We start from the raw sequence: 121,896 nt of genomic DNA on the forward strand, positions 1-121,896 counted from the left end.
AATACCTGATCTTCACTCTGTGAGCAACTCTCAGCAAAAGGGACTATAGTCAGCCACAGATGACTGGGACAGGACAGAGGAGAAACTTCGCTCTGGGTGTTCCAGGTCTGTGGGAAGCAGCCTGAAGATCCTCGCATTGCTAGAGCCTGTGCTGTTTTACTGCTAATGAATAAAGACTTTTATCCCTGGAGTTTGCAATTTTTCCCTTGAGACAGTATCAGCAAGTGGGATTTCAAAAGCACAGGAAATTGCTTTACCCTCCTGCCACTGAAATCACTGAGTGTTTTACCCTTGGGATCAGTAGGAGGAGAATTAGGCCCATACTGAGCTCTTCTGAAAATCCCATTCTTTAATGAAAAGAAAAATGGGATGTTGATGGCTGTGTTCTAAAACCTCTTCATGAAGATGGAATTTTAAAAGCATGGACGGGTGGTGCAATTGCCTGTGACCTGCCATTTCATCCCCAGATGTTAGTTTTTCCTTTGTGAATGATACTTTTAATTGCTTCTGAGATACCATGCCTCATATAGTGAACATTAATGTGACAGAACTGAGACTATGGAAAAACTGGTAATCTATAGTAACAGAATTTGGCTATTCTGAAGCTGTCTTTGTGTTGCAGCATGATAACAGAGAAAAAATAGGCCTATGTTGTGATTAACACTGAGACAGACTAATTGCCCTTTTTTTTTCTCTGTGAATACAGTGGTTAAGTGAGCAGTAGTAGCTCCCATAACAACAGAAAATAATTTTGAAAGAGCATATGTTTCCTCTTAAAATATTCTCAAATGAAGCACACGTTTACATTAATTGAGAAAACACCTGTCTAGGTGAAACTGTTTGGCTTAATTTATGTAGAAATATAGGCTAAGCCATCATACAAGTTAAAAAATTGATGTCCTATTCTTCTGTTATGAAATGGAACAAAATGAATGGCATCCACCCTTTGAGAACACACTACTCAAGACAGTCAGGCGTAATACAGCCCCCACACCCTGAAGGTTTGCTGACAGTATCTGCAGAGTGAAAGATACAAAGTCCCATGTTTATACCAGTTCATGGGTGTTTTGGGAACCTTCATGCTGAGTTGGAATTTTGCTCTTTTCCCCCTACCTCAGTGGACTTCTGCTCAGCAGTGTGGCCACTTACAGTTTTGTTCAGACTGCCTCTCCCTTCTTCCCTCATCTGCTTTGTTCTCAGTACTGCACACTTTCTTCTGCAGACTGCTCTGAGGGTCAGATTTTTGTAATGCATGACTTATGCACCAAGGCTGCATCTGGCACATGTGTAACACCTTCAGTTGTTGTTTGATCACCATTTTCATTTCCAGCTAAAAAGCAATGAGAAGGAAGTTCCATCTCAGTGAAGGTAACCAAGAACTTCCTGGTATCTATGCAATTGCATTCACTCTCAGTGAACAGAGGAAAGAGTTAAGAAAATCCTGTGTCTGACTTCTGATTCTTTTTCAGACAGGTGAGCAGCTGCCCTGGGGAAAGGTTCATTAATGCTGGTAATGTTGAAACAAGACTCCACGTCTTAAATACTCATCTCTGGCCTATCTCTGGCTGATCCTGGACTCTATTTTGTGGAAGATGGCATGTGAATCATCTTTGCATTCCAGCTGTGTTTTGAATGCCTTATGGGTTGAGGCCAGCTCATTAATTTTTCCTGCATGTTCCATCTTACTCTTAGACTGAGCTGTCATGTGTCCCTCTCTGCATGAAGACAACCAACTAAATCCCCACTGCACAGATATACAAATGCATGAGAGCTGTACAGTGTGGTTAAGATTCAGTGAAAAAAAAAAAGCATATAGTAACTTGCATAAACTATAACAATTGCTTCCTTTTTGTAATTTGTTACTCCCCCTCAGTCTATGCCCTAGATCACTGGGGCACACAGGTAGCAACAGGGGTTGAGTGTGAAAGGGTCATGTAAGAAAAGGCTACACTGTCCACTACAAGAGCCAAGAGCTCTGCTGAACTTTTTTTTTTTTTGGCAATATCATTTTGCCAATTAACTTCCTGCACTGTTCTTGGTTTGTACAACTTAACTCTCTTTAACTGCTGTGCCACTGCAAGCCAACATCAAAACAAAGAAACATTTTAACACTGTTTTTAAATGTCTGGGCAGGGTGGTCTCTGCTGACCTCAAGGTGACGGACAATCCACCTTATTTGTAAACTCTGATGTACCAACCACTGAGAAGCCCAAAGGCTTCTTCCTGGGCTGAATAAGATAAATACAGGCAGGAAGTAAAGTCTGCGGCCATTTGTTTCTACACTCACATAGTATTGCAAAAACTTCGACCTCTGGGAAGAGGTCACTGTGGTGCTGAGTTTTGACCGACACGAGATTAACTTGTGAAGAAGGAGAGCTCAGGCCTCCCTTGGCCTTCACAGTTCCCTTCCCTTCTCGTCCCTTCCCTTCTCTTCCCGACCCGGCCCGGCCGTGACGCGTCTGCCGTCTGGGGAAGGGAGCACCAAGTGCCACAAGTAGCACACTCAGCGGAGCTGTGGTTTTCATTCCCAGCACTCGAGGGCAGTGTTGGTTTACTTCTGCAGCAGCCGCGGTCCCACACGGTTGTTAGCCCGTCTCTCCCAACCCCACCGGCAAAAGCTCAGCCTCCCCTAGTACGTGCAGATTTTGGCCTGTTCCAGATAAAGAAGTCCCATTGCTGTGTTACTCGAGTCTGCCTCTTCAATCTTGTCTTCGACCCTTGTGGGGATAAATGTGCTGGTTGCACCAAGAGGAACAAAAACTTCTCTATGTGCGGTGGGGTGTCTTTGAGGACTTTAAATGTTGGCAGGTTTGAAGCATTTAGATTTGCATACAACAAAGGCTTTATTACGGAGGTCACCTGTGCGGATGTAACAGGAGATTTTGAAAATACTGAAGTTTGTGTTAAAGAGAACAAACAGGAGCAATTACTACACGTTTGGACAACTTAACCCAATCTAAACAGTCTTACCACATTTCCCTGGCTACCATATAATAAGGTAGACTATGTGCACGAGAAAATGACAGCCTTGAAATCTTACAGGCCCTTGAAAAGACACTCAGGACCTATGGGCACCGTGAATGCCTTCAAGAGCACATTGTGTTTTGCCTTAAACTTACCTCAGCACCTTTAACTGCTACAGACTCCCAACCATAGGAAGTGCTTGCTGCCCTCATTTCTTCTGGACGGCCACTCTACAATCCTTCAGTCTGGCACGAGACATACATAGGCACAACTGGTCAGCTTTCTCCAGTTGGTACTGCACCATTTCGTGGGGTCTGAAAAAAAAATGAGATACCAAATCTGCTCTCAACTGTCAGAAGGTCAATGGAGATACTGAATCACCCAGTTTTTTGGCTGAAATATGAACAGTCTCCAGGCAGATGTGTGCTATCTGACTTTCCCCTCATATCCATACCTTAGTCACTTTCTCTGTGCTTGGATATTTGCTTCTATTCATGCATAGATGCAGGTGGTGATCTTAGCACTAAGTGACAAAAACCATTCTCTGGAACATGTTTGCTGGGCACCAGGGACCACACAATTATTTTGGCCTTGTTTACTTTTCATGAGCCTTGATTTCAGTTTGAAACCATCCATGTGGCCTTATGACATACACCATATTACTTAGTTTTATTCTTGCAGATGGAACAAAATCTTTCTAACAGTCAAGGAGGCCAACAACTAAAGTGGTATCTGGTGTATTTATTGATGACTTACCAGCAGGAACCACAGGACCAGACATATGCATCTCTGTTACAGCTAAACTGGGCTGAGTGGTCTAACAGATGACACATCAGTCAGATGTTCATATGAACAGCAACATCCAACAAGTTAGCACTATTAACAACACTTCACTCTGCACTCCTTCCTGAAGCTGTTTAAAAATATATGTAAAACTCATAAAATTAAAGTGGAACTGGAGGTCAAAATAAAAATTATAAGGTCAAGCGGGACTTGCTGTGTTTTAAATCTTGAAGGCTGATTTCCAGCCTTCCTAAAAGCTTGGGACTTTTCAACAGTGGGAAAACAGTTAGATGTGACTTACTTTAAGTACAAGTAGAAGCTCTGATATTTTTTTCAGGCAAAGACTAAACTTGGGGTTTTTTTTAAAATAAATCAAATCCTCAGTCTTGACCATTTCTAAAACCAGATATGGACAATACCATCTATTAGTCATGGGGTTTGGAAGTGTGTTACCATAGTGGCACCAGTAAAACTGAACCATGAATCCAAAATACAGTGTTTTTTCACTACTATACAGGAGGAAACATAAGTATTTTGTTCTTCAAAAGAAATCAGGGGGCTCTACTGTTTTGAACTTCTCAGAAGATTTTGGTTCAGACCTTGTGTATATTACAGCCAATAGATTGACTCCTCATGACTCCAGAGGGTAGGGACAGGGGATGATTTTGTTGTCCTACTTATCAAAGGCGTTTGATTTGTCCTCAGCTGTGGGATTTGCACACAGTTTGGACTTGTTGACACTTTTGAAGGAGCAGGGAGCTGAAGCTGCTTTGCCTGGTGCCTGGCTCAGTGAATAAGCCTTCCTCTGGCTGTTCATCACTTCATGCAGTCCACTTTGTGCAATGATATCAGTCCTCCTTTAAGGCACAAAGACTTTTTGCACAAGTTCATGAGACTTTTTCTGATAGTATGACATTGCTTTTCAGACATTGGAATTGATTTTTACCAGCACTAAGCTACTCCATGGGATCAAATGAGTAGCAATCTCCACCTAATCTCACAGCACTCAGAATGTGTCCGTACTGAGAGTTTTCTTTCTTCCTCATCTTGGAGGAGCCTTGTCATGGGCTCTCTGTCTTCCAAGAGTCTTGGGAAGATGTGGCAGTTTCAATCCCACTGAAGTCAGATGTACCTGTGTGTAAGGGGTAGGGCAGGGGGAAGGAGTAGCCTGAGTGACCTTCAGGGGACTTCAGGTCATGCTGCAGCACAGAAAAACTTGTCCTGTATCAGCCCTGATGATGTATAACCTGGAGGTTAAGGCCTCTTAGGAGACATGGCTCAGTAGACAATACCATGGAAACAGAAAAGCTTATCAGCCCTCATGCTTTTATGTCATACATGTCACTACCCTCAGTAATTCTGCTCAGTGTATTGTCCACCAATAAAGTAATTTCCAGGCAACTTGTAGGAGTACTATATATATACTATCATACAAGCAACAGGTGAAGCACTCTCCAGAAAAGTACATACAACTGTCAACATTTGGAAAAGCTGAATTTTTCTGCAGCAGTTTTGTTGGAAGTATCTATCAAGGAATGCTTGGCTTACCTCACGCAACAAAATGAAGTCTCAGAGAAAGCATCTTTCACAGTAAACATGCTGGGAAATATGCAGAGGAGAAAGTGCTGTTCAACCCAAAGGACATACCACCAGCAAAAATGGTGTACGCTATCCTAGGATAAGAAAAGGGCAACAGTGGAAAGTCTTCTGGTCTTGGATGAAAGAACACAGTGGCAGGTGGGCAGATGAGACGTTTCTGCACTGTTAAGAAGGGACTTGATCCCTCACTGAACAAGCATGCCACATGTTAGTCGGCAAAACAAGATGCTGGAGACGTCCTGCTAATCTCCTTTCCAGCGCTGACCAAGTGATTCAGCACATGGAATGTCCTTGTTGTGCGCAAGAATAGCAACTGGAGCACTGAAAGCAACGAAACCTAAGGCTTGTCCAGTAGGAGTAGCTTGAAGACACTGCTGCAGTCCATACTTCCATATTTGTGGGAAGTCCATATTCCATAGTTGTGCAAGTTTCCTGATGCAAATGTTATTTCATACATCAGAAAAATATGAGGCAGTGCTCAAGGGGCTTAGCAGCACAATGTGAAATGTGGGGGTTTTTTTGGTGGAAATGGTTTTGTTACAATGAAAACTGGATGGCAGTCCCAGTGCAGTGATAAACTGTCAAATCTGTGGTGTTACTCAGCCTAACTGGCAAAGACTGGTAAGGATCACAGAATCATACTGGGGTGCTTATCAGACAGCTGCTCCAGCTGTGTCCTGCAGACATGCACACCACTCCTTCCCTCCACCTCTGCTCATGTGACTTAGAGCAGCTGATTAGGTGAGGGGCCGGCCCACGAGTTAATGCAGTCTATCAAATACATCACAAGTCACACCTCCACAACTACATCTATGTATCAGATACATCAGAAGATTCACACACGTCATAATTCAGGTCTTTTAGGCTGCATACATCAATTTCACTCTCAAGGTTAAGGATGCATGTCTGGCCAACACATAAGTGGCCAACACTTAAATCCTGTCCTGTGCACTTCTGGAGTTTCCACTCTGCCTGAGAATGTTTTGGTCCATTTCTTCTTCATTTATTAAGTCAATTTATCATTGCATACTGAGATGCAAGATATGCCTGAGGAAGTCTATGGACTGCTTCCATGGAAATGTCAACATTCTTCATGTTAGTTGATGTGATTTCTTGTCTTTCTAAATGGTGATGGCTGTGTCACACAGCACATAGTGATAATACTCTGGAAATGAGAAAGCTACCATTGAGGACAAACAAGAAGTCCAGAGCCATCTGTCTTTCTGCTTTTTCCCTACTCTTGGTAGCACACGCATTAGAAAACCATCTCTAATACACCATAGGGTAAGATCTTTAGGTAAGTCACCACAGCACTGCTGCAATCAGTTTGTAAAAGTTTTCTTCTGAGTGTCTATCCATTCTAGACAATTTGTCCCAAGTTGAACAGGGCTGGCCTGTAAATTCATAAAACTGCAGAGAGTTTTTGGACTACTGAAGATTTCCTTGGACATCTGCTTCCATATATTCTGAATTCCTGCTGGTAACACTGATTAAGGATACCTGCTTGCCCTTTCATCTTAGATTTTACCTTAGATTATATTTGAATAGCCTTCAACAGATCTGTCTGCTTTAGCTGAAAATTCTACTTCATCAGAACTAAGCAATTCTAACAAAGTTCATTGGGGGAGAAAGGGAAGGCAAAAGAGATACATAAATTAAAAAAGAAAAAAAAAAGTTGGATACATGATCTAGTGAAATGTTTCAATGGGAAATCCACATCCTCTAAAATGAATTTTCATGCATCAAAATTCATTAGGCATGTTGGTATAAGACTGGCTCTTCCAGAAACAGGCAATAAAGAAACTTATTTCCTGGAGTCTAACTGGGAAACATAACCAGTTACTTTCACCTGCAAGTAAATAAGCAGTCTGAACCCAGTTCAACATAACACAGGGAAAACTTAGCATTAGTAGGAACTCGAGTGTTATCAGGTAACGAACAGTGGTCAGAGTACCAGCTTTACACCTCTAGTCTTAAGGAAGAAAAAGAGCTGCAAATATATTTTCTCTGTGTTGAGCAGTGAAAAAAGGTCACTTGATTTTGTTTGTCATAGCAGGCCTCAGTATTTACCTGATTTCATTCCCACCTTGCTTAAACAAGAGCACATGCTTTTCTGGGCCTTCCTAATGACTGTGATATCTGTTCTCTATTGAAGCTGCACCACAGTTCTGGTTCAAATTTATCTCAATTCAGCTTGCAGATTCTGCCCAAGAGACCTCTCTGTCTATGCCACTGCCAGCTCAGAGACCCTGCTACGATCAAATTTCCCATGGATGCATTTTGAGCCTGTTGATCAATCTCTCCCTCCCTTTATGCCCCAGGAGTCTCTTATGTTATTGCTTCAATTTCTAATTGTTCTGAGATTTCTTGCTAGAAGTCTCTGCAGCTGAATGGCATTCACCTGGAAACGGTGCTTCCTGAATTTGTTCCTGTACTCTTTTCACTTGTACCCTTTTGCACTTCTTAAAGAGACACTGCGGGTTCTTTTTGAACAAGACTGGAAGAGCAATATGAATATTATAATTGTTTCCTTGGGGAAGACTGCCTCTGGAAATCAAGATCACTTTTTTTTTGCTATACTGTTAATAATTAATATATTTTGGGGGGTGGGGAGGAACACCTTTGGCAAATCTTATTTTATCTGCCACTTCACCAGATGGGAAATTATCTTCCCCTCACGGTAGATATACACAAGTATTTCTTCTGCACTTAATCCCCCCTATAAATGCAGATAAAGTAATAACCCTAAGCTGCAACTTCACTACAACGCTGGACCACTGTCATTGAGGTTGGTAAAAACATCTGACTTGTAGTCATGTCTTCTGAGTAAAAATCATGCCTGTAACTTTAATGGCAGTGCTTTCTCTTGGGACAGAAGTTGGAATAAATTCCAGAAGTCCACAATTCCTGCTTGCTGAATGACATTGGCTGAGTCTGTGCCTCAAACTTGTAAGCACACTGCTCAGCTTTGAGGACAATATGGTTTTCACATGCCAGTCTTTTTCATGCAGCAGATAACTTTTCTAGGGCATCCATAACCTTTCAACTTTGTTGACATGACTGATAACTATAGAGAGTCACAGAGAAGTTGTGGATGTCCCATCCCTGTCAGAATTCCCTGTCAGAGGACAGAGTGGATGGGGCTTTGAGCAACCTGGTCTAGCGGAGGGTGTGCCTGCCCATGGTGGGGGAGATTGAAACAAGATGATCTTTAAGGTCCCTACCAAGCCAAGCCATTCTATGATTCTGTGAAAATTCAGTCTCTGTACCACAAATGTGGTGAGCTGTCCCAGTTATTTGGAACTCTATTCTTTCCTGCTTCAAGGCCATGCCTCCCATACCTAGCCCTTGTGACAAGCTGCCTTCATAGATAACCCTTTTTTCAGTCACTAGTTTCATGCACAAAATGGTTGTTTTGCAGAATAATTCCCAACTTTAGAGTCCTTGTACATCTTCTCATACTTCTGTTTGTGTCAGGCCCTCTCAGTGCATTGCTGACACCAACAGAAGCATAGACACAGAAGTTGTATTCAGCCACTTTGCTGTGGTGCCCAGTGACAGGACTGAGACAGCACTGAAACATGGGAGGTTCCTTCTGAACATCAGGAAACCCTTTTCCACTGTGAGGGTGACCAAGCACTGGCACAGGTTGCTCAGATAGGTGGTGGAGTTTTCCTCCTTGCAGGTATTCATAAGCTGTCTAGGCATTGTCCTGGGCAAGTGGCTCTTTGGTGGTCATGCTAGAGCAGTGGGGCTGGACCAGGTGCTCTCCTTCCAGTTTCAGCCAGACTGTGATTCTGGATGATTTATTGTCACTGAAATCAGCGTTTCTCTTCTGTAAATACTTAACTTTAGATAACTATGTTATGGAAAAGTTCTGCCTGATAGTTTCAGACTGCTGTATTATGAGCACATCACACATGTAACACACACACATACACACACACATATATGTATATATGTATTGCTTTGAAGTACATGCTGAATTCATACCAAGTAGGGGACAGCACAGAAGCCACTCCAGGTATTTCATGCTATAAATATATTAATATTAATGAAGCAATACTTCTGTCCTTAAAATAGATGGAAAACAACCCCTAGCCATTGCCAGTGTCTCTCAAAAGTTATCTTTAGCAAAAAGTTACAGTTTTCTAGCGTTAAATATTTATAGGCATATGGGAATACCAGTGCTGCCCGTCATCAAGATGGCTTTGAAATAAGTTATTTGAGATGGCAAATCTATATGACAGGACTCAGGAAAATGAAATAATTAAATGAGGTGAAGCACATTTAAAAGTGTAGAAAGAATTTACTGCAGCGTGTAACGGAGCTGTCAGGCAGACTAGATCCCTCACTTGCTGTTACTGCTGCTTCACTGCACTTTCATATGACAAGGCTCTTCTTTTTCTAAGGAGACTGACTGCTGTGTCCTGACTGCATTGGATTCTGTAACAAACATCCTTCCCCAAATGCAAAAACCAGCTGGGTAGTGCCAGGAAAAGTCTTGAGTCTCAGTTAACTTGAGAGACCTGTCAGAAATGAATGCAACTGTTTAAATGATCCTGTCAATATATGCAGTCTTTTTTACCACAACAAGAAGATGGAGTAGGCTCCTGGTGCAAATAGGAAGTTGAGCTCTTATTTCATAAACAAGGGTCTTCAGGGTTTGGTGAGATGTTGAGCTTTTTTAGCTGTCTAGGGCTGTTGGAATGGCTCGACCATGATGCACAGAACATGAGCAGTCAGTAACCAAATATCACCATTTCTCCTTGCAGCCATTTGGGACTAAGCTACAGACTCCAGGACCATAGGGCATGGGAAAAGCAGAGATTCAGGCCAGACAGCAGCTGCTGTAAATGCAATCAGTAAACTGTTGGGCTAGTAACCAAAGGAAAGAGACACAGTGGGCAGCCATTCACAGTGCACAGACTTTGCTCGTTCTGCAGGATCTGAGGACTGTGCTACTATGCCTTCTGAAGCTTCATCTGTCAGGATTAAGTATATGGAAGCAAAGTGTACTCTTTTAACAATGCCATTTTTCACTGTTGACAGATCTTGTCACAGAATGGACTTCCTTGTACTGTAAAGCAGTTGGATACAATGGAGCTAGGCATAGTGTAAATGCCAAGACAGATTACAGCAAAACAGACAATTTAGAAAGGGCTGGACCTTGGCCAGGGAATGCATAGCTGTGATAGGAAGCAGTGGGGAACACCCACAGCTCCTGACTCTTTTCACACCCATCAGTGCCCAAAGGTAGGGTGCAGACAGCTGAGTGCACCCCTCCCCAGAGGAATTGCTGTGCTTTGCCTTTGTAGTGGTCTTCCACACCAGTACGCCTGCCCTGCTCCCCGGGGGCAATGCTGCATGGAGCTTGGTTCAGTTTTTCCCCCCCAGTTCAGCATGGAGCCAAGCACTCAGCCTTGTCTCTGCAGAAACTGCCTGACAGTTGACGCAGGGAGCAAGGCAGCAGTTGAACTTTTCACTCCATTAAGTATTCACACTTTCTTCTCCTGTCTTGCTGTTGTTGTTTCTAAACATGACAAACAATAATCAGAAAACAAAAGCATCTACATTCTCTCCACTGGCAAAGTAGCACATTCACAACCAACATCAAAGGTGGGTTTAGCGATCATTAGTGCAATACTGCACTTCAACATGATCAAAGCAATCAATGCCCAAACACAATAAAGAAGATGGAGCTCTGATTCAGCTCTTCCATAAAAGGCAATGATAAAGCGATCTGGGGAGAGGGTGAAAGCACAGTAAGTATATGAGGGCATGCGGCTGAGATATTCTTTTATATCAAAACAATTTCTCATTTCATATCCAATTATACCTGTGAGCTGTTCAGCCTAAGATTTCTGTCATCTCTGGCTTTCAATTGACATTGCAAATTGTGGAACAGAAAAAACTGCCATAAAGTGTGTCTCAGCTGAAATTCCTCATGAAGTGTGTCACTGCAGATGGATAACTCTTTGAGAGCTGGGATACTTGTGCTGGCCTTACTGATGCTGCCAACCAGCCTCATTCACGTTTGGGTGAGGGACTCTTTAGTTACCACCTAGTCAATGAAAATAGCCCTTTTGCTTTACTGTTTGAATCCCAGAATCATAGAGTGGTCTAGGTTGGAAGGGACCTTAAAGATTGAGTAGTTCCAACCCCCCTGCCATGGTCAGCGGCGCCTTTCAATATACCACGTTGCTCAGAGCCTCATCCAAACTGGCCCTACACACTTCCAGGGACAGGACATCCACAACTTCTCTGGGCAACCTGTTCCAGTGTCTCACCACTCTCACGGGAAAGAATTTCTTCCTAATATCTATCCTAATCTAAACCTACTCTCTCTCAGTTTGAAGACATTCCCCTCTGTCCTTCACTACATGTCCTTTTAAAGAGTCCCTCTCCATCTTTCTTGTAGGCTGCCTTCACATACTGGAAGGCTTTAACTAGATTATCCCAAAGCATTCATTTTTCCATTCCATTCTCTCAGCCTTTCCTTAGAGGAGAAGTGATCCATCCCTCTAATCAACCTGGTGGCCTCCTGATGTCGTTCCTGTGCTGGGACCCCAGAGCTGGATGCAGTGTTCCAGGTGGGGTCTCACCAGAGCAGAGCAGAGGGGCAGAATCCCCTCCCTCCCCTGCTGCCCACGCTGCTTTGGATGCAGCCCAGGACACATTTGGCTCTCTGGGCTGTGAGTGCCCATGGCTGGGTCATGTCCAGCCTCTCATCCCCCAGCACCCCCAAGGCCTTCTCACAGGGCTGCTCGCAATCCCTTCATTCCCCAGCCTGTGCTGATAACAGGGGCTGCCCTGAACCAAGGGTAGTTTCAAAGTTTGAAGGTTCAAAGTAGAAACCTCTAAGTGCAAGGACAATGGACTTTGTGACGTTGGGTATCCATAGCCAGGGTAACAAATGCAATTGAAGGCAAAAGTGTAGAGGTGACATTAATCAAGCCCCTGTAATGGACTGATCTTTTTGTCTCTTGGACTTGTGAAGCTCAGACCACAAAAGTGCATCTTGAAAATCCCATAGGAAGCCCTCATCTTCTGCCTGACTCGGTGCAACTCTGAAATTTTGAACTCAGCTTTGTCTTAAAACCATTGAAACAGTCTCTTCTATATGAGAGACGCATCATTTCAATGCCTTCTATTGCAGTAATGTATTTTCCCTGAATTCATGTTCAAAATTACTGGGGGGGGGGGGGGGGAGGCTTTGAGAACTTGTGGTTTGGAGTTTGGGGGTGGGAGGGGCTTTGTAGGGGGCAGGTTGAATTAATGAGACCTCAGATCCAGGAGTCTGGTCCCTAGGTATGTTGCCTGTGCCTGCAACTGAGTCAGTCTGTCTTCTCTTGTGTAAGCAAAACCGCAAGAGCTTCTTAAGCCTTTCTCTGGAAGACGGATTTTCCACACTCGGAATGGCTTGTAAAGAAGATGCTTTAAAGATGTATCTCGGGGGAAGAATACAAACAAAAGCCCCAGACCCCGGAAAAAGAAAGACATTCAGTGATACTTGGCAAGGCAGGGCACTGGTTTGGAAGTGGCAAAGCACCAAGGAATATTGGCATGTTGTGTTGACAGCAAATGAAGCCAATAAGAGAGGGAAGCAACTGAGTCACGTGTGTTGAAAGAAGAAGCCATGGCAAGTCACAGGGGACACAAGGCGACTCAGTAACAGAGCAGGGATATTCTGCAGGGGAAGGAGATTATTTTGCTTTGAAGGATGAGATGAGTAATAAAGTCTGAGGCAGAGAGGTGCTCAGCGTGTTGGCAGTGAGTGTAAAACTGATGCTGTTGCACTCACTCTCACAAAGCTTCGTCAGTATACACAAGTGAGCTCTTTGTCTGTACCATGAAATGGCTTCAACTGGATAGCATTTCCATTTTTGCTTTATAAATACTCACTATCTTCTGGGTAACAGCAGCATAAGCATAAGTTCTACCTAGTGGAACATCTTTAAATTAGCCTACCTCCTCTTTCAGAAGTAAAATGGGTTTTCTTTACCAAAAGCTTCAAGGTCACACAATGAGTGAGTATAGTGATCTCTGGCTTGTAAGCACGGAGTCAAACATGCATGTAATTCCTGAAAAGAGCACAGTATGCAGGTATGGAAACTTTGGGGGCTGGCCTCCACAGCAGAGGGTGTAAACCAGCAAGCAGAGAGCACACACAGCAAGCAGAGAACACTAGGGAGAATTACAATCTGACCTGAAAGGTACCTGGCCACTTTTTGCTGCTCTGGTTTTCCACTGTGAGTGAGATCCTGGCCAAGCACTGTCTTTGTCCGTTGCTTACTGCTCAGTCCTATTCCTGCTCTTTCCATAACCAGCCCGTGTATTTGGTGAGCATTTGGGGTAGGGAAGTGGAGAATTTTGATCTATAAGGGACAATTACAGCACAGAATCGCTGTTTTAAGTTTTTTAGTTCTTCATTAAAGACAGTGTCTCCTTTCCAGACTTTCCTGTAGAAAAGTGACTCTCCCCTGGGAATCTTGCCTACCAGTGTCAGGTAGTGTGTCCTTCCAGAAAATACTCTCCTCACAGTATTCATTAGGAATTGTCTGCTTAATTCTGTTATCCTCTGCAGGTAATACTCAGTTAATATTTTTGAAATTACCACCTCAGACAGCCCTTCCACATTTGTGGCATGGTGGGATTGTGTCTAGGACTTGATTTCTGTGCAAAACAGTAATATATGCCTACCTTGATAAGACCCACCACCTTTTATGTTCAGATCCTGCATCCAGGCAAAGGCTATATAGGGAAAATTCCTGTTCCTTGCTGCAAGTGGGGAGGAAGAAATGAAGTGCTAGCACAAAGAGTGGCTCATCTTTTTCTTCCTGAACTGTCAGTGTAGCAGAGGCCAAGTGCGTTGGATTTTTGCTGCAGAACAGTGAAGCAATACAACAGACAAGAAAGGACCAGCAATTACCCATTTTCCAAGAAGTGGCTGTTCACCAGCTGCTGTCTGTTTATGAATTTACCTAAAGCTACCTTCAAATTCAGGCTTTCTGTGTGTAGTCTGTTCTCTGCCCAGAAGAATACAGAAAATTTCCCTTTCGGCCAACCATTTTTGTCAGTCTAACCACTACATGAAAATAGTTGCAATAGCTATGGGACAGTTCACCCTTGAAAAGGGTGTATATACAGAAGAAACATTTGGTATGTCCTACAAATACAATAAAGGGGCATGTCTCTCAGGGCTTAGCTCACACATGATTCCATGTTTGTTATGTTGTTGCCCCTCAACGGCAAGGGAATTTGAATAGTATAGGCAGTTTTACACAGCAAGGATATGCAGAGCTTGGCTTCAAGCTTATATTTGTGTAATACCTGAGGTAGTGTGACTGCGGCTGTCAGTGCTCTGAGACAGAGCATGAAGCCATGAGGGAACCTATTTCAACCCACACATTTTCCCAAGTAGATTTTCATGTCCTCTATGAGCAACAGTTTATCTAAATATACTGTTGCTTATTTACGCTGATAGACAGAGATGTAATGCACCCAGAACTATCTCACACAGGCTGAATCCCTGTCCTGCAGGCACCCTCACAGCCAGAGCTGAAACTCTAACTCAGCTGTACGTACATGGCTGTATTTACTGTGGGAAAAGGCACGTCCTGTGCCATCTCTGGCTTTCCTATTTGCCTTTCTGATCTCCCTCAGCTAGGGAGACTCCAATCTGACAGTGGAAGTATGTCTGTCTGTCCTCTGATGAACAGCTGGAGGGAGTGGCCTGGCCTTTCCACACAGGGTTGGAGTACGGATGTGCTCATGTGCCATCTCTGTGCGGATGCTGGGGAGAAGGCCACGTGGAAGTGTGTGTGGGTGGGATGCAAACCACGTGCCAAGCAGCCCCACCACAAGGGAAAGATGTGTATCAGCAGTCGTGGTTCTGCTGGAGAAGAAGAATGCTTTCTCTACAGAAGAAGCAGGCACCAGCTGGGAGTTCCTGGGAGGCAGATGCACTGTGATGGAAGGGTGACACCACCAACAGCAATTGTGCATTATCTTTCAGAGCAGTGGTTTATTTGAAACCTGTTTCCAACTGACCTAACAAATTCATTTTCAAAGCAACAACAGATGGCAGCAGACAGATGGCTCACTAATTTCAAAGCCTTCCAGAGAAAGCAAGTGTCACTATAGGCCTGCACTATCTTAACATTATGAAAGAATGGGATCTTAACATCTGCATTAGCTAAAAATAGTGTTAGGACACATGTTGTAGGCTGGATTTTTGCAGTTATTCTCATGGTTTCCATTGGCATAGCTCCAATCCTCCTTATTCTCCTTATCTCAAAATGGCATTTTGAGCCAACATTTAAATGACTTACTTCATGACTATAGATGTTTTCCCTGCATCATCTTGGTCCAACCACATTGTTCCTTGATCCTTCAGTTTCTTGTCTGCAAAACACAGATAAAAATCCTATACTGGTCCTGTGCTTTTAGACAGCAGACTCCTTTACAGAGTATTTTCCCATATTTTCATATGTTCCTTATTTTTTTTTCACTGATGCTGGACTCTCCTTTGCTGGAACCTTACCCTGTGCAAGAAACAATGCTTAGAGGGCTGTATTCCTTTGCTACCAACTGATGAGTAAGGGGCTTGAATTTTGACTGGTTTTTTTTTTTAATTTATGCTAAGGGTTTGCTTTTCTTTGTTGCAATTTTACTGCTGCCTGTTCCATCCCAAAACTGAATTCATTTGATAGTTTTTCTTTTTTCATTTTCCCCTTCTCTTAGATATTTTACTGCTGCAGCTTTTTGAAAGAATTGTTTGTCCTCCCTTCTGCATCCTCTTCACATGACAGAAGGCCCATTAAATGCTAGAACGAATAATTCAAACATAGGAAGTGACTTCTTCTTTCTGAAGCCAAGTTTCATACATTCTCAGCTCTGACCTGTCCTCCAGAGTACATGTAACATCCTCATCTTTTGAGAAGGTAATCAAACATAATCAAAAGGAATCAAAGGGATGACTCTGTCTTGTCATCTGGTGCATACCCATTAAGCAGAATCAGGAGAGAGAGGCTTGTGGCATAGCATAATTGATCTTTGGAGAGGTGAAGCCATGGTCATGGATAAGTCTCTTATTTCTCTCACTTGAGACATATCACAGCTCAACCCAGTGGAGTCATATCCTCATGAAGTTTGTATAACTGAAAGGAGCACCAGACCGATTTTCCTTGTTCCAGGAAGCCCAGCCCCTCTGTACCATCGCAGTGGTATTTCAGGGATTACAAGGCAGTTTGCTATCCTGAATTTCCCTTTCTCCTTTGCTAGCAAGAGCAAGTTTGACCACTTAGACCTCTTGGCATTACAGAGAAGGTAAGGCTTTGCCTGGTGGTGATGGGGCTACATCGAGCTCAGGGCCAGAACTCCATGAGGGTTTCAAATTTAGGAAGGGTAGAGGTGATAGCGTGTGGGTACTGTGCAGTCAGAAGGAAAGGTATAAGTGTATAGACTAAACAGAGATGAAAAGATCCTCACTGTCATTGAGCAGAAGATGACTCTGAATGCAGAAGGAGAAAGGTCTTGTAGAAAGATGTAAATGAGCGAGGAAAGAACCAGTCCTTAGTATGAAGCCCATAAGCAGTGATGTAATCTTAACAAAGCAAGGTATAAGCTGAGCAGCGAAAAATGGCAATGCCTGGTGAAACTAGCATGCAACAAATGAACTTCAGCAGCTACCACAGGGCTGTTCACTGTTCACTCTTCAGACAGCCCTTGGTGTTAGGTGTTGCAATACAGGCCTCCTGGACACAAAAGGACAGATCACCCTGAAATGGAGCATGGCTAGTGAAGATTGGTCTGGCACAGCTGTGACACAAAGGGGCAGAGGTGCATTAGGATGGAAATTACAGGCCACTTCAGGCCTCCCATAATGTGGAAGGGGTTATATCTGCCTTTTGAGACACACAGGTCTGGGAAAACTCTGGTTCTGCTTGCTGCTGCAGAGAGGATATACAAGCTTAGAAGACAGGAGATGCTGGGAACAATGTCATTTCATTCCCAGCCTTTACCAAAATGTTTTTACTGTCCTGTTGCCTCTCATTGTTTTCTCATCAGGTCTGAGTCAGTAAGAAGTACCCTGCTTACAGAATGTACCCTAAGATCAAACAGGATCTGGGGACTGATTATGTTCCTCTAGCACAGATCTGGACTCAGGCCTACCATTGCTTGTCCAAGTCAAAATTTTGATCCTCAGTTGGTAGCTAGATGATATGGGTGGGTTTCCACTAGAGAGCAATAGTGTCTCCTACACAAAGGAGTCTGCCTTGCCAGTTGAAGGAAGGACTTTTAAAAAAGCATATGAGTAACCATGGGGATTGGCACCAGCTGCTGTAAATGGAAGACACCAGTCCCTCAGAGGACATAAATCCAAACCTAAAAGTACAAGGACTGAGATCACTGTTTCTGGACCAGGAGAAGGCAGGGGGAAAACATAGCAGTCTTACTTTCTTCAGTGCTTTATGCCAGCACTGTATAAATTGCAGTCTCAGCTCCAGAAAATGTTCATCTGTCCCCACATAAGGTGAGAAAATAGAGAATTGACTGCTGGGTCCATCAGAAGGACTGTTGATACAAATATAGCTTCCACCATTAGAAACGAAGTGGGGGAGCCCAGTCACTGCTCTAAGGACTTTAGCAAAAATGATGCAAATGAAGCCAGGTTATTTTTCAAAAAGTATGTCATTGATTTGTTCCCTGAAAATTACATTTCCGCCAGAAGTCTACCTCCAGCCAGAAGCCTTTCCTCAGCAGACAGGAAGCAGGCGCTGGTCTCAGCAGGCACCTGGCTGTGAGGGTAATTGAATAGTACAGCAGAGCAGGTTTGGGACTCATCAACACTCATGGGCTTTAAAATGAGATTACACAGTTCTTTAAATAAATCAGCTATATTCTAGCCTCTAAGAAAAGTGCTATTGCTGGATGAAACTCTTCTGGGTCTTAAACAGCAGTAAAATAGAGCAAACATGTTGTCTCTGCTGCTCAGTGTGGTATTCACCAGTCTTGACCACGTGCTTGGAGGTCTTGTGATCACCACAGGTGAGAAATGGAATTAATTCATGTCATGTGACAGTCATGTTCTCCTGTTAAATCTTCCTAAGAGAGGCTTTAAAGTCTCTGGGTTCAAGACAGAAAGTCAGACAAGAGCTGGACTTAAGATACTCTTCTGTACTTACAGAAGTTATCAATGGTCCTGCACACAGCCAAATGAGACACGAGTTCTTTCCAGTCAATAAAGGTGACTTGTTGGTCATAAAATGCATGTTTTGTGTGTTTGTCCAGAACTTGCCATCAGTCTTGCTGCCTTTTATTTCTGATAAGCCAGGATCACATAACTCACTGGAAAAGGAATTAGCATGGTGGATGATAGGGAATTTTTATGGTACATTTTGAGGTAAATTAAACACATTTTTGTTTAAATATGAAAGAAAAACTTAATGAACAGTACCCTGGGCAGAGTCATACAGCAACACGAGGTTCTACATGGACTCTGCAAAACTGCATCACAAGTAGACTTTTCATGTACACTCTCAGCAGCACCGATCCCAAGAGTGGCTGCATGGGGCACCTCAGCCCAGCTGTGATTCTATTCCCCAGCCCAGCTCTGCTGTCCAAAGGTGTCCCCTGAGCTTGGGCTCTTCTTGGATCCCATTCCAGGATGGGTACAAGACAGTGCTGAGGTTGTTGATTATCTCATCATCAAGGGAAACTACATTCCCTTCATGAAATTCTTCTGTCTCTGTCGTTCCTGCTTCCAGTCAGATTAACACCTCCTTCCAGATGGGCTTTCTTGCCATCCAAGCCCCATCATACTTTGATCACAAATTTTCACTGCAGTTACAATTAGATTTTCCCCTTCATAGATCAAACTGGCTGATGAAGGGAACTTTTTAGTCTCTTAAAAAATAATCCTGAGGGGCATTTTAAGTAGGGGGACAGAGACTCTGACCTGGATTTTGTGTCAAGAGAAGAGCCAAGGTGTACTTACTTTGCCCGGTACTGTTCAGGAGATGGTCTGCAGCCATTCACAATTTTAGGCCTGGTTAAGAAAAGGGAAGCTGAGGCCAGGCTGTTGGAATTGCTTGGGAGGCACTAGAATACAGCATATGGGAATCAGCTCATGCACAGACAGGCTGTGACATGCCATGTACCCCTGCCTCTGACCCCTGTGGTGTAAAATGGCACTCAGAGAGGCTGTGTGCACTGCCCAAGGTCACAAAGGACCTGTGTCTGAGCCAAAAATGGTGCCCTAGTCCCCTGGGACACCCTACAGTACTAGCCTTCCTGCTATCCTTAGCCTGGCTTTTCTGTGCTTAAACAGTAATCCATGTTCCCATTCCCCTGTAATTAATTAGGAAGAAATAATTTATTCTCTGAGAGAAATAAAATCTTTTTCAGCCTATTGTATGTTTACACAACTATGAATCTCTTGAATAAATTGATACAATAACTATGCTGAACTTTTAAATCCTTATGGAAAATAACCATTCCAATTTTTACGTGTGTATGTCTATTAACTTACACCTCCTCAGGGAAGATGAGAGATGTCAGCTCTGAATGGGCACTGGAGTACTAGGAAGTGAGAAACAGGGCTGCAAGTGCCTTGCTGGCATCATTCATTTCCCTACCACCTTGCAGGAGAGATGATGTCTTGTGTTGCCTGGGGCTGTAATCTCCTCCCTCGCAGGCAGGGGCGATGCAGCCCACGGTGCCCCCAGGCAAGGAACTGATCTGAAAAGCAGTGGGTTTGAAGGGCCCAGGACAGAGCCCTGCCCATGCAGCGATCCCTGTGGCACACACAGGACAGCAGCCATTAAATGCTGTTATCTTCTTCATGGCTGGGCTGATTCCAAAGCTGCTGCATCCTCATCCTTTCAACGGTGTGGTGTCCCTGTGTCGACACGGGTGTGCTGTGCTCTCACACCAGTCGCCGGCTGTCTGGGACCACTAAACTCTCGCTCTGCAGGCTCAGAGTCTGTTGCACTAGCCAGAATAAAAACATCAGTGAAACGGGTGGTGCCACCTACTGGGAATCGAGATTTTTACAGACAAGACCAAAGACTGATACAATGCCATCAGTTAGACTCTCTCCAGGCCTTATCTGACACTTTTGCAGCAAGATGTATATGGAGAGCCCACCGGCACCACTGAAACTCAGAATCTAAATCTGTCTGTTTAGAAATTTCTATGGGGCATCTCCCTCCCACAAATTACTAGTGTAAGAGCACATGGAAGGGCCAGGAAGAACTGCTTCTGGATTTTGGGCCTAGGAGAAAATGTTCATGCTGCTCTGGTAAAGTGGAGATTAAATGCCCTGCAGCTGTAACAGACAGATGTGGGTTGTTTTTGGGGTTTGAAAGGAGAGGCAAGCATTGAGCTTTCAAAAGAATCTTGGAGAGTTTCTCTCTTCTGCTTTTGCTGATGTTGTTCCCCAAAAACTTTGATAGAACACCCTTATAAAACAGTATATAATTTTGTCACTAACCTCTGCCTCAGTACGTAAAGTATCCAAGAACCAGAGAGCTCTGGGGCCTGGGGAGAGGCTTTTTGGAGTCCCCTTTTCTAGACACCTGTATTACTGGATTTGGCCATAGCTTTGGTTATGAAATAGAATGATTCAGACTGCTCAGCAACGCCCATGTCATTTGGAGCAGCAATTTCTCTTTGCTGTTCAATAAAACTCCTTCTTCTTTTGGTACTCATAGCCAAACACCAAGACAGGTTTTGCTGCAGCGTGCTGTCATTTTGTCAGATCCCAAAGTAGAAAGAAGCCATCAATCAGCCATTTGCTACTGGCCTAAGACTGTCCACATTTGATTCACCTCTGATTTCTTGGAAATTATCATGAATGCCTTAGAAAAATCCCTTCTGAACTGCAACTTTCTCCCTTGTAATGTTTGAAGCCTCCCTCCCTGCTTCCATGTGTGGAAGATATTGTCTAACAAGCAAAAAACCAATTAACTGCTAATATTTTAAATGCTGTCTCCAGCAGTTATTTTAGATGAGCTATTTGCTGTATTAGAGCTGCAGGCCCCTGTTTTGCAGTCTACAAAAAGTCACAAATTCATCATGTTGGCCTAGTCACAGAAATTCATCAGTGCTTTAATGCCCTGAAAAATAGACCTGAGACATTTTCAGAGCAATAGGTTAACACATGGTTTGGATCCTGACTTGGACTGCAAGGCAGATACAGCATGGATACATGTAGGTTCACTTCATATCCTAATCTAGGAAATTTCTCTTTAAGTGAAACACAGTTAATGAGGGGACTTGAGAGCAGCCCTTTCCTAGCCTGTGAGCTAGGATGGGCAGACTTCGCCATAACAGGACTTTGAAGCTGGATTTCTTCACTGATGGTCTTCTGTTTAGAGATGGATCATTCATCCCTCTGCTCTCTGTTTTGCAGGGTTTGCTAGGCTGTTTTTTTTTTTTTTTTTTTTTTTTAATCCAGCTGGTCTATCCTTGATGGTCTAATATGTGCCCAGAATAGGGGCTGTCTTGTGTTTGAGTAGAAAAAAAGAAAAAAAACCCAACACTGACTCCAAGAGGTTTTAATTCTTTCTGAGACAAACCTAGATAAAAATTGAGCAGCCCCCTGCTCTGTAAATCTTTCAGTGTTGTGACTTTTTTATGTATAGGTGAGAGAAAAGCCCTTTCAAAAGCTCTAACCTCAAAATCCCAGCCTGAAGTACTAGTGTTCCTGGGAGAAGCCAAAAGCATCTGTAGGGAAATGGCCTTTGGATCTCTCATCCTACTGTTTGATGTGAATGATAATATTTTCCCAATTCCTGTGCTGCATGGCTGTTCTGAGAGATTCAGGGGTTTTTATACCTGAGACTGGTTTTCCTCAAATACTGAAAGGGAGACTTGTAGCTTCCCTCTTGGAAGGTCCCAGATGCATACTCCCATGTGGAGAAACACCCTTAACGTTCTCTGTTTCTTAATCCTTGACTTTGAGAGGGTTTCAGTGAATCCTTAAAAGGAAGAGCTCCAAAAATCTTTATTTGGGAAAGAAATATGATGCTACCAGCCTTAGGAAGTAGAAATATAGTGCTCTTCTGAAAATCATGTGTATGAGGGAGAGGGAACAGGGGTGAGGGAAAGTTCAGAGGTTGAGAAGGCTGGGAAGAGCAAGTGGGGACAGGACACTTAAAATGATTTCCTGGTTAACCATGATATTAGTCTGTGTGCCACAAAATTTCTTTAGGTAGAATTTTAAGTAAAAATATGTCTGAATAATATGTGTGCTTTCTTTCAAAAGGATAAGTAGTCTCATAAAAAAAAAATTGGGTTTTTTTTGTCTGCTAGAAGTGGTTTATTTTCAAACTCTGAGGCCTGATGCCATTCTTGTTTACGCAGCTTTCACATTCATGAAAACTCTTTCACCAGCTCTAACAACTTTGCTCATGACTTGCACCCATGTCCAGCATTCCAGCTAAAGAACAGTAAAAAGATTTAGAGGGGGGGAGCAGGAATAAACCCAGTGGTGAACAAGAATGTCCCCACAAGCTTCAGAACTGGGGCTTAAAGCAATGTAAAGCATATGTCACATCCCTTGCCCTGTAAGCCAGTGACCTCAGAAACTCCAGTTTATACACCTTCACCCTTCATTTGCTAAAAGGAAAGGGAAAAGATTGTCATGGTACATTAACATGAAGGCTATGTGTGCGAGAGGCTCAAGGGAGATTTATAACCTTGGAGCTTTCTTTACAAATAGTCCTTGAAATAGTGGGTTGGGGGCAGGGGGAAGTCAAACTTTCCTCTAGTACCAGATGGAATAAGCAGCTTAGATTTTTTTCTCCTCTTTTTGTGATCCAAGAAAAGGAGAGCTGGTGTTGTCTGAGCTGCCTCACAGAGGCAGTGGTAATATTGACACTATGCTGTTCCTATATATCCCTGGAGTATTTGGGGAGCAGAGGGGGATGTTGTCTCCTCCTTCCCCCCATGAGGAACAACTTTTACTAAAATTTGCTAGGGGGGAGTGGATCTATTCTGAAAAACATGGTATGGGGTATTACGAGCAAAGAGACTTCTGCCACTTTCAAGTGCTTTTGGGACAAGAACATAATCCAGCCCAGTTAAGGCTGAACTTTGCATGCGTGCTGAAGCCCTGCCAGTGTGGCTGGCAACACCACTTTTCAGCAGCAGCCTGGTTATCTGTATGTGCTAACAAAGACCTTGTGCCCTGACTCCAGTGAATGATTAACTCTGTGTCTCTGGTGGCCATGTGGGCCATATGCCTTTGCGGGCTAGTGCTGCCTGCTCTGGGAGCACAGTATTCATTTCCCTTACCTCTCCTGACTCTGCCTGAGATTTGACTTTTGCGCTGCTTTCAAGAAGGCTTCTGCTAAAGGTGGCCTTGTTGAAGAGTGAGGTTTGCTCCACCACACATGGGTGTCACCAGGAGACACAGAAACTTTCACATTTGCTGAGACAAGGGTTATCAAGCAGAGACCTGAGTGCATGACCCTCTGTTCCAATAATGTACTTTGTCATGGCAAATGATCTCACAGGCTGCACAGACTCCCTCCTGCTTATGACTTTGAGTGGCACCTGTACCCTCTTTGATAGACAAGAATTCTCTGGCACAGGCTTACTGCTGGCAAAACTTTGGGGAACACATGGTGAAGAGAGAGCACAACAACAACAACATGAATGCTATATTTGAGTCACACAGAAAAGGACATGCAGGACTTGAGTGATCACAGGAGCAGTAACGTAATACACACCTCGGAAGTGTTCCGCTTTCAGCGGGTGACTAACTCTACTGGATATGGCCCAACAGAGGAGAAGGGAGGCTGCTGACATATATCTACTTTCTTTCCCCAGGTATGCTTTCCTGTAACCACAAACATCATTCAGCAAACCTATGTGAAGCTGTGTCAGACTAGCGACATTTCCATGCTGTACCTGAAAATTATGCTTTGACTTCTAGTACCTTTGCAAAGTAAATATTTGCATAATGTAGAGGAAAGTGGGGAGATCCCAGCCTAAAGCCTTCCTTGCCCCTTCTTCTGCACATACTATGTTTTGGTGTAGCCACACATAGTCCTGCCCATTCCCCATATGGCCATAGTCAGAGCACTCTAGAGACCCTGAAATGTGATTTCTGGTAGGACTGAGGGAGTCAGCCACCTTGGAAACTGGAATTCAGGTTAGCAGCATTATAGGATTTGTGAATATTGTGTTCAAGTGCCAAACAAGCTGGGTTCCAAATGCAGTGGCTTATGGTCTCCTTCGGCTGTGAAGATGCCTGGTTATGAAACTCCACCTTCATGTGAAGCCCCTCGTCTTCCACTGGGTGCTTGGTCCTCGTAGCTCTCCCCATGCACCAATGTCTCTGCCACTTTCCCAGTCTTCAGGGCAGCTGGTAGTCCTTCATGCTCTCCAGTGTTGCTGGGGGCTAGGGAGAAGTAGACATAGTGGTAAGGATGCAGTAAGTCCCTCCCATAACTGCAAAATGGCTTCCAAGGATCTTTTCTGTCCTCTTTCTTTGGAAGTGAGAGCAGCCTGCCTGTCTCTGCACACCCAGCTCTTGCCAATGTACTGACTGCACTGTGAAGGGTGCAGTTCTCTGACATGTCCCATGCTTCCTTCCTGCCACTATTACCACCTGCCAGCACCTCCATCTCCTGGAAAGAGTTCCCTTGTGTGCAGTTTGTGTCTTAAAAACAGCAAAACAGGTGCTTGCCCTTGTTCCCTTGTTCTCCCTGTGTGGGGTTTAGCAGCCTAGGTTGGTTGCAGGAGTCCTGAGCAACCCACTGATGTGAGACTGCAGTATCACAGGGCCAGGTTCCCAGCTCTGCCTCAGCAAAGCACTGGCACCCATGTCTAGATTTTCAGCATGTGAAAACTCTTGTTGGCTACTCGGCATATTTAAGGACTGCAGGGAACCAGGGCCAAGGCCAGGTAAAGCCAAAATCTGTGCTTTTCAGATATAACAGATAAAAAGTTTCCATTTCTGGGATGACGGTGCCAGGCTTGCAGACCTATTCATGCCATCAACTTTTTGCTACCAGGTACAACAACTTGGAAGCGGGTCTATATTAACTCTTACTGTGAAGATGACACTCCTCATACACTAGACCCTACCATGTGACTTCTGTAGAGGTCTGCCAAAGTGGCATGAGATGGAAGGACCTGGAGGGAATAATACTGCAGGCATGCATTGTCCTGAGGTTTGTCAAGCTTGCATGGAGGTAAATAGGTAACAGGTAAAAAGCCCATAGTTCTTGGTGACAACCAGTTTTCATAGAGCAGGCTCTGATAAGAGCTGTGATCTTGAAGAAAACCCTGAAAACTTGATTCATCAGGTACCCAAAACCACAGAAAACAAATTCAACCTGTATTTATTTTCTATTTGGTATTTTCAGGTCTATTCCATGATTTTTCAGGAACGAGAACGATGGACAGATATTGTCAGTACTAAGCTAAAGACTTCAGTGCTGCTAGGCTGATGTTTGTCACACCCCAGCTACAGCCCTGACTGTAGCTGTAGCTTGCCCACGTAGCCCCATGGACAAGCCCCTCGATAGGCTGGCTGAACCTCCCCACAGAAAGAACAGGCCAGTTAAGCAGCTGTGACTTTGATTTCAAACACAACTCTTAGTATTGGCTGACAGTCGAAAGTGCCTTTTGAATGCTGCTAAAACAGTTTCACATGTTTAAGCAAGGGCTTTAGGGATCTTCCTTCCGTAGCCAGCTGCAAAATCTCACCGTCCTAGCTGAGAGTCCCACTTTGGTTTTCATAGGAGACTGCTGCTCTGACTGACCAAAAGTAAAATGCATAAATTTATTTACAGTGGATGAAGGAATTTCTTTCTTTTTTGCAACATCTGTGAACGATCAGCATCAGGATTCTGTCTGATTGCTGGATAGCTAGCAAATCCAAGTTGAAACATCTGTGCATCAGATATGCATCATTGCTGATCCATCTGAAAAACACATCAGATGTCAGTTGATTGATTTGAGCTTGATAGGGCTAGATAACCAAGCAGTAGGAAAAGAGAAACTACATGGCACAGTGAGAGTTGTTCCCCCTGCCCCTCCTTCTTTTCTGCTCTGTATTTTAGTTCCACTGTTTATGTTTTTGCAGTTGTTTTTCTTACATGGTACAGTTACTGGGTTGAAAATGGATAGGAGAATGAAAGCCCACATCTCAAAAATGTGGGAACACATCTGTCCTTGGATAAAATAATTCTATCTGTGACTGCCATCACCAAAACCATAAATGAAACATGTCATTACATCTTCCAGAAACTGCTTTGGAATCTCAGTGGGAATACTGGGGTGGCAATCAGGGATTTTAACATTTTTGGGTGTCTTTTAGTTTTTAAATCATGTTGATTCAAATGCAGTTGTGACACCAGAGATTTTTATTTGAAGCTGAAGTCCTATTTTCTGTCTTCCTAATCCCTGATTGCATGCCTGTATACTGGTCACGACCATTCCTCATTGCTTCATGCTGTGCACTTCCTACAGCACATGCACATGCAGTTACTGCTCTTCTGTCTGCTTCTTTATTGACCTCTCGAAGTGCAGACATGCATGATGATGATTAAGAAAACTCTCATGGTTAGTTTTTTAATGTGGTGTGCAAGGGGATGTAGCCTGGCTTATGACTGTGTATCTGTTGCAGCAACTATAGTATCCCTCAGTATGCAAAATTGGCCTAGACCTGGGGCTTATATTGCCCTTCCAGCAATTAGTGAAGGATTCAGCCATTATCACTTGACTAGCAGGTCTCCAAACACTGCCTGAGAGGAGAAAATGAAAATATCACTCACCCCTACATTGCATCATCATGGGAAGTGATAGCAGCATGTTGCTGTGAGGTTTTCAGGCAGATGTGACCACCCAGACGTGACACAGGCAGCAGGTACAAAGCTAGAAAGTGACAGCTTTATACAGACATCTCTCTGATTCTAACTGCTGTTGATGTGCCACATCTGGGTAGCCAGCAACCTAATCCTCTGCTGAGATCATGTCATGCTCTAGTTTTTTTATGCTGCTCTGAGAGCAATGGGTGTAGAGTGCAGGCAGTACTGGTAAAACCCTGTTTCTGAGACAAAGAGAGATGAATGCTTGCTTTAGCAGCCTTCTGGGACTCTCTGACTATTATAGCTAGCAGAGGGGATCTGCCACACAGTTTAAAATCACAGCCATCAGCCTGTTAAATGATCTTCCCTCTGTAATTCAAGGGTAGCTTGTTAGCACTGTAGTTCAAACTTCCCAGTATGACTGTGATGGCTGGGTAAGTGCTTTGCAGGCTGTCTTTTAATCCTCGTAGGAACAGAGCAGTCATTGAGCAGCTGGCTGGCCTAGCAGATGAATCCTCTCTTCTGTAGGCATCCCCTGCGTGAGATTACAGATGTCTTCATGAGAAAGGAAATCTTCTCCTTGAAGGCTGTAGCTCAGGTATTATGCATGAGCTGTTTTATTTGTAACATGCCATCTGGAGGGAAGGTCTTTCTGCATAAAAAGAAACGAGCAGAAAATCACAAATGGGGAGAAAAGTGTGGATCTCATAACTGTGTACTGCACACTGAAGAAAGTGTGCAAATATGTTTGAGTTAATCTCTTTTCAGTGATGCTGAGTAATGGGACCAGAGATAATGGGCACAAACTGAAACAGAGGAGGTTTTCTCTGACACCAGGAAACATTTTTTTACTGTGAGGGTGACCAAGCACTGGTGCAGATTGGCCAGAGAAGTGGTGGATTTCTGTCCTTGGAGATATTCAAAAGTCATCTGGACTCAGTCCTGGGCAACTGTCCATGTGGCTTTGCTGGACCTTGGCAATGATTCCGTGACAGTGAGTGAGGGTATCTCTTCAGACCAGTCTAATGTGAGTGTGGTCTTTACCAGGTACTGGGAGCAGAGTCCACCAGCTCAGGGGCACACGGCAGTGAAATGCCTTAGCCATGATAATGTGTTAGTAGCAGTGCTTACTCTTGTGCAGCTTCTCTCTGTTGCAGACACAGGAGCACATTAACAAGTACCCACATTTCACAACCATGGGAAAGTGAGGCCTTGGAAAGTAAATATGGGGTCGTTTAGGTCTAAGAGTTCCAGAAGCCAACGCACTAGGCAATACCACTTACTGTGTGAGGTGGTTATGCAATGTTGTCCTAGGGAGTAAAAGAAGCAATGCACTTCAGCTTTTTCTCCTACAAAAACCCTGTGACATTCCCTTTTGCTTCTGTCCTTTATGCCTGGGGGCAGTTTAACTGGTAACTGACAAAAGTGAGATTGCTGAAAGCGTGCCCTGCTCAGATATAATAAATCACATAGAAAAGGAACAGAACTGGAAATGTCTCTGAATAATCAGCAGATGAAAAACCTTTTACAATCTACTAAACTTGAAACACGGGCAAAGATTTGGTCAGTGTTGTTTCAGAACTAAGTAATTCTGTGGTATAAATTAAATAAAAAGCCAGCAAGAACATTTCTCTTCCACTATGTGGGGGAAATATGCTCCAGATGCTTGCAGTCTGTTGGTAACAAGCAGCAGTGTGATGGACTGGATGGATTTTGAAATTATGCCCCTAACTGATCTAAACAAAAAGTAATGATAAAATGTCTAGCAATTGGCTAGGTGGAAATAACAAATGTAATGTGGTAACCCAGGCCTCAGAGATGGCTCTTACTGTGCGTCATTTGGGGCAATTTTCAGAAACTGGACCCAAAACCAGCCCTAATGTTGAGTGATTTATTCTCTCAAGATACTGGTAGACACGGGGAAAATGTTCCAGTGACTGCCTGGTCTAAAACCTGAACCATGGTTCTGAGCATGCAGCACCGGAAATGCAGAAGAGCAACATTACTGCTGAGATAGTTTGCTGTGGAAATCAGCCTTGACTCCCTGCGAGCTTTAAGGATCTTTGCCAGCACCAATAATCTCCTCTTGAGGAAGAACACAGGCACTGGGAAAAACAGTGCAAAGTATTTAAGACATGAAGTTTTTGAAGCTGATACAAAAGTGAATTTAGTTTCAGAGCACCAGCTTTGTGAGATATCAATACCATTTTGCATGGGGTTTCACCCTTCTGATGTTACAGCGGAGTTAGTTTGGAATTCTGGTGCCAGAATCAACCTAGTCTGTGCATAATTGGTGGCAAAGTAAGACGCGGGGATGCTATGCTTTCATAGTTTTTTACTTACAGGGTAGTTCAAGATAACTGTGTCCAGAGTTAGCAGAGGTTTTATGGCTAGAAGACAAGCAAATGTGCACATGGATCGGTGTGGTGACTTGGACTGAAGAAAAGCCCTCTTACTGCTGAGCAGACTACTGCAGCATGGATGTCCCATTTCTCCAGTGGCTTCTGTGGCAATTGACTCCTGCTGGACACATCTGTGCTATTCACACTTGCAAAGGTGCAGCCATAGTTTTTATTGAGACTGAGAACTTTTTCATACTATAGTTATCACATATAACTATATGTTATATAGTTACATAGTTATATAGTTATATAGTTATATAATCAGCAATTTTTATTTTTTTTTTCTATTAAAAATGTCAGTTCTAAACTCTTGGTTTTGCTTATACGAGCACTAGATAATGATTGTGACAGTGGTGGCTGCCACAGATGTATCAAGATGCTTGATTGCAATGCTTCACTTTGGAACACTTTTCATCCTCACTCAGGATGGCTCCAGGACCCTGTCCACCCCAACAGTGCAGGGATCACAGGGACAGGTCCAGGAGTAGCACAGCTGCTTTAGCACAGGGATACAGGGACACACCACACAACCTGGTCCCTGCATATGTTGCCATATGGAGTTGTGCAGCCCTAGCAGCCTTTGCACTAGCTTTGTTATCTCAGCACAACACTACATGTTTATTTGACATCCATCTCACTGTCTGTCAAGGACCCTCAACACTGTACATTTCCAAGCAAACCTGAACACCTGGCTGTTGAACTGTATTCCTCAACTTTTCTGAAAACACAAACTGTAAAAATATGATCCATTCTTTCACAGGGTGTCTTCTATTGGTTAGAGTGAGGTCACCAATCCCAAAAGTTGGTTAGACTCTTCTGACACAGCAAGCAGCTTGCAAATATTAATTGTCCCAGATTTTCACTATATGCAACAAGATCTGCCTATGGAGGTGTGTGAGAACAGATGGGCAGGAAAAATTATTGTGAAAATGCTTCTGGAGACCAGACCCTCTTCTGTGGTGTCAAGCACTGCCTTAAAAGTAGAAGACAAGGGTCGAACCTACACTAGGTCTCCATCCCTCCACTGCAAATTTTCCTGAAAGGAATCAGAGAGCGCAGTCCTGTGGAGATCTGCTGGAGTCTGTCAATAAACGGACCTCTGGGTGAGCAAAAGGATGGTGAGCAAAAAGGATGCATTAAAGCCAGAAGGATTTGAATCCCAAGCAATGAGTGACAAAGTATAATTGTGTCCAGTGATGGCGAGAATCCCAGGAAGTGGGGTGTAAATTATCTGGTTTCCTCCACTGGGGTCTAGCCAAGAATTTAACACTCTTGTTTGCTTAGGAGAGGTCCTGCAATGCTTTTAGTGTCTGTAAGGGCCCCCACACTTCTGCTGTCTCATGCAAATGTGCTGAAAGAACACTTCTGAGCAAGTGTCATGAATCAACACCGGCCCAGGCTCCCCAGGAAAAAAATAGTCCTCCAGTCTTTACTGGGGGTCTCTCTGTAATTTATGGGTGCCTGGAGGCATACTTCTTGAGGAAGAGCAATCTCCTCCTTTCGTTTAGGGTTACAGCCTGAAGGCCACTTTTAGAACTGACAGGGACATGTCCTGTGCCAGCACAGGAAGAACACGTCCTGGCACACTGCATCTCATCATAGTCTCCACTACAGGCATATCCGCTGGTCCTGACGAGCAACTGGAGGGACTTTTCTTGCAGGATGACATTTTGCACAGCTACAGAATTGTTACCACAGAGGTCTATTCATTAAGTGATGATTTTTAAATGTGATTATCTTAGATGGAAAGGTTGACTTGATGTAAGCTTACTGTAAGGAAAATCCCTTTCATCTATAACTGATGCTCTGGTATCCATTTCCATTTAGTCAGCCTGCAGCTAAAGCCTATCAGTGCATAGTCACTTCAGGGGGCCTCACACCTGGGACTAGTGATTTTGCTGTGTGTGCAAGGCACTGAGCCCAAAATCACCAGCCCTGCCAGATCTAAGGTGTCATTCTGGCAGCAATGCCAAGCACGCGGGAGGAGCAAGAGGTTGGGAAAAAGAAATCCTTATTAGCAGAGCATGTTGAGGGTATGCTAAATGCAAACAGTCAGAAAACTTCTCCTTTTCTAGACAGGACCAGGAAAGCAATCTTGTAGGTGATGCAAAAGATAAAAAGGCAATGCAAAGACTGGAGGAGCAGCAGATGCAGCAAGGCTGCTGAGCTGGTGTGCAGAGTGGTCAGGGGGTAAAACAGGTGGTGAATGAAGCCGAGCTCTGGTACCATGGTTTTGTGACATGCAGAAAGATTCTTGCACCCTAGTCCCAAAATACAGAATGAGTATATTGGGCTCTTTCCCCTTTTGTTACCAGGAACAGAGATTCTGCCAGAGTGCATTTGTCTGGATTCTCATCCAGGCAAAAGCCATACACAGGCTGGCATAGGGAACCATCCAGGCTGAGTTCCTACTCCAGACGTATACAGCTTTTAGAGGCCCAGCCTAGCAGTAAAGAAAATTTTGTTCACTTTTAACAATTAACTCACTGTCAAACATTTGGAGAAAAAACACAGCCTCTTCCTCCCTTAACTTCCTCATCTATCTGTTCTTCTGACTTGACAATGACCAGGATGCATCCTACAAGACTTGGTATTCATCCAATAATGTTTTAATAAACTTGTAGACAGGAAATGCTATTGTCTTTGATGCCACTTCTCCCCCAGATCTTCATATCTTTAGGACACAGCCTCTGTATTGTTGATGTTAAAACATTTTCTGTCCACTTCAGTTGTATGACTGCCACTCCATTCCATTGCTGCATCTGTGCAGAGACAGACTGACACATCTAGATACTGATTAGTCTTGCTTTATTGTTTTATCCTTGATAATAGAAGGAAGCACAATCAGGGAGACGTCAGAGGAAAGAAAGATCCCTTAACTGGATTTAAAATGTTATTGGTAACTTTTTTCAATCCCCTATACTGAAATGTTTGGCATTTATAAATCAGTCAAATAGGATCAGGAAGTTGAGTCCAGAAAATAATACTGCCTCCTTATTTCTTGTAGTAGAACCAGTCAAGATTGTTTCCTGTGCCAAACCTAGATGATTTTGTTTGAGCATATGGTCCTCCAGACTTCTGTGCAGAGCTGTGAGAGTTGGTTTGTAATGTAACTGGATGCTTGGTACTAGTCTGCACTCTTTGTGTGGAGTCTAGACATTGCCCTGCTACTGGGTGGTGATGTTGGCAGCTATTGAGCAGAAGGACCCAAAGGCAGATGGTTCATAATGTCTAACAGATATTGAGGCCTGAAGCCTTCCACAGTGGGGAGAATCTCATGAAGATGGATAAAGGGAAAGAGACCATCCTAGGCAACATATGGTGCTATGCTTTAAGATGCATCCATGGAAATCATAATGCTATCTTCTGGTCCGAATGTCTTTATGGATCAGGAGAGGCAAAGAACAATACATCTCAAATCCCTTTATCTGCAGAGAAAGAAGACTCGAGTCAATGTTGAGTGCTGTTTAAAACCCTGTCTTGCACAGTATCTAAATGCAGATCCCATCTGTGCATGGGCTGCAATCCTGATGAGATGAGTCTGTGGGCTTCTGTTACTGATAAAAGCTGATCCCATGGCCTGAGGAGAACAGAGGTGTAGCAGCTAGCTTGGCTGCTTCTCAGGTATGGAGATGAAGTGACCCAAGAGATTTGTAGAAGTCCTGCTTTGGATCTTGCATTTTCTAGCGATGGGTTAAATGTCCCTGTCTGTGAAGAAAGACTAGATTTAGAAGGCCTCATGAAGCATTTAATGAAGGCTTCATGAAATGTCAAAGCTAATTCTAGCAAATGCCTCTGAAGCTTAAAAAATGAGGTTGTGGATTAAAATAGTTGCGGAAAGTCATGGTTATTAAGCAGGAGTCCTGTCCACAATTGGAAGGCAAATGAACAGGGTGGAGAAGCTTCAGTGCATGCGCCTAGGGTCTGGGAAAGAATGGGTTGTCTTGCTAATGGTTTGGTACATATGGCTCAGTACCAGGTCTTTAATCTTCACATGGTGAGGAGATATCCTTAGGAAAGGACTGTCTCCCCAGGAACTTCCTTCCTAAATGTTTTTGCATGTATTCAGTATTAAATACGTAGACCAGTGCAGGTTCAGCTTCCTTTGCTTGTTCTGGTTTGGGTTTGTTTTCTGCACAACAGAGTGTTTGACCAGATTTCAGCCTCCAGTGGAGATCTGTTTCAGGTGTGGTACTGTCCATCTGCTTCAAGTGTGCTTCCAAGAACCCTCCTGGTTTGGAGGAACATGGTCCTGCTGCTTTCATGACCCTGGCAACTCACTTACTTGAAAGACACCACAATGATGAAAAAGTTTGTTTCATGTTACCATAGTGGGTGCAGAGAAGGTAATTTGGCCTATCTTTGTAGCACATCTTTAACACGGGATTTAGGGAGTAATCCTGTGGTCACTGAAATCCTGGACAGAGCTGTCTGTGGAGAGACTGCAAATCAGATCCAGGCTGGCTAAGAAAGTTACACTGCACTTCCAGCAGAAATGTTCATGGTGCCTGATAAGGTTTGGACAATGTTTCAGCTCCTCAAGATCACCTGCTTGGCAAAGTGAGGTGCAACGGCTGTGACTAAAGGCAGTTATTACTCCCCTCCCCACCCCAAAATGCTATTCCAGCAAATAAATTCAGCATTAAGAACTGTCAAGCTAGAGTTATGCCATTTCTTGGAATAAGCAGAAAGCACATTTATTGGCTCTTTTAAATTTATCTTCTTTAATCCTGATGAAGAGCTGTAAGCATTTTCTTCAGTATTTAGTGGGGAGAAAGAAAATTCCCATTTGACAGAAAGCAAAGCAAGTGCTGACTAAAAGAAAATTGCCCATGAAAATAGAGCTAGAATAAAAACTTAATTTCAGCTCTGCTACACTTGATGGGCTGACAAGAAACAAGAATCTTTACAGTCAAGTAAAGGATAATCACTGACAGGCTCATATCCAGCTATTGCGGTCTCTTGAGAGAGCTCAAGGCTAATCCAGAATTGCATGGAACTTTCTCAGTATGCAGTTTCTTTAATTTTCCTGGGACATTTTGCAGATAGTTAAGCAAACTGTCTATGTAAATCTTCACAAGATCTGAGCTTTAAATGCCTTGAGGCAGGGATGGCGATTAGCTGTGTGAGTCTGTATAGCAAATAAACAGCAGGATAAGCAGCGGTTCGCTGCGAGCAAGGACACATTCAAGCGCTTCTCAGAAGGCAGGTCTGAAGGGGTTGGAAAACACATGGGAGTTCTGTGGTGCCACAAATGTCTGATCTGACCTTCACCACCCCAAGGAAAAATTCCACCCCACTGAAGTCAGTATCCTGAAAAACCCCCAAAAATGGTTTCCCTTGTGCTGGAGCTTCACTCTCATGATGCACTCTGTGGCTCTGTTACTGCCTTAGTAAATTCAGGGAGCATTCATCATGTATTTATCTGGTTTAAAAAAAAAAAAAAAAAAAGGCACCTTACATACTGTTAAGACATTTTGTAACAAGTTAATGTTGCTTACATTGTGTCTTCAACTCTGACATGCTTGCTCATATTTTTTAGAGCAAGTTACAAAACCAGGAGAAAATAAGTGTTGTCTCTTGGAAAACTCCTCTCCTCTTTGTGGAAAATCCTTAATTACAGTTGCTAAAAATGAGGATAGCTTTTCTCCCCAAAAGACATCCTGAAAAAAAAAGCTAATTTAATTGATTAACTGAATTCAATGCACATCTACATGGCTTAGATTTCCTTCAGTTGTTCCAGAACAAAGCTGTCCTGATATTTCCTAGAAGACATCAGAAATACACCTATGTAAACTAAAGGTTTTACAAATTTTGGAGCCTTCCTGAGGGGCCCAGTCTTACCAGCTGCTTCCCAGATGGATGCTTATGTACACAGGACTAGGGTTCACCCGAGTTTTCAGGACTGATTCCTCCTGCATCTTTCATCCAACCCAGTGAAGGGCTTGAGAAAGAAATGCAAAGAGAAGAGGGATTGTTGCATCCCTCCTTTCCAAGGCCTAAGCAACTGTTTTTCTGCCAGTAGGGCTGAGAGCCACATATAGGCGAGCAGTGGGGCTACAGTTCCCACAGAGAGAGAGGGACTAAATCCCTGTTTACTGAATTTAATAACATTATGCATTAATCACATTCATTTTTACAATCCTTTGCATTTTTTTCCTCCTAACATTATGAATTACTAACTAACATACAACTACTTTTTACTGTTTTGTTAGCACTTTATTCTCACATTTTAAATAGTTTGGGTCCTGATTGCAATCTTATAAAAATACTTTCAGATTGGGGAAAGTGGTTTGTAAACTGTCATTTAACTCCTTCCAGCCTGGCTTCAAATGATCCTCTCCTTTATTCAAAAGTGCTGGGGCCTAGCACAATTCAGAGCTCCCTGTTATGGTCATGTACTTTCTCTTCACCTCCTTTCAAAGTCTAAGAGATTTATTTTTGTTTAGCTTTCTCTCTCCATTCAAATTGAGATTACTATTATTGAGCTGCGTTTGGAGAACAGAATTCCACTCTTTTCTCTTTATATTTTTGGCTTTTGGCTAACTATGCTTGGTAATTATATGTAACCACTTCACTTTGTAATATATTCCCCATATTTCCCTTCCAGCTGACCTAACACTTTCATACAGTAACATACTACAAAGTTCACTAACCTTTTTTTATCTGGAGGCATAATTGGGATTCTGTGTTCATGAATCTCTGAAGTCCACATCAATCCTTCTAAGCAAACTTCCTTTCAAATGCAGATGGAGTACTTTCTCTCAACTTGATGAAGAAAGCTCCTTTGCTGCTTTATTATGTGCTTTATGATATGTTTCATAATTTTAAATGGTGAGAAATACTCATGCTTGATTTTCATGGTCTTTAAAATCTATTTTGAATTCATGTTCAATAGTGGGTGAATCAGAGCTGACCTGCCTGTTAAAGGACTGTGAATATAATTCTCTCCTGAACTCTGTGCAAACCTCTTCTGTGGCAGCTTCTTTCACTCAAGGTTCACTGTGTTTGGCTCTATGAGGTGGCTTTCTTTCCCACTGCAGGTTAATGTTAGGTAACAAAGGCACATGCATAATCTGGAGGTCTCTCAGGCATGTGTGTGCTGTGTCCCATGTACACATGGATGCGTGCCATCCCAGTTAGCACGTGCAGGAGTTTTGGACTGTGATGCTCTGCAGATCTGTCACCAGTAACACCCACTTGAGGAGACTTGTGCCTCTGACAGCCTCTCAGCAATTTCCACATAAATGCTCTTATGGCCTGGGAAACTGACTGAAGTTAAGCATGGGGGGGGGGGGAGCGGGAAATATATAGCCTGTTTATACACACAGCCCACGACACCTCTTGGCCCCACCTGTAGGCAAACCTAAAGCTTGGGATATGAGTGTGAGCAACTGCCTGTGTGTGGCAGCTGCTTCAACTAGCTGCTCAAACTCTGCTGCTGTAAGAGACACAGCTCCTTCAGTTACCTTGAATTAAGTACCAATTAGACAACTCGGGCCACAGATTGTCTGTGGTCTAAGGCTCTGATCCAGAAAAGCATTTAAGTGTGTGCTTGTTTACCCTTTCTGTACAATGCTCCTAAGCACATGCTTAGATGTAAGGCCATTTTGAAGTCCTATTGAAATAATTTTGCAAAGGACAGCAATAAACAAATCCTGGCCGTTCTACAGAAAGAAATTTATTAAATAAAAAAGTTGGGTTTATCTCTTAGGTTTCTGCTAATAGAGTTAGGGTGTGGCTTTCTACTAAAATGTCACAGTGCAAGTAAAAATTACTTTGCAAGTCTCTTTAAGACACTGCCTTTGTCTTTTCTCATTCCTTATTTTTCATTAGCGATTCACCACAAAGAATGCATTTCCCACCAATTCAAAAATAAGTCCAAGCAGCATGTTAATCTGCATTGCCTGTAGGCCTCCAAGCTGTGTTTCAAAAAGCACTGTTATGTATTTTGCTACTTTAAAACAAAAAGCAAACCAAATGGTCACACAGAAGGTACCTAATCAGTTCTGGCACATCTTTCTGCTATGAAAAAATTATTCTTATTCTCTATAGGTTGATCAGGGTATTGTATGAATGCTATCTGGCTTTCATGCCCAGACATACATATGATCAAATGTATGTCTGGCTTACTGCATTCCAGGGCAAAGGAAATGTTGTTGCTATGTTTTACACTGGGCTGCTAAGAGTGATGTTCGGAAAAGCTGCCTAACTTCCGTGACTGGTGGGAAAAGCCACTATTTGAAGCCCCAGTGTTGAATCAGGGTTCCCTTTTGCAGGGGGAGAATGATGAAGAAAGTGGTACCATCTGCACTTCTTGCTCTGATTGTTATAGAAGTACCTGAATCGCTGGCAAAATGCTAGTACTATTTTTCCCTGGTGTAAAAAAGGAGAATAATAATTAAAATAGTTAGGGACAACAACTACTATTCATTGCATAAATGCCATATCCTTGGTCATATAATGCTCTTTGCTCTAAATTGTTGGCATGACCTGACAAAAGAAGATGCACTTCATATATTACCCCAGTATAATTCTCCTCATCAAAATCCACAATATTCAGAAATACAGTAATGCACATAAAAGAAGGCAAAACAATTAAGGGTTCTGGCTCTGCCTACTATCCTCTGGACGCAGATAATTTGCAACACAAAAACAGACAAAAGTAAAGTAATCTTTTCTTTCTTTGAGCTGATGGGAAGTCTGCCATTTGCCCTGAACCAGAATTTAACCTTGGGGACAGATATCTGGATCTCTGGGGTAGAAGAAGATGTGTTTAAAAGTAAGAATGTGGCAAAGCTAAAAAGACAGTGACTGAGTCTGCAAAGAGCCAGAAACACTGCCTTGTGTTGCTTTGCGCGCTGTATTTTCACGTACACAGCTTTGGAAGGAATGGTCCACATTAATAAAGAAATTATAGTGATCTTTTAAGACCATCTTTGTTCATTCTCTGCACTAAGCCCAAGGGTAGGTCAGGACCACCAGCAATTAAAAAAAATAAACCAACCAAATCAGAAGAAACCTCATTCATGCCCACAGGACAGTGAGCATAATGGTCACTACTAAGGTAAAGATAGTAAAAATACTATTACTGAATAGCATATATGGTTAATATATTAATATAATATATATTGCTAATATCATAGTATATTACTAATATATAGTATATTAATAGATAACATATATTATTATATATAATAATACTGAGAAAAGATGGAAAAATTCTTCATGGACAATGAACTGCATAAAGGCAACACCTTATTCTTCTACTTAAACAAACAGATACTGCTTCGTACAGCAGCATGCCTTTTCCCTTTCATTGGACCTCTACTGTCTTTTTACTTAAGGCTTCAATAGATTTTGGCTTTTTTTGTTGGGAAGTACTTAATTAAAACAAGTAGGGATAATGCAGGAGGGAGTGTTCCATACAATAGCACCGCACACCTTAGTCGGCCACAGATTGTTAGCATTCTATCTTTAAAGGTTTACTCAGCGTAAGCCTTAAAAGTGCTAACAGTTTTGCTATATGTGGATTAATGACACATGCCATAATAAAATTATCAGGAGAAGCTTACTGAGTATTTTGAGACCTATGAAAGCTCATTCTTTTCATCTGCTCTGGATTAAAACCTGGTGTATTTCTGGCTTTTCTCAGTACTTTTAAGACTGTGCGTAACAGCAAGTTGTACTTTTGTGAGGATTTAAATACTAGCTTCCTTGGCACGAACGGCTGAATTTCACTATTAGAGACAATGATACACAAGGATCACACTTAAATCATGGTACTAGTAACACCACGGTCACAGGGTCGGTCCCTGTATAGGCCATTCACTGAAGAGCTGGACTCAATGGTCCTTGTGGACCTTCCAACTCTGAATACTCGGTGATGCTGTGAACACTGCTTGTGCAAAGCACAGTGGACACACAACTTTGGAATGGCCACCCATGAAACAAGGAGTCAAAATAGTTCAAGCCGACGTACAATAAAGAGGCTTGTGAAGAATCACAATCTTCCATTTTATATTCACTTGAAGAGAGCAGCAGGAAGGGCAGAGACAGGCGGGCAGGCCCAGGGCGGGCAGAACCGGGTGCTGCGCTCCCTGCGGGTTCGCGGAGAGCTGCGGGATGGGGGGCGCGGCCGCCCCAGCCCCTCGGGGCCAGGCGAGGTCCCTGCGTGGCATTGCCCGGCCAGCGGCTGAGGGACCCCCCCGCTGCCGCCCCATCGCCCGCCCCCGGTGCGACGGGCCCCGCGCCCTCCCCTTCCTCCCCCCGCCCCGCAGGGGACCTTTTAAGAGGAGGGGGCAGCGACTGCAGGGCTTGGCCGGGGGACCGGGCCGCTCCTGCGAGGGCTCTGGGATTGAGTCGGACGGCCAAAAAAAAAAAAAAAAAACCCAAAACCAAACCAGGGGGAGGAAAGGAAAAAAAAAAAAAAAAAACACGAGGCAAAAGAAGTCAAATAAAAAAAAAAAAAAGTAAAACGGGAGGTGCGGAAGCAGGGAAAGGTGTGGGGGCAAAACAGAAACCGCAGGGGGCCGCGCTCCGCAGGCTGCGCGCAGCGCGGGGATGGTGCGCCCCGGCGGGCTCTGCCTCCTGCTGCTGCTGCTGCTGCTGCTGCAGGGCTCCCTCCTCCTGCTGGCCACAGCCCGGCACGGCCGCGCCGCCGCCTGCCCGCTCCGCAGAAAGGTAAGTGCCGCCCGGGGTGCCCTCCTGCCCGGGGTGCCCTCCTGCCCGGGGTGCCCCCCTGCCCGGGGCGCGCTGCCGTCCGCCCCGCCCTGCCGGCAGCGCGGGGGCGCGGGTCTGGTCCCCTCGGGGTGCGGTGACGGGAGGGGGCGGTGTGCGGGGCTCATCCGCGGCTCAATCCCTGTCAGGCGGGCGCGGTGCGCGGAGCTCGGGCGGCAGGCGCTCGGGAGCAGCACCCTGGCTACCCGGGACTGTGCGCAGGGTGCTGGGACCGTGCACCCATCCCTGGGTGCTGACGGAAGAGCGTGCCGGGAGAGGAAGACCCCGGGGTGAGTCCCAGCGGGATCTTTTGCCTGCGCTGAGTAAGAGCTGCACCGGTCGCCAGAAAGCAGACTGGCCGGGACTGAGTTGCAGCCACCGTCCCACGCAAGGGTACCGCCTAGTCCCACTGCAGAACGCCGAGCATGCTGGAACAGGTTCGGAGCAGCAAATGGCCATTTGGAGTGAAAACGCGGTTACGCATTATTTAGGTTTTGCTCGTCTCCTAAACTTAGCAGCTTGACTGCAGTAGCCAGGAGCAGCATGCGCTGACTTAGCTCTGGTGGGTGGTTGGCACAGCAGAGGATCCCTGCTGCAAGAAAGGGGTGATGTTACGGCCAGTGTGAAGCATGTGTAGAGGGTGTCTGTCATTTCTGTGAAAAATCAGAAAAAGTCGTTGAAGCTTTTGAGATAAAAGTACCAAAAATCATGTAGGAAAAGCCTTCTTAAACTGACTTTGTATTAACAGGCCATCTGTGCTGTCTCTTGGCATCTACTTGGACCTGACATGCTTCTGGGATATGTGTGCCACCACTTCAGCTTCCCTCCCAGGCAGGGTTAACTCCACCAGCACAGCCCTTAAGGAAGCTGGAAGCCCTTAGAAGTAAGTGCAGACCTGCTGCACTGGGGAGGTGCCAAAGCCACAGCAGGCTCACTGCAGGGTAGGTGTGACAAAGTTTTGCAACTGAAGAAGGTCTGCACTATGACTTCACTCCTCTCTCTCACCTGCTCATGCACCTACACATAGCCCTTGGTCTTGGGGCCTTCCTGCCTCTAGGAGCATGCTGGTTCCCCAGGATATCTTCTAGGATCTAGGGCATTATGGAATCAGCCATATGCCAAGCTACATGTGCTTCACTGGAGGTGTCTTCCTGAGTTTGTGTTAAACAGAGCTTAGCCCTACCTTGAGGGACGGTGTTTTTACAATTTGCTTGGAACCAGTTTGTCAACTGGATTTGTAGGTGGCCAGCTGTGACCCTGCCATAAAGCCAGGTCAAGCCTTTGGAGTGAGTGCTCCTTCTCCTTGAGGGCATGAAGTGCAAAAGCCTGTGGGCTGGTATGAAACTACTGCAAGGAGCTAGTGAGAGCAAGGAGAAAGAGGACAGCTCCTGAGAGCCTGAGCATAAGTCATACTTGTGGAAATGGGTAACTTCACAGGTTGGGTGGGAGATGCACGAAGTTTTTCTCAGGAACAATTGAGTGGACTTCTGCCAGTTACTAGCAAGACTGGAGGTGAAATGTGTTAATGATAGGTCATTATCTGCTGATGACTCTGTCATTAAAATGTGAGACCACCTGTAGCTCTGGAATTGGCAGGCCGTTTCCTAGGGTCATTAAGACAGTGGTAGTAACCACACTGTCTAGAAATGGCATCGTCTGCCTTATTTACAAAGCTGTTGAGTTTATCCTTATGAATATTTACATCAACTCCTTAGGAAAAATACACCATCTTGTTTCTGCATCACCACGGATGGCTTTTTAATTCAGTTTAGTTCTTTTCAGGATTGCTTTTCTTGCCTCTCTTAGATCTTTCTTCTTTTTGTCAGGTTGCCTAGGTCTCTGCCATGAAAGAAATGTGTGTGTTGTTGCCTGAAAGAGAGAAATTGCTATTTTAAGGAATGAACCTACAATACTTCTGAGGGCTTTCTCATCATCACTCCAAATTATACTTAAAGCTACAACCAACAATGTGCCTCATCATTCTAGAAAAAAAAAAAGACATAGAAAACAATTAATTTAAGATGAAGTATGCTGGAATCTTTTTTGGCTTGTGTTCCAGATACTAAATAATGTGGTCTGGTACTGCTTTCTTTTTGCTTAACATTGGAGTGTATTAGGAAAAATCAAAGCCAGAATTCAGGGATTAATTGTGGAATGCTTGTAGTTGGTTAGTATTTTATTATGTGTTGTTCCTGATAGAGGGCCAATTAATTTATATGGCTAATTTTCTCCATATACGCCCTTCAGCAGAGCAAGTCATTTGTCTGTTCTTAACCTGTGGCTTTTTAGTTAAAAACTTTAATTTCTGGCACATTGGATGTGTTTTTTTTAGTAGCTGTAGCCTGTGCAGTGTTTATCCCCAAGCAAGTTCTGCTTTAAGTCTTAAGCTGAGTAATGCCGGTGGGCAAAAGCTCAAGAGAAATACTATTAAAAATGTGGCTGGCATTTTTGTGTGCATTACCATCGTTGCATGGGCACATAACATGGTGAGTAAAATCTTTGCCTCGATTAGGTATAAAGAAACATGGCAAGATATGACACCAGGATAGATAAGAGAGAGGGAGAAAGCCATATAGGGAGGGTAATAGTGCTGCCTGCCTGGGTGAAATACTGCATGCCACATGCTTTGGCTTCTGTAGCAAGCAAAAAAAATAAGGCACGAGAATACTGTGGGTTGAGAAATAGTGCAGTTCTGGGCTGAGATTTGGAAGGTGTAGCTGTGAGGCCAAGTGGTGAGTGTTAGAGCTTCTGAAAGACAGTGAAGCTACAGAGGGCACCTACCTGCACAGTGAGTTAGAAACTTTGTGCTTTGAAATGTGTAGTCTACATAGATGAGACAGAAGATGGAAGGTAGTAGAACTCATGTAGAAGGAAGCAGAGCAAGTGTAGGTTGTCCATGTCTGGAGTTCCCATCCAGTTCCTCAGTCTCTGGACCACAGTTTTCTTTCCTTCTGAGCCTTCTGAGCCTTCATTCCCCATGTTATCACAACTGTCCATATTTACATTTTTGTGTAGTTTTTTATACTCCCATGCTCTTCTACATGTTTGGAGTACTGTCTCTAGATGAATTCTTTGTTCCTCCTGGTGTTTTTCTGAATTGTTTTTTGGATGTTTGCCAATTTTACTCGTTAGTACATCATTCAGCCCAATTTGAGCTAGTTTCTCTGAAAAAAAAAAAAATTATGCTTTCTCTGATCTACTTTGGCATTTCTTTTCCAGAAGAATCATTGCTGCCTTGCTTGAAGTGGTGCGTGATATCTGACAAATGCAGTAGTATTTGTGTGTTTGAAGACTACAGGTTGCATCCTGTAATGTTTCTATAAATAGGGCTGGAAAAGCAAGATGTTGGGGCTTGTTAAAACGAACAAAATCTGAGGCTTGGGATTTTTTAATCAAAAAGAAGGAACCTCAGCTCCCAGCGAAATACCCTCAATGTGCACCATGCTTTTCCAGATTTTTTGCAATGGCTGACACTGTTGTCCTGTCATGTTGTCTGTCCTTATGTTTCCCCATTGCACCTCAGTGGACAGTGGAGTTCGTCCCCTGTGCAGCCTTCGCTGAGAAGGAGGCTTTCCAAGTCCTGTGTTAGGGAGTGGATCCCGCAAGTTCCAGTGTGTTCTCTGTGACAGTGTCAGCTTTTTCACCTGGGGAGGTAAGGCAGAGGAGAAGGCACCATGCCATAGTGATGAGCATTCAGAAATACCTTGATCTGATGATTCCGCGGACTTTGGTGTGGCAGCAAGTTGGGAGGCCTGTGTTCTCTTCTGAGACTGCTGCTCTTTCTCCTTGCTCAGGGTTTTTTCCTGTGATGGTGCATTGAGTACCACCTCTAAATTTTAAAGTGGAGACACAAATATGCATCTGTGCATGTTGATCTGTTCATGAACCTTCTTGTTGTTACGCTGCTGGAACTGAAATTCCTCAAGCTGTACAGCCCAGCTGCCATAAGCCTCCAGGACAGCACTTTGACTGTAACTTGTTTGTTTTAAAACACTTTTTTTTTTGTTGCAACAGCTGTGTTAAAGGATCCTACTGCAAAGGAAAATGGAGTTGTAGCACTTCTATCTACTGCATGCTCTTAGGGAAGTGATGTGCCACAGTGATGGTGTATGGTGTGATGCTGAACAAGCCTTGGCACTACTCCTGAGCTGTTTCATGGCCACCTAGAGCACTGTTTAACAGCTTCCCTTTTATGGTATTGGGGTGAAATGATGTCCTTGCTTTTCCCTCTCTGAAGCTGTATTGAGACACACGAGAGCTCCAGGAGGTTGCCAGGGAGGTGAGAGTGCCCAGAGCTGCAGCAGGGGAAGACCGACCTGCTCAGGCACACCCAGGGCTTCACCCTTTCCCCTCTCGCACAGAGTGGTAACAGGCTGCTTGCAGGGGTCTGGCACGGAGGCAGAGCAGTGCTGGACTCCAGGCTCCCCTTCTGAAGATAAAGGAGATGCCAAAGGAGTGTGAGGCACTAGCATGTCTGGAGCAGCTGTAGTGCCACGTTTTTAGAGGGAGAGTGAGCTTTGCAAGCATCCCTTGTGCCATCACTTGGCGATGATAACAAGTGCTGATACCCGGAAACTGATTCCGCAGGGTCCACGGAGTTCCCAGTCGGTGGGAAACTGAGCTTTCTCTGTCCTCTCATGCTGGCTCCAAGCTTTCTGTGAAAGAAGGTCTGAATGGTGCTTGGGGTGATTTTGCAAGTTCCTGACTACTCCTTTTGACATGCAAGTGCCAGCAAGAGTGCTCAGTGGCTCTGCTTTGGAACATCTATATCGAGGACTGTGTGAAAATTTTTGCTATGTCTCAGCCTGCTTTCTTCTGTCTGTGGTCTTTAAAGGAAGTCTTTATGTACTCTGTGCCTGATGGCCTGCTTTATTTCCAGTGGTAGCTGGCAGCATTACTCTGCTTTCAGTATCTGATTATGAAAGTTGGGGGGATGAGCAGAGAAAAAAGAACAAAAAAAGAGTATAATGCCAAAAGCCTTTCTAGCTGTGCTGTGTGCAGTAGTCCAGAGCAGCGCTGATGATCACATTAAAGCCTGGTACCAGTCATCAGGGCTTGAGCCTTCTTGCTGGGTTTACTGAGGAGCTGAATTGAAATTTTAAGCTGGCTGGTGACCACTTGTTCTGTACAATTCCTTGCAGTCATAGGTGGTTTTGTGCACTCCCACATACATGATCAGACTTGCATGAAGAGAAGGAGTATTGACCTCCTAACCTCATGCCTGTCCCAGGCGCCTCCTCTCTTTATACTTGCAGTAGATGCAAAGCAGCACTTCTGGTCCTTCCTCCTTGCTGCCTGACCACTACTTCCAGTTCATTTCTCACCACAGTGGCATGTCCTTTCATTTTCCCCTTCTGACTGATGTCAGGGAAGAACCCTGTCTCATTTTCCCTCTTGTTTTACTTCGCATATTCATTCTTGAGTATTCTTCACAGGTCTATGTTAGATTTTTTATTCACCTGTTGCCCTCTATCTTTTGTACCTCCTGGTGCTCTTCATGTTTGTTCTCTCTTCTTCCTATGGTCTTCAGGAGAATTTTTATGTTCTGTATTTCAGGCATTCCAGGACTGTCCTATAGGATATGGAGTTGTAGAATGGTGTTGGCCAGGGTCTGAAGTATCCTTCAGACTCTTGATATGCTGCAGAACAGTTTGAAGAGCCCTTTGGAATACAGCTGGTTTGTGCAATGCTCTTGGGCACGTGGTGCAATTCTTGGGGCTCTCCTGTGCAGCTCCAGGAGTCAGACTTCAGTGATCCCCGTGTGGTACTTTCGGCTCAGGATATTCTATATTCTGTAGTCCATGCAGGTAAAGTGGACTGGTGGTAGCGCTTTGCTGAGGTGCTGCCTGATCTGTGGCCTGGTTTTGATGTACAGAGCTGCTGGAGAAGGTTGTCTGGGATGAGCCATTGCAGAGCACTCTTTAAGATTAACCTTTATGACCCTGAGTCTTCAGTGTCAGAAATTTACGGGCAATGTGCTTCCAGTAAATTCCTCCAAGCAGCCTGTTCTGCATTTGGCAGTCAGGCAGGCTTCTTAGATCAGCACACATGCACAGTTAGCCTCAGTGCTGAGGTTACAGTTATCTGCTGGCTCAAGACTGACCAGATGTTTGAGTGCATCTGGAAGCTTGTTCTCTTACTTAGACATGCAAAGGCTACCTCTTCCTGTCTGTGCAGACAGACACCGTTTGTGTCCATTGCTCCAGTAAGTACTGCTGCAGCAGTGGGTGCTGTGGGTGATGAAGGCTGTGCCTGCTGCTGGTATAAAGTGAGTTGGAAGGATTCAAGCAGGATCTGTATTGTCCCATCTGCTCTTCTGTCCTGTGGGAGCACCACAACCCTGTGTTGAGGTATCCCAGGTGATGCAGTGAGGTACGTTTTCCAGCAGAACAAATTTAAATATGATTCTGTCTTTCAGATGGCTGTGGGTTTTGAGAGATTTTAAAGCTAATTTTAAAAAAGCAGCTTTTTTTCTTCCTCAGTGTTTACAAGTGTATACCATGAAACCACAGGACAAGTTTGGCCTGCAGAATTTTTTCCCTTATTTTCCAAGGTATTGCATGCTCTTCTCTGCTACTCAAGAAAGAGTACTGGGCTGTGAGGGGTCTTGACTGTGTCTCTCTGCCATGTGCAAAACTTTATTTCGACCTGCTCCAGCAAGTCTGTCTGCCAGCCGTGTTTTGTGTTACTCATTTTCTTGGTGTCAGCCAAGCACCACACTCATTAAACCCCCATTCCATGGGATGTGAGAGAGCACTGGAAGGGTAAAAGTGGGAAAAGTCTTGGGTTCAGATAATGACAGTTTAATAGCTAAAGCAAAAGTCGCGCATACAAGCAAAGCAAAACAAGGAATTCAATCACCACTGCCCATGGACAGGCAGATGTTCAGCCATCTCCAGGAAAACAGAGCTCCATCATGCATAGCAGTGACTTGAGAAGACAAATCCCATCATTCTGAATGTCCCCTGTTCTCTCTCTTTCCCCTCCCTGGCTTTTTATGCTGAGCATGATGCCATATAGTATGGAATATTGCTTTGGTCAGTTAGGGTCAGCTGTCCTGGCTGTATCCCCTCACAGTATCTTGTGCTCCCTCAGCATCCTTGCTGGCAGTCATACAACATGAGAAAAGGCCTTGGCGCTGTGCAAGCACTGCTCAGCAATAACAAAAACATTTCTATATTACCAGTGCTGTTTTCAGTATGAATCCAAAATGCTGCCCTATACCAGCCACTGTGAAGAAAATGAACTCCACCCCAACCAAAACCAGCATACTCCACAAGGAAACTTCACCCATGATGCTGTGCCACCTTCTAACTGTCACAGCAGTTTCTTTGATTTGCATTGCTGTGCTGAAGTGAGAGGTGAAAGTGATAGAAATCGTGCTGTCCTGCTTTGCTTCAGCAAAGTGATGCCAATTTTTGACTTGAGAAAAAGCAGAAGTTGGGTAAGTGTCATGCCTGGATCATGGTGTGCTAGGGCTGTGCTCTGCTGATGCTTTTGGTAAATACCCAGGTGATGTATCAGGTGGTATTACTGTTGAGAAGACACAGTGTTACCTTTCAGGAGGAGAAACCCAAAGACAATCTTCTTATGTTTTTATTAGCAAAAATTGAATTTTTACCTCAAGACCTGAGAAAAACAATGGTCAAAGAGGACTTTGTGTGAGCAAAGTCACTTTAGGTAAAGTCCATGCTGGCAAGCTGCTGAGCCAGGTGATCTGCTGGCTTGGCACCATGTTTTCCTTAAGCCCTCTGCTGCAGTGGCCTGGTGTAAAAGTGTGTACTTACTCAGCTGTGTCTCCCTCTCTCCCAGCAAAATGAGCTGAACTCCTTCCTGTGGACAATCAAGAGAGATCCCCCATCTTATTTCTTTGGCACCATCCATGTCCCATACACACGTGTTTGGGATTTCATCCCAGAGAACTCCAAGAAAGCCTTCCAGCAGAGCCACAGCGTGTACTTTGAGCTGGACCTCACTGATCCCTACACCATCTCAGCTCTCACCAGCTGCCAACTCCTGCCACAGGGGAAGAATCTCCAGGATGTGCTGCCCCGTGACATCTACCACCGTCTGAAGCGGCACCTGGAGTATGTCAAGCTCATGATGCCATCCTGGATGACCCCAGACCAGCGGGGCAAAGGGCTGTATGCAGACTACCTCTTCAACGCCATTGCTGGCAACTGGGAGCGGAAGAGGCCGGTCTGGGTGATGCTGATGGTGAACTCTCTGACTGAGGTAGACATCAAGTCACGAGGTGTGCCCGTCCTGGATCTGTTCCTGGCCCAGGAAGCGGAGCGGCTGAGGAAGCAAACGGGTGCTGTGGAGAAAGTAGAAGAGCAGTGCCACCCACTCAATGGGCTGAACTTCTCCCAGGTGAGGCAGAGTGCTGTGCAGGGTGCCAGGCTGGCTGCTCAGGTGGATATCTCAGCAGCAACAGCAAGGGCTGGGGCGCGGGTTAAGTTCTTTGTACCCAGAGACTTGTGTCTGCTCCCTGCAGTCCGTGCCTTTGCCTACATCCTCAGGAGAATTTGCTAGCACAGGAGATCAGGCCAGAGATGAATTCATTTAGGCATGGCCTGGGGAGACCCCTGTTCTCTTCCTTGGGCAGCCGTGGGCATGTTCCACCCTCAGAAGCACCAGACCTTTGGACAGGTGCTCTCTCTCCCTGACTGGGCCCCCCCACAGGAGCCCAGGACAGGCTGGCGCTCAACGTCCAAACTTGGTTTTGTAATAGCAAGTTAAAAAGAAAGAAGTGATTACTTGGGGCAAGCACGGGTGCTGTGAGTAGTGCTGAGAAGTAAGTGCTGATTGGAAAAGTATCACAATGGTTATCTTAATGCCCTCAGAAATAGGGGCCCATCCTCCATGCTGGGAAAAGTATTTTTGTTTGATTTTTGGGGGTCTTTTTCCCTTCCTTTGTTACCAGGTGCGGGTCAGCACAGCACAGCGTTCTGCAGGGAGCTTCACAGACTAGTACAGGCCCTTACGCAAGTGCCTCTGTGTTTGCAGACCTGCTGGAGTTCAGCACTGTTGTTCATGCTGCCAAATGACCTCTGAGTTGTCTGTGTGTTGGATGAGGTGCTCCTCTCTGAACGAAGTACACCAGGCAGCAGTGTCTGTTGTTGTCTCTGCCCAGTGGGATCACAGGCATAATGTTGCTCCCTGACATGGGGTACCTTCACTGCAGGGAGATGCTAGTTTGGGGAGTGGAAGAGGCATTTGTTTAGAAATAGGTGAGACTATGTTTTGCAGCATGCCCTGTAGCAGAAGGTGGGAGGACCTTTAGTCATAGGGCTGGGGAATTTTGACTGATGCCTGACCCTTTCCCCTCCATCGTGAAGCCTGTCCTGTCACTGGTGCAGAGTTTGGAAGGGAAAGAGCAGAAGGGGAGTGCAGCACAGCAAGGGCAGGGACAGCAGCTCAAGACAAATGTCTGAAGTGCTGCTACCCCAGACAGCATTGGTGGGGGGAATAGCACATCAACCCAGGCTGCAGTCCTGCACTTGAGCAGTCCTTAAATGCAGGCAGGGCTTCTGCACTTTTCTCTTCCATTGTTTGGAGCTGGGCAACCTCATTTACATCTCCAGTCTTTTGCTTAACAGTGTGCTTTGAATCTTTATGCTGCTGCTGTTAGCTCACAGCTGACCTGGGAATAGGCTGGGAAGTCCCTTCTTTTCCACCTTGTACCTGGTTGAGGATTTATAAACATTACTGCCCACATTTTAATTTTGCTGATATTGCCCCTATAGGTTATCATCATAGAAGTGGAGGGGGGGGGGTATGAGAATTTTTCTCCGCTGCCTTGTAAGAAAGTGGTAGGGAGACTGAGAAATGTTGATTGCAAATCATGTCCCTGCTAAGCTCCTGCAAATGTTGACTCTAGGCCTTCACAGCTTTCTTCGAAGAGCACTGCTGTTTTGCAGATGGGATAAATACCAAATGATCCAAGAAGCTGCATGGGCAAGGGACACAGAGCTGCAATGTTCAGAATTGCCCAGCCTTCTGAGAAGGCCAGAGAGACAAGAACTGCAGGAGAAACTTGCCTCTGGTTAGGAAAATGACAGCCCATGGTTGCCCCATGGTGAGTGGAGATGTGCATGTGCATCATGCAGGCTGCAGCTCCTCCCATGCCTGCATGCTTAGAGGGGAAGGAGAGCACTGTCCCTTGAGGGAGGAGGTGTGGAACAGCTACTGCACTGCAAATTCACACCTCCACTTCTGCCCACTGCTAGATTTCCAATACAGGCAGCTCAAGGAAAAGGATAACCAGAGGCAGATGATTTTTATTCTTCTAAGCCAATTTCATGGCTGTTTCAGAAACTGACTTGTGAACTCGTGTTTGGTGATTCTGTAAGTCTTTAATTTCTGAGCTTTCTTGTCAGTTTGTTCAGGCAGTAGAGTTAATTGCATGTTTAATATAAACCAAAGAAAGGGTTTGAAATAGGCTCTTTGAAAATTATTTTCTTTGGTGTGCTGCTGTCCAGAAACCCCCAGTGTTGGGCCACTTCTGTGACTGCTTTTCAAACAAGCGAACATACAGGCATAACTTCGAAACTTCTGTTGGGGAAAGCAGAACAAAAAGCATGAGGAATGGTCTAATACTGTACAAGAAATATCATAGAATCACAGAATGGCCTGAGTTGGAAGGGACCTCAAAGATCACCTAGTTCCATCCCCTCTGCCGTAGGTGGGGACAGCTTTCACTAGACCAGGTTGGTCAGAGCCCCATCCAACCTGACCTCGAACTCTTCCAGGGATGGGGCATCCATGGTTTCACCTGTGCCAGTGCCTTACCACTGTCACAGTAAAGAATTTCTTCCTAATATCTAATCTAAACCTACTCACTTTCACATTGGAGCCATTCTCCCTTGTCCTGTCACTACATGTCCTTGTAAAAAGTCTTTCTGGTAGGCTTCCTTCCCATACTGGAAGGTGTGTTATAGGTCACCCCAAAGTCTTCTCTTTTCCAGGCTGAACAATCCCAATTCTCTCAGCCTTTCCTCATAGGAGAGGTGCTCCTTTATTCTAATCCATCTTGGTGGCCTCCTCTGGACTCACTCCAACAGGTCCCTGTCCTTCCTGTGCTGGGACCCCAGAGCTGGATGCAGTGTTCCAGGTGGGGTCTCACCAGAGGAGAGCAGAGGGGCAGAATCCCCTCCCTCCCCTGCTGCCCACGCTGCTTTGGATGCAGCCCAGGGCACGTTTGGCTCTCTGGGCTGTGAGTGCACATGGCTGGGTCATGTCCAGCCTCTCATCCCCCAGCACCCCCAAGGCCTTCTCACAGGGCTGCTCTCTGTTTATCTGTCCATCCCGAGCCTGGATTGATACTGGGCATTGTCCTGACCCAGGTGCAACACCTGGCACTTGGTCTACTTAAACTGCATGAGATTCCCATGGGCCCACTTGTCAAGCTTGTCCAGGTCCCTCTGGATGTTGTCTAGAGAGATGCTTATTTTCTTATGGCAGAATTACAGAGAAATTACTTAGCAGAGAAGCAAGTTCAGTGTTTTCAGTTTGTTTCTGCATAGGGTTTGCTCTTTGTTTCACATCCAAAATGACTGTACTGCCTGGTGAGGTGGACTGCCAAGCCACTTCAATCCATACATTGTTAGTAGCTAGGTCCCTCTTTTGATCCATTCTGTTGACCTTGTTAGTGTATGTTATTGCAGGTGAAGGTCTGGAACAGTGTATTGTTGTCTCCCTGGGGTTGCACAATGCGCAGTAACTGCAAAGTGCAGACAAACCCCAGTTAGCAACTTCCTTCTCCTTGTGAAGAGAGAACAGTAAAAAATGGAAAAAACCCCAAAACCTCCGCACATACAACAGCCAACACTGCCTGTCAAGGGACTCTTTTTTCTTTGGCTTTTTTTACCAAAGACTTTTGGTTTATGGCTCTCTTATTTTACCTGCCAAATCTCTCCGTTTTTGCTCAGCTCAGGCTGGCTGCCCACATTGCTAAATCATGAAAGTATCATTTCTGTTCAGTACACAATGTTGTGTACACAATCTGTGAAATACTTTTACTGCCTTGTCAATCCCTGTCTCTTGTTCCAAGTTCTGTGCAACTTTATTAGTACGGCAACATTAGTTTGTCTCCATGGCCAGGGCCATGGTGTTTATTTTTCCTCTTTCGTGCTGTTTCCATCCTAGTTTGTCTTCCAGACTTGTTCTCCCAGTCCACTGTCTTTGATGGGTATTGCCTCTCTTGTTGCTCTGCCCTGCATGCAGGTCTCATTCCTAGCTGCGTCTGGGCTTTGTAGCTACGTACAATCTGCCACTGCTGACTTCCAGCATGGAGTCAGTCCCTCCCAGCTGTTCTTCTCCAGTTCTGCATGTGCATACGTGTTTGCTGTGTTGGGGGCATTAGTGCTCCAGCCCTAAACAGCTTTGCTGTTGGCTTCAGTAGTATCATGAACATCAGTTTAGTACTGGCTCAGAAGATGAGCAGGTGATGGCCTGTACTGTGCCAGGCACTTGCTTTGATACGCTAAGGTGGTGTCCAGGCTGTATTCCTCAGAAAGTGGTCTCAGCTTGAGCACAAGTAGTTTAGACTTACGTCTGCCCTTTGTGTGGACCCATGGTTAAGTGTGTAAACACTGTCCTGCCATCACCACTTCCTAGCCAAGACTCTGGCCAGTTTGACTTCTCTGATACTGGCACACTTGGTAGAAGGTTCTATTACCTGTTCCTGATCTGAGAATTGTTTTCCCACATGGCTTTCCTGTGGTCATACCTTGTCTCAGCATTCGTCCTACCTGAGCATCAGAATACATTGCTACATATTCAGAAGTAGTCTTCAAAGCTGCAGTAGGAGTCAGGGAGCCACTAAGGGCTGACTGCTTATGAAATCCTGGCTCTGAATCTGGGACTGAGCACTTGAAAGTGTTGTTATTTGCATCTTTCAGCCAGTCCCTCATATAGCTCATTGCAGATAGGAAAGCAAAGTTTTCTACATTGATCATTTTGTATTAATTAGGACATTATTTGTTTATGTTTCTACTCAAAAAACAACCTCTGCAAGCTACAAAGTGCTGAGAGATTCTTGCTTTTCTCTGGATGGCTCCCAGAACTTCCAGGTTCTGGATCACTAACATGACTGTGAGAACTATAGACTCCTGCTTAACAAACACAGCCCTTCTGTCATTTGGCCCTTTCGCCCAAGTGCGCACACATGTTAAGCAGCAACATCATTTTTGCTGCTTAATATGTGTGCGCACTTGGGCGAAAGGGCCACCCTTGAGAAGCCCTTGTATAAAATTGTTATTTAGGAAAAGCCTGTATTTGTGGGGAAAGAAGAAAGCAAAGACTCCATGGCTTTACATGTGTTACATGGGTTGTTGGGTGGTCTGTTTTTTTTCCCATTCTAAGGAAGTGAGAAGTGATGGCTTGAAATTAGGCGCAAAGGATACAATATGAAAGTGCTGAGATTTGAGCTATTCTTCTCGTTCCTATAAAGGGTGTTTTGCTATACTTGGTTGGTCAGTTACAGTAGTTGTCTTTAACTTCTGGGATGATGAGGCTGGATCTGGCAGTGTTTCCATTCACAGGACCTTGGTTCAGGCTCATCTTCGACAATGACAGTAATGGAGAATCTCAAAGAAAGAAAAAGCAAGGAAAGGCACATAGTGCAAGATCTGCAAAGAGTAGATTAGATTCTGTAGTTTAGGTCCAAATTGAAGCAAAGCACAGAGCAGTTGCTTGATGAAGGAGCTGACAGAGGAGCAGAGCTTTTTATTGCTAAACAAGTTGGATGGGACACTGCTTGCATAACATGATTGCATCTGCTGCCCCGAGGGTGTAATTTCAAGACTTATTTGTTAGGACCAGCCTTCTCTCTTCAGGTGATGGGAACATTAGGGGTTTGTGCTCATGAACTGGGGCTGGAACAACTGAATTGATCCTATTTGCATCTTTGGCTGCTGGTGTCTGTGACCTAGATTTGGTTTTGGTTTCAGTTTGTGTGTAAACAAACCTGTAGCCTCCACATGTAGACATCAGGGATGGGGGAATGGGTTGGCTGGTGGGAACCAAAATAACTAAGACTTCTCATTTCTATTGAAATAATTACAGTTTAATTAAGATATTTTTAACTACTTGGCCATTTCAGTGTTCTTCCCTCAGTGAAAGTAAAAGTGGCCTTCAGAATGGTGGGGAGTTTGTTTCAAACAGCCTGGACTCTGTGGTAGGGCTTTGAAATCCCAAACTGGGAACGTTGCTCCTTGCACTTGCACTCTATATGCCTATCAGCTGGCTGGATTTTCCCATTAAAATTGCCCTTAGCTTGGCATATTACACAGCAGAAACAGAAGATGTCAGGTTGCAAACATGGCTTCTTCTGTCCTTGCTGCTCCCATGGATGGCTTCTTGCCTGTGTGTGGCTCCCAGTTTTGCAGTGTGAGCATGCCAGTGCACTTTCCTTTTTACTCAGTGAGCAAGGGCTGGGCAATGAAATGTATGCACTGCTCTGAGAGCACTTGTGACTGGGTTATCCTGCTGTCCTCTGACAAGTAGTGCTAGACTGGTGGGCTGGTTGGCGGTGCTCTGTGTGATGCTTGAGATCCTCCAGCTTTGGGTGAGGACACTTGCTGCAGAGGAGCACAGCCCTGTCAGCAGGCTGAGGGTTGCCAGGCATCGGTGGCCACTCAAGGTAGCACACAGAAGCTCTGAGCTGAATGGTTTTTGGAACAGCTCAGCCAAAAGGAAGGAGTGTGGAGCAGGGCAGAGATGTGGCCTTGGCTTAACTCAGCTGTTCAGGCAGTTGGGTGCCCCTGTGCGAAGCTTTAGTCGGCAGGTTCTCAGTATTGACACAGAATTACAGTGATGGATCATGGTGCTGTGATGCTGTGGCTCTGTTGGATGCCTGATCCCAAGGGCTCACTTCTTATTGCCATTACAGAACCCAAAGCATGGGAATGCAGCTGCCAGCTTTTCCCTTGGACAAAAAGGTTGCAACCAGTCTGGACAACTTAAAGGCACATGCCTGCAGAAGTTGTAGAAGACAGCTTCCTTTCCCACCTAAGAACTGTACTGCAGTCCTGTCACACTCCTGTCCAGTACTGGTGAGATGGTTCTTCTGGCCCAGACTGGATTGCAAGATCCATGGGGATCCATGTTGGCTCCTGCATCCCAACTGACAGCGTTTGACTCATGGCCGTGGTTCTGAAGACTGATTTTTAGTTTTCATCAGCAAATTCAGAACAAAAATGAAGCCCAGCTTTAGTTTTCATCTGTTAGATTTTGTGAGGGCTTGTATTCCACTGAAGAGCCTCTGCTATTAACTCTTAGTACTTGCATGAACATTACAGCTGTAATCAGTTTGTCCTTTAATGTTCTATTTGTTGAGCCTATCCCAGCAGTGCACATTTCTATGTGTTAAATGTTGACTCAGCTCTTCCCAGGCCTAGCAGCATCTGTCTTGTGACATGGCAGTCATGCTTGGTGCAGTGGTATTGTCACTGTCCTCATCTTCCCTCGTTTATGCATCTGTGTTCGGCTGTGGTTCTTTCAGGCACAGTGGTTTTCTGAGCACTCATGCTTGCGGCTGGCAAAGTCCTTTTTACTCACACGGCTTCCCAAGGAAATAAAGAGTGTTACTGTTGTTGTTGGTCCAGTCCCTGACTGCTCCCTGATCAAGGTGAACTTGGAAGCCAATTTACATCTTCTTTCTCATCTGTATTTACATTTTTAGGTCTTCTAAGTATTGTTTCTGTTTCCCATGTCTTTAGTACATGAGGTGTTGGTTTTGTGTTTCTCTAAATTCCTACTGCCATACAGTCTCTTGAGAAAACTATTCATTGATGCTGTTGTCTTTAACACAGAAAACTTGCAAAACACTATCAAGGTTTTTGGAACGGGTATGGTTTCCATTATACTTGTTGACTTAAAATTTCTATATCCTATAATCATTTGCAATAATATTAATGAAGGCTTTTATTAGATAATTTGAAAGATTGATTTGCAAGTAGGATGAGGCTGAACATAGTTTTGAAGATGATTGTTTCTTTTTCTGACCTAAGGCAAAAATGAAAGAGTAGGAACAGTTCTTTTTTTTTTCTAAGAGAGAGAAGATTGGGTTCCTTAATAAAATTCTTATCATCCAGCAAGCTTAGCAGGTTGTCATAGGTTAGCAAGCGTAGTCCCAGAAGGGATGTCCTTGCTAAGGGGTGCTTACAGCTTCCTCTGGGACCTGATAGAACCTATCAGCTGGGCAGTTTGAATATGGACAATTCTTTAAGCCACTTAAAATTGTGACCGCCTTTGTGATCTGCATTTAAGAATAGGCAAACTCCCCCTCCAAGCTCTCTCTCGTTTCCGGCGCTGGCACAGGTGGCTGCAGGCCCCGTGTGGGGGCCAGCGGGCCCGGCCAGGCCCTGCTTGGGCCAGGCTGGGCCGGGCCACGGCCATCCTGGAGCCGATGGACCGGTTCCAGCCGTGGAACCCCCCCCACTGCCTTGCCGTGGGCAGCCGGAGTGGCTCGGCTCCCCCCATCTCCACTGCGATAAGAAAAATTCCAGCTGCAAGGCCGAGGTGAGATTAACCCTTTTATTGCTGTGAAGAGCTGAAAACCTGAGGGAAGAGAGAGAGGAGATGCTTAAAGCTGAAATTCTGTTGTGAAGCTATGATATATCAGAGCATCCCGTTGTAATTTCATGAAGATATGGGGGGTGGAGTGTTCAACTCGTGAGCAAAAGCACCTGCGCTGAGATAGGCAGATGCTGACGCAGCTGTAATTTCATGAGAAGTTTGGACAGGGAGAGATGGACCAGATGAAGACTTTTGCTCCAAACGGGAAAGGAGAAAACCTCAGTCCCTAGAGATGAACCAGATGAGGACTTTTGCTCCAAATGGGAAAGGAGAAAACCTCAGTTCCTAGAGATGCTCCCAGAGATAGTCCTAAAGATGAAGATGAGGAAGACCCTTTGCTCCCAGGGAAGGAGAAGGGCTTCTGTTTTTTTGTTTCTGAATGGCTCAACCTTAAAAATTGTACCCCAAAAAACTTCAAGAGTGGACCCTCGAAAGCAGTTGCGGGAAAAGCTGCAAGTCAGGGGAAGGGACTCACGTGAGCAGAGAGACTCCTCTTCCTAAATGGACTGAACAATATTTGGAAGTGGGCGGCTGTCTCGTTGTGATACTGTTTTCATAGCACGAGCAAGAAGAGACTTCTCTTTCTAAATGGACTGAACAAGGTTATTATGGAAGTGGTAAACAGACTGAACATCTTACGGATTGTATTTTTACATTGTCAGTGGGCAAAGGGAGGAAGGTAGGGGGAGGAGGAGAGTTCTGAAGGTGGTATAATTTTTTTTTTCCTTCTTTTAGGTGTGTTAATAAACTTCTTCATATTCTTTCAAGTTTGGTGCCTGCTTTGCATTTCTCCTAATTCTTATCTCACAGAAGATAAACAGTAATGAGTATTTTGGACCAAACCACTACACTAAATTGGTGTTTCCGCCCGGTTACAAACCGAACCCGCGACACAGGTATACGCACATCCACACCAGACATCATCCATTTCCAGCATGCCTGGATGAAAGATATTCGGACACCAAGGTGCGTAAACAGTTTTAAAGGGATTAGACAGGTGGATGAAGAATAGTCACACCAGGACATCACATACATGTCCCAAGTGCCCTCTCTGGCTCAAGGCGTCCCTCATCCCTGACAGCCTGAATTGAGGGCAGGTGCGAGTGGAAGAGTTGGTCTGTAGGTTGTGGGCTTCTGCTCCACTGGGCAGATGTGGAAAGCTTATTCCCAAAATGTATGAGCTGTGCTTGGAAACTGATATGGAATGGGTCAGCAGAACCAAGCTTGGCAGTGTCCCTGCTGGAGCTTTCAGATACCCACATGTTCTCCCATTTCACAAGACTTGCCTTTCTTGAGCATGCAGCGGTCACACGTGAACAGACAATGTGGGGAGCAGTTGGCTGTGTAGTCTGAAACCAGGGAGAGGTTTAGGAAGGTTTATCCATGGATCTGGAGAACAGTCCTGTCAATTAAGATGAAATGTGTAACGGTGTTTAGTCCGCAATTAACTGTGAAGCCAATCTTGTCCTGTAACTATTTGACGGAAGACTTAGGTAGCTGGCCTTGTGCATTTCTCAGTCTCTTTGTTCTTAACAAGATGGGCAGGATTGCTAGCCTCAGACAGAACTCAGATTAATCTTTGACAAAAATAGATACACTGACCTGACTTCTGTGAAGTCAAGTCTGGTAAATGCATTACAAGAATGTTCTAGCAAGTAATATTTTTTTTAATTGCAGATTTTATGTGGTGGTGTGTGACCTGTTTTGCTTTTTGAGTTGTGTTCATTAGCAAGACATAGTGTTAGAGACTGATTTGCATCTTACTCACTCAAACCCTTCATTTCTATGTGGATTACTCATAATTTATCAGTGTGTCCCACTCCCTCCATGTTCCCCAAACAGCACCATGTGGGAAAAATATACATATTTTAGGACCATCAGGCTGTCAAATCTCAAATTAACTGGGCTTGCAACTATGCATCAGATCTGGCTGAATTTGCTGCAAATAAATCGGTGCTTCCAGGTGCTGCTTGATCCAGCCATCTCATTCTCTCCAAGGTAACAGCTGAGGTTCTGTCTGCCTTTGCTGAGTATGTCTGATGCTGAGGTATGGTCACACTGACCACTTGTAATAGCTGTAGGGAGAAGCCCCACTGACACATGGTTTCTGGGGAGAATATCGTGCCTTGTTGCTGTCTTGAGAGCGCCCCAATGTAGAGTTAGCCCCTCCGCTTTTCAGAAGTGGCACTTGTTGGCTCATTGGGATGTCACACAGGATGAGCAATCCTGCCCCACCAAGGACATGAGTTTTGTGTTGTGCTCCACTTGGCTGAGTGGGGAGCCCATGCAAGCCTTTTTTCACTTCTGCTTGAGACAAGTCAGAACAGGATGGCATCATACAGTTCCTTGGCTTTGCTCTTCTGTCATCTTTCAGCATTTTGAAGAGCTTCCTCCAAGCTCAGAGGAAGTGTTTGGGTTTCTCAGGGAACATGTTGTATAAAGATGCTCTAAACTAGCGGGAGAGCTGCAGCCCTGCACTGGTGTGCTGCTGGATGTATCCTAGCACAGTGTTGTTGAGGATTCTGGTACTGACACTACAGTCCTCAGTTCCCCTGATTCAGTGTAGGCCACATTTTCAGTTGAATTAGGTGAAAGCTTTACCTTTGGGATACTGGATTAACTGCTTAAAGATTTTAACCACTGAGAAAATTTGAACTTTCATCTAGACATTGTCCTAAACATCTTCCTGCCTGTCCAGCTGCAAACCTTTGCGTCCTGGCTCCTGCATGTGAGAAATGAGACAACTCTTAAAAAAACCATTAATTTATTGAAAACAGAAAAATTGAAAAATTACAGAAATTAGAAAAATATAAAAATTTGGGATCCTATGGCTCAGTAGATGGTATGCCCCAGGAGCACAGGGATTTGAGATCTTTTGGCTGAGACAGCACTAGACCTCAGGTAGAGAAAAAGAACTTGCAGTGCTGGGCTGGCTTTTGGTTGGTCCAAAAGTAAAAAAATTACTAAAGGCTCCTTAAAAGGAGTAAGGCTTTGAGTGCCCAGCACCAACGTCTACCACAGCCAGCCTGCAAAGAGAGAGGAAGGAGGCCCCACCTCCCTGCATCGTTGTTTTTATATTGTCTTTGCTCCGCCCACAGCCCGCCCACAGCCCGCCTCTTCGGTTTAAAGTGATTGGTGCTTTCCCTTTGATAGATCATCTCTGTCCACCAATGGCTCATCGTTGTCAGAGGGGTGGTATTAGTTGAGATAAGGGAGTTGAAATGCCTTCATTAAAATTCAGGTCTTCAGGTTGCCATGGAGCTTGCCTGCAGAGTAATGGCTGTTGGGGCTAAAAATAGCTGCTGGCTGTTAGAATTGGGGTTTTTGGCCTTGGAACCAAAGTGCAAGTAAAAACACCTAAAAAAAAGTATTAAACTACATCCCACACATCTTAAAACACTTGTAAAAATATACATTAAACCCAGGAAAGGTAACTCTTATGGTGTACAGGTGGTTTGAAGTTTGAAAAGAGAGCATTAAGTTGGGGATTTTTAACTGGGGAATTTTTAACTGGGAAGGGTGCAACTTTCTTAATAAACCACTTTGAACAATTGAAAACACTGATAATGGAACTTGATTTTTGTACCTGGGCTGATGGGTTAATTTTAAGATTCAATTTAAAAATATTTAACTCGAAATTAATTAATTAAAGCACTCAATAGGGATTTCATAAATAGGGATTTCATGTATGACACTGCATATGCCCAAAGAACCAGTGTGAAAAGCAGGTTTTGGTATTGGTGTGGACTCATTTTGCAGAGGGGAGCTGGCTAAATCACTCAGATGCTCAAAATCCACTGGTTTCTTCTTACATTTTTACCCCTTGCGTTCTGAAGGGAAGGTTATGTCAGGATCCACTGATAAAGAAAACTAAAGCCGCTTAGCTTTCCATGGTTACACAGGATCAGCACAAAGCTGACTCTCCCAGGTCTTTCACTAGACATCTCACTCAGGGCTATGCAGCTTTGGGAGCTGTATGGTTGCTAGCCTGCTGGACCAGGGCTGTCTCAGCAGGAAAGACATGTCCTTAGCCCCTGCTAGACAGATGGGTTTGCTGCTGTTCTGAGCTCAGTTTCCTGCCTTATCCTGGCCAAAACAGCCCATTCTGCTGGGAATGTGCAGCAGTTTAATCACAGAACCAGAATTTCCAGACTACAGAATATTCTGAGTTGGAAGGGACCCACAAGAATCATCAAGTCCAGCTCTTAAGTGAATAGTCCATATGGGAACCCACAAGCTTGGTGTTATTACCACTGTGCTCTAATGAAATGAGCTAACCACAGGGCCACCTGTGATAGCCAATGCCTGTAATCATACAAGAACCTCCCCGACCATGTATGCCTGAGGAAATTCCTGCCCCTGGAGTTTCAGGGCATCCCCCAAATTGCAAACATACCAAATTCCTTTGTAGCTCTTTGAGAGAGGAACTTAAATCCTGTCACTGTTGGTATATTTGGCAAAATGGTCTCTGGAAATTTTTAGGGCTGAAATTTCTGCACTCAAGTAGTTGCAGATATCCTGAGGTGAGCTATATCTGTACTCTCCTTGAGACCAGAACGGATAATATAGGCAGCTAATGTACCTTTCAGCCATGTGTTGGCCACTGCCTTTCCAGTTTCACAGCAGCCTGCATTTAGGCTTGACCCTGTTAAATGCAGGCATGTCAGGAGTGGTTGGAAGCTTCTGGCAGAGGCATTTCTGCTGAAATAAATCATGCTGTACACGTAAGTCTGAGCTCCTATACAGTCTCTGCTGCTCAGCCAGTGTACAGTAAGTTGTTAGGCTAGGGTAATTTGATCACAAGTTTCACCCCGTATGAATTTTTAAGCCCTGTTTATAGAGATTAATGAGCTATTGTCACAGCTGGAGTCCCATGGGATAAGCTGCATTTTTGTAATGTTCAAAAATAAAGTAGCTACAGCCATGTTTTCTAGTAAGGATGAAGTGGAGAAGGAAGAGAAGATGACACCACGTATATTTTTATTTGCTTTGAAGCTGTTGGTAAGTCAAAAGAAGAAGACATGGAAAGCTCAAGGTTGTAGTTGATCAGCAGTAATGCAGGGGATGGAAGTACCTGTTACCAGTATTGCACAGTGCCTGGGTCAGCATCTCCTTGAAACTCTACCAGAAGAGAGCAAGAGAAAAATTGCACTTCCCTTTAGGGACTTCAGGTATGTTTTCACAGCACTCCAAGAAACCCATTCACCTAAACAACATATGTTAATAACACTGTCTAGAAAGTGTAGATGCTGTCTTGGAGTAATGCAATTTCAGACCTCATCTGGGTTAATAAAAAATGAATTAATCACTGAACTGAAAAGGATGTTTGCTTAGGTACAAATACTCATGACTGAACTTTATTTTTATGTGAAAAGGGAATATATAGTCCTAACCAATAGTATGTATGATTGGTGCTCTAAAGAGGTTCAGTTTTTTGAAACAGAAAAGAATTATAGGCCAAATAAAGTAGAAGGAAGAACTTAAGCATAAAAATGGGAATGATAATTGGGAATTGTTCAAGAGTCCTCATTAGGTCCCTGGGAAACCACAATTCTGCATGCACACAGACAAATTTTTTACTTTAAAAGAAAGCTGGTTTGGTTAACAAAGGAGATTAAAGCAGCAAAAACCCTCAAAATACAATGAAAGGAAAAAAAAGGCAACATAGACAAGTAATCTGCAGGCAAAGGAAGAGAGCTGATGGGGGAACTGAAGGGTACCAGTGAAGAGCCTTTGGGCAGCACATTTGAACAATAAGAAGGGATTCCTAAAATGTATCAGGGCTTCCTGAAATCCTAGCAGTGGTATAGGCTCCATACTGACCAGGAGTGAAAAAGCATACTGAAAAAGCAGTGGCAGAAATAATATTTATTTTGTGATGTTTGGAAAGGAGAAGACTCTGTGTTTGTAGCTTGGTCATAAGAGAATATTCTCTGCTCTGCTCACAAATTACTTGCTGTAATTAGGAAAAATGTTAAATATCATTGTTTTTAAATGTTCAAAACAATGGTTAACTTACAGTCCATCATTTTTAGAGATTAAGCCAAGGAGCTCTTTGAATCATTAATGACACTTGAAAAAATTCAGGGGAGTGGAAAAAAAACTACTGTAAGAGCATTATTCTGGGACAATGAGGGAGTAGCCTGCCAGACTACTCGAAGTTCAGTTTGGTCAGTCCACAGAAAGTCTGATAAGCTCTGCAGCTGGTGAAGAACTGAGAGAAGACGCTATGCTACTGGCCGATTTTCCCTGAATGGGAAACTGGCCTTGTCAGACAACTTCTTCATAGGAGTATGATTTTTGATAATAATTGGTGAGGTACTTATGCATAGCTTTGAAAGCTTTGGACTTTGTTCCCAGTGATAATCTGATATAGGAGTACTCACCAGACAAAATCAAAGTGGCTTATTGTAAATAGCCCAGAGTACTTGTGCATTCTTATGAAACAGCTGAAGATGGGGAGTCATCCTCCACCAGTGAGTAAGGAAGCTAAAAAAAACTCATAAAGAAGTACTGAAGGTGTCTACTCCTGATCCTGCATTACCCAGTGGTTTTGTCAGTGATACAAATGCTGTGTTGGCACAAGCATGGAGATGCTGTGGTTGGAGGGGATGTAAACAACAGGTCAGCTATGGGAGCAGAGCTGAGTGACCTGAAAAGCAGGGATTGTCTGGTGCTGTTCTGTGCAAGGCTCTACATCTAGAGCAAAGCACAGAGGTCAGGCTAGCAAGACTGGAGGCCTTGTCTGGAATATACTGATGGTGCAACACGCTTGGAAGGTATTTGTTAACACAACTGCCAGGCTCAGTAGTTCAGCTGAGAGGGAGCTTGCAGTCCTCAGGTGAGTGGCAGGAGTAGGGGAGAAATGTTCTGAGGACCCTAGTGCGGGAATGCTGCCTAGTCCTGGTGTCAGCACTTCAGAGAGTGTTGAAGAGTTGGATATAGGTCAGAAAAGAGCTACATTATTATTTTGGAACCTGAAGACCATGTGTTTATAACCGGAAAGTAAACAAACTTGATCTGAAAAGTTGTGTCCACAGAAACAGACAAATAATTCCTTGAGTTTGCTTGGGTATTTGTTTTAAGGCAATAATAATTTGTTTTAAGGACAATACAACAATGGTGTATGTCTAGTGGCCTAGATGCTGAGGAAATACGCTATCTGATTCAATAAAATTGGTCTCTAGTGAAGGCAGTTAGCCAGTTCAACAAATTTCCTTAGGACCTAGTGGAACTGCCATCATTTAGACTTCAGGTTGCCACCAAGTATCTCTCTGAAACAAACTCTTTCTAGGTAGCTGCTGATTTGTGCGTGGTATCCATGTACATTTTGATCTGTCTGGACAGTGACTGTCTTTATGCTAATGAAACCAGACATTTTTGTTACATTGAGACATAGGACAAGAAGTTTTTCTAAAACAGAGGTACTGTGACTTCAGCAGGCAAAAATGAGGTTACAGCTGCAGGTCAAAGCTGTGTGCTCTTTGCTGCACATCCTCTGCAAATGGGCTGAGCTTTTAGGAGCATTGAAATGAGTGCCAAGAAGGGAGGTCTTGAGGTACTGGAGGCCTTTGCTAGCCTGTTCTAAATGCTCTCAGGCATCAGCCGTGTGTGCGTGTAAGTGTGGAAGGAACCAAAAGATTTGTGGGTGTGCACTCAGTGCTGCAGTGCCTGTAGAGAAAGATTGTTAAGAAGCAGGCACCACCTCTTCTGTGCTCTGTTAACAGCTTAGCAAGGAATGAAGCCGGACCTTAAAGCCATAGTGCTGCCTGGACCCCACATTCCTGCTCAGGTTAGTCAGGAATGAGCCACTAGAGTTCAACATTGCCTTAACCTCACTAAGGCCCTGCCTTAACCTCAGTGGTTTACATCTGTTCCAGGACACTGTAAAGGGCCTGTTTCTGTCTGGCACAGGGTAGGGGATGGCCCCTGGAATGTAGCAGGTGCAGGGATGCATGGCAGGTGGACAGGGTGCCCTGTGAGCATACAGTGTGACACTGCTCCCCTCATATCCACAAATGCCCTTGCCATACCCTGTGCTGCCAAGTGGGGGGCTGGGATTTTGGTAAGCGATAACAGCCCCAGCTTGTCCTTGATGTGTGGCACTGAGCACAGGGGGCACCAGACAGATGAGGAGTGATTCAAAAAGCACCTGTGTTTCCTGGTCCCCTTAATTCAAGGCTGTCCCGGAATAATAGACACTTTCCTGTGTGCTCTTGTTAAGATGGCTTGAGTTAGTCCCCAGAGCAGTGCTTTGTGGTGTTTAGTGGGACAGCAACAGTGTCAGGGGCCCTGTGATGCACAGAGGTGGGAAATTGTGGCAGCAGTGGTGAGTAGCTGAATTCACTCAGTCCTCTTGTTCATACTCTCAGTATTTCCTCCCCAGGTGAGGTTCATACTGTCTGAGGAAGCTGCAGCGTGTCTACACAGTGGCACTGTAATGAATTCTCTGGGAGTGATCTAGTTTCTTTTGCCCAATATTTGGTTGTTATTTTAGGATTGTCCAGTTTGACAGTAAAAGCTAAAGATTCCAGCTGACCAAAGGAATAGTTGGAGCTCATTACCACTATTGCAAATCTGTTTCCAAAATGTCATTGTGTTGTCACTGTTAGAGATAGCATTGTAGTTAGGTGGGGATATCTCTTCTGTCCTCCCCACTCTCAGTGAGGGTTGGCCAAAGACCATTGCCTTGCTCAGGCAGTTTTCCAACATGTAGTGTTTTGAGGCTATTATGGTGTTTTGAAGAGCTGTCTTGAGTGTATCTGCTCCCTGTTGTGGATTAGGGAAGACGGGTTGCTTGAGTTGCTGGAGCATAATGTTTTTGTAACTTCCAGATATCATGGGCTTGCAGGGGGAAGTTGGTGGCACTGCTTTCATGTTCCATTTACAATGTATGATTGTGCACAGGCAGCTGAGCAGACATCTAAAATTTAGAGGAATTGTGTCCTTTGTTAGGTCAGGAATCTAAATGAATTAGAGTCTGGTTTAGTTGATAAGGTGGTGTTAGGTCATAGGTTGGATCTCGATGATTTCCAAGCTAGTTAATTCTGTGGTTCTGTGTGACTATTGAGACAGGAGAAACAGGTGTTTCCACATACCATCGTTTTTAAGAGATGTATGCTTATCCATAATTGTTGCTTCTATGTATCCTTCCACCAGCAATAGCTCTCTGGAAGGAACCAGCTGGCAGGCTCTTTGCTGAACTCAGAGCCGGTGGCTGTGGTTTGGCAGGGAGTGCAGGACTGGGTGCTGGCATAAAGCAAGTTCTCAGGCAGTGCAGTGGAGTGATGGTGGTGACTCAGTGGTATCTGCCTAGTTTACACAGTCGTGATCCCACGTGCTGCATGCTTTTCTGCTCTTGCTCTTAATATAGATGGTGGGGATCTCTTGAGGGCCTGTTGGTTCAAGCCGGTCTGTAGAACTGCTGCATGGCACTAGACCTCACTAAGTCAGGGCAATTGCTATGTGATGTAGAGACAGAATGGTCAAGAGCTTTAGACAGTGTTAAAAGAAACACTCATGTTCAGTTCTACTTTCCCTTGAGTTGGGTTTTCTTCTTCTCGCCCCATCTTTACAGCAATGTGGTTTAGGGCAGCTGTCACTGCTGATTGCAGAAGTTAAATGAAGTGTTACTTTGTGCTCACGTGGTTGTATTCACAGCCACAACAAACCGCAAGGGGTGTGTGTGTAGCTGGAGAACGGGATAGATAAAAGGATAGGGATTTGAGTTACTCCCATTTTCTGCTTCAGGTGGTCATTCTTCCTTTTGTCCCACATCCAGGGCCATCTCAGCCAGGTCTGGCTTGCCTGGCACCCTGGTACTGTGATACTCTGTATAATCCTGCTGCTGTCACTTTCTCTGCTGCCTTTGAACTCCACAGGCATCAGAAATTCAGTCCTGTTCCTCTTCAGGATGAACAGAATTCTTTCTTCGTCCCCCCTGCCAAATGCTGGGCTCATACTCTTTTCTGGAGTAAGCACAAAGGGGCAGAGCTAGAACTGAGTTTTAACTGCATTCCTGCCTGGCTCCCTGTTACAGTTTAACATCAAAACTTGGCTAGAACTTTGTTGTTTTGGTTTGGTTTTTTCCTTTCATGTATTTTTTCCTGGAATACACACTGTTGTTCACAGTTGGATAGGTCTAACACAAACCAGTAGAGTGCCTGAGCTGTGAATGTAATCAAGCAAGCACTTTGGCTTCATGTTTAAAAACAAAGGCAACCATTAGACGAACTTTCCTGTCTGTTGGGTGACAGGCATCTGCCCTGCAAGAGCATTTCTGCTTCAGCTCCTTGCTGGAGTGGCCACAAGCCTCCTGGAAGTTGGTGTCTGCTGAAGGTTTCCTCCTGCAGCCGCACATGCAGTACGTGTGATGTCTCTGGCAGGGGTCGGGGCAGCAGGTCTCCCCACTGTGCTCCTGGCCTCGGTGTGCATGCACCAGGTGGTCGTCCAGCCTGCCAGGAGGTGACCAAGAAGGAAGCCCAGATTCCTGCCTGTCTGACTGCCATGACTTTGCTACACACTGCGCTGAAAATACCCTCCGGACAGGACTGCATTCCTGGCTGGATTTGTACATCTGCATGCTCTGCAGGTTGCACAGCCAGAGGTGCAGGGAGGGGCGGGATAAGGCTTAGGTTTCCACTCGCTGACAGCCCCTTGTGAAGTAAAAAGGAATGCTCTTCCCTCCAGCTGGAAAACGGAGGCCAGAGCATGGGCGGTTGATGCGAGTTCACCAGGGCATGTGCCGTACATAGACAGTGCCATTCCACAGAAGGTTAAAAAGCTTCCTAGGGTCTGCTGGTGAGAGCTGTGCAGACATTTGTCATCTTCTGCCTGGTAGAGGGAACAAAAATGTGCCTTGTTTCAAGGCTGGGAACAAGGCAGTTGCTCTGGTGCTGCTGCATCTTCTGAGTTATTTTCTCTGCAGCTGAGGTTCCTAGTTTTATATGCTCACCTGCCTTTCTCAAGGACTTTTCAGTGAGCCAGAGGTTCCCCATGTTGCCACACTGTCCCAGGGCACAGTGCAGTGCTTCTGTTCAGAGCCTTTTTCTTCCCCCTCTTTCTCCCCCTTTTTTTTCCCTGTCCCCCATGCCAGGCAGAGGTGCAGTACAGCTGAATTAGGAGGAACATCTGCTTTGAAGCTGGAATCTCATACCAAATTGACCATGATCTTCTTCAGTCCCAGCATCTCTGCTTGCAAATGCCTCCCTCTGCACTGTCAGAGCTTAAGTGTGTGCATTGGCACTGCTGGTTTGCTTGAATTCCTGTTTGTTCTCTGTTCACACTATGTTTTAATCCAGCCTGGCACTCCTAGAAACTAGTCAATTTATCATCCAGGGTCTAGCTGTATGTCATATAATGGAAACCTGGAGATTCACCAACAAATGAGTATTCACATTAGGTATTGTAAGTGTTATGTGAGGTTTTCAAACATCCTGTAGATAGCTTACTCTGGTTCTAATAACATTTGCCCTGGCCAAGATGCTTTCTTCCATCCCCTTCAGTCCCTAGAGGAGAGTAATTGCAGATTAGTTAGCTGATTGCAAGAACTTTATCCTGGCCACAGTGGGTTCTAGCAGAGGATTTTATTGATGGGCTTTCATAGCTGAGAGTTAATATGGTTGGGAAAGCTTTTCTCTGAAAGCTGTACAGCATTTAGTTTAAATGAAGGCAGCAACTGTACTTGCCTCAGACTGATTTGAGTTGAAGCAGTCATCCCTTATCTCTGCTGTGACTTCTACTAAGACTGGCAGAAGAAAATTAAGGTACTGTCTTGTTGCCAGGACTCAAAGATATGAAAATCATGTGAAGTCTCTAGGTCTCAGATAGTGGTGACTGAAGCCAATCCATTTCTCAGCTTCAGCTCCTACCAGGAAGAGGATCTTATTGTTAGTCACATGCCATCTTATTTAGTAATGGCAGAACCATGGTAGGAAACAACTCTGTCCCAGCATGAGTCAAACAGCAAAGGAAATGCGAGTTTAGGCTTCAAAACTGCACAGCGTGAGCAACCGTGGGAAAGTGGGTTGTGAAACGGTTGGTGCAGGAGTGGAGAGGGCTGAAGTCAGATTTCACAAGGACAGAGTCTCTAAGTCTGAGAGATACTGCAGTCATTGAGTCAGTGACAGTGCATGATAAGTAGCTCAGGAGAACAGCTCTCGGTGTTGGTGTCACTGCTTTCCCCTCTGCTTCTCCAAGCCATGCCAGTGGCAGGCACTTAGCATGTCCTGTAGAGGTCTGGTTACTCTTCAAGTATTTACATTTCATGCATGTCTGCTCAAACTCCTTTTATCTGATTTTCAAGCAATGTGTAATCTTGCAGAATTTGGCTCTAAGGCTTTTCAAGGTGGCTGTTCTTACACCAGGCTCTGCAACTGAGATGTAGGAGTGAGTCACTTGTTGAATGTCGCTTCATGTGGCAAATGGAATGGCAACTGCAGAAAGTAGTGCTTAACTGCACAATTAAAGACACAGGGTACAGCTTGTGAGAGAGATGCTTGATGTTCTCCATCACTTTTCATATATAACTTCGGGTTTTAGATGTCCAGGTCTTTTGAGGTCTGCTGTGGAAACCTTGCAACTTGTCTGGGTGAAACAGTGAGGACACTACGAGCCATGAATCCCTTTGCTGATTTGTGGCTAGGCAGGGCTTTGTAGACTTAGTGCATCAAGAAGGGCTTGTGTTGGGAGGAAGCAGACAGGTTAGGGTGTTCAGAGACAGGGATGGGGCCCATTGGATGGTAGCCCATTACGGCTTCTATTTGACTGTAGTCTTATAATGCTGTACAGCAAGTTGTCTAGAGAAATGTGCCAAATATTGCCTAGTACTGCATCAGTAATTATTAGTGGTGTAGCCTATGATAGCAGAGAGTCCTCTTCCTGTGTGGTTGACAAAAGCATTTCTTACCTTTTTCTTTTTTTTTTCTTTGTGCTGAAACAACTAATAAATCTGTCCCTGATGTGCAGCCTGCTACATCATAGACTCTGCTGAATCTAATTTGCAGTTCTGTGCTTCATCTAATCAGACATTACAAGGGATGCTCCAGTTATGCTTTGTAGATCAGTTACCCTCTCCTGAGCTAGCAGTTTACAACTGAATATTGCACAACAAGACAATTTTTGTTCACTTACATTCTTTCCAGTGAGCAGTGAAACATGAAATTCCTGGACAGAGATTGAAGGATAGCAGTTACCACTGTCCCAGCGCAGACTGACTCATTAATGTCAATTTTGCATTTACTGCTTAACTGTAAAAACTAGGAATTATGGTTCCAACTTGTCATTCCCAAATCTAGGGACTGGATTACAAAGAAAACATAGAAGTTACATATATTTCAATGGCTAACAAACTAGAGAAGGGTCTGGTGGTGACAGGCACAGCATAGTGGAAAATACATGCAGAAAGTTGCAGTCAGGAGCAAGGAAGAAAGGATGAGAGGAGGAGCCAGATACACTCTTAGCAGTGGTGTATTGTTAAAAGAGACCGTTGTGTCTTCTACAGGAGAATGAGACACATTAACAGACTTATTTCTCTGTTGTCTCCATTTATCTTTCAAATTGGAAGTAGATAACTTTCCTGGAAATAGGAAGAGAGCACAGGAAAAGGGACTGGTTTGGGACTGGATCTTCAAGAGCAGTTTCCATTGAACCATCTTCCTTGCAATGTGATTTTTGTGTCTGCTGATCTGGACCTGCTGTTAAACGGTGTTACCTGTTCCAACAGGTCGAAGCATGCTAATCAGGTCAGCTGAATTAGTAAGTGTTGGCCTCAAATGTTTTCCAGGTTTTGTGTATCCTCTAAGGTCACTGTTTTCTAGCTTTTGCTTTGTCTGCTAAGAGGCAAGCAGTGTAGTTGTATTTCACTGGGTAGCTGGGATGCAGGGCAGCACTGGATGAGCTGGTACTACAGCTGGTGCGTCCTTCTGAGGCCTGGCTAGCTTCTTATCCAGGTGTAGCCAGGAGGGAGAGTTGAACAAGATGCAGTCCCATAAAGGAGTGAATCAGAATGCAACAAATGCTATTGGATAATTAGCTCACTGTGATAGATTTAGAGGAACAACATGCTGATGTATCCATGTTAACTGTTCGCCTGACGTAATCTAGGCTGGCCTGGACCCTGCATTGCAGTGTAGCATGTTTTGCAAGTGCCCTACCTATGCACAATGAATCTCCCCTTGAAAAGAGATGAGTGTAGAGCACTGATGTTGTTGTAGGACTGGGGTATGTGAAGTGGGAGAGCAGGGATCAGAGTCTCCAAACATGTGCTGTTGGTGGCAGAACACCTGGATGCATAGTCTCTGCTCCCTTACCTCTCCTCTATGTTTATCTCCAGTGATTAGTTCTGACAAATACCAGACACTTGCCACCTGATGAAAATGAAAGAAGGTTGAGCCCAAAGGATGTGTTCAAGGACACCAGGCAAAGCTTGCAAGACAAGGTCTAGAGTAGGAACAGGTATTCAGGAGGAGGAGGTGGAGAGTCTTACTTGCAAGTGGTGGCTGGAGGCAAGTTTCTGCAAACAGGTCCTGTGTGCTACAGGAGAAGTGGGTGCTGTTGTCTTCTGCAGACTTCCATATATCTTGTACAGAGTGATGAGGTGGTGTAGTTCCCTCCATGTCTCACCTAAGCCCCACGTCCTGGGCCAACTCTGTGGCAGCACTGCAATTCCTGATTGCCAGTTCTGTAGAGGGCTTTGACTAGGTTTGATCTGAGGACCTGATGTGAACTCTTTTTCTACCAAAGTTTTGTGAAAAGGCCAGGGAGTCCTAAGTTTGAAAGAAAACTGTGAACATGTTAATGTAATCTTGATGATGATTTGAAAGAGACAATACTATGACTGTTACGTGGGTTTGGGTTTTGTTTGGGATTGGTTTTGGCAAAAGCATTCTTTTCCATTGAAGGATGCTTGGGATAATATGTGAAGGAAAAAGAACCTGGTTTCTCCAGGCTGAGAAATTATAATAGGAAGATCTGGCTTTAGTTACCAGACCTGCCATTGCCTTTCTGCCTCTCCTGTGCCTTCTGTTCCTTGTATAACATCAGGAGTAACAGTGCTGTGCAGGGCTGTCATGGAGATGTTTCAATGAATATGCTGTTCCTGTACTTGGAAATAGCAGTAGCAAAAGAGTTCACAGGAACATAGGATGGTAGCATGCTGCTTCTGCTGTTGGCTTTCCTAAACAAATGCAGCCTGGCCACATGCTGTACTTGCACTCTAGGTTCATTTTTTTTGAGGAATCTTGAGAAACTGATCCTTTCCTAGCCCGAGAATGTAGCTCCCTTATTAGTAACAAGCCATTTCAGTAGCCTTTTTGGGAGGTAGAACTGGGTTGTTACTGCAAAGCAGGCTGAGGAAACGTATGAGGTAGTCTGACTGCTTTGAATGAAGGTGGATTTAGTTCCCCAAGAAGTCTAGGTTTTTCACATGCAGTGAAACTGTGTTAATAAATTAGATTTCAAATATTTTCTTTCAAGAGCAAAGAATGTCTTTTTAGCAAAAAAGTAGAAAGCATGCATCAAGATTACAGCAGATACACTTTTGTGGATGGGTACAAAATCTGTCCTGTAAGCAACAGCCAAATAATTACTTAGGAGAAAAGCAAATACCAGAATAGGGTTCTTTTGCTTACTCTCTCCATTGACCTCTGTTTCTCCAGCAGGAATTAGATTGTCATGTTTGAGAAGATTATATTCTAAAACACAATTACTTCAGAGGATAGTCTTGCACCAGTGACTTTACATACTTTTGTGGAGGTGAGGATAGGTGTTGTCTCTGGATTTCCTTATTTTCAGGGCTCTAGTGAGGCTAAATTGAGTTATTTTGGAGACCGGAACAGTATTTCACACTTCCGTCACCAATGGACGTGTTAAAAAACAGCAGGAGGGTAAGTGCCTTTAGACTGGTGGAGAGGGGGTGTTGGCAGATGCTGCTATGTGGCCTGAAGAAAATGTTGAGAACTTTGTCTCCTGGGTGCTTTGTCTCATGGTTAAATGAGTTCATGCTGGGTCATGGCAACTTTTAGTTCAAGCCTATGTGTCATGTTGATGGGTTTGTGTCTAATGCAGGGGGTGATGTACAATTTCCTGTAGGCTTCTTGCAGTGTGAAGAGCATCCCTTTGCTCCTGGATGTGATGTTTGCCAGGTAAGTAAAATGTATTGGCTCAAGCAGATTTTTAAAAGTGTCAAGTGGTTTACAAGAACAAGTCTTAGTATTAGTATTATGTGGACTCCTATATCCCAGTCTACATCTGAAAATCTTTGCTGGGATAACCTGAAATCTGCATAATTCTGGATTTTTGAAAGAGCTACTTAAAGGGTCCTATTTCTTTTCAGTGAGACTGTTTGTTAGAAGATGTTAGGTCTGAACCTCCTCACTGTTACTTTGCCTGTGTTGTGACAGCCCCGTCATCGACGTCACTGCAGAAGGAGTGTGAACAAGTGGTTTTTCCAGCTGTTTGTGCGATGTAACAGCTCAGATTGCTGGAGGCGAGAAGATTGCTTCTTGCTGGTTTGGCTGTGCTCTCGGCTGTGTTGCTATGTAACAGAGATGCAAAGGGAAAGCACCAGCTTGCTTTCTGGCCTAGAGCAGAGTGGAGATTGTGCTTCCTTCCCAAGTGCTTTGCTGAGTACCTTTTCCATGGATTGTGCATACGGCAAAGATGGCAGGATAGACAAAGGCAGGTGCAAACAAACATCTTTCAGTGATCTCGGGTGGTGGCCTTTTTGGCTTTTTGAAAACATGCATGGTGTAGCTCAGGTCAAGGAAGATTTGAACTTTTTGCACATACAACTCACACATTTTGTTATGATACAGCATTGCTCTCACAGGAAATAAAACAGGAGGAAGACTGACTTGTGGAGGACAAGCCATGTCCTTGAGTTCTGTAGCTTAAAGGGTCTTTCAGGACAGCCCTGGTAGCTGATGCTTATTCTCTCTCCCCACTGGATTGTTTATAGCCACAGGCCAAGGAATCATGTTTTCTCAGGTATGGCTTTCAAAGGTACAACTAAAAGTGTGTGGGAAAGGGTTTCTTTTTCCACTAGAATTTTCTAGGTTTCAGGAAGATATCTCTGTTTTGAACTGCAGTGTGACTTAAATTTTGTGACAACAGGACACTTTTTTGTATCCCCCAAATTTTTAAATTTCGAATCTCATTCTGTTTTTATTGTAAAAGCGAAATTTTTGTTTTAGAGGTACTGACTCACAGTGATTTTAAATTGGGCTGAAAGAGGCACGGGATTTTTGAAATGCAAAATCTTATATACAGGAACTCAACCACCGGTTGATTCTCTTTGGAGAACCAGTTCTGAAAAACATCACTCTTATTTTCAGAAAACTGGATGGGTATGTGTTACAGCGGGGATTACTGTAACACGCATATATCAAACCAGGAGTCCCGTGGAAAGGAAATATATAAGGACAGATCCTTGGTAGGTGTTTCAGAGATGTTTATTTCTCCAGCCGCATGGCCGGGGCTCTCCTGAGGCGCTCCCCTGGTCACGGGACCCGAGGGTCCTTGGCCACACAGGAAAACACAAACCAATGAATGGGGAACGAGGCTGACCAGGGGCAGGGAAACGCCGTGTCTGTGCCCTCAGGGCCCCTCTCCCAGGGCTACATGGCAGGGGCAGGAGACCCCAACAGGTATGCATTGTGCTGACTTCCTGGGCTTGTCATGAAATTCTGATAGCTTTGATTTCCTTCTCCCAGCATTTTCAAGAGTGCCTGTTTGCTTGCTATCTTGGCAGTCATTAAAAGATCCAGCTGTTCTATGCAGATTTCTCATGGGCTTTCAAGTTATTGGTAGTGAAAGGCAGTAGGGAAAGGCTAGAACTCTCTACCTGTGAATTGCATTAGGTTGGACATTAGGAGGAGCTCCTTCATGGAAGGGGTGGTTTGGCATTGGAATGGGCTGCCCAGGGAGGTGGTGGAGTCACCATCCATGGAGGTGTTTAAGAAAAGACTGGATGTGGCACTGGGTGCCGTGGTCTGGTTGACAGGGTGGTGTTCAGTCATAGGTTGGACTTGATGATGTCAAAGGTGTTTTCCAAGCTAGCTGATTCTGTGATTTCTGTGATTCTGTGATGCACGTTCCTGTTCAAGTGGGGGGGTGTGTGTGCATGTGAGCTTGTTAACCTGAAGCAGCAGTGTGGAGGGAGGTCACACGTGTGAAGGGGATCTGAGACAAGGAGCTGAGGGATAGGGTTTGGCAGAGATGTGATTTGTCAAGAAGGATTGGAGTACTGGGAAATCAGAAGTCTTTTTGTGAGACTTAGTATTCCAGTGGGATTCTTGGGTTTTTTTGCCCTCTGGCATAAAGACTTGTGGATGGGACCCATCTGTGGCAGAGAATAATGCAGTCCCTTGGCTGCAGTCTCACTTTCAGTAACCTTTTCTGGTTGCTAGAAATACACTGAGAATATGCCTGTGCTATAGGAACAAGTTGAGTGGCCTCTGAGCTCTGTGGGTATGCATGAATGATTTCTGTTCAGTAACTTAATTAACAGCTAATTCAACAATGACACTTGGTATATTAAGTAGGTTTATAAGATAAACTGACTGATTTAATTAATTTAATAAAATTGAATTTGAAGGATCAATTAAGTGCTTTCAGTTGGCAGTTATTAAAGTTCCCGACTGAGCTGTTTTGCGGACTGCTACTGAGCTCATATGATGTGGATGATTTTATTATCACCAGGTCTCACAATTCTGAGAAAATTGTAACCACCATATGTAAATAATCTCCAAGATGAATTATTGTGTCAGGTAACAAACAGAAACATTTCAGATCTTGTGGGTTTGCTGAGTTTAACAAAATTACCAGGGAAAGTATGCTTTTCTATAATCTGTCTTCTCAGAAATTAATCTTTGGGAAGACTATCCTATTATTTTGATAACTGACTTTCTCTCTGCATACATTTATTTTCACTGCTCTAGATGGCTCTTAATTATTGTGCATACAATATTTGGTTTTTAGCCAATTTTAGGTTTGTATTTGTTGTGGTTTAACCCCAGCCAGCAACCAGGCCCCAGGCAGCGGCTCGCTTATTCCCACATGAGCAGGATTGGGGAGAGAATTGGAAGGGTAAGAGGCAGAAAACTCATGGGTTGAGATAAAGACAGTTTAAAAGGGAAAGTAAAAGCCACACACAAATTCAGTGCTTCCCATGGGTGGGCAGGTGTTTGTATCCCCAGGACAGCAGGGCCCCACTGCACCTTGGGAAGACAAGCACCATGACTTCAAATATTCCCCCTTCCTCCTTCTTCTCCCCAGTTTTCAATACTGAGCAGGATGTCACATGGTCTGGAATATCCCTTTGGTCAGCTTGGGTCACCTGTCCTGGCTGTGTTCCCTCTGATCCTTCCAACCACCCCCAACTTCCTCACTAGCCTGGAAGTATGAAAAGCAGAAAAGGCCTTGGGTCTATGTAAGCCCTGCTCAGCAATAACTAAAACATCTCTCTATTATCAACCCTGTGTGCAGTGCAAATCCAAAACACAGCCCCACACTTGACGCTGTGAAGAAAGCTAACTCTACCCCAGCCAAAACCAGCACAGCAACAGCTGAAACCTTTTTAATAGGGAGACACAAATAGCAAAAAAGACTAGAGGTTGGAGCAACATATCAGTCAATAAAACTCTTGGCTTCATTTCTGTGATCACTGTTTCAGGGCTGATAAGATCTGGTATTCTGGTATCACTTGACAGAGGAAAGTTCTAGGCAAAGTAGACTGACGTAGAAGATGGGGAGTGTTTCAGAGATAATTGGAAAAATAAGCCAACAAACCTTTTAAAAAGCAATAATCCCCAAGTATTATGTCAGTTCAAAATGGAGATGGACCTGGGCAATTCAATTGAAACTATTAGTGTAGGAAATGACAGTTTGAGGCACCTTGCTTGGTTTCGTCCCTGCATTCTAGTAGGGCTTATAAAAACAGAACTTGTTTCCTTTTTGCCTTTTTTTTTGTCTGAATACAGGTAGTATGTAGTATTCTACTTACTTTACTTTCTGAAATGTGACATTTTTTTGAGTGTCCTTTCCTTAAGAATATAGCCTGACGAGTGGTAAGCACATGATGAGTTAGGCATCAAAGGCTGAAAAAACAATCACATTTGTGTTGCGACTCAGCCTTTCTTAACAGTGTGTCTGTCTAGAGTTGCTGTCTTCACACCTGAAGAAGCAGATACTTTATAGTGTGAGAGCATTTGGTTATATCCGCTAAAAAGACTTGCTGAGTCTGCAGAAATTAAATCTGATTTCTCATCCCAAGATAGAAGTAAACCAAAATGATGCATGGAAATGAAGCTAATGGTGTCTTAAATGCAGTGCTGGAGACGGTTACAGTGACCATGGGGAATCCATCCTTCTCCTTTCTGTCCCATCTTAGCTTCACCTCATACCCAACACACTTACTTTTGCAAGCTGCTGTCTTCTTCTTGTGGACCATAACTTGCTGATCCTTTTGTTTGTTAACTACCTTCTGTAGGCAGGATGAACTGTGGTGATGCCTGTCTCTTTCCTCAGGCATCTCTTGTCCTGAATTGATTAAACCAGTATCTTCATCCTTTCCTGTAGCTTCTGTTTCCAAACCTCTGAACAGTTTTCCTTTTCTCCTCTGGAGTCTGAATTTGTTTCTGTCTCTGTAGTGTCCAATACAGGATGCAAGAGACTGGCAGAGGTCTTGACAGGACTGGATAAGACAGCTTAATTACTTCCCAGTTGTTATGTATTACACTATTGGAAACTGCTTGGGCAAAAACATCATGTTGTTGATTCACAAATTTTCTAATGCCCTGCCACCCACAGATTGTGTGATGGTATGGCTACCTTCCCAATAATTCCTCATGTTTATTTTTGTATTGATCCTGATTTTTGCTTCCCACATTTTGATTTGATCCACCTGAGATTATCCTTTCATTTTACCATAACTGTTGTGATATGTTTTGCTATCTCCCAAGAGGAAGTTCTAATGACCTTTTTGACCTTGGAATTCAAAACACCACTGACCAAAAAGGAAAAAAAAAAAAAATCCACCAAAATTTTTCGTAATAAATCTTCATGTACTGAGACAGACACCCAGGAGTTCACAGTCAATTGTAGTATTTTTAGGTCCTTAGCCTATTATAGAAAGGCACATTCTGTTTTCAGTGAGAGCCCCTGTCCTAGGAAAACCTCATAAATTAGCTTGCCTAAACATACTGCCTGATTCTAAGTCTAAAAAGTCCTTTGATTTCAGTGCTCTTTCAGTTTGGAAGCTCAAGAGATATGACAGGCTTGAAACTGAAATTTGTCAGAAATGTTACAAATGAATTGTAATTGTGCATTTATTCCATTAATGTAGTAAAACCCATGAGCATTTGCTGGATAGGAAATAATTATTAAATAATGTCAGGATGTATGAAGAATAAAATGAAATGTAGAAGGTTTATGGTGTTTTAGTTCATTCAGCTGTACCAGTTTGTGCAGTGATCCTGAACGCAGTGCTCGTATCACAGTGTCTGACATTTTGCAGTGCTGCACCAGTCACAAGCTGTGTGTGACTGCAGGCTCCCTAAGCCGTGGTACAGCTGTGCCCAGTAGCACAGGTTGGTATGTGAGCTCTAGCTAAAGGCCATGTTCGGTGTGCATTGCTTGGAAAGAGAAGCAGCAAACGTTTTGGGAGCTCTACCCTAACTAGCAGTGCGTCTGAGATTGTGATATGTCACGTCTGCAGAGGCGGACTTTTGCAGTTAGAAGCTTTAATGCCAGCTGTGAGCCCACGGTCCAAGTTTCTGGTAGTTCCTGGTGAGCTGTTTCAAGAGGCATGGAGCATCCATCTGGTCACTCTGTCACATCTGGTCACATCTGGTGATAGCACTTGGGCTTTTTGTTGGCTGTGGGTTTTTTTCTCCCCTTTCCAGAGTGTCTGCTTTCTGCAGGGCTTCTTTTATGTGTTAGCTGTAGTGCTCGCCAACACCTTTGAAAGACACCCCATGTTTGGTTTTTAAAGAGAATGGGGCAGAGGATGAAAGCCCTCATGACAAAAGCAGAGATATTTTCTTGTGTCAACAGTTGAGAATTTAAAAGACTGTAAAAAAGCTTATTATAGAAGACAACCATGGGACTTCCTCTCTGCTGGCACCCCCGCCCCCTCTAGTAACCTGTAAATGTCTAACTGCCATTCAAAACTAGGATAAAAGTTCCAGAGGACTTAACTGGGTTTAACCAAAACAGTTATTGATGCAGTTGATGCTTTGTTGCTTATGTTCCCTTCCAAATGAGGGAAATTGACTGAACAGATTGGTGCTCATTTAACATTTTTTTTCCTTGACTTGTTAAATTAGGAATTTACTTCTGGGGTAGATAAAGCCATGAACTCTAATGAGTGTGAAAAGAAAATGGACAGAAGCAAGAAATGTTCTAACTGTTTTTTCTGGTGGCCAGGTTTTTTGAAGACTGTCCACCAGCAGGTCTGCCCTGGTGCGGAGTCCCTCGTTATGCACAAATATTCATTGCACCATTTTGCAGCAGGGGAGCAAAAGCTGTGGAGGTAGGAGAGGAAAATGAAAAGAGAGAAGGACTTGAAAGAACAGCCTTGGACTATGTGAGCATGACAGAAAGGCTAAAGTAAGCAAATATTTTTGTTAAAAAACAGTGCTGTTATGGACCATTAGGAAAATAATAGAACTGATACTGATTTAGCCAGAAGCTTACTGATGAGGGGAGGGTGAGAGGATACCTGGTAAAACTAACCATTTTAAAACCAGCAGAAGCAGGCACACACAGCCAAGGCTTCTAAAGGACCTAGTGCAGGATACTACAAACTGCTAGGCAGCCTTTTTGAACTTTCATGGGAAACAAATAAGATCCAAGGAAACGGAACCAGCCAAATGTAGTAACAGTCTTTAACAAGATAAAAGCCATGTCTCTGGAAATTGTTAAACAGAGAGTTGAATTAAAACGCTTTTCAGATGTTACAAAGGTCAAACATGTCAGCACTTATATCAAAATCCGTTTTTCAGCTATTTTGAATTGAAATTGAATTAGGCCTTTTTACTGGTGGAGAATTGCAGACCATTTTGTGCAGTGCTGTTGCAACAATTCCATCAGTACAGAAAATAAATTAGGATAGGCTTTAAGTATGAATTACTTTTATTTCATGATTGCTTGGGTCTGATTTTTGATGATGGTTTGCAAAATGTGCAGTCATTTCATGTACGATTGCCTGGTGTCCCTGCATGACTCTGTCTCACCACAATTTAAATCAACACTGAGCTGCACCAAATACATCTTTGACTCAATGTATGGAGGGTTGGCCCAGTGGCTTTTGAGTTTCATGAAGCCATTCAAGACAAAAGATTGTGCTGACAAAATTTTGTGGGCCTCTGAAGCAGAGCTATGTGATGGCTGAGTAAACTGAAAACATGGGCTTGGATTAACTGAAGCATAAGTAAAATTGTCTGTGTGTTCCATCCTAGATGAAAAATAAAGGTGCTAAAATGTTTTTTTTTTTTCCTGCAGAGAGGTGATACATTCCTAGCAGAGGCTGTGTAGCTCTAGCAGACAGGCTGGAACACATTTATGATCTGGATTGACATTTATCTGACTGTCCTTGCAAAAACAGGACTTAGGAGGAGTGCCACATCCCATTCCTGGAATAGCTTGTTTCCCTAGCCAAGGATAGAGAATGAAGTAGTTGCTTGCCAGGGTGTACAGCCTTCAAGTTTTGTTTTACTTGATTTGAAGTGTTCAGGAATGTGTATGCTGTTGGACATGCTGACTGTGAGCCTGGTGTATGAGTCAGGTTTGTGCCTTTTGAGCAGTGGTGCTGCTATTTTTATGTTTGTAAGCTTGCTCTGCTCTGGTCTGAGCAAGACAAGCAGGACTGTTCTCAGGTAGCAGTTCTGTCCACTTCATCTGAAAGGTCTCTGGGAAGGCATTGTACAGGGGAATTGCAATGGAGGCTGCAGAGGATTGGGATTCTGGGTTTGGTACTAAGCTTTGATGCTGACCAGAGGACATACCAAGGGAGTGAGTTGTTTCCCTCTGATCTCACTCTCACCATTTATGGATGGTTGTGCAAACACTTCCTTCCGCAGTGCTTCTTGTCTTCAGGCAGGGAACCATACTGCTGTGTCAGGAGAATCTGATACATCACTGCTGCAACTTGAGTTTCACACTGAAATATTGACACCTTTTGCTATTGCATCCAGGAGGTATGGGGAGCCTGGTTATAAAAAGCAAATGCAACAGCACTTAGTATGTAACCATCAGGAATGGACCCTACCCTTCTTCCCACCTCTGGAGCAGCAGAAAACTGGGAACATTGAATTGAGTGAGCTCTGATTGGACGTCAGGTTTCCAGCCCACCAGTGGCACTTTGATCGACTATGTGGCTTATTTGGATACTCACACAGTCAAAGTGGATGCCATCAGGTCACAAACAAGCAGAAGGGGAAGACTAAGCCTGGAAGAGGGGGCTTGGAATGGAAAAGGAAGGGAATTTATATAGAGCTTCAGTTTGTGCAGCAGGAAGAAAGGCTTCAGCCAATATATCAGAACCAGCTCAATGTGCTCATATACTGTGAAATCCTATTTTTGAGTGCAAGAAGGCGAGTAGAAGCAATGAAGTGAGACACTAGCAAGTGTTACACCTAATTTTCAGCACTGTTCAGCTGGAAGTCTGTAGCTGGTTAGGGCTGATTTTTTGGAGACTGGTGTGCCTGCACATGACAAAAGGCTTTAATGTCCTCTATGCTTGAAATTCACATGTGCACTCAGTGTAGTTTGGGCTCACAGAGATCACAGTGGGGCTGATGTGCAAAGTATCCAGTGGCTTCTGAAATCTCTTCAAAAACTTAAATTTCCTTTTTACATTACTTCCAAATCTCTCAGCAAGTTCTGGAAGTGTGACCACGTTTCCGAGTTTTTTGGGGGATTTATATGTGTTCGAAATGCAGTTCTGAGGGATGGTGATTTCTTTCCCTGTTTAATCTGTCACAAACAGATGTTATTCTATATAAGGTTTTGTAACAGTTTGGAACAAGATGTTTGTAACAAGATGTTTGTAACAAGATGTTTGATGTGAATTTACTTTTTAGCACCAAGTGTGTTGAACAACGTAATAGATAGGACATGTTCTGAACAGGAGATCTCTGTTGTCCTGTTAGGTTTCTGTTTAGTTTTATTAAATCTTGAATGGTGCAGATCCTGAAAAACTGGCGTGGTTGGAAGAAACACCAGTCTGGTTTTGGTTCATGAGTGGTTTTGTATGAGTGTTCTTAAGGCATTATCTAGGAAGATTCCTACACTAGCAGGGCTCTTGTGGGCTTTTCTTCCCAGATGAAACACTGCTGTGTCTGAAAACAATAGGCAAGAAGTAATACTGACATTTCTCTGTCATCAGTGAGTTCCCTGACCTACTCATGTGTAAGGAGGCAAAAAAACTCCCAAATGTGGGTTCGAGTAAAAAAGCAAGCGAATGCATCTGAGAAAAGAGTAGCTGCTAGAGAGGAAGGGGAAGTTTGGAGTTAGGGTTGCTTTGAAGGGCAAAGGAGCACAGCTTTGGAAACAGACTCCTGACAGAACACAGTGTCAGAACACCGCAGCATTAGGGTGCACTGTGTTGTGGCATACTGGTGTGTGTAGTCCTGGAGAAGGGCTGGATTGGGCTACCTGGGAGCTGTGACACAACCTAGTCGATGGGAGCCGTCACTGCTAATGACTCTGAGAAAAGTGGGAATGACACTAGCTCTCAAACACCACATGTCCTATTCTTAGGAGGCAACTTCATGTCAGAAATTGTTAGTTAGAAAGTTTACAGATGGATCAAAAATATCATCAGGATAGCATTTTTCCTAAGATGATCAAATGAAGAATTTGTAGGAGTACATGTTTATGAGAGTTTTTTTCTTTTGTCTGATGGATTTTGACACAAGTTTCTCAATGCCAGCTTTCTTTTCCTTGCATATGAGTTTGGGAGGAGTATTTTAATCCTTTCACATGTATGAATACTTTAAGAAATCCTGTAGAAGCTTTATGGTGTGGGATGTGTAGAATATTGCAAGGGCTGAGTATTTGCTTTATGTTACTTATTCTGTGTCCCAGTCCGGAGTGAGGTAATCTCTGAACTCTTTTATCCTTAATCCAGTGTCAGAACACTGCATAGACAGAAGGCTTGTGGACCTGCATCTCCGATTTTAATTTAAGAGGCAGAAGCCTAAGGAGGTCCAGTAGGTGTTGCCTGACACTGAGAAGGTGCACACTGTCAACAGTGTAATGATGCAGGAGGGAGGCATACTTCACCAAACCTTTGGGGTGGGTAACAGTAATGAAATTTAACCCAGGACTTTATATATGTTGTGTTCGCATTCAAATTTAAGACTAGACTTTGTAGTGCAAGTCTCATGCCTATGCTATACAGACCTTCTTGAGGGTTTGTTGTTCAAAAAATGGAGTTGAGTCACTTGGGAATGCCTGGGAAAGATCCCATTAGTCCTTAAGTACAGCTTGTCAGAATTTACCTAGCTTGGGCAGGGTGAATATTGTAGCCACTTGAATTATTTTTCCCTGATTACCTGCTGCTTGTTTTGTTTCTGTCACAGTTCTAGCAACTACTCTAGGCAACTATTGTTGTACAATATTGTTTGTTATTTCCAAAATTGAATTTGGACGAAGATGATTCACATCCCATTATACCTCTACAGTCTTTTGCAATGGAGCTTTTTGCTTTGGTGCTGAAAGTTGCAGACCAGAAGTCAATATATTCTTGCATTTTTCCATACAGACAGTTGCTGGTTGATACCAGTTGCACTGTGGCTTTTTCACATAATTTCTGAAAAGCATTGTGCTGTGTAGACCAGGAAAACTACCCAGTTACTCACTTCTGAGGCCAAAGTTTAACATGCCCATAAGATAAATCCTGACGTGCTTTGTTCTTGTTTCTGTTCATTTCATCACACCCCAGAGCCTGCCTGCTTATCTTGGACCATTTTAATCTTGACAGTCAGACTTATGTAATCATGGTGACTTTGTGAAAATTCTGAGCTCTTGGCAGATAGCTCTGCTTTTGTCAGGAATCTTTTAGCAAATGTTTATCCAGGACACTTACCCTGACAGTAAGTGTGTGTGTTGGAACTTCTGTGGGGAAGGTGACCTGCCCTGGCCTTCAAAAAAATTGACTATCTAGGGCTCAAAAGTGCTAAAGAAGACAGGGCTAGCTGTTGGAACACTTGTCTACCTTGTTCACTGAGGTGATCAAGAAATTTTTTAGTTGGTCTAAAAGGTTTGAGTTCAGAGATACTCTCATGGCTTTTTTGCTTCACGAAATCCTGCAATACCTTTTTTTTTGTCCATTCCAAGTGGTAGTGATGGAGGATACCTTTAATAAAGCTTCTGCTATCCAATTTGAGCTAGCATCCCACTGACTTCATATCGTGATTGACTGCAGTTACATTTTGATGATATAACACTTTTATTTTTAAATGTAGGCAGCAGGGGAATCTGAGTAATAAAGACATGTAGTACAGTGGACAAGTCTCAGGGCTAGCAGAAGAAAGTAAGAATCTTTTCTTCTGGCTTTGGATGCATTGAAACTGGCTCAGAAGTCCCCAGGTTAAAATCTTCCATATTTTGACAGCAACAGCTTACCTGATATAAGATGTCTTGCAAATCAGTTGAATTTAGACAGCCACTTAAAATTCCTGAGGGGTTCTTGTTGGCCTGCAACAATCCTTTTCAAGAACAAAACAAAGAGAAAAACAAAACAACCCCCCTCAGATACTTTCTAGTCTTTTGTTCAGAAGTGCCAAACACTCAGCAGCTTCCTGATTGCATTGGCAGCAAATCGGTTTTCCTGGGTCTGAAAATCAAAATATTTTAGATTTTTTTCACAAAGGCAGCTTGGTGTGTTGGCTAAATTGGGACAACTGGTCATTTCCTAATGTGGACAGCCAGGGAGGTGAATGGAGGTGCCATCTGGCAGTGGATCCAGGTGACTCAGTCCAAGAATATCATCTCAGGGGGTTCTCACTGCACAGCTAGTGGCTTGTAAATTCCCATCCGACCTTGGAACGTGCTATTTTTTCTATGTGGCTGAGCTCACAGTTACTATGAAGAACACAGATTTAGGCCTGTGTCTCACTATTTGAAAATTTTGTCAGCTATTCCTCTTGGAAAGCTTTTGCATTGAGAACTTCCAGCCTTTTATCTGCTTGAAACCAGCTAGGGACCATTCCAACAGTTCTTGTTTGAGGTTTTTCTCCGCAAGTCTAACAGTATATAACAACATATAAATATAATGTGAATTCTCCCTTTCACCCCTGTACCCATGGAGAAGGTCATCTGGTGCTCTACTGTGCTCCGTTGGGAAGCCAGAACCTTCTCTTAAAGATGCTTCTAGTGGCCTGCAACATAAACAATGGTTCAAATTTGTTGTTCTGTTTGGAACATCAGCCAAAGTCCTGGCCTAATTGTTCTATTGAGTGGAAAAATATTTTATCAGTGCTGAGTGTTTTATATGGAACATGGTTTCCCAGCTGGCAGAACTTCAAGAAAATCCAAAGATCTTGTTGCATGGTTACCAGAAGATGTATGATAACTGTCTGGGCCAGTTCATGACGTTGCAAAGTTAGGTCGTTTACTCTAGTAACCTTACAGTCTTGATTTACTCATACTTACAGGAATCACACAAGTAATGTTTTGCATCAGTTTTGCAGAGAGAGGGGGAAGCATTCCAACCAATTAAAAATTTGTGTTCTGAAATATTCTAAGTTTCTAAGCCTCATTACTTCTAGCAATCTTCCAAACTGTTGTTGAGTTTAGTCCTCAGCTATACATGGCCTGTGGTAGAGAGTTAAAATAAAAAAAATACTGAAGGCAAGTGGGGACTTGCCTTGGAAATTTTCTTTCATCTAGCAGCACTCCAAAGAGCATCTGTGAGCACTGAGTGAAAAACATGGCGGCTAAATCCCAGGTCATCAATACCAAGTTTATTTAGTTTCTGTAATTGTGGGTCAGGAGGATAAAAAGTTCTTCTAAATGTTGTCCTTGAAACCGTGAAAGGTAGGTAGTCTTTGGCAGTTTTACTACTTTGTCCTTACAGTCACAAACACAGTGAAGTGTCATCATTTCTGCTTTTTTTTTTAATATGCTTTTGACAGTTGGAAAGCCAAATTGTTTCTAAGAGAATTTTCCTCTATGGATGTTAAAAAGTGTAAAAAAAAAAAGGCTGTTTAACTAACCTCAATATTTTAGTTTTGTTTCAACTACATTTAAGAGTATCCAGTGGAAAGGAAGGAGGAGGAAGTGGACCAAAGCAACTATTTTAGTAGAAGATTATTTCAAACAAACAAACAAACAAAACGCCAACTAAAATATCAATTGCAGATGTTGAATTTTGAAAGTATAGCTAGTCTCAGCCCAAGAAACCCTAGTTTCAGGTTTTTTGCTTTGTGACTTGGTTATTCTTTTAATACAGTCCTGAGATGGTTCTGTAAAGTGTTTTATGAAATAAATATTGGGCAAAAGAAAGAAATGATTGCTACTAGTGTACTGTAGAGTTCTGTAAATTGGAAAGCGAGCATAATCTAAGAGAAATCAGGATTGTTAGTAATTCCTTTTCATTTGGATCATTGTTCCCAAATAGGATTTTGAAGCTGGACATTGCTAACTGAAGAAATGCTGAGTAGGAGACAGGTAGGAATTCTAAGTGTAGTAGGTTGTAGATGGGGTTTTTTTGCCTTTGACTTTGCTTCAGGACTGTAGAAACCTGAAATTAGACAAAGAACTAGCCCCCTAGTTCTATTTCTTGGGGTAAAAATGTATCTGGTGAAGATTTGATATGTGAAGGTTTTAGAAAAAAATTTGCTAACATTTAGAAAATCTTTAACAAAGACAGAATTTTTTTAAAAAAAGTTTAATCCATCTCTAGTAATGTGCAAATATGATCCTTGACCAGTTCAAGGATTTTCTGTATGAGAATGCACTTCATGACAGCTTGGGAGATTCCTGCAGCACACGGAGGAATCCCAATAAGCTTAGGTGGAGAGTTCCTCCACTGCAGGTTCATAGCCACATAATTGGCCCTATAAAAGATGGGAGCAAGTTCCAGCAAGGTCTTGGAGGTGTCCAGATGTGAATTACAAGCCACCCTTAGAAAGGGGAACAATCTGTACCACTGCTGGCCTTATTCCACATTCAGCACACAGTGGGGCATTCATTTCTGCTGCTGTCAATGGAAACATAAAAATTACGTTTTACACTGTAAATCAGTGTAAATTACTCAGACAAAAAGCTATGTATTAGTGCAGTCTGTTACAAGTAAATGGGTTGCACTTCTTCCAGCAGTGCTGTAAGTAGTGTTCCTGTGATTCAACATTATCAACCATCCTCCGGCAATAAGAAGAGAATGAAAAATTCATTCATTGCTTCTCAAGCCTTGTTTTTATAGCTCCTAGCTGAAAAAGGGTTGGTTTGTGTATTCCCATTTAAATTCCAGATAACAGCTGAAAAATTTCAGCGTCTTTTGTTTGGTTCTGGAAAGACACACTACAAGAATTTGGCATAAGATGTGTTAGTGTGAGTTTGTTAACAGAGAGAGAGATTAAATTCTTCATATTTTTACCTGTGTCAGCATCTTTGTGTCTGAGTTGAGGCAAACTGTATGTCATCTAAGTGACTTGGATGATCCTGCTACAGAAAAGGTGCTCCTTCTACGAAAATACCCAAATATAAATAATACAAAGCCCATAGGAAATACGTAGCTCATAAACAACCTAAAGTAGTTTCCATTTCCTTTTGTTTCATTGACTTCTATTGTTCGTCTCTTGTCCACTGGGTGGGCACCTTACACAACCTGTCTCTGCTAATGGCTTCAATCCAGTCTTTCTCACAGAAGTGCTCCAAGTTTTTCTCTCCATTACTAAAGCAACAGCTCTGAAAGTGACTTAGACTGCTCTGAAGGCTGCAGATGGTGGGTTAAACCTCCTTTTGCCATTTTCAGCCCATGCCAAAACCAGACTTCTCCCACCTCTGTGTGCAGGCTGGTGTTTGCAGGGCTCCTCATGATAGGTGGTTTCAGGTTTCCAGGCTCTGGCATTGCCAGTCCCAACTTTCTGTTGAAGGCTCACCAGACTTCTAAGGAACTGCATCACACTTGAGCAAGAAATCCTGCTTTCTTCTCAACACTTGGCCTCCTGATCATTACCATGACAAAGGAGGATTATTGACTTTGATAGTCATGATGCTTTTGATTTAAGGCCTGCTTTGATTTGGGGCAGTAGTGTTCATTGGCCCAGAGAAGCAATGGTCTCCTCCACCAATGGGCAGGTGAAGAGCAAGGAGAGAAACATGCTTTTGAGAAGGAGGAGAAAAAGGGAAAGAATTGGCTGAGGAGGCTGAATGGAAGCTGTAATGGATGCAGTTAGTCTCTGGGAAGGACCCAAAACCAGCCCATGATTCCTTAAGACAATTAAAAACAAATTGTTCGGCTGAACGATCCCAGAGCAAGGAAGATGCTCCCCAGACTATAATTCAAGGGGCTGAATGGCCCTGAAAAACTGAGAGCAGAAAGAAAAAAAACCCTGAAGATGAGGCAAATGATGGAACAGATGTGAGCGCTTTTGTTGGGAAGACTTGGAGGCTAGCGGGATGGCGATAGGCTAATTTGAAGTGAATAATGCCAGGTTCCTTTCATATGCAGAATAGCACTTTGATCCAATGTGGATGAAAGTACTGAAAAGTGGAGAGGATGGCAGGGGGTCTTTTGTCTTTGACAAAAAAGGCATCTGCCAGGCTCTAACTCCCTTTTCCCCACCCCCTTAGCCTAGCAGGCAATTCCAACAATGCTAGCAAAGGGGACAAGTGTCTTCTGACAGCTGAAGAAATCTCCAGGAGGAGAATGAGGTTTGCAGCAATATGTATACTAGAGAGCTTAATCGATTTTTTCCACAGTACAAAAAGGGAGAGGGTTGGGGGAAAACAGAGATCACAGTGAAAATGGGAGGTGGGAGATAAAAAGTCCCTTTCTAATAAACTTGTTACTTTTGTTCTCCAAATACATCTTTTCAGAAGATGCTTTGATGCTAGTATGAATACACTTAATGGAGCAGAGAAGGATAGAGTTGCTGGATGGGGTGTGTGAAATAAGGAAGAATAGTTTTGTAAGGAGGATGAATGTAGAGTGATTTCTGTGGATTCCAGCACAGGAAAGATCTTGGAAGCAGTAAAATAGTGCAATGCAAGAGATATCCGCAAGACAGACACACACTTTCTGTACCACCTGCTGGAGGAGCTCAGATCAACCCAAATTCTTGGGTTTGATTTCTGAGCAAAATTGAAAATTTCTTTTAAACCTTTCCTTATTTGCTGTTTTCTTAACTACTTGGAATTACTAGCAATGAAAGGACTGCAGGATCGAATGGGGATTTAAGAAGGCAAGCAATATTTGTGCCTAGTAAATATAGCAATTTCAGACCAGGTGCTGATCTGCTTCCTGCTTCTCATGCTCTGTTGACTTTCTTCAGCTTTTCACATCTGGTAAACAAGACTGGGATCCAATTTGCAGAGTTCGATGCCTGTGGTCTTCCTTAGGCATCACTTTGCACCTAGTCTGATGTTTTCTTTGAGAAGTAATGACAGATAATGAGTTACCAACTTCTGAGCAAGACCCATCTCAGTAAATTAAATCCTTCAAGAACAGTAGGTTTAGGAATCTTCCCTTTTCCTGAGACCCTGACAATGTTTATCCATTACTATTTACTGAAGATAACCTTCTCACCAGGGCAGAGCTTTAAGCAGCATCTGATACTGCAAACAGTTCCTGCCCCTTTACCCCCACATCCACTTCTCTTTCTGCCGAGGAGTTTAAATTACCCCAAGAAGGTAGGAATGATACAGGAATTGAGAGGAACTACCACATTGCTTTGAGAGGCTGTACACTCATGCTGATGGCAAATTGTAATTCTGTGTGGTTGTTCAGCAGCTGTGCCATCATTCCCCCTTCAGCAGATGCCACCATTCTGTTCAGACCAGCTGATGTAGACAGTATTTTTGACAATAGCATTTTCTGTGCCCCAGCTGTGCAAAGCCTGATGCGTGAATTACTGTAACTCATTAGGGAGGGTTAATTGTCAAGGACGTTGATGCTCTTTCCTCTCTCCCTCACAGCACCAAGGTGGAAGCCCACTCTCTGGGTGGGGGACTTCAGGTGGTTCTTTTGTGGCTTCTCCCTCATGTACTATGTGCGGTGATAGGTTGTAGGTCTAGATCTGAGTGGGGAAGGATATTGCTCGTGGGGAGGTCTGACCTGTCAGGGAACAGCCCTCTGTAGTTCTCCATGCCAAAATAAAACAGCCCATGCAGTGCCACACAAACCACCAATTGGGCCATGGAGTCCAAGGCAGGCTGCTGGATGCTCTGTCCCCAGGCAGTTGTGGTTAGGATGGGATGTAGGAGTCTTGAGCAGTGAGCTGGAACACTCTGTTCTTTGAGTTGAAACATGAATAACCTCATGGTAAAGGGTCTTTTCTGCTTTCCCATTTGGGCAGGCAAGCCCTTCAGCTGCTGCCGTCCTGAAATTTCTTCCTGTGTCCAGTATCAACTCTCACACCTCCAACCAGAAAGGTGTACTCTTAGCAAAGGCCATAGAGCTGCCAAAGCTGCCTCATCAGGGCAGTTTTGTGTCATGCCAGCAGTAAGAGATATGGAGGGAGAGGTGGTGAGTTGCCTCTATTCCCATGAAATGTGTGCAGTGATTCTCCATCACTGTGAATGTATGCTGTGCTCTTGGGGCAGATTTATGTAGCTCTTCACAGCTTACTATGTGCTAGTTTCTTATGGCCAGTGGGTGGGCATGAGGAAGGAAGATGCCTGTGTGGCTTGTCCTGGCTGCTACAGCCCAGGCCTAGTCTGTTTGGAGGCAAGACTGAACCTATTTCACCTGAAGCATGTGGCAAGGGAGGAGGGAAGAGATCTGTGTGGACCTGAGGGTGGCATGCAGAGCAAGTGACAGTAGGAGTACAGGCTGCAGAGATACAGCAGTGAGAAGAAGATTGGCTTTTTTCTCACATCTCACCCAGGCTGGTGTTTTCTCCCCAGAAACCCATTACCCTCTGCTGGTTTGTGTTTGGATGAAAATCAAACAGTAAAGATTGCAAAGCCTCTTTGATATGCTTAATCTACATTGAGGCAGAGCTGCCTGACCAGCTCAGGAGGATGTCACATTTCCTGACTACTCTCTGGACCGAGATTGTCTTGTCATTGTTTCAAAATCTGGAAAAGGACATACTGCTTTAATGGTAAATATTCAAGGAGATGGTGTCAAATAGCTTAAAAATAGGCTATTCCCATGTGTAAGTGCTTTTGGCTGGACTGGTTGTACATACAACATTTTGCTGGCATGACCTAGCAGTCATGGCTGTAGAAATCCCGTATTTTCAGCATGGATTTGGCTTGTCTCTCAGTGAATGTTGTCTGGTCATTAGCATCCACTAGGAAGTCTCTTAAGCCAAACAAATGGAAAACAATGACTTTGGAGTATGATAAACCCCATCCCGCATGCAAACTTTCGTTCAGACATAAAGTAGTTTCAATTGGTTTTGTCCAATTTACTTTAAAATCTAACAGAGGTCCTTTGCAAGATGGCCACTGCTTTGTTTGATGTAACTTGCCTGAGTGTCTGCCTGGAGTTAATATTTTGGCTGAATGCAGTTTGTACCAACAAAGTGAATTCTTCCCCTTTTTACAAACATGAGGTGTGAGAGAATGTTGCTATTCACCCTCCCAGAACTAATGCTACATGATGCACTTTCATATTGGATTACGTACACAGTGATTTGGATCCAAAGAGGTAAGTCTAGCTGTAGTGGAGACAGCATGATTTCAAGTCTGGTAGAATTTGCACCTTTCTGTAGAAGACAGATGGTTGTGCTATGGGAGGGAAATTGCACCTGTTTGTTTCCACATCTGTTCTGTAATCCCAAAATTTGGTTCACATAGTCTCAGTACATTGAGTATGCTTACTCATATGTGAGTTCCATAGTGTTGGCAACTACTTTCAGTTCTAGAGTGACTTGATGGTGTTTGAGGCAAATATCCAGGAGAAGTTAATTACACAGAGTAACCAGAGCTTAGAAAATAACACTTTCATGAGTAATTTTTTTAAAAATTCCAACCAATATATCTGAGCTTACTTCCTTTAAAAACAAAAATAATAGACCAGTAGGTAGTAGGAAAGCTTGTTACAGTTGTCCCGTTTTGGTGTGAAAACTGGTGGTAGCGTGCGTAAGCAGTGTGCTCAGAAGAGATGGTAGTGTTTTTCTTGCCAGGTGCTGAACAGGGGACTGCTCCCTGCACAGGGGACCATACAGCTCCATGTCCCACCAAAGGTGCCTATGGACATCCCATGTTCAGCCTGGGGAGTTTGTACCCCAAGGCTTCTTGCCTTCCTGGGGCTTGGTGACCACAGGCTGCAGTGGCTGGAGCAGCTAAAGAGAGATACAGAGATTCTGCATTGTCTGTTTGGCTTCAGAGACACCTGTTGCTCCAAAGTGCTCTCTTGTCCCTTTTACGTGGCTGCCGTCCTCAGGGGCTGTGCACTGCCCAAGGCAGGGGGCAGCTGGATCTGCAGCCAGTGTCTGGGTCAGGTCCTGAGGCCACTGCCTTGGGAGAGCCCTGCTGTGCTGGAGGTGGAGAGGCAGCCACATCTGGAGGGTGATCTTCTCCCTTTCCGGTGAACAGAAAGGTCCCTGGGGGTAGGAGCTGTGGCAGCCAGATAGTTTGCCTTGAGGCAAAGGGGATGATGGGAGTGTTTGCATTCCCAGGGGCAGGCTGAGGAGGAAGGAATGCTGACAGCGAGACAGTCAGCTGGGAGAGACTGAATGCTGAGCAGCTGCAGGGAAAGCAGCTTCCTGCATCCTCCAACAGCCACCACTCTTCCCTGGCCTGCTCCAGAGAGCCATTCCTGCCTGAAATAGATGCGGTGTCTGAGAGGAGACACAAAGCAGGAAACAACAGCCCATGACTGTTCTAGCAGATGAGGAAGGAAGGTCAAACAAGGATAAGCCATGCTTAATTTAGGTAGATGGCTGAGAAACTACGGGGACAGGAGCCCATCAGGCCTTAGGCTCTGTGGTGGTCAGTCATCTAAGGAAGCAAGATTGCCCCTTCTTCAGCCTGGTCCTTTGTATCTTCCATATTAATCACATCACAGGCAAAACCCCATGGAGTTAAATGTAGTGAGTCCATTCCCTCTGAGCAGCTGGGATCCAAGCTGTGAGTACCTGCGGAGCCATTGGAGGCATGGGTTGGTGATGTCTAGACTGGCAGGCTCAGAGCAGGAGCAGCTTCAAAGAGCCTTCAGCAGGTGGCTGTGTGTCTGTGACCTTCTCATGGGACGAAAAGAGAACTTACCAGGAACTCTGTCTTTTCCTCCCTCTCCCCCTCCCTCAGGTGGTCTTTGCTTTGAATCAGACTCTCTTGCAGCAGGAGAGCCTCCGAGCAGGCAGTTTCCAGATCCCCTATACGACAGAAGACCTTATCAAGCATTACAACTGTGGGGACCTCAGCTCCATCATCTTCAACCATGACACTTCTCAAGTGAGTCTTGCCACCGCAGCCCTTGTACTACGCACATCTCCCTGTAGTGCTTGCCCCTGTCACACTTGTGCTCGTCTCTCCTCAGGCAGGCCCTTTATAGGTGAGGGCCAGGAGCATATTGCTGGCTCCCTGGCACATCTGCTTTCCTGAGCCTCCTATTCCAGGAGTCTGCACCACCTCAACCCCTCTCTTGTACACAGGCAGCAAAGGTGCACCTGGCTTTCCCTTTTGGATGTGTGCTGTGTTCCCTTTAGCATCAAAGCTCTATGAGTTAATAATTTACTTTCTTAAGGAACTTGTGGAATTGCACTAGCTTAGGTATGAGCAAACTTAATGCCAACAGAGAGCAACAGCAGGCTCTCTTGTGCAAGCAGGAACAGAGAAATGCACTCGTGACTTGGACGCTTGTGTAAGGCTGGGCAAGTTAAAAGCTTTTTAATGTCCCCTATCAGTATGATTGTGTGCTGTGGACAAGGCCCAAAGAAGAGAAATGGAGTGAAACAAAGATAGATTTAGACTGAATGTGAAGGAAAAGAGAGTTTCTGAGACCTCACAGACTTGGGTTTATGGAGATGGTTTCCTAAGCAGCACAGTGGAATGCAATACTAATCTTTAAACCATGACAAAATGCCCAGCAGGGACCAATTTGGCCTGTTTGGGCTGTTAGATTAACTAACCTCAGGCTGAGACATCAGGTCTCTCTGTTCTTGTCTGTGAGGTATTGCCTGGCAATTTGTGCACATCAGTGAAAACACAGGCTCTATCCTTACAGTGCTGAAAAGGTAGGTGTTGATACCTGGGCTTTCCTTGCTGAATAACCATTTTCCCATGACCTTTTGATACATACGGTGCAGAGCTGCAGAGTCATGCTAACCCTTGCTTCTCTGGTGCCAAGCTTTGCACAGGTGCTGCTGCCTTCATGTCCTGCACACCTGCCCGCCTGCAGGTGCAGGCATCCTGGTCATTAATACTGCCTAGCTTTTACACCATGCACTCCACACATAGATTTCAAAGGATTTCTCAGAGGAGGCCAGCATTTTAAGAGGATGCAGATGCTGCATCACTATCCTGTGGAGATGTTACAGACTGCAGACATTGCCCCTAGGTCCTGGGAGAGAGCAGCTTGTTCTGAGCAGCTCGTGCATTCTGCCAAGGAACAACTGTCCTTTACTTAATATGAGGGGGCTCCACCTCAGGGCACTTTCCTTGGCAGCAGAGCTGGACATTAATAGTTTGCAACACTGTCTGTTTATGTTTTAAGCAGAATTTCTCAGTAAGTTGTATTTGACTCCATGCTTGCCCAGTAGAGGACTACCTGCAGGCTCACCTTTGGACAGATGCCATAATAGTTTCTGAGTGGCTCCGAAGTCTGTTCATCTGCTGCCGCCTTGCAAGGGAAAGCACCTGGCTTACTAGTGGCTCTGCTCTCCAGAAACCACCGGTTGCAGGCCCTTTAGTTAACTGTCCCCATAACTGAATGCCTAAAGCTACTTGTCAAGAAGCCAGGATTGCTGCAACTGCAGACCCACGTTTTCTCTCCACTGGCAAGAGGTCAGGGTAGTGTGCAGGCACAGCTGTCCTGGGGGCCCCACGGATGCAAGCCAGCATTTTAAAAGATACCGCCAGGACTGGGCAACTGGAGGTGGTAACACTTTATCTCCTGACAAAATCTGGCCCTCTTTCTTTTGAAAAGTTTAGGGATGTTTTTTTAACTAGTTCAAATTGCATAGTTATTCTTTGGCAGCCTGAGGGCTCTGATACCAGTCAAATTCTCTTAGAAGAGTGTAATTATCATTATAGTTATGTCATACCTATGGCAATTTAAGAGTAGTTAAAGGCATTTAGGGGCAAATACTTTCTTCAGCTGAGCAGTCAGGAGTTAGGATCTTCAGTGTGGCCAAATGATAGTATTTGTTGACTCTGAATAAAAAAAAATCCAGCTGGTTGGCTTATGAAACGATGCATTGAGAAAAAATGAAGCACCATGTATTATTTTAAGTTTGCTAAGTTTTTTTTAGCTTGCTTTGGGTTTTGTCCTTTGTACTGGCTATGCCTTGAGGGATGAGGCAGTTGCCACACTCTGTGTGGAGCTAAAATGCCTGTGCATGATGGCTGCCTGTGAAATAAATCCCCCTTTCATTAAGACTTTTTTTTTCTGCCTTAGGTCCCAAATTTTATTAATGCTACACTTCCAGCCCATGAACGCATTACTGCCCAAGAGATAGACAGCTACTTCCGCCAGGAGCTCATCTACAAGCGAAATGAGCGAATGGGCAGGAGGGTGAAGGACCTGCTGCAAGAGCACCCAGACAAGAGTTTCTTCTTTGCATTTGGAGCTGGTATGTGACTGTGGTGCCTTTCAAACTGAACTCATCCTTCCCTTGTCCTTTAGAAGCATTTTGCAAATGCTTGCCTCAGTTTAAAGAAGGCTCAGTATTTTTACTGTGGTGGACATGGAAGTCAGCTTTTCCCTGATAGTTGTTCTCTAGTAGGAAAAGCTTTTCAGTATAGGAGACTGTTGTTCTTCAGTGTACAAGGAGCTCACTGTGCATGTGCTTGCAGACATGTTTGTTGTATGCAGAGGCAGAGATACTGAGTCAACTATAGTGCATGCACAGGAGGAACAGCTCATAGATATACACATGTGTTTATCGTCTGGGTAACGAATGCAAAAGGATAGCAGCAATAAATACAGAGCTGAGACGAAAGGCAGCACATCTGAGGTTGCACCAGTGCGTGAATTAACCTTTCAAGGACACATGCAAAAGAAGGAATATGCCAAATTGTCTGACTCCAAGGGGCTCAATAAATTCAAGGGGAGAAGCAAGGCACAATTTCACCCTTCCTCTTCCTCCTGCATCTCCTTACCTCTTTCTCTGCACTTCCACAAGGAAGTTGTGTCTGCTACTATTTTGGAGCAGTGCAGTGGGCCTGGTTGGGGAAAACCTACTCCATTTTCTGCCTCTTAGCAGCCAGCAGAACTCTACAGGCACATCCAGCAGCACATCCAACTCAATAAGGTTAACATCTACACTTCAGACTAGGGCTGGATGGAGGGTAAAAACAGGATTGTTTTGCCATGGCTCCCATCCTTGTTCTAGCTCCAGGGAAAGGAAGAAGTTAGGATCGGTGTTAGAAAAGAGAGGTGCTAATTCCCAGAGAAGTGTCACATCCCCGCCACCATGAGCCGTATGGCCTTTGGGAAAGGGGGAAAACTGAGACTGGTGTCAGTGTCCATGTGTGGTTTTCCAGTCTCAGTGCATACTGCTTTAGTGAGGATGGAAAATCTAGACAAGGCAAGGAAAATATTTAAACACTAAAAGCATTTGTATTCAGAGTCTGTGAGAATTTCTGTACTTGTAGCAGGGAGTTATGGTTACAAACTTAGCATAAAAAGGGCCCAATGTGTGAGAGCCAGGACTTCAGGAAGGGTGGCTGACCATGTTTGTTCAGATGTGTGTGAAGATTGTAACCTGCAATCTTCCTGCACTATCTCTGCTCTGTCCAACTCGCTGTCACAAAGAACAGTGAAGCATGTCCTGGTTGTGTGGATTCTGGTCATACCTTTCTGTAGGCTAAGACCAGGACATTGCTGTACTCCACTGCTGAAGTTCTGACCACATTTGAACCTGCTGCACTGATGTTTCTGATGAAAGCATATGCCAGCTGCAAGTCCAAGCTGTGTCTGTTGCAGGTGGCTGCTCTTCTGTCAGGAGGCTAGTCGCGGATATTTGGGCTTTGGTTACTGCATCACAGCTTGAGTAACGAGCAGCCCATGTAAGCAGACACATGTGGATGCATTGTGTCACTCTGAATCTGTCATGTCCCAAGAGCAGGATTCTTTGAGAGGAGGGAGCTTCTTCCCCTCCTTGCACAGACTCTGAATCCCAAGAGCTGCAAATCATGTCTTTAGATCGTTTTGTGTCATTTGTTTCCCCTCCCATTAATTTCTTTCTGTTCCTGCCCTTCTGCCCCAGACTGTCTTCACTGTCATTGGTGTGCACAGCACTGCCCCAGAGCCCAGAAGCACTGCAGGACCAGGACAGATCCCTGTCCTTCTAAACTTCTCTTGTTCCCAACTTTCATGACAGTCCTAAAATCCTTTCCCAGGCTTCCTGGAATCTTGCTTTTCTCTTTCCTTTTTTTTTCCCAGTTCCCCCTTTTCTGTGTCCTGATTGCCAGCATTTCTGTACTGCAGCACTGCCAGGAGCCTTGGGCCTAAATGAATACCCTTAATCTGTGGCTTATGTGCACATGGCTTGATCTCCAAGCACCCGGTGTGCTCTTCTCATGCTTTTCCATCCTACTTTTGAACCCAGACAGCTTCCCTGTCTTCTCTGGGGACTTTGGACTGATTTTGAAATTGTCTCTAATTACTTTCTGGCTTTGATACCAGTCTGTCCTCTGTTCTCATCTGCTCTTCCAAATAGTTCTGTTCAAAGGATAGTGCCAGCCTCCCACATTGAGCAGCATAATTCTTGATTACGCCCTTGTTTGACTGCATCAGGGTTTTTGGTGGGGTTTTGTTTGTTTCTTTATTTGTTTTGTTTGTTTCGTTTGTTTCTTATTAAGCATCTAAATGAGAAGTAGCATCACAGGATATATTGCAGAAAACAGATCAATTTCTACAGATTTCTGAGGTTTCCTGAGTGCATATTGCAATTATGAATGCAGTCTTTCATTGTTTTCCAGCAAGCTAATTTAGCCTTTTGCTTATGCAGATTGCTGTATGTGATAGATAATTATGTGGATGAGTTATTTTTATGCCAGCAAGCAGTGAAGATGAACAAATATCTTGTGATCAGTTTTAAGCATTGCTTGGAATTGTACTGCTGTTAATTACTGTAAAAAGGTTCCAGGAAAGTGCTCACACAAGGCAGGTTAGAATGAGTAGTAGGAAAAGGGAAGAAAAAAGAAAGGCTATAGGAATGGAAATAAGTCATGACTGTGTGGTGGCTTGCCCTCTTCTGACCACCAGTGAAGAAAGTATCTCCTAACAGGAGCTTATAAACTGCAGGACAAGGTTGTATTAAAATGGTAGTAGGATATTAAAGGGTCTCCCAGTAAGAAGGGGAGAGAAGACTTTTAGTAGTTTTCTTTCCAGATTTTTTCACGATGTGTTTTATTTTTAAAACAGCTAGGCTTTTTGTAAGGAAAGTTCAATTTTTCCATTAACAAAAAAACATTGAAAAAACAACTTTTATCATCAATTTTATGGAAACAAGGTCATGGTTTGTGTGTGACTGTGGGATTACATATACCTTCTCATGTTACTTAAAATAATCTTGGTATTTTTATTTTTAATGGAGGAAAATCAGAAAATACTGATTTATTTTATATTCTAACTGGACTGATGGGATGTGTAATACATTGTGCAAAAGAAGTAGTCTTCAAGACAAGTCTATCAAGACCCCTCTTCCTGGGTCTTGATATAGCTTCATGGCTATAGATGTTGACTTCTTATGTGGAATTATGTGTGGTAATTTGGGCCATAATAGATTTGATCATTAGATTCAGCACATTTTATGCCTTTTTTTAATCAATCAGGCAAACTCTCCTTATATTTTGTTGAAAGTGCGTCGCAGTCAGAGCTCATTTCTGAAACTATTTTTGTTTGGGAGTAATTTGCACCAAAATGGAGAACTAAAAAATAACAGATTTTGCTGAAAAGATCCAAAACACTTTGCTTCTGACCAGAGTGCAAACAAGGAGAGTTTCAAGCCAAAATAAGTCTGTTTGAGGGAATTAGAGGAGAGCATGGGAAGAGAGAGTTGGCAATGGCAGCAGCATTCCACTATGTTCAGTAAGGATTTTATATTAATTGTGGACAGGCCTTTATGTATGGTGGCAGCAGGGTTACAAGCCAGGCCTGCTCCCTGTTGCCAGTGGTTGAACTTGTGAAGCAAAGCCAGCTATAATTTTTCACCAGCAGTCTTCCTTCTATACGGATTTTCAATTTCTCTGAATTCTTGAGTGGCACATTCAGGATCTGGATGCTAAGCCAATGTAAGTGATGTCACATGTGATTTCACAGCCAGCCAGACAGGTAATCCCATAGGTTTCTGGTTTGTCTAGGAAGGGAACTCTGACACAGTGAGAGCTGCATTGTCCTACTGTACTGTGGAGAGTTTTACCACTTGTCCAGGTTTTACAAGGGTGCCGCATGCTGGCTAAACCATCCCAGAATCAAGGGAAAGTTGATACTGACAGAGAGCTCTGGAGATTGTCTGGTTCATCCCTCTGCTCAGAGCAGGATCATATAGCACTTTTCCTAGGACTGGAGTATGGGCAAGGATGAAGACTCTGGAATCTCTCTGGGTAATCTATTCTAGTGTTTAATCACTGAAGATACTTTTTCTTATGTTTAAGTGGGACTTCCTGTGTACCAGTTTTTGTCCATTGCCTCTTGTCCTTTCATGGGACACCACTGAGAAAAGTTCTACTCTGTCTATTTTGCAACCTCCTATCAGGCATTTATGGCATCAGTTATAGCCCCTGAGCCTTCTCTTGTCCAGGCTGAATAATCTCAGTTTCTCCTAGTGTGACACATACGCTAATTGTTTATCATCTTTGTGGCCCTTTGCTGCACTCTCTCCAGTGTGTCCACATCTCTTTTGAGCTGGGAAGCTCAGAGCCAGACACTGGACCCAGAACTATGACACCAGGGTTGAGGAACAGGGAAGGATATCTCCCCTCATTGTCTGGCAGCACTTGTGGCTGCCTTTGCCACAAGGACACATTTCTGGCTTAAGGCCTACTTGATGACCACCAAGACAGCACATCTTTTTCTACCAAACTACTCTTCAGCCAGTTGGTGCTCAGCCTGTTAATGGTGCCTGGAGCTATTCCTGCCCAGGTGCAGAACTTGATTTGCTGAACTTTATGAGCCAAATTTCCCCTTATCATAAATCCATACTGATCACTCCCAACCATTGCTTATCCCTGACACATTTGGAAATGGTTTACAGGATAATTTGCCCCACCACCTTCCCCAGGAACAGAGGTGTGGCTGAGCATTTCATAATTCCCCACATCTGTCTTCCTGCCCTTCTTGAAGACAAGAGTTATCCTTACTTTCTTTCAGTCCTCAGGGACCTTCCCCCCCTTGCCACGACCTTTTAAAGGTAGTTGAGAGTGGCCTCTAGTGACATTAAGCAAGCTCACAGGGTTTCTCTGGATGTATCGTATAGGGACTTGTAAATGGCTGGTCTTTTTGAATGTTCCTTAACCTGATCCTTCTCCACCCATAGTGAACCTTCTTTACTCTGAACTTTCCCCCTAGTCATAAGAACCTGAGATTCCTGAAGGCTGGTTTGACCACTAAAAAAAGTAACAAAGACCTCTAGTACTTGGCCTTTTCCTCATTCTTTGTCATCAGGTCTTCTGCCCCCTTCAGCACTTCATTTATATTTATCTAGTCTACATTTTACTGCTGACATGCCAGTAGAGGCATTTCATGTTCCCCTTGATGTTTCAGATTCACCTCTAGGTGGGTTTTTCTTCAGCATGGTCATTTTATTCCATTTTCTTCCTTTAGCTTACTTACAGTTTCTGTTGAAGGGGCTGAAGAATAACAGAGGGAAAAAAAGCATTGGGGTTTTTTTTTATGTAGGAGGAAGCATACTCAGTGGCTTGAGATCCTGACTTTATTCTGACAGACAAGGCCTCAGGTGAAACCAGGTTTCTGGGAGCCAAGTTTCAATTCCCTCTAGTCTCTCCTGCCTCTTTGAACAGTTGAGAAACTCCAAAGTGCCAGTTCATGAATAAGAAGTACAGAGGAATCTAAGATTCCTTATGTCCCTGTGGAAGAAATTACTGACTTCAGTGAGAGAGGCTGGCTGATTTGACAACCTCAGAAGCTGGTCCTCTTAATCTTGAGAACACTGGAAAATTCTTTTTTCTCTCAGAGCTATTTTTCCTTGTTGCTCCTGAAAAAAACACCATTCTGAGCCTTTAAAGTATAGTGGATGTTGGTAAGCCACCATTAACGCAAAGAAAAAAAGGATGTTGGTGAGAACTTCTTCAGCTACCATTTCTTCTAATTACTAAAGGAAATAACAAATGTGTTTATTTGGCATTAGTGAGACCGTATGGAGTCAAACCTCCAGGGACTGACTGGTTTCTTTTCCCAGACAGAATGTGTTACCACCAATGGTTACCCCCGTCTGCTGTAGTCCACCAAATGGCTTCCTTCAGCTTCTCTAGGTTTCAAGGCAATCCTTGTGATGTGAGAGGTCAGTTTTGTGTCAGTCTTAGGTGCCACATGTGTTGGATCCATAGGCTTGTCTAAACCCTTTTCCGTCAATCCTTATTCATAAAAAGAAAAAAAAAAAAAAAAAAACCTGGGATAAAACCCCAAAAACCCAAGAAAACCAAACAAAAAGACCCAAGAAGAAAAACGCAAAAAACCGCTCTCAAAAAAACCCCAAACAAACAAACAAACAACCCAAAAAAACCAAACCAAAAAAACCCCCAACCAAACAAGCAAAAAACCATGAAACCAAAAAAGAATTTTCAGGGTAAAGTGGAACTGTGCTGAGTCTGAGTGGCAAGTTAGGTGGTACTGTTTCCATGTAGAGCTGTTCAGTCTTACTTCTTGAAATATTCTGTTCCATCTGGCATTTTTAGATGTGAAATTAGGCAAGAGGAACAAGGTTTACTGTTGCTGGGTAAGAAAAGGGGAGAAAGGACCTGTCAGGAGTGGGTGTAAAAAGCAGTCAACAGTGCTAAGCTCAGGATGTCTCTGTCCAGCTTATATGTATGTTAATACCTGTAAAACCAAACAAAAACCTGCCATGGGAATATGAAAGTTGCCCAGGGAAATGTGATACCACTTTGAAATTTAGTGGGAATTCAGAATCCACCATGGAAAATTTGAACCTGCCAGTTCAGTACATTTGGAACTGGAGATACAGGCTGCACAGGGAATGTAAATTTAGCCATGCATTATGTAAAAGATTTGAAATGTATAGTGAGGAAGTTCATTAAAAGTCTGTAAGAAGGTGAATATTTGTGGATCCTGGAAGAGGTCAAAAAAAGGTGGGGGGAGGGGCAGGAAGACAACATAGTGATAAAACAGATTTTAAAAACAGATTAAATGAGTCTTGTGGGGCCACCTCACTTCTCCTTGGGCTCAAAGGGCTTGCTGATTGCCTTCGTGCTTCTGTCTCTGGAATGCGGCATCGTTATAGCTTCCTTGGGTGGGAGGAAAGGCTGAGTGCCTGAAGGTGTGCCTGTACCTCTGTAATCTGAGAATGCCAGATACAACCCAGCAGTTTTGAGACTGTTTTTCTTAGTAGCCTCTTTGAGTCTTCAGAATGCTAATGACAGGGTTTATTAGAACAACAACCCCTGAAGGGGAAAGATAATGTTGTGTGGAGGCAGGACCCACATCCAACGCCCCAGGGTTCACATGAAGGGCACTGCTCCTGACATCTCTGACACGTGAAATGAAGAAAGCTTTGCATTTCTCCATTAGAGGCAGTAGCCTCTGTTCTAATATATTAGTGCAGCTGTCAAAATCAGCCAGGCCAAAAAATGGTGCTGTTTCTCCTCAGGTACTGACAGTCTTCCTATCAGTGCTGGGTTGACCCATTACTGCTTTTACTGGGCAGCTAAAGTAGGAAAACTTCCATCATGTAATGTGTGTTTTGAGCTAGGGGGATTTCAAGTCCTTAGTAACTTTTTTGCTGGAAAAGAAGGAGTGGTGTGTGATGTGAGCAGGTCCAATGGCAGAGGTGGCTGTGAGTACTGTAGCTCAGATACGGCACTGGTAATTCCTTCCCTTACTAGTAACATAGTGCTGGGTGCTAGCATAGTCACCTCTGTGAGGGTCTTCTTGTCTCAAAACCATAAGGCTTTATCAGTGGAAAACTCTTAGTAAATGGAGACCCAGTAGCTAAGGCTGCCTTGAACGTAAGCTGTTTCTCTTAACTCATCTGTTAAGAGTTTTTTACAAAATATGGGCATGTAAACTTTTCTTTTATGTTAATTTAGTCATAAATTTGGTCTTACAATCAATGAAAAAGCTTTTTCTATCTTCAATTTTTGGAGGAGATTATCAGGATGTTTGACTTTGCCCAAGGGTAAAAATGGGAATCCCCGGGGATAAAAAATGCTCAAGCTTTACATTTAAGAGGCCTAATTTTCGACAGAAACTGATAGATGAGTATCTTCTTATCTTTCACAAGAAAAATGCCTTCATTTTGGCTCATGCAAATTGTAACTTCACATGTTTCTTTTCCATTAGTATTAGACTATTTTTCCCATGTTGTGCAAGGCTACTTGTTGTAGCCTTGTGCAAGGCTACTTGCACAACATCAAGTACTTTGAGAAGTTATATAGGCAAGTTGATTAGCAAACCACATCACTTTTGAAGAAATGGAAGATTATTCTTTTCTCTCCTGAGCAAATGCAAGCTTGAGGCACTTTCTTTAAGTCTTTTCATGTCTAGGGAAAGTACTTTCTTGGGCATAGAGAACACCAGTGTTCTGCAGTTGTGCCCACCAGATTTTCGTGTTTGGTTTGAGAGTGGTGAAGTATGATCCACTAAGATTTTATACTAATAAAAGATTTCCAGGAAATCATGGTTTTGTGGACAAACACTTATCATGGTCCCAGTAGAATAAAACCTTGGGTTCAAAGTTTATAGAGTAATACCTCATTAATATTACATCTTGTAGGTAATCATAGGAAGAATTTTGTTTGGAGGTCTGCAGTCCAAAAAATATTGGGAGGGCATGGGAGGGCTGTTTGCATGGGATTTGACCTGCAAGCATGCAGAAGTATTGTAATGCAACATCCTTATACTCCTACACCTAATGTGAATTCAGGGATTCTTTACGTTGACTTACAGTATCACTGTGGCCACCTCATCCCCTTCAATCTTTATCATTTCCTTCTCCCTGCAGTACTAAATTTGTGAGAGTACCATCCTTTGTCCTTTGGTTTCTGTTCCGGTACCTGGAGTTTTCTTGACTTGGAAATACTGTGAGAAGCAAGATTTTACTGGATTTAGTATTATTACATGTTTTTCATTTGATATACTGTTTTAACTTAAATGGCAGATTTGGAATTCCTGCCACTTTATGACTGATCCTTGTTTTACATATGTTGCTTGGATTATCTAATGTAACTGTGCAAAATTTCCTCCTCCTGATTCTGAGAGAAGTGAAGTGTGAGTTTGCTACACCTGGGTGCATGGTAGTCAAGCTTGAAAATAGTGTCTTCCTCTTGAAAAGTGTGTACAGAAAGCATGTGTATGAAGGAAACTGATTTGTAGCTTAATTGATCACATCACCTGCTTTCCTTCTTTTGCTTTGGATCATAATATATATTTAATCTAGCTTTTTTTTCCTCCATAATTTTACTAGCTAGGTTAAAATTACTCCAGGTTCTGTGTCCCAGTGTGTATTTCAAAAGTATAACTGTGTTTATGTTAAAGACTAAGATGCGAAGAATGAAAGCAGATGATAATTGCCATAGGCATTTCCAGGAAGTTTCTAAATAATTGTAAGATTTGTACCTCTAAAACTTTCTTGAAAGTATTTGTTTCAGTGGCCCATAGAGTCTCTGGCACTAAAACTCCTTTTGAGTGCTCACAGTGCAAATAAACATCCAGCTTTATGATGTCCCCAGTGGCTGGACTAATTTGTGGTTGCAGTGCTATAATTCTGTGCTTTAGTTGTTCCCACAACATCTTGGAAGTCAGCAGTCCAGATCAGGTTTCCTAACAAACAGTTTGGTGTCTTTACATGTATGTCCAGTGATTCATTGGCTTGGGATGTTTGTAAATGGTGAGATCTTGACGTGCTTCTGGGGCAGATGGGAAGTGCCATCTTTCTTCTAAAGAAAACACAGAATTACGTATGCTTGGCGGTTTCCTTTTTACATGATTCTGAGAGGTCAAAGAACTTTATTTATCTGCTTGGAATAGTCAATTTTATTGAAATTCAGAGAGGAGTATAGTTTTCATGAGTCTTACAGACTTGGTTTCTGTGAAAAACTAAAATTTAGTAACAGAAACAGAACTTTTGTTTTGCAATATTTCCTAGTTCCTTTCACTACATGCAGAACTTCTTCAGACTCACAATGGCTCACATTTAGGTTCAACAATCTCTGCTGAAACCCACAGTTATCTAGGTAAAACTTACCTAACCTGGCACGGTTATAGAAGCAGCTGTGCATGTGCTGAAAGTAAAAGCTGCGAGCAGGAGACACAGGTTTCAGGGCAGTAGTAGCAGCCTGTGTTCTGCCAGATTGGGAGTGGCTACTGAGGAAGGGTCAGAAGCACACAGTGTGTGGTCAAGTCTGTGAGTGCACGCTGGTCAAACTGCGTTATTCTTAGAGCATATTGCCTGTTGTGGTCCCTGCATGCCATCTCCTTTCAGTACAGATTAAAGGCCTGGGTCTTATTTACTCTCCAGTAGAGTGCATGGCTGAGCTGGTGCACACAACAGCTTCTTAGTTTCTCTTTGAGCTTGAGCACAGAAGAATAAAGATTCATGGCTCCCCACCCCCTGCCAGAGTAAATTGACCTCTTGGAGGCATCTCTTCACCTAGTGGTGTGAGGATAATGCAGGGCTGCATACAGAAAGAAAAGAGCAGGCTTTCCGATAGGACAGGGCCCAGGGCCTTTCTTTTGGGGAGCATTCAAGTATGTTAGGCTAAAATAGAAAACAGGTGAAAGAGGCCTGCGCCCTGCCACGTGACTTTCATCTCAGTCTCCCTTGCAGCAGTTGTTGCTTGATTTTAAACCTTGGAGAGTGTATCTTTCTTGTGTTTCTTACCGTTGGTTTTGGCAATCCGATCTTTTGTACACCACTTACTGCTTTTTGTGGTTGTTCCCAGAAATGAGGCATAAGTTCTGACTGTAGAGAGGCTCCTAGTGGGGTCCTGTATCTCAAACCCTCACCCTTCTGCCTTTTTAAATTTTGCGTCTCACTCAGTTGAACCTGTAGCTTCTCTGGGCCAGAGCTCTGTCTCATGGAGCACGAATGGCCCACCTTTTGGATAGTGAATACTGTATCATCTAACCCTTTATGTACCTATAGTGTGAGTGGCTCCTGATTGATCATGTCTTGTGAACAATCTAATATCACATGCCCGTTTGTATTTGTATGCATCTGTTTTACACATATTTATTCATTTGGTCTGTTCTCTTTTGCACAATATTAGCATACCATTTTTCTCTCACATGCAGACATTACTCATTGCCTTGGCAACAATGAGCAAATGTACACATAACTGTGATAAAAAAAGATATTCTTGTCACTGCATTAAATTAAAGAGTCCAGCCACAGAAAATCACTCAAGCAGGTTGACTGACTGAAATGGGATTCATCCATGTGCTACAGTGATTTCCTACATTCCACTCTAAATCACTGCTCTGAGCAAGGATGACTGAAGATTGATGGAGGAGTGGTATGTTTAATGGTGTGGTGTGAGCAGCTGTCTAGTAGCTCACTCTTGAAATGAATGCAACTGTAAGCTCTTAAACTGGCACAAGGAAAATTATTTTAAGACCATACATCGCCCTATAGACTGCTTATCTTTATGCCTTGTCCCTTTCCTCCTGAAATATTTGGATTAGGAAAATATGAGTTCAGAGCCTTGGAACTGCTTTACACTTCTGAAGATGGGATTTGGCTCATGCATCATTGCCTGCATGAGGTGAATGCCTCATCTGAACTTGCAATATACACTGCCTATATCCTTGTCAATTGAGAGGCACTTCTCTACAAGTCCAAGTTGTCCTGCCTCACTGTCTTTTGCAAGGAATGGATCACCCTTTGGAAGCATCCCTTCCTCTGCTGTGTGGAGATAGGGAAGGAGGAGTGAATCCTTCTCTCCTTCCCTTTGCACATACTTCTCTATGTTAAAGGTGAGAAATAGAAACTATTCTGGCATCTTATAAACCTAGTGTTTATTTTACAGTAGCTAATTTTACTCAATTAAAATATTTTATTACAGTCATTCCTGTTCCCTGCTGCAGCTGGTCTTTTTTGCTGACCTGAGGGAATTCTTGGTTAACTGTACCTGGAGCTGAGCCATCGGGAAGCAGCAGATACCAACAGGATTAGGTTAGGTCAATGTAATGGTACATAATCTTTACTCATTCTGAAGACAAAATTTGAGCTGAGGAAGTGGGGCAAAATCTAATTACTGTGTGAGAAAATATGGTACCCAATGGATGTGCGTTGCAGTGTTTGGTTAAAAGGTTTCATTTGAGCTAGATTTGTTTGTGCTCTTAGGCTCTGAGGGAAAGTTCATCTTGTGCTCAAATGATACCATCCAACTGTCATGCCTTAAGCTGGTACATCATGAGCACTTTGCTGTTGTGGCGTGAGAAACTGGAATTTTTGTGCTCCAATTCATTCAACCCCTTTTGGAATGAAAAGTCATGAATCCATTATATTTAGTCTCCTGATGTTCTCAGCACTGTTAGATTCTGTTTCTAACTTCTTGCTTTCCCTGGCTACTAGAATCATTCTCCTGGTTCTATTGCCATATATTTATGAACAATATTATCAGAAAACAGTTTTTTCTGGAGTTACTTATCAATTTTAGCACTGTGTACAGCTACAGAAGTAAGGGATCACTCTAATGAGTAATTTGCCCAAGGCCAATTTTAATTAATGTAGGCTGTTAAAGGAAGAAATGTTTTATGAAAGCTGAATCTGTGCAAGACCTTTGTTCTCTCTTTGTTCTCTCTTTCTTCTGCTTCTTAGCAGCCTGGTCTCATGACATGTTAGAATGATGGTGGAAGACATTCTGTGAGCAGAGCATTGCTCCTGCAACCTTTGAGTAGTCATTTATTCACTATCGTGCCAAAATACAATCTTACCAGCCACCACATCTGTCTGAGAATGTAGGGGAGATGTAAATCACAGAATTAGGGCAGAACTATCTAAGTCCTTCTAAAACTAAGTCCTTTTATCAACACAAATGAGGTCAAGTATCTGGCCCTGGTGGCATATAATGAAGAAATGAAAGAGGTTGATCGAAGTCATTGGCTTTCAGAGTTATTGTCTGTTCTTTGCAGTTGGATGATTCTTAATCATTTAAAAATTGCTAGTGATGTTGAGCAACAGCTCTGTGTCTTTATAATGCTGGAGAATGTTAAAATGTGGCTGGATTCTGACCTTCTTTGCATCACCATCAGTTGTACACTCACTGCTGCTCTTGAACAGGGGTGTCCAAACTTAATCTCTTATTCTCTCAAGTGATCCACAATGGCCTGATAATCACAAAGTCAGTTAGGTTGAAAAAGACCTCTGAGATTATAAAGTCCAACCTTTGACCAGTCACCACCATGCCAACTAGACCACGGCACTATGTGACACATTCAGTCTTTCCTTAGCACTTAAACACTTTCAGGGATGGTGACTCCATCACCTCCCTGGACAGCCCATTATGCAACAACCTGTGGAACCAGCGTAATTGCAATCACATCTGCATTTTAGAAAGGCAGAATGTAGTAATTGAAGTGACCTTGGGAAAGTTCAGCAATCACTCATTAGAGATCCTGTGTTTCTGGTGCATCCTGGTGGGGAGTGATAAAGCTCTGCCTGCCTTCAGTGTGGCACACCTCCTGTGATGAGGAAGGACTTTGTTGTCCTTCTCCCTCTTTCCCTGTGGTTGGTGAGTTCTGATGTCATTTTTCTTTTAACTGCAGGTCACTTCATGGGCAACAACACAGTGATTGATGTTTTGAGGAGAGAAGGGTACGAGGTAGAACACACTCCAGCTGGACATGCCATCAACAAGTAATGCATGCTTTTACCTAGCTAAGCAGCCATTGGGAGAGTGGGTTTGTAAACAATTATGAAGTAGTAATGGCAGCTGGAACTATAACTAAGAGTGAGCTAGGCTCTTTCTCTCCTTCCCAGCATGAAGGAGAAAAGTTTACTTTTATCTTCCATGAGCTAGTTTGGAAAGGGGATTTTACTTGGTTTTGGCTTGGGTTTTTTTTTGGTTTTGTTTGTTTTCTGGGTTTTGTTGTTGGGGGTGGGGATGTTTGGTTGGTTGGGTTGTTGTTGTTGGTTTTGTGGTGGGTTTTTTGTGGTTTTGGGGTTTGGGGTTGTTGCTTTTGTGGTGGTTTTTTTGTGGTTTTGGGGTTTGGTGGGGTTTTTTTTGGTTGTTGTTAATAAAATGTCCACCCTTGTAAGTTTTTAACTCTTAAATGAACAGCCACAGAGTATGCATGCTTGGTTCATCAGATCTGGATGCTGTCTTGTACCACACAGGCTTCCAGGTTTCTCTTTCCTCTCTTTTATGTGTTTGACTGCCCTGCCTTTTAATAATCTCCTTCTTTTATACTGCTATTTTTTATTCTTTCTGTTTACTCTCTCCCAGCCTGGAATCTGATTGCCCAGAATCTTTGCAAGTTATCTCCATGACTGATTGTTCTCATGTCCCCTGCTTTCTTCTGCATTTTTAAGCTAAGGTACTTGTTGTTCTGGTTCATCCTGCAGCTGTCCTTTGGGATATACCCTTCCTGCCTCTGTTCATCTCCCACTGGATGCTTTTATCCACCTCCACGGTTTCAGTAACTACAGAATGCCAGATAATCTCCTCCTCCACTCTACCGAGAATTACCTGTGCTTTGACTCACCTCTTCCTGGAATTCTTGCGACCAGCTTAGGGTCTGCAATCTTTGCCTTCCCCTTCTCCAGACTCTTATCAAACATGTAGCTGTTAGATGTACTCACTCTTCACTGCTAAAAGACCACAATGGAGAAAACTGGAAATTGATCCCAGTTATGGTACCATTTCCCTTTTATCTTCTGTGCCAGGCATACTGTCCCTGTTTACATCTCTGTTGCTCCTCCCCTCTGTTTCTCATATGGGACTCTTAGGCAGGATTATCACCTTTTGACAGGATTTGTGCAGAGGGCACAGTGTAGAGTCTTGTTCTGTGCCAAGGGCTCTACAGGTGTGGTGCAAATTAGTAACAGCTGTTTTTCTCATACTCTGGTTGCTTCATCTTTCTCTTTATACCACCTTTGCTGTTGTCTGAGACTGTGAGATTGAAATTCTGGCATTGCAAAAATTCATGTTTTTACAGTGGTTCTAGACAGGGACATACATCATTAAAATCCAGTGTATCAGTGTTTGCAGGGATGATTAAAAAAAAAAAAAAAGACAACAAACCCAAACCAGCCTTCAATGATATTTTCATGTTGTTTTTTCATTCTTAGCTTAGGTGTTCCTAAAAACAGCTGCAGCAGCTTCTTAAAGCTTAAAGAAAGATAGCTTAAAAGCTACTTGAGAATAAACAAGATCTGATACTGCTCTGTAAAGATGTAGCTGTAAGGGCAGACAAGTGAAGAAAGGAGGGATAGATTTCCACTTATCAGGAAGGTTGGTATCAAGGTTACTTGGAGTAGCTGGGCACCCAGTTCCCTAACCATATTATGGGAGTTAGTTGTGCAGCCCCTTGTGACTTTGAAAGCCCTCAGTTAGGCATCAGTTGCATCTTAAAGCCCTCTGTTTAGCTTCAGTTGCATCTTCAACCTCTTACTAGGACTATTGGACAGAACATCTTTCTTGGCGTCTTGATATTAAACCTGAGCAAGAAGATGGCACTTCACTGTTAACATTTCTGGATGACTTGGAAACAGATATAAAAATAAGACATAGGCTTCAAGAAAAATATGGGTTCAAGGGAAAAGAGTATTTAAGGTGAGGGAAAGACTTACGGCAAGAGTGTCAGAGTCCTAGAGCTTGGAAGGAAGCTTTCACTTGATTGCTGTCCTGGGCTTGTTCTAAGAGCAAGTAGCAGAGCAGTCTGTGACAGTAAACGCAGTGTTGATCACATAAACATGGAACTGTATCCAGCTATTGTCCAGTATAGTGCTGCACACAGTCCAGTCAATGCCTGTGGACTATTTGACTGTTCATAATTGAGACAGGATAAAAATGCCAAGTGGCTGAACTGAGACAGAGAATTTAAATGACTGCTCTGGTATCAGACACAGTAGGGATATTAGCTAAGAGGTCCTACAACACAAGAAGGAGGAAGTCTGAAGTCGTCTCCTTGCCTTGCAACATGACATTTTGGCAGCACAGTCTGCTGCTTCCTGTGCTCTGGCTAAACAAAAAGTCCTGTGTGAGATATATTGTATATATCTGTGTGTGTAGGAACCAAGAAGGATGCAGAATCATATTGCTCATTTTCCTGTAGCAGGCAGGGCTGCCTGAGGTGTACTGTCCATCTGCAGAGCAAATAGGATGAATGCCCCTGATTGGAGACAGAAAGGTTCCTTCTCCCTGGTGTCTCCAAAGTAGGGAAGGCAAAAGAGGTGCTCCAAGCAGTATTGCAAAGGACAGTTTATAAATAATACCACAAGTTCAATCAAGCTCCTTCTGACTTACTTTGGTCTTTAACTGTTGTTCCTGATTTTAGAATGCAGTTATATATTGTAAAATACTCAACACAATCACAGCCAAAATTAAGGTGCTTGCTGACTCTTCCTTAGCTGCTGTGCCGGGAGAGGGAATTGGCCTGGGGGGGGAAGAAGTACGAACTTTTGAATCTGTGTCCCTTTTCCAGTGGTTGATCAGTCGGTCTCTGGAAGAATTGCTTGCAGGAAGTATTGCAAAGCAGGTTTTGTATATGGATGTGTCTGAGGCCACACCTGTCAAGAGCAGATGTCTAGCCATGCAGGATGCAGGTCATCCTCTATTCGTAGCAATGCTGAGCCTCCAGCATGGTATGGCCATGGGTTCAGTAGGGAACACTGCAGGCAGCATGGCACTCTAATCTACAGAGGAGGGGTGCTGCCCACGCCATGACTTAGTTAAGGAACAGAAACAGTGAAGAGAAATGGTGGAAAAGGGAATCATAGGCAGAAGACCTTCAAACAGATTAAATCAGGTCACTGGAGAGAGCTAATGGGGGATCACTCTGTAAGGTGGAGTTGAAGAGTGGGCGATGTGAAGTAGCTGAGGAGGGAGAGCTGAAGGGTCATGACAGTTCAGAGGTGATAAAGTGTGACAGAGTGTGACACCACAATGATTTTGAAAGAGATTGATAGCCCAAGGTCCATTCTGCAGCAGTCTCTCTCAAATAAACTTCAACATGTGATCAGTCTGATTTTCCTTGCAGTAAATAAGACAAATTATCTTTGTTTTCCATATACTTTCCCCACGTTCCAGTCCACAACTTCATTTCCCCTTCTGCAGGAACTACTCTCTGTTTGCTATCCAGTAAGCGTGCATACAGTAATGGGCTAACTTAAAAACTGTACCCATGCTGAAAAATGTTTCCTTCCAGACCTCCTTCTTTTCATGCCGTTGGAAGCTGAAAAAGGAACACAGTTCTGGGAAAGTTTCATTGATTAATGGCAGGTTTCTGCTTGGTGGTCTGTGGTTTTCTGTTATCTTTCTGAATTTCAGCCCAAGCCAGTCTCCACTTCCGCTTTGTTACACAAGACTGTTGCATCTCTTCTCTTTATGAAGTAGCCATAAAGATCAGACAGATGTTCCTGATAGGTCCTGTGTATACACAGAGTGGATTGAGTTTGTGGGTTTGTCCAAGATGCTCATAGACAAGTAAAGAGGGGAAATTGTTCCAAACAATGAGAAGTGTGGGCTGGAAAAGCCATGAGTGAATAGGACCCTGCAGACTGCCTGCCTTAGAATATAGATGAGATGTTGCTTGCTCTAAGAATAAAGAAACAGAGCTTCAGTGATCAAGGTGGACCTGATTATTGTTTTCTTCAATTTATCACCTTCACAGGAAACTGAGTAGTCATAGCCCTTAGAGCTTTTTCTGGGAGCTCAACTTTGAGTTTCCAAGATTTGCCTTATGAGGCAGTTTGTACATGCACATAGTCTCAGTGATGTATCTCACTTGCTGGAGCTCCTTTGAAATTCCCAGTAATGCTGCCAGCCTAATACAGGATCTGGGCAGCTGGAAGGCTAAGGCTTGACTCCCACTCCCTCATTACTTGCTATAAACGTGTGCAAAGCTCAGCTCTGCTTATGAGAGAGATGCAATTCCTCAGTTTCCTCCCCTTCAATGTGGACCTCCATATTTGTGCATAAAACCCACGAAGATCACCATTTCATGTTCCTTGGTGTGCTTTATCTGAGTGGCAGGGCAGCATTACACCCTTTTGCACATCAGCTTTAGAAACCAGTGCCACAGTGGTGTGTTGAGCTCTGGTCTCTTATGTGTCAGACATGTCCCCTGACGCGATGTTTTGTAAAGGCTGTGCATTCATTGCGTTGTACCATCTGGCCTCATCAAAGAGAAAATGAGAAGGGAGTGAACTTGGTGGTGCCAAAACTAGTCTGCTTTCAGTTGATGCAGACTACATGGCCCAAAGGATTCCTTAATCATATAATCATAGAATGTTAAGGGATTGGAAAGGACTTTAAAGATCATCTAGTCCTAATTCCCCTAGACCAGTCTAATAATAATTAATATTGACGCCTCCCACTAGGCCAACTTGCTGAAGGCCTTATGCAACCTGGCTTTGGAAAGTGCCAGGGTTGGGGCAGCCACAGCCTCCCTGGGCAACCTCCTCTAGTATTTCACCACCCTCACAGTAAAGAATTTCTTCCCAACACCTAGCCTAAATTCACCCCTTCTTCAGTTTGTATCTGTTACTCCTGTCACTACAGTTCCTGACAAAGAGTCCCTCTTCAGCTTCCCTGTAGGACCCTTCAGATACTGTGAGACTGCTAGGGGGTCTCCACACCGTTTTCTGCAGGACGAACAGATCCAGCTTCCTCAGTCTGTCTTCACAGGGGAGGTGCTCCAGTCCTCCTACTACTGTGCCCTCCTCTGGACTTGCTCCAACAGTTCCGTGTCCTTATGCTGGGACCCCAGAGCTGGATGCAGTGTTCCAGGGGCGGCCTCACCAGAGCAGAGCAGAGGGGCAGAATCCCCTCCCATGCCCTGCTGCCCACGCTGCTTTGGATGCAGCCCAGGATCCCATTGCCTTTCTGGGCTGTGAGTGCACCTGGCTGGGTCTTGCTGGGTTTTTCATCCACCACCACCCCCAAGTCCTTCTCCTCAGGGCTGCTGTCAATCACTTGTCCACCCAGCCTGTAGCTGTGTCAGGTGTTGCCACAACCCAGGTGCAGGACCTTGCACTTGGCCTTGCTGAACTTCATGGGGTTTGCACAGCCCCACCTCTCCAGCCTGTCCAGGTCCCTGTGGATGACATCCCTTCCCTCCAGTGTGTCGACTGCCCCACGCAGCTTGGTGTTGGTGGCAAACTTACTGAGGGTGCCCTCAATCCCACTGTCCATGCCACTGACACAGATGTTAAACAGTGATGGTCCCAGTACTGACCCCTGAGGGAGGCCACTCATCTCTGGTTTTCATGTGGACAAGGAGCTGTTGACCACAATTCTTTGTGTGCGGCCATCCAGCCAGTTCTTTATCCACCAAGCAATCCATTCACCAAATCCATGTCTATCCAATTTGGATACAAGGATATTGTGTGGGACAGTGTGAAACACTTTAAGTCCAGGCAGATGGTGGCAGTTGCTCTGCCACATCCATCGATGCTGCAGCCCCATCAGCGAAGATCATCAGATTTAACAGGCGTTGTTTGCCCTTGGAAAGCCATGTTGGCTGTTACCAAGCACCTCTTTGTTTTCCATGTTTCTTTGTTTTAGCATAGTTTTCAGAAGAATCTGCTCTGTGATCTTGCCTGACACAGAGGTGAGATTTTTACTTTCTCCATTTTAAAAATGGGGGTTATATTTTCCTTTTTCCAGATGTTGGGAACTTTACCTGAGCGCCACAAGTTTTCAAAAATGATTGATAGTGGCTTAGCAAGTTATTGCCAGCTCCCTTAGAACCCACAGATGGATCCCATCAGGCCCCATGCACTTGTGCACATTCAGGCTCCTTAGATGGTCTTGAACCTGATTTTCTCCTGCTTTGTACTTAGGGTCTTCATACTCCCATTTGCCTTTCCTAACTTGGGCAGCTTGGCTGGAACATTTGTGGTTGAACAGTGAGATATAGAAGTCGTTGAGAACCACGGTCTACTCTGGGTCCAGTGTGCAACCAGGTTACTGCTAATGGTATATTAGGCCTTTCCCTTCAAAGACGGTAATTTTCAAAATGTGTTTCTGTAGCCATGACCACAGTCTGTGGGCTAGCTTGTTTCTTACCTTCTCCACCAGTCAGAGCTGCTGGTCCAGAGCTGGCTTTATCAGCTGGTGTGCTTTAGTTGTTTTGGATGCTGCTTCCCCTTGTCCCCCAAGTTACTTTACTCTGGGCAGGAAGTGCTGAAAGGAATAATCTGGTCTGTGTTCAGACTAGAGGAGTGTTGTTTGACTCTGACTTAGAAGTGATTCCGTTTTTGTCTCTTCCTAGATATGCAAGCTTATTACCAAGAGTTATTCCACCCTTATCCAGACTGCATTCTTTCCTCTGATACAGACTGCCTCTTTTCCAAAGACTTTTTTTTGTTAAAGAGCACTATTTTGATCACAAAACCAATATTGACTTAAGGAAGAGGGAGCAGGAATACAAGGCAGAGAAATGAGTGTCCAGCCAATATGTCAGGGATAAACACCTATTTTAAATGTATGTGCCTTGATAGTGTCTGAATCAGGATTTTGCCTCAAAGCCCTTTCAATGTTGTCTGTGTTCCCTCTTTCTTCCAGCCGAAGACCTCCTAAAACCTTGTTAGCCTTTTCATCATCACACAGTCCCTATGTTGTATCCCATGAGCTCCCACTGCACCCCCAGAAGGAGGAGGAGGAGGAAGAGTTCCTGCCTCACCTGCTCTTCCCTGACAGCATTGATGTGCTCATGAAAGTAGACAGGAAGTACAAAAAGAAGAAGAAAAAGCAGCAGAAGAAGCAAAGACTGCGACAATTCAACGACCTCTGGGTTCGCCTTGAAGAGAGGTAACTAATGGCGGAGGAGGGGGAGGATGGCTTATCATGCAAACTGGACTTTAACTTAGACTGTTTAATCCAGACCCTCAAGCTTCTGCAGGGGTAGATATATCCTGTGGACAGGATCTGACCTTCTCCACTACTGTGATTCTTTCTAAAACATTTGCACAAGGCTGCTTGTGCTTTTAGTGGCAGAAAAGCTTTCTTTTTTTTTTTTTTTTCTTTGCATAGTTAGATTTGTGGAAAATTAGGTATAAAACAAGTGGCAGCCTTGTCTAGATCAGTCTGCATTTGGGCTTGAGGGATTGTGAACATACGGCAGTGCTCTCTGTCATGGAAGGATGGGTCCAGTGGTATATGGTACAGATCAAAGCCTTGGACCATTATGCAAGAGCTGCTGCATATGAGGAAACTACCATCCCTGGCATATGTTCTCTTTGCACTTGGGCAATATTTTGTGCAGTATTTTCAGTCTCTGTATTCTTCAGTCTGAAAAAGCATGATAGCCTAATGGATGACAGAGCTTATATAAAAAAATCAGTGTGTTGTGGGGCAGAGGTTCACATATACCCCTTACTTTTCATCCAGAAAAGCTTGCTTACCTACAAGAGCTACAGCAGCCTGCAAAAACACACACACACAAAAAAAAAACCCCACCACAAAAAAAGCCAATTTCTCTCTCACTACCTATACTTGGGCCTGTGGCTGAATGTATACCTTAATGTTTCCCTCCTGTCAGATAATACACGTGCCCAAATCTACTTTTTTTTGTACTTTGTGTGTCTGACTGTGTCTCTGCCGTACTCAGGTTGAAGGCATTAAATTTTTGTGATACCATAAACAACCAGACAGGTTGGGGGTGATGGAGAAAAGTCTGACAGCTCTTAAAATGAAGTTGGTACATTGTTTGGGTTTTTTCCCTTCTGAAGAATACTTCTTCCTGCTCCCTAAGTTACTGAGTATAGCAGGGTTCTCCTATGCCTTTCCTCTCAAGTCCCTGGATCCTAATTGTACCACTGCTGTGAGTGATACGTGGCTCAAGCTGGCTGCAGGTGAGTGCAGCAGCTGTTGTTCTGTTTGAGGCATTCAGCCACTGTCAGATTTTTTAGACCAGACTCCCTTCTCTGCCCCTTCCTTCAACCTTAGTATAACTATTTGGGAGACAGAGGGAGACAAATGATTGTGTAACCTGTCCACTGACAGACTTATACGCAATCCAAGATTAACCAATATAATAAATCCTATATTGATCACACTTGATTTTATCTCTTAGTGTACCATTTCCTTTCTATTAATGTAGTTGATACTAGCTAATTGTGAACAGATTTTTGGAGTTTCAGTTGATAGTCTCTTTAGTTGAAATGCTAAGGAATGTCTGTCTTAATCTCCCACGCTGCCTCCACAGTGCTATGTTCAGTGTTTCACATCAGTTGTTCCCACAAAGCTCGAAGTCAGTGAGCAGTGACTCTAAGATACCCATGCACTTGCAGTATCAAGCCTTCAGAAGAAGGGGAAAGATGGGAGGATGTGCTACTGTCAGTAAACTGAAGGCACACTAGGGCTGCATACTAGATTTCAAGTACTGCCAGGCAGTAGTGAGGCAAAAGTAAAGCAAATCATGGCAGCCTAGGAAACTACTGCGTAAATATGGGAGCAGTAAATGCTGCTTTCCTTCTCTTCTTTTTATGTTTCTTTTCTTCCCCTACTGTTTAAGTCATCCTTTGTGCTAGAAGCTTACACTGGTGCTAGGTGACAAATGCTTCGTAGGGGTGACTCCTTAGTAGCAGAGAAGAGCTTAAGCATCTGGAGATGGAGATGTTGCATGTCAGTGCTGGGAAAGACAAATGATACCTGGGAGATTGCTGCGCCCTTCCTGCCGACGGAAGGCAGCTGTCCCTCGGGCACAAGCTCCACCCATGCGCTGGGCTTCTGTAAAGCCCAGACTGTCTGCCCGTCCTCTACCACTGCACGCCTGCCCATGTCGCTGCTGGGCTGGGCTGACAGCCCCACCTCGCGGCGCGTCTCTTCCCAAGGAAATCCAGCGCCGCTGGGTGCAAGCTCGCTTGTGCAGGGCATGTCTGACTGGGAGTCTCAGCCCTTGCTCTACGCATTCCTCAGGGTGCACAGACACAGATAAAGCTGTCAGGTTTCTTAGAGATGGGCCATTCACAGCTTTCAGGTTTACAGATGGGCTCCATGACCTTAAAGGTCTTTTCCAACCTATATAATTCTATGATTCCTTCTGTGAGCCTGAAAATGTGAAAGGTGCAGCTCAGTGATTTAATAGTGTGGCAGTGAGCTTATCAGAATGGCCTTGGTTCGTGCCCCTATATGCATCAGCTGGCAGCTATATTTCCTTGATGTGCTGCCAGCTGTCTTCTCTCAGGCTATTGTTCAGATCTTCTGGGGAGCCCTTTGGGTAAGGAAAAGTAAAGTGTTTTTAAAAAGGATACTAATTGCCTTCAATTTCCCAAAGCATTTTTGCTTAGTGGGCTGAAATAAGACAAGAATGGTACACAGCAGCTGGGGATTGGGTAATGAAGAATACAAAGGTTTTTGTATTTGCCAAGTGGACTTGCTTTTAGTTTTGTCCAAATTTGTGTTCAGTTTTACACAGCGCCATGCAGTCCTAGGGAGTATGTCAGTCTTACAGCTGTGGTGTCAAGCATTGCTTTCAGTCCATTGCCAAAAAAAACAACCACCTGTGTTGTACCTGACCCTTCTGACTCTTGGCCTGCTGTGGTGCATGATCTCCCCCAGTTCAGGTCAGTTGGCGTTAGCAGCCTGGAGCATACAAATTTCTGTCCCCCATCATGTATTGCCATAATGGGAGCTCAGCGCATGTATGCGCTAGTTCAGTTCTTGTTCATCACCATGTCAGAGTACTCCCTACCGCTGGGAGATACTCTGGAATGTGGCAATCTAGGCTGCAATTCGGGAAGCCATTCTTCCTCTGCTTAAAGTACGTCATGTAAGCTCTTTGTAATTGCTGACCTGTGGAAGAGATCATACAGTATAGAAACAAGGTGGGTCCACACTAAGATGCATGAAGCATGGCTGAGAAAGATGTACTCAGAAAACAGGTCCCTCACCCCAGCTGTGCTCAGCAAGTGCCACTGCAGTGACACTCCTTTGCAACAACACTTGTTTTATTCTTCTGTATTTTCTACTTAGCTGACGGGGGCTAGGAATATGGTCATCTTACCCACCTGACTGACTGTGGGAGCAATGGGCAGGCTGGGTAGACTTGAGACGGAGCAGGTATTTTGGTACTCCTCAGTCTCTTTACTGTTCTCCCTCGAGTCTGCTTCACAGTTTGGCTGTGTAGCACCCTCATCCTTGTGGGCTGGCATAGGAGCTGGCCACACCTGTGAGGAAGGGAGAAGACAGCACTCTGCCATTTAGGACACAGAGACTTTTGGTCAGTGTGTAACTTGTACAAGAGACCATTTGAATGGACCTAGAAAACTGACAGTGGGTCACAGAGGCTGCCCACCTCCTGCTCTGTGTCTGTTGGGCAGTTGTGGGCTGGGTCAGGACTGATACTCTTCTCTTGCCTTGCAGTGCTACCGACCCTCCTCCCCGGATCCGCATCATTAATGGCTACATCACAGTTGAGCCCCAGCCCCGCGGCCACGGACGGTCCAGTCGCACTCGCACAGACACCAGCAGCGCTCACCAGCTTTCCCATCCTCTCTTCCTTCCACTACTGACTTTGACTTTGCATAAGATAATGTGGCGTTGAAACACAGGGGGACCTAAGCTGCTGGACTCTTGTCTTAAAAATCAAAAAAAGAAACTTATGCAAAAAGAGAAATAGAAGACTATGAGTGAGACACCTGTTCTTTGGGGTGTTCTTAAACTGCCTCCTTTTCCTGAGTCTGGATCATTAACACTATTAACTTGTTTGACCTGCCCAATACAGGAGAAGATATTTTAATGAAAGTGTTATTTATCCTTCTCTTGCAGAAGAATGATTTCATGTTATCCCACAATGCTTTGGGGAGATTATAATGCCGCTATAACATAGCTGTTGTTTAGCTGCTTGAGCCCAACTAAAGTACGTATTTTTCACCTTCAGTGCCTTGTAAGAAGATTTACACACCACTGACTTTTTTATTAGAACAGAATATTTTGATCATATGAGCACAGCTGGGAAAGAGAGGTTGGTATTTTATGTCTCTACTGGTAATGCTTTTAATTCATGCTTGTTAGGGCTCTGGATTACATATAAAGGTTCATGACAGCACCTACAATCGAATAAAACAGTGTAAACTTGTGAACAGAATGTTTCTGCTGTCTGTTTGGTGTTATTTAAGATGGGTACCCCTGAGCCTCCAATGGCCAGACAAGTCTCGTAAGCGCAAATTAATGTAGGTTTAAGAAAAAAATAATTCCGGGGAACTTCACAAGTCATACTGTTGGAGTCTTCCAAAATAAGTTCTCCGGAGGTGATTTTCACAATTAGATTTAATTCTAGGAAATTGTTTCAGATTTCCTACTGAGTTCATTGCTCAGACTTTCCAAACTGTTTTATGTCTTTTGCTGTCTGTGTGAAGTAGATGTGTTGTTGACTGTTGAATGTAAAAAACTTGGAAGTGGTGATGAATTTTCTGTATTTGTACAGGACATCCTCTTGTGATCACACTTACGCAATTTGTGAGCAGTATTTCTCCCCCACCTCTTAGTGGGGTTTCGTTGCCCAGAAAGGTCTCATAAGTTTCATCCATGGGTGAACTTGGAGCCAGTGTGTTGAGTTTAGTAATGTGGAAACATAGCAGTCACCTGCCCCAGTGAGACAACACACCTTCAGGTTTCCCTTACGCCTTTACACATACTTCACTGTTTTTTCCATTGCCTGGGAAAAGTACTTCCTTTTCCTAACGTTCTATAGCACACAGGAGGAGGAACAAAAAGATTCCAGCTTTCCTAACAGGCTTTTCATCTCTTGATCTCAAATTTCAGTCCACCTTCCATGAGGACTGAAGCTGAATACGGCCTCCATTTGCTGAGGAAAACAGAGAAAGGAGAGGCTAAGTGTCACAGTTAACAGCAGCATTATGGGGAATCAAATGTATCTGGGCTGGAGTAGAAGACAGCAGCATCTCATTGTATATTCCTTCTTATAAGAATACTGAAAGACCTCGGGTATCTTTACAAAATGGGTAGGAAGGTGGATCCTGGTAATTACAGGCCAGTTAGCCTGACCTCAGTACCAGGTAAGGTAATGGAACAGTATATACTGAGTGCTATCACACAGCACTTACAGGATGGCCAGGGCATCAGACCCAGCCAGCATGGGTTTAGGAAGGGTAGGTCCTGCCTGACCAACCTGATCTCTTTCTATGACCAGGTGACCCACCTGGTAGATGCGGGAAAGGCTGTGGACGTTGTCTATTTGGACTTCAGCAAGGCCTTTGACACTGTCTCCCACAGCACACTCCTGGAAAAGCTGGCAGGCCATGGCTTGGACAGGAGCACTCTTTGCTGGGTCAGGAACTGGCGGGATGGTTGGGCCCAGAGAGTGCTGGTGAATGGTGCTGCATCCAGCTGTCGTC

The 121,896-nt window shown here is 43.9% G+C and overlaps 1 protein-coding gene across 3 annotated transcripts; it reads left to right on the forward strand.

The window, feature by feature from the left end:
• Positions 1–40,016: 40,016 nt before the first annotated feature.
• LOC121662390 (metalloprotease TIKI1-like) lies at positions 40,017–120,626 on the forward strand. Of its 3 annotated transcripts, none has more exons than XM_042023494.1 (7): positions 40,017–40,264; positions 48,113–48,673; positions 93,314–93,460; positions 95,625–95,799; positions 109,137–109,227; positions 116,102–116,347; positions 119,903–120,626. In XM_042023494.1, the coding sequence occupies exons 1-7, from the start codon at positions 40,145–40,147 to the stop codon at positions 120,081–120,083; spliced, it is 1,521 nt and encodes a 506-aa protein (XP_041879428.1). In that variant the 5' UTR covers positions 40,017–40,144; the 3' UTR covers positions 120,084–120,626. The 3 variants fall into 3 exon arrangements, with proteins under 3 accessions (XP_041879428.1, XP_041879430.1, XP_041879429.1); XM_042023495.1 differs by lacking the exon at positions 40,017–40,264 and adding an exon at positions 40,601–40,737; XM_042023496.1 differs by lacking the exon at positions 93,314–93,460 and having other exon boundaries at positions 40,018–40,264.
• The last annotated feature ends 1,270 nt before the right edge of the window (positions 120,627–121,896 follow it).

Source organism: Corvus kubaryi, unplaced genomic scaffold (genome assembly GCF_017639235.1).
Source record: "Corvus kubaryi isolate FWS band 111438036 unplaced genomic scaffold, C.kubaryi_AGA036_p1.0 37249, whole genome shotgun sequence".
Taxonomy (NCBI): domain Eukaryota; kingdom Metazoa; phylum Chordata; class Aves; order Passeriformes; family Corvidae; genus Corvus; species Corvus kubaryi.

Bases quoted from the DNA above. Each gene is read 5' to 3' on its own strand.
- LOC121662390 (XM_042023494.1), top strand. From the start codon at position 40,145: ATGGTGCGCCCCGGCGGGCTCTGCCTCCTGCTGCTGCTGCTGCTGCTG. The intron at 40,265-48,112 runs GTAAGTGCCGCC...CCTCTCTCCCAG, and splicing joins CCTGCCCGCTCCGCAGAAAG to CAAAATGAGCTGAACTCCTT. The intron at 93,461-95,624 runs GTGAGTCTTGCC...TTTCTGCCTTAG, and splicing joins TCAACCATGACACTTCTCAA to GTCCCAAATTTTATTAATGC.